The following is a 113,996-nucleotide window of genomic DNA, read 5'->3' as shown; positions in this document are numbered from 1 at the left end:
TAACTATTGTGGATGTTGAATCTAAATAGTTCATTAAATCCAAAAACTAAATGGAATAATGGATTAAAACATAATTTGAAGCTCATATTTGACTATTGAAAGTCTATACGCAGATGAGTTATTGAAAGAAACTCCCTGCTAACTCTGTCTGAAAACTGAATAAGACACATGATTGAAATAAATAAAGATAAAGGTCATACTCGAAGATGAGGACCCACCAATATTGTTACTGTGCTACTAGAGATTGTACTAATTGCGAGGTGGATACTGAGTGTCTAAAACAATATAGCACGAAGAGTATGTGCTGAATACTTTGAATGTATCGAGTATGTGAGATCCACATGATAAAACTAATAAACTGAACATGCTAAATTTAAAGTACTAAGCTGAATAACATGAACTGATGTAATGATCAAGTAGTGAAACATGTAAATGATAAATACTGAAAACTGAAATAACTAACTACAAAGTCATGCAACACCTAAGATTGACCTGTGGAAGATAGTAATAACCGACATATAATAATGTGAGCTAAACATGGAGTTCAATGAATAATTCTCATAAAAAAGGGCCCAATATACCTTGCCAGGGTGTAGAGGCTGATATGAGCTAATATGGTACCATTAAGTTAATGTCCATAAAGGACCAAGGAGTCAGTCCTGGTCTGATGCGGTCCATCTAATTCATTGAAATTCCATCCAATAAAATGGAAGAATTATAAATCTCCAAAATAATAGATAGAAATACCACAAATAAGCCATTGTGATACCCATCAAAGGAGTAGTTCCCCACCCAGGAGCTACTTTACCATATTTTCCCCACCCAGGAGCTACTTTACCATATTTCGAATTCAATGATTTTAATAAATCTCATACTGTGTAGATCCAATCCGAAGAAAAATAAATAAAGAGATTAGACAAGACAACCAAAAACCATTGAAAGAAGAAATCTAAAAAAATACCTTCACACTTTCTAATTCATTTAAAACATAAAATAAAACTAAATAAATCCACTTCATTTATCACAATGAATTATATTGTTTGATACACTGTTATCAATATAAATATTATTCAATTGAAAACAATAAAAAATAGTCAAAAAGGGCTTGTGTTGGATTGGAACTACAAATCTAATCCAAATAAAATAAATACAAAAAGTATAAATGGGAGAATAAATAAAGAATAAGTGGAAAACAAAACTACAATTTACTTAGATTTATTGAATCCATAATGGATGTGGACCTTAATCCCTAGGTCCGCTCGGTGCTAAGTAATATACCCAACAAAAAACATGCTAATAATTTATTATCTGATAATACTAAATGATGCTGATAAAACTGATAATTTGAATAGCTCATGAATACATATAATAAATTGATAGTCACTTTATATAAAAACATCTATAATCATGAGAATAAATAATCTGAGATATGAAATATGTATTTACTAAGGGTTCGTGAAAATACTATTTAAAAGTACGAACTTCATAGATGAAATCACATAATCAAACTATTCATAAAGAAGAATGAGAAAAAGTAATGAAAAATCATGCTGTACATATGAACTCTAACTTTGTAGAAATTATTAACTGAAAAACTGGATATTCTTTGGGACTCAGTGAGTGAAAGGATACCCATTGATGAAATCCCACATACCTAGAATGGGAGCCCTAGTTTGAAACCTTGAACTGAGACTTGAAAATAAAGAACCCAGTGCTTGCTTGGGAGGAACCTTGAGTGTATTGATTTTGATTTCTGGGTGTTATGCGTAAATAGGGAGGGTTAGGTCGAGTTAATCTTCATTAATACCACTAAGAACAGGCTAAAACACATAGTATAAGAATTAAAAGAGTGAAAAAAGATCAAAACGGTCCCGAAAAAAACTGACATCGGCAGCTTTCACGAGACCATCTACAGTCCTTGGTTCCTCTACGGACTGTAAATCATGTCCGTGGAAGTCAGGCTAAAATTTGATATTTTGATGTTTGATTCACAAGACCCATCTACGATCCATAAAATGATTTACAACCCATGGATTGGGTTCATGAAACTCAGGCTGATTTTTCAGTCTTTGAATTTGGTTTACGGATTTCATTTATGGTATGTGATTCATTCCATGAGCCATAAACACCATCTGTAAAATTTTCTATTTTTGTACTTAATCTACGAGTCTCATCTTACGATATGTGGTTTCATCTACGATCAGTAGATGCTGCTCGCGATTCACAATTTTCTACAAAAATTTCCAAGTTTGAATCTTGTCATGATCTGATATGGAGTTAGGCCTTTTGGGGTGTTACAATATTTCTCTCTTGAAAATATTCGTCCTCGAATGGAGTCTAAACAAGCTGAAAAGAGTAGTAAAAAACTGCAAACTCGGAAGTGAAAGATAAACACTAAAAACTGGTGGAGTGACTGACTCTGGACTGAGACATGAAGGCTGGACTGATTTTGTGAACATGCATGCATACTGTGACATGGGAATTAATTGAAAGACATGAATCTGAAAGAGTATTATGGAGGAACTATTACCACACACTAGAACTGAATTGGAAGGAAAGAGGAAGGGGTACTTGGCCATCATATCTGCTTGTGCTTTCCAAGTAGCTCCCTCAACTAACTAATTCCTCCAAAATACTTTCATTGAAGCTACTTACTTATTTCTCAAGTTACGAACCTGACGGTCAACAATTTCGATTGGGACTTCTTCATAAGAGAGACTATCGTTCACACCAACACTCTCTAAAGGGATGAGTGAAGTGGGATTACCGATGCATTTCTTCAATAATGACACATGAAACATTAGATGCACGGATGCTAACTCTGTAGGTAAATCTAGCTCATAGACCACCTTACCAAAGTACCTTAGAATTTGATAAGGACCAACATAAGGGGGGACTGAGCTTTCCTTTCGTACCAAACCTCATCAACCCTTTCATAGGTGAAATTTTCAGATATACCCAATCATCAATAGCGAATTCAAACTCTCTTCTCCTCACATCTGCATATAATTTTTGCCTACTATGAGTTGTCCTCAACCTATCTCTAATAAGGTGAAATTGCCTCATGAACTGATTCAGGCCCTATCAAATCCCCTTCACCAACTTCAAACCACCCTATATGAGATCTACACCTCCTACTATAAAGTTCCTCAAACAGAGTCATTTGAATACTGGAGTGGTAATTATTATTATAAGGAAACTCAATCAGAAGTAAGTTATCATTCCAATTACCTTTAAAGTCGATCGCACAAGCTCTCAACATATCCTTCAAGGTATTTCGGCATGACCATCTTTTTGTGGGTAAAAAGATGTGCTAAGCTTAACCTGAGTACCAACACCTTTCTGAAAGGATTCCAGAACTGAGATGTAAACTGAGTACCCCTATTTGAGATGATGAATAAGGGAACTCCATGCAATTTCACCAATTCCTAAATGTAAAGTCTAACATAATACTCGACTGAATAAGAAGTTTTAACTGGCTAAAAATATAATGTGCTGACTTAGAATTTTTTATATCTATCCCAAGTGCAGTTTAAAGGATGTCGTTCACCTGGTGGAATAGAAGGGCGGGAAATAATTGTATCTTTGAAAGGCTAGATGAATCCTTTTTAACTGAGTTGTAGATCCTTTTTTCACACTTAAAAATTGATCATTTATCTAGATTCAACTCGGATTATTCCCTCGTGCTACTTAATTATGAAGAGAGGAGGACCAATAATAAGAAATCTTTCAGGTTTTAAAAATTCTGGATAGAGCATAAATCTTTTAAAGAGGTGATTAGATTTAACTATGACTCTACTATCTCTAATAATCCTCTTTTTGATTTCAAAAGGAAGATTAGGAAGATAAAAAAGGGCTTTAACGTTGTGGAGTAGAAAAACTTTTGGTGACATTTTTCAATAACTTATTATTAGAGAGGAGATAGCAAGAATAAAGGAGAGTCTCTTTGAAGAATCTCCCTCTAGTGAGAATAGAGTTGTCATGTAAAGAGCCAAAGCAGAATACAATAAGTACCTTCATTTTGAAGAAATCTACTGGCAACAAAAAGCATAATATGAATGATTTGGTGTCACGATCCGTAATCGGGCCATGATAGCGCCTACTACACCCCCAAGTAGACAAGACAAAAACCTAAAAGACAAATTTAAGGAAGATTAATTCAAATGTAATAATAACAATAACAATAAATGGAAGACAAGAATATCATATATGAAATGGGTTATATCATAAATCTGTAGTTCGATGCAAAATATAAAAAAGAGGCTCAAAAGTGACCAAGAAGACAAACTAACACGAGACCAAATACCGGACATGGTGTCACCTATACTGGAGCTACTAAGTACAGAAAATCTATATGTATAAGAGAACTAACTAAGAAAAATACAAAACACAAGTCACTACAAAAAGAGGGAAGGCAACAAGTCTCTGGACGCCAGGAGCTCACCATGATCCGAGTTTGTGATGGCCAAGGAAGATCCAACGCTCATGGAGGGTGGCTCGTACTGAGAGTTGAATCAGAAAAAGATGTAGAAGTGTATTATGAGTATCAAAACACGGGGGGGGGGGGGGGGGGGCTAAGTAGTCATCATAGGATGATTGATCTCAGAAAAATCATATACATAAATAATCAGCAAGATACTTCTAACATGTGTCTGCTAGAAAAGGTAAAAGTAATCCGAAACCACCAACAAGTGAAGCAACAACTAATCTACCACACCAAGCAACAATACATCAGTCAATCACACAATGAGATACAATTCATATGTAGCCAATGCAGAGCAAATACAAAACGTTCCAGAGTTGCCTCGCCGACTGTCCCGTGGACCCCTGGAGCTTATCAAAAAAGTAAAACTTGGAATTCAATTTGTGGGTCACCGGAGCTTATAAACATATGCCTTATAAGGCAAAAATGGTGCATTTCTCTCAAAATCAAGTTTTCATCAGTAAAATCCATTGCAAACACTACTAAAAATAGTTTAAAAAACAACAGAAATATTAGCGACGGACTGCGTCGCTCAAAAAAGCAACGAAATTTGAGACCCTGTCCGTCGCTTTGTTTTGTATATATATATTTTTAATTTTTTTAATAAAAAGAGACGGATAGGGTCTATTTATCCATCGATTTTTTGGTGGATTTTTGTGCCATATATAAATATATTTAAAAAGTAATTATAAAATAAAACTAATGATGGAGTCCGTCGCTTTTAATTAAAAATAATTAAATATTATTTAAAACTGGCATCTCCGTCCGTCGCTTTTTATTATATTTTATTTATTAATTATTTTTTAAATAGGCGACGGATAGTGTCGCCCTGTCCGTCGCTTTGTTGGTCAAAATGGTGGTCAACTACTTAAAAAAGCGATGGACAGGGCGACACTGTCCGTCGCTCTTTCTAAAATATTTCAAACCTGTTGCCCGACTTTTTATTATTTTCTTTGCTCTCTCTCTCTAAACCCTCTCCCTTCTCTCTAAAAATCCGACCCCCATCCCCTTCGCCGCGTCGCTGCTGTTTGCCAGCGCCACGCCCTCCCCGTCGCCGTCGTTTCCATCGCCTCTCCCCACCATCAGCTTCTCCGTATTGTTAATAATAAGGTTAGTTAGTTTAGAGGTTTAATTTTGAAAAAAAAATTAATTTGTTCATTTAATTTGTTTAATGTATCTTTCAAGAAGATACGTTCTAATAGTTGCACCATATATGATTGCGTTCTTGTCAAACTGAATCTCTGTTTTCTATTTACTTGAATCTCTATGGTATGACTCTTGGTGAGTTGATATATTTTTCATTCTCTAAATTGGATTTGTTGTTTTTTTGTTTAAGTAATTACTCTTGTTGTTCGAGTTACTCATTTTTCTCTTGCACTGCCGGTCATTTTCATAATTTGGTCATGTTTCTTAAAATCATTAACCTATGAAACATTTCCAAGAAAATAGGGATGAAATTAGAATCATTATTAACATTAGCTTTAGGATTACTCATCAGTATCTCACTTGTTGGAAGGTTATTAAAACTGCACAAGATTTTTGTATTGCAACTCATGAGTTATTCAGGCAAGCTAATGAAATGTTTGATCTAGAAAGCCACCTATTCAATTTCCAGAGATTCATAGCAACCCAATGTCTTCATCAAATGTAAGATGCAATATAATGTATGAATTTAAGTTCACTCTTCATAATTTGGCCACGTTTCTTAATTAATTTCACTAATTCCTGATAACTACTTGGTCCAAATTTAGAACTCTTTCACAATCTGGTCATCATACTTCTAGCCAAGAATACGCAAACTTTAAAACTTAATTAGATTAATTTAGGTCTTTCCTTTGATTTGGATTGTTTTTTGAATTAAATTGTGAATATAATATAGAACTTGAACTTAGAACTTGAATTGTGAGCTTGAACTTAGAACTTAGAACTTGAAATTTTATTGACTTTAGAAATCTTGTGGAATTGTAGTCCTTCTGAACTAATTAAGCTAATTAATTAGAGTTAGACAATATTAAAAGTTATGAACTTAAACTCTAGGAATTTGAAGTTGAACTTTGAAATTTTTAGGTTTGTATATGTTTGAACTCTTTAAACTTTAGAAGTAACTAGAACTTAGAAGTTCATGTGGTTATTAACTTGAACTTTAGATACTTGAATTTTAGGAACTCAGAACTTTATAATTTTTTTGGTTTGGATAAATTTTGAACTTTTAGACTTTAAAACTAATTAATTAGAACTTTATGTTGTCATGAAATTGAACTTTAATTAGATACTTGAATACTCGTATTTTAGAACTTTAATTTGTATATACTTGAAACTTGTAATTTTATTCTTATTTAAATTAGAACATCAGACTTGAATTAATTAGAACTTGAATTATTTATAATTTGAACGTAACTATAAGTTGAACTTAATTATTATATGAATTAATTAATTATAACTTGAACTAATCATAACTTGAACTTAATTATTATATAAATTAATTAATTATAACTTGAATTAATTAGAATTTGAACTTAATTATAAGTTGAATTAATTATAACTTGAACTTAATTATTATATGGATTAATTAAATTATAACTTGAATTAATCATAGCTTGAACTTAATTATTATAACTTGAATTAATTAGAATTTGAACTTAATTATATGTTGAATTAATTATAACTTGAACTTAATTATTGTATGAATTAATTAATTATAACTTGAATTAATTAAAGTTTGTAGTCTCGATGAATTGTAGTCATTATGAACTAATTAATTAAGCTTGAATATATGTAATTTTGTAGATGGATCATCATTTGTGGATGTATAACATGCATTATGAAGTTGGTGGTAGTTTGAAACCTGAATTTATTGACGGTGTAAGAAGTTTTATCGATCATGCCATGACACTTCATATTTTTAAGTAAAATGGATTGGTTAGCTGTCCTTGTCGTGAATGTAGGTGCTTGAAATTTTTTAATCCAGATATAGTTATGGCTCATTTGTATGGTAATGGATTTAAGCGTAGATATTTTGTATGGGTTGATCATGGAGAAATAGATGGATTGAATAATATATTTTAGAATCTGTTGCCCGTGGATGAATATAATATGCTTGCACCACATGGTCAAATTAGGGTTAAAAATGATAGGATTCTACATGATAGAGTTCAACATTTTACATTTCAACATGATAGAGTTCATGAAATGGTTAATGATGCGTTCGGGGTTGGAACCTGAATAATATTTTGATGAAACTCCTAATGAAGAAGCAAGACGCTTCTATCAACATTTAGAAGAGGCTAGTCGTCCACTATGTGAAGGGAGTCTGCATTCTGCTTTGTCAGTTGCAGTTTGGTTAATCAATATTAAATCAAATTGGAGTGTTCCTCATGAGTCTATGGACTCAATGGTTGATCTTTTGGGCGAACTGGTTAATCTTGAGTTTAACATACCTAAGAAATTCTATCAGGCAAAGAGATTGGTTTCCAAGTTAGGTTTGTCATATGATAGAATTCATTGTTGTGTTAATGGCTACATGTTGTTCTACAAGACTGATAGTGAATTATAAAATTGTAAGTTTTGTGGACAAGCTCGTTATAAGACGACTCCAATCAGGTTTAGAAGGTATTGGATCATCGCGTCAAGACGAGGCCATTGACAGGGTTCAAATAGCTATAATGTCTCAGCAAATTGCAGAACTTACACGCGCATTGGCAGAATCAGAGAAAAGAAGGCTCGCCCATCAGCCTCCTCCCCGTTATTCAAGAGGGCCCACTCCAGATGATTCCAATGATAGTGATGAATATATAACAAATAGTCCTTAGGGTTCCCTATGTTAGTTTATGAACATTTTTGAAATATTTTGTTAACTTTAAAATACTTTAAATCGTTCTAAATTATGATTTTATTCATTTTAAGTGTTTAATTATGTTTGTTATTATGTATTTTGTGAATTTTGTTTGTTGTTGTTTGTATTAGAATGGACTGAATTGAATAAAAGTGAATTGAATTTTAATTGCAGGTGGGCAGCAGAAACTACAGGTTTCTGCTGTCAAAAATATTGCAGAAAAGCAACGGATAGGGTCCTTTAGTCTGTCGCTTTTCTGGTTTTTATTTTTATATTTTTCCAGAAAAGCGACGGACTATAGGACTCTGTCCTTCGCTTTTCTACAAAATTTTAAGAAGACCAATATGAACATAGCGATGGACGAAGACTAATAGTCCGTCGTTTTTTATTAAATAATTACTTTTTAAAAAAATAAAAAGACAGAGTCCGTCATTTTTTAATATATTTTTTAATTAAAAAAATTAGGGGCGACACAGTCCGTCGCCTTTTACGGCCCTTTCCGTCGCTCTTTCAAAAGCGTCGAGCAAAAAAGCGACGGAAGTGACTGCGTCACTTTTCCTTCGAGTTTGACCAAAAAAGCGATGCAGTCCGTCGCTTTTTTGCGTCATTTTGACAGTTTTTTAGTAGTAAAATCAACAATCTCGCTCCCTTAGAGCTAAACCAGTGGAAAGTGTAGTGTAGTAAAAAGTACTTCAAAAATCTCTTTACTTTCAAAAATTACATGCAAAATAGGCCATGGATATGATTTTACACAACACAATCCAATCATCATCAAAATACAAGAAAAATGTAAGACCTCATAAGATGAAAAGTCGAACAAATGAAAAATTTCAAACGAATTAGACTGACCTAGGCCTATGACTTGTTTAGGTTATTACGAGTTGTAAACTCGACTCGTGGAGGTGAAGTAAAGAATTAAAAATTGGTTAAGGCAAAATGAGAGACTACGAGTCGTGTGACGATTCGTGAAAGAGTCTACGACTTGTAGAAAGGGATCGTACTTCAAGCCTTATACCCTGCAACTACTGAGCCTCAGGACTTCATCAATGACTCAACATGATAAGTCATAGAGAAGATTACGAATCATAGAAATGAGTCATAGAGAAACTTCAGAGACCATTTGAAGTTGTAGGCTTTCAGACCTGCAAGACGAGTCAATTTGACGACTCGTAACTCCAATGACAAGTCATATTCACGACTTGTAGAAGTAACTTTAGAGGATTAATTTTTCAGGATATTCTAACACCTGCAGGATGAGATGCAATGATGACTCATCACAAATCCTATGACTCGTAGGAGTTAGTTTGTAGGGTTGAAGTCCAAATTTAATGAGGGGTAGTTTGGTATTTGTTTCTACATTCTAATAATGTATGTGGACGTTTTAAGGACTAGATTCATTAAGTATAATGTCCTAAATACTCCTAAACTCTTTTATTCCCTCATTATTTCCCCAAACAATTTCTAGACTTCTCTCTCAAGGTTCCTCAAGATTTCATCAAGCTTTGGTTATGTTTCTTCAAGATCAAACTTCATTTCTCAAATTCAAGTCCAATTTCAGTCAAGGTATGTGTAGATAGATTCATGAGCCCCTTCCACTCATGGAGTCCAAGATTTATTTCAAAAATCTCATTACTTTTAAACTTCAATTTTGATCAATTGTGTTGGGCTGTTTCAATTATGTTTTAAATCATTACTAATGATCATTATAAGTATGTTGTTTCTCTCCAAATGCACACGCAAGTATACGTGGTCTCAAAGGTGATATAGTGGCTCTTTTTGAGAGTAAGATGTCGAACCCACAGGGAATATGCAACTAGACTTAGCTAACTTTGTACTCAATTGAATTATTAGTGTGTGTCTCAAAGGGTTGAGTTTTTTATATACACTAATGATTTTATCAAAACTAGGTGCAACCTACTTAGAAGATGTCAAATAGAATTTATCAATTTAAAGAAAAGTCCTTGGGGTGTAGCAAGTTAAGATTTCTAGTTTAATCTTCATTACCTTGGTATCCAATAGGTTCCCAATTACTGATTTACATGGTTGATTTTATAATTATGATTTTTCAATCTCTAATTACCTATTCTTGTTGACAACTTAACTACATCGTTGAGCGGGAATAAACATGAGCCAACAAAAATGCCTTAATCTTTTCATCCTGTTTTGCAACCAAATATGGTGTATATATATGTGTCACAATCATCCTATACACTAATTGTTCTAGAAAACTCTAAAAAAAACATGCTCCTTATATTCTGGTATTCTATCTTCCTTTCATCTTTCGAGTTAAGGATAGAAAACAAATATGTTCGAATGGTGATCAAGCATTAAAATAATTAAAACAAGAATATAAGAGTAAATTCATATGAAACCCATCTTCAACCAAAGCAAACAAGAATTAAACTTTCATCTTATGGCTACAATCCAAGAACAAGAGGATTTAGCCTCTCATAGTTTGTGAGACAATTACATAAAAAAATTCTAACATTAATTTGAATCTAAGATGCAAAATAAGGGAGAAAATATCACCAAACTAGGTCTTGGGTCGTCTTCCTCTAGCCTCCTCCCGACAAGAAAAAGTGTTTTTGATATAAAATATAAAAGTGCTCTTTATAGCACCAGAAAGTGCGCTGTTAAAGGAATCACATTGAAATCCACAACACAGACTTGTCTTGTTTCAATATAACATTTCATTTTCTCGCTTTTGGGACGAATTCAACTTGCCCATGTCCAAGGTCCGTGGCGCAGACTTGTCGCGGACCATATTGCCTGGACAAATAATTTCACATTTCAATTTCTGATCAACATATTACCAAGGTCCGCGATGCAGACTTGTTGCAGACCATACTATTTTGCCAAATGTTTTCACGCTTTGATTTTGATAAACATTATTCCAAGGTCTGCAATGCGGACCTGTCGCGGACCACACTATGTCATGAAATACATGCCATATTTTTTGGAGTAAAAAGTATAGGTCCTTACTCCGTGATGTCTTGCAGTGTATTTTATTTGCCTTGTGATTTTATTTCTCTCTTGAGTTCCAATATCCATCAAATCATGCTTCTTATTTCCATTTGTACTCACTTAGACCTAAAAGTTTCTAAACATGCTATTTAGTTGCAATAATATGAAATATGAACAAGATGGACTTAACTATAGGAGTTTTGTTTTCGATTCTAGCAATAATATATGGGTTTTAGTTTCTATTGGGCACATAAATGTGCCCAATATCACCACCCCACACTTATGGCTTTGTTAGTCCTCGAACAAACTCCCAGTTTTATTTCTAATAATGTAGTTCACAATATCTGCATACCATGGTAGCTATGTACTTCTATTGCCAATAGTTGCTCATCTGGAAACTCTTCCTTTATCAATTTCTGCTCAACGACATGGAATGACTCCTCTAATATTGATAGGTGGTCTGCTATTTGATTTTCGCATCCCCTCCTATCTTTGATTTCAATATCAAATTCTTATAGTAAAAGAATCCATATGATGAGCCATCGCTTGGAATCTTTCTTGTTGAATAGGTACCTAAGAGATGCATGGTCAATATAAACAATCACTTTTGCACCTACTAGGAAAGAGCAGAATTTGTCGAAAGCATAAACCAATGCCAGCATTGCCTTCTCTGTGACAGTGTAGTTTGCTTGTGCAGAGTCAAGAGTCTTGATGGCATAGTAAATGGAGTGAAAAAATTTCTCCTTCTTTTATCCCAGAACTTCTCCCATTACTGTGTCGCTTGCGTCACACATAAGCACAAAAGGTAACTCCTAGGTATGATCTATCAGGATGGGGGCTTCAATCAGCTTCTTCTTCAAGAGTTCAAAGGCGTACAAACAATCATCATCAAAAATAAATTTTACCTCCTTTTCAAGCAAACTGCACATGGGTCTGGGAATCTTTGAGAAATCTTTGATGAATCACCGATAGAATCCGGCATGACCTAGAAAACTGTGGACTCCTTTTACTGAAATTCATGGAGGAAGTTTCTCATTACTTCAATTTTAGCTTTATATACCTCCAAACCACCTTTTAACACTTTATGTCCCAACAAAATACCCTCTTTTACCAAGAAATGATATTTTTTCCTATTCAAGACGAGGTTTATTTCTTCACACCTTGCTAGTACTTTCTCTAGATTTTTCGGGCATAGATCAAAAGACTCTCCAAAAACTGAAAAGTCATCCATGAAAATCTCTACAAACTCTTTCACCATATCATGAAATATCGCAATTATGCACCTCTGAAAAGTGGAAGGAGTATTGCAAAGACCAAATGGCATATGCTTGAATGCATACGTCCTATAGGGGCATGTGAATGTTGTTTTTTCTTGATCCTCTGGTGCAATGGTAAGTTGATTGTAACCTGAATACCCATCTAAGAAGCAGTAATATTCTTGGCCTGCTAATCTATCAAGTATTTGGTTAATAAAGTAGTGATCTTTCCTTGTGGCATCATTTAACTTTCTATAGTACATACATAAACGCCACCCAGTTACTGTTCTTGTGGGGATTAACTCATTTTTTTCATTAGTCACCACAGTCATCCCCTCTTTCTTTGGTACACATTGAACTGGACTCACCCACTTACTATCACAGATTGGGTTTATTATGCCTGCATCTAGCCACTTAATTATTTCTTTCTTCACGACCTCTTTCATCATAGGATTCAAACGGCGTTGTGGTTGTGCATTGGCCTTATGTCCTTCTTCCATTAAAATTCTATACATTCACAAAGCGGGGCTAATAATATGAATATCAACCATTTGCCATACAATTGCCTTTTTGTGTCTTTTTAGCACTCAAGTGTTGCTGTGACCTGTGCCTCAGACAAAGCAGCTGAAAGAATTATAGGTAAAGTATTATTTACTCCAAGAAAAATATACCTGAGATGTACTGGCAATTGTTTTAACTCCAATTTAGGAGATTTTTCTAGAGAAGGCTTAGGTGAAGGACCCAATTCTCTGTTCAAGGGTTCTATATTCTTCTTCCACATGCTGGTTATTGGCATATTAAGCACACTAGCTAACTCTTTAGCTTATATATCCTCTTCAATATCTTGACCCATCATGACTTTCGCCAGTGAATCATTTGCTATAATGCATTAAGCTGAGACTTCCTCATTGATGATGGTTACAATTGACAATTCTTCATAGACTGCAGGCAATATTAGGGTATAATATACATCAAACACTTCCACTTTTTCATATTCTCTCATGGTTAACCCACCTGCAGCCATATCAATAAGTGCCCCGCCTGTTGCCAAGAACGGGCGTCCCAAGATAAAAGGAACATTGGGGTCAGGCTTAGAATCTAAAACAATAAAAGCAACAGGGAAAATGAGGGATCCTACTTGTACCAAAACATCTTCAATGATACCGTCAGGTCTAGCTATAGAACGATCAGCTAATTATAGAAAAATATTTGTTGGTTTAAGTTATTCCAGGCCTAATTTCTTAAGAATGGATCTAGGCATCAAGTTAATACTAGCACCCAGATCATAGAGACCTCTTGCATTACTATATTTATCAATGATTACCTGTACTGTGAAAATACATGGATCTTTTTGTTTAGCTGAAAGCTTACTTTTGTTCAAGATTCTTAAATTACGCTCTTCAGTGATTGCTACTATTTTAAATTCAGCTAACTTGCTTTTATTGGCCACAATATCGTTGACAAATTTAACATATTTTGGTATTCCTTGCAAAACATCAATCAAAGGTAAATTAATTTGTACTTGTTTCAACAAGTCTATGAACTTTGGAAAACACTCCTCTTCTTTCTTCTTTTTAAATTTTTATGGGAAATGAGGAGGAGGTTTTGTCTTTGGTTCCTTGATTGCTTTTGAGCTGCTGGGTACATCTTCTTCTCTAACTTGTTCTTTGCCTCTTACCTCTGTTGGTTTTGCTTTTGGAGCCAATTCAGTGAGTAAGACACCATTGCGAGTAATCAAGTCATTCACCTGTTTGGGATTTAGGTCAATGTTACCTGGTAAGCCCCCTTATTGGCGAGAACTCTGTGCACTTGATATTCGCCCAAGCTGTTTTTCTAAATTTTGGGTAGCTAACTGATTCTATCGAACATCTGTAGCTATCTTGGCTTGGTCTGTCATGATTTGTTTCAACATGTCCTCTACACTCATGCTTCCTGATTTCTTGATCCTTGATCACCTTGACTTTGAGTATTGTATCCTTGACCAGGATTATTGTATTGTTGTCCACTTCTTTGTGGTCTGTACTGAGTTTTCCCTTGATGTTAATTTTGTTAATTTCTACCCCATGAGAAGTTAGGATGGTTTCTTCAATTTGGGTTGTACGTTTTTCCATAGTTATGGTTTCCACCACTCCTCGGTGCATTACCCACAAAATTTACCGACTCTGGACTTGCTCCACAATATTCAGCCACATGTTCACTACTTCCACATACCTCGCACCATTTGTGTTGTTTCTGAACCATGCTCATTGAAGCTTATTGTTGTCCTTTTGCTAAAGTGTTGAAATACATTGTCATCATATTTTGCATTGCTGTAATTTGTGCTGTCAACGCAGTTACTGCATCAACCTCTAACATGCCTAGTTGCTTTTGCATGACAGGTCGAACATTTCATCTGTTCAACTTCGAGTTTCCTTGAGATATGCGATTAAGCAATGTATATAGCTCATCATATGTCTTCTCCAAGGCGTGTCCACCTGCAGTAAAATCAAGAAGAATTTTTGTGTTGGGTTCCAAACCTTCAATGAAGGTATGGACCAACACCTCATTAGCTTGATAATGATGAGGGAAGATAATGAGTAATGATTTAAATCTGTCCCAAGATTATTACAAATTTTCTCCACATTTTTTCTTGAAGCTCAAAATTTCAGCCCTCAACTTAGTCGTCTTCCCCGAAGGAAAGAACCTAATAAGAAATTTGTGAGCCAAGTCATTCCATGAAGTGATTGAATTTGGTGGTTCCAATTTTATCCACCTGTTATCTTCCCCCAATAAGGAAAAAGGAAATAATGTTAACCTCACATAGTCGGGAGATACCCCATTAGGTGTATAAGTGTCTCTAATCTCCAAAAAATTTTGGATGTGAATTTGAGGATCTTCATAAGGCAACCCCATAAATTGCCCATTAGAATACAATAATTGCACCATGTTTTGTTTCAGTTCAAATCTTCCTCTAGTTAGAGGTTTTGTATGTTAGAGGTGACATTTGCTGTGAGTGGGACTGACATATCACGCACTGTCTTGGCTACAATATCCATAGGAACCTATTTTGGCAAGACCTTTCCTTCTAAATCGTGATTATCCGCCAGATTGAGTTTAAGTGTTGTTGAGAAATCAACAAGTAGAGAGTGCTACATGGAAAGCGGAAGCGTACATGATAAACTGTTATTCGTATCTCTTTCCTTCCACTCAAGCCTTTGGTACTAAGTTATTCATGATCGAAATCGATTAAACCCCTATGCTCAGTTCCATATGTCATTCATATGCATACATGTTCATGAAAGTTGATTTTCAAAGCCATGTTTTATGTTAAGTTTGAAGTTTTCATGGTCTATGCATTTTCAGGTATCCTTATATTCATGTTGGGTTGCTAGTCCTCTTTCCATGTCTTTCCTATGCTATTTGAATCTCATTCGAGGACGAATATTCCCAAGGGAGAGATATTGTAAAACCTCGTAAGATGAAAAGTCGAACGAAAAGAAAATTTCAAAAGAATTGGACTGATCCAGGCCAACGAGTCAGTCTACGACTCGTTTAAGTTATTACGAATCATAAACTCAACTCGTAGAGATGAAGTAAAGAAATGGAAATTGTCTAAGGCAAAATGAGACTCTACGAGTCATATGACGACTTGTAAAAGAGTGTACGACTCGTAGAAAGGAATCGTAGTACAAGCCTTATACCCTGTAACTACTGAGCCTCATGACTTCATCTATGGCTCAATAGAACGAGTCATAGAGAAGATTACGACTCGTAGAAATGAGTCATATAGAAACTTTAGAGACCCTCTAAACTTGCAGATTTTCAGACTTGCAAGAAAAGTCAATTTGATGACTCGTAACTCCAATGACAAGTCATAATCACGACTCATAGAAGTAACTTCAGAGGCTTAATTTTTCAATATTTTCTAACAACTGTAGGAAGAGTCGTAATGATGACTCATCACAAATCCTACGACTCATAGGAGTCGGTTCATAGGGTTGAAGTCCAAATTTAATGATGGGCAATTTGGTATTTTCCCTACATTCTAATAATGTATGTGGACGATTTTAAGGACTAGACTCATTAAGTATTATGTTCTAAATACTCCTAAACTCTTTTATTCCCTCATTATTTCCCTAAATAAATTCTAGACTTCTCTCCCAAGGTTCTTCAAGAGTTCATCAAGTTTTGGTTAGGGTTTCTTCAAGATCAAGCCTCCTTTCTCAAATTCAAGTCCAATTTCAATCAAGATATGTGTGGATTGATTCATGATCCCCTTCCACTCATGGATTCCAAGGTTTACTTCAAAAATCTCATGAAATCTCATTACTTTTAAATTTCAATTTTGATGAATTGTGTTGGACTGTGTCAATTATATTTTAAATTGAATTATGAATGCTCATGCATAAAGCTATTTTTTATGATGAATTACATGAAGTATGAGTATGAAGTTCAATGATTTCAAAGTATTCTATGGTTTTCAATCAAATTGATTATGTATTCAGTCTATGGTTTTCAATCAAATTGATTATGTATTCAATTGTTTTTTCTAAATTCAAATATAAATCATGACTATGGATTTTAATTATGACCAAATTATGATATTCATGCAAGTTATGAAAGAATGGTGACATAGGGCACTATGTGGTGACCTAGGAACCTCATGATAAGAATTATGCAAGTATGATTTTTAATGATGAAAGGCCAATTCTCACATTGAAATTATGTAATGAAATGAGCTACTCTATGATTTTCAAACCTATGATCATTTCTATGATATATGTTCATTATGATTTCTATGTTATGTATGTATTCCATGGTATATGATTTAGCACCGAGTAGACTTAAGGTGGGGGCCCTATCAAAAGTCTTTGTAGTAGCCTCTTGTCCCTTAAACTACATGCCACCATAGGTTTCCTTCATGTCTTAGCTAGTGTATACACATATAGCATATGTACATGACCCTCCTAGTGGGGTAGAGTCTACCTTGACAAGTAGATTCCCTATTTTCTTCATTGTATGGGGAGGCAACGGGATTTCATGCTATGGATTGCATGGTATTATTATCGGTTATGGTTTCTATCCACATATTTATATGCTCATCATGTTATTTTATGATTTTGAATTAAGTCCTTTAAATGCTTTGATCATCATGTTGTCCCCATGACTTTACCGATCTTCTTTATTATGTTCATTCTTGATCATTGCTTCTTATGATTTATATTGCATGTGATTCCCACATACTTAGTACATTCAAATGTACTAATGCATGTTTGTTTCCTACATTGTCTAATAATGTAGGGGTTGAGGTTGATGATCACACTCATACACGTGGCTAGTGAGCTTCCATTCTGACAAACTTTTGGTGAGTCCTCATCTATCGAGGATTAGATATTGAGTTTGATATTGCTTTCAAAGACTTTTTGTTATGTCTTATTTGAGAATGAGCTAGGGACATGTCTTAGCCCCCGCCCTTCTTAGTTAGTAGAGGCATTAGTTGGACAAATGTATTCGGTCTATATCGTTAAGTTACATTCTTCTTGTATGATTCATGTTTAGACTCTTCAAATGTTAACTTTCGCATTTACTTTACCTTATGCATGCTTATGATATGTCAAGAGGCTTGGTTGGAGCCTTCCGGGGGTTTCGATCGTAGTGTTATGACTAGACCCTAGGTCGGTTCGTAACACAAAATCATACACACAACCAAATAAACATCCATCACAACTCAACTATACTAACCCGAAACTCCCGCCACTCCAAGATCACTGCCTTAGGCCCAATAGTTCAATCAAAAAAGGGACATATACTTAAGCATAACACAAGAGGAGGCACACAATTCACCAAAGCAACCAACACAAATACAAACTAAGTTTCACACCACCTAGGAGTAGTCTAAGGATCTAGGGACAATCAAGCCAAGGAATCAACCTAAATTAAGGCTCATTGAGTAATAGACTAAGCTAAATAACCCAAAGTGGCCAATAATTCTCACTAAGGATCAAGCACACATATAACCTAGTCCTAAAACTATCCTAGATATCAAGCTACTCAATTATTTAGATAATCAAGATAAGCCAAGTTAAAAAGGGAAAAACCATAACCTACCTCAAGGTTGAAAATCAAACACGAACACTACTCAGATATTTTTCCCTTCCGAAGAGCCTTGGATTACTTCCACGTTATCAACAACACAACGAGCAAGTTAATATGGATCCAATGGTATCCATATTACTAAAACGAAATTCGGACCTAAATTAGGTCAAAAATCAATCCTTGAATCGACATTATAGAATTACAAAAAGGAAACCATCATTATCTTCTCCCCAAATTGAGTATCATATTCTCGGAAGATGGGCGAACATGGAGTTCAATTCATACCTCAAATGGTTAAATTTAATTCACTCTAAAGGCTAAGAATCAATGATTATAAGGGCTAAAACAAAATTGATATACAAAATTAAAGATATAAACGAGTTTAGAAAATAAAAAGGAAAACATTTACCTTTGAATCACTTGATTTGGTCAAGAAATGAGCAAATACACCAAGAACCGAGCTCCTCCAACAATGGAATTTATTTTTGGAGAAAAGAGGAAGAATGAGAATTAAATCCCAATGATTTTCGTTTAAACCATCAAATGGTCACTAAAGCAGCAATTGCTTTAGCCATCACTTGGTTGCTAAAGCGACCCCCACCCAAAAGGCGCCTGTCGCTAAAGAAACAGCCGGTTCGCTAAAGCAGCTATCACCAAAGCAGCTATCACCAAAGCGATGAGCCAATTGCTTTCGTGACCCCTGCCCCCTGGTGCCCATCGCAAAATCCAACCCTTGATCACTAAAGCGGCCATCGCTAAAGCGACCAAGGGTCTCTAAAGCGAAGGCATTAGTAGTCCTGCACTAGCATTTGGGCTAAAGGTTCAAACCTTCAAACATACCCTCATAATTCATTCGAAGTCCAAATGACGCAAATCAAAGTGCAAAACACTCTAAAACGGTGTTTCAAAATCAATAAAATCAACAAAACAACCAATGGACGACATCTCATCAAAATGTTGACCAAAGTCAACACTTTTAAATAATTCACAAATAAAACACCCAAAGCCTCAACCTCACCCTGAAAGCCTCGGGAATAGAACCAAAGGTCATTCTAGACCAAAGTCAATATTCCAAAGTTAACCGCGCTGATGGAGTTTCAATCCGAGCATGTTTGCTAAGAATATTGATCGAAGTCAAAATTTGGCCAAAACTTCAAAGATAAAACACGTAATTGCACAACTAAAAATAGAAGCCCCGAAACTCGAAGCAATCATCAGACTAGACCAAAATGACCCTTTCAGATCTAATAGAACAGATGTAATCTTCATCTGACATTAGAATCTGTGAATGTTGACTAAAGTTAACTCTTTCAAATCTTAAGCCTAAAAAATGGCCAAACCAACTCAAAACTTACCCAACCTCCTGGAGAAGCGTGCCACCTATCCCAATACCACATAAATGCTACAAAAAAGCTATGGAAAGGGACAAAACAATAAAAGCATACAAAAAATACGAAAATGACCACAAGGGTTATTACAGTTGAAAATGGGGATAAAATACCAAATATTTCCATTGTCTGGTAAAAGAGAGGAGACAAAAGATTAGAGTGTCTAAGATTCAAAATTTACAAGGTTTGTGGTTAGGAGAAGAGGGGGACATTGCGGAGGAAGCAATTGATCACTTCCAACATCAGTTTCATCAGGACATTGATGCTTCTTGCTTTTCTTTATTACTAGTACCTTGGGAACGTGCGTCGCACGTTTATCCCAAAATACTTAATACAAATTTTGTATTGGAGATGATAAATTTTAAATGGCATATATATTATTGAATTTTCTCTATGTTATAAAATAAAAATCAAAACATACAAATAAATAACAACTCATAAATTGAAGTTAGAAAATTTTACAAATTTGATGCTATTTTATTGACATATATAGTACTTTTAGTTTAAAATAAATACATAATATAATAAAAATATTTATCTCATGAAATTAACTGGTATGCATGAAAAATAAAAACTAAACTGATACTTATATTGAATCGCATCATGATCAACCCAAATGTAGTTAAAAGTCACAGAGATGCTTCACATGAATATTAAAACATTTTTATTATGTACCTGAAACTGAAGATGGTAGAGAAGAAGATACAAGAATTGTGAAGATTTTAAGAAAATGAAATAGCATAAAAGGCTTATTTATAAAGAGATTGTAGGAGTAGTACAAAAGACTCAATTTATTATGAGATGTTATGAGTAGTAGAAAAGACACTTTATTATGAGCAATTAGGGTTAGTAGAAAAGATCCAATTTATTATGAGTAGTTTTATTTATTTTTTAAAAAAATTAATTTGTTTTACTATTTAGTATTGAATTAATTAGATGTTTTCTAACATTTTGATTTAGTATTGATCTAAAATAATAATTCGAATTTTGCACTTTTAAGCTTCCCACTTTTAGAAGGATAAACGTAGTAAACTATAGAAAAGGAAACTATCATTAGGGGGATTTGGAAAGACTTTTCTTTATCTTGATAGATAGTGAAGCATGATATAACATAGGGCTGTACAGGGCAAATCGATAAATCGCACCAAATCGACAAACCGAATCAAACTAGAAAAAAAACCCGATTAGTGGTTTGGTTTGACTTGGTTTGGTGTTTGAAAAAAAACCCGACCATTATAGGGTTAGTTTGGTTTTAACTAAAAAAAGTCAAACCGAATCCAAACCGACCCGATTATAGATATACTACTTTTAAATTATGTTATACATAAAAATATTTATTAAAATGTAATTTATAAATATTTTTTAAAATTTTTTCATAATTTTTGTTTTCTTTCTTATCTTTAGATTTGGACTTAAAAAGCCCATCTAAATAATATATAAAAAAAGCTCATCTTATATAGTTATATTATAAAGTTAAAACTCCAAACATTGTTCTGCCTCCATCTTATATGTTGATATTTTGTAGTAGAACTCTTTTTAAGAAGCACTGCTCTGTGCTTTTTATTAGATACTATGAAAAACCTAAGAAACCCGAAAAAACTCAAAAAATCCGAAAAAAACCCGAAAAACCCGATAAAAATTGATATCGAAAAACTCAACTTTTATTGGTTTGGTTTGGTTTATAGATTTAATAACCTGACACAAATGGTTTGGTTTGGTTTGTAAAAAATCCGAACCAACCCGGTCCATGTACACCCCTAGTATTATGGAATATACAAAGACATAAGGGAGAAGAAAAATGCAAAATATTTAAATGTGTATCTAAAATTTTCGGGAAACTAAGGTATACGAAAGCAAGAAAAAGGTAAAAAAGAGGAGATAAATAAGAATTGTAACAGGTAAAAGAAGAGATCGTGATAATAAATTAAGAACGAAAATATTAAATAAATGAAATAAAATATTTATAAAGAGGTTACAACTTATGAGTTCTTCAATACAAAATAAACGTGGAGGTTTGTGTATTAATAACAAATAGAAGACTTTTTGGTTAAAGATAAAATAGCAAAAAATATTGTAAAAAGATTAAATATAAAATTGAAAATCATTATTAACAAATTCACAGTTCACTATTACTACATGAAAGATGTAAAGGGGGAAACTGAAATGCAATTAAAGCTAAATTCATATCCAACTATGTCTATTTAGACGTGGGATATGTCTTTTTGTTTTCTTCTAGCTTATAATAACTTACAATTTAATTAGGAGTATTGAATTGTAATCTAGCTGCAATTAGGGGTGTTAATTCACCATAAAATTATACGGTCTGTTAGATAGTGCGTGGAATGGATCTCCACTAATACATTATTTTTATTCACATGGGGCCCACTGAAAGTGGGCAACCCACCAATTTCTGTCTTTTCCTAGCCTATTGCATGGCAAAATAGACACAAATTTTTTTCTCTTTCAGTCATCTATCTTTCTTTCTCCTCTATTATTCTCTCCGTCTTATTCTGCTAAATTTAGTTTATTTTACAACACGTTATCAACACGAGGCTCCGACTATTTTTAAGGTAACAAAAATTGGTAAGAATTTTATTTAATTATATTTTCATAAAATGACAAATATTTCAAAACTTGAATTTGTGGCTCTGGACATTTTTGGGGAAAGCTACTCCTCATGGCACTAGATGCCGAAATTCATCTAGAATCGATGGGTCTGGCAGACACCATCAAAGATGATAACACGACATCTAGTCAAGACCGTGCAAAAGCTATGATTTTTCTCCACCACCATCTTGACGAGGGGCTGAAATTACAATATCTTACATTAAAGGATCCCCTGAAATTGTGGAAAAATTTAAAAGAAAGATATGACCACCTGAAGTTGGTCATGCTTCCACAAGCACGTCATGACTGGTTAAATCTGAGACTAATGGACTTCAAAAATTTAACTGAATATAATTCTGCCTTATTTAGAATTATAGCTCAGTTAAATTTATGCGGAGACGAAATCACTGAGCAAGATAAACTTGAAAAAACATATACCACATTTCCACCTGCGAATATGCTCCTGCAGCAGCAATATCGCGAAAAAGGTTTTACAACATATTCTGAATTATTATCTCACCTTCTTATTGCTGAAAGACATAATAAAATATTAATAAAAAATCATGATAGTCGGCCAGTTGGTTCTTTGCCACTCCCTGAAGTGAATCAAGCAAATTATAACCAATGAGAAAAAGGCCATGGCCCCAGTCGTGGTCGTGGTCAAAGAAGAAATTTTAATCATAATGCTCGGCTGACACTGAAAAATGACCAGCAATATAAAAGGCAGGATAAAAAGCCAGAAGCTTTACCGAAGAATAATTCAGAAAGTGTATGTCATAGATGTGGAGGTGTGGGGCACTAGTCGCGGACTTGCCGGTCGTCAAAACGTCTGGTTCAGCTATATCAGGCATCTTTGAAAAGGGCAGAAAATAATCCAGAGACTAATTTTATCTCTGAGGATAATATTGAGCCTATGCATTTGGATGTAGCTGATTTCTTTAATTTTCCAGAAGAAAATACGAATATCGATAATATTAACAATATGTAAATAATTTTTCTTTATCTGTATTAAATATGATGTTTGTACTTTTCTAGTCAATGTAAATAAATAAAATTTGTATAATGTACAATGTGTTAATACTTATTTTATTTCTTATTGAAGAAAATATGGAAATGCCTCAAATTTTATTTGGATCAATGACCAATCACGAGGACATTTGTGTAATTGATAGTGGAACAACCCATGCTATATTTAAAGACGAGAAATATTTTTCTAACTTGCTAAGAAGAAAAGCAAATGTTACTACAATTTCTGGTAATTCAAAAATGATAGAAGGCTCCGGAAGAGCTATTATAATTTTGCCTAAGGGGACAAAAATTGTTATAAAAGATGCACTATTTCTTCTAAATCCCCAAAAACTTATTAAGTTTAAAAGATATCCGTAGAAATGGATATCATGTTGAGACACTAAATAAAATAAATATTAAATATCTTGGTATAACCAAGAGTGTATCAGGCCAAAAATATATTTTGGAAAAATTACCAACTTTATCTTCTGGCCTATATTATGCAAAAAATAGTGCAATTGAAGCACATATGATCGAAAACCAGAAGTTTATCGATCCAAATATATTTGTGCTATGACATGATCGAATAGGTCATCCTAGATCAATAATGATGAGACGAATTCTTGAAAATTCAACTAGACATCCGTTAAAGAACCAGAAGATTCTTACAAATGATGAATTTTCATGTGCTTATTGTTATCAAGGCAAATTAATTGCCAGACCATCGACCCTGAAGGTTGGCATCGAATCTCCTAGCTTTTTAGAGTGTATACATGGAGATATATGTGGACCTATTCATCCACCTAGTGGATTGTTTAGATATTTTATGGTCCTAATAGATGCATCATCTAGATGGTCTCATGTGTGCTTATTATCATCTCGCAACCTGACATTTGCGAAATTGTTAGTACAAATAATAAGATTGAGAGCGCGATTCCCAGATTATCCAATTAAGGCCATTCGCCTTGATAATGCTTGAGAATTTTTATCCCAAACTTTTAATGATTATTGCTTATCAATTGGGATAAAAATTAAACATTCTGTTGCTCATGTTCATACTCAAAATGGCCTTGCAGAGTCATTTATAAAACACCTACAATTGATAGCAAGACCCCTACTAATGAAAACAAAATTTCCAATTATTGTTTGGGTCATGTTATCTTACATGCAGTAGCATTTGTACGTCTTAGACCGACATATTATAATAAATACTCTCCGTCACAATTAGTATTTGGTCATGAGCCAAATATAGCCCATTTAAGAATTTTTAGTTGTGTGGTATACGTGCTTGTAGCACCACCACAACGTACAAAGATGGACCCTCAACGAAGGTTGGGCATACATGTTGGGTTTGACTCACCCTCCATAATTTGATACCTTGAACCGTTGACTGGAGACTTATTCACTGCTCGATTTACAGATTCTCGGTTTGATGAAACAATTTTCCCGCCATTAGGGGGAGAGAAAAAGAAACCCGGAAAAAAAGAAATTGCATGGAAAGTTTCATCACTATCACATTTTGATCCATGCACCCGCACAGTGAGCAGGAGGTCCAGAAGATCATCCACTTGCAGAAAATAGCAAATCAAATGCCAGATGCATTTACTAATTTGAAACGGATAGCTAAGTCACATATCCCTGCAGTGAATATGCCTATCCGGATTGATGTCCCAAAAGGACCATCTACTAGTATCATAGCTTCTGAATCCCAAACATGCTTGAAGCGTGGTAGACCATTGAGTTCAAAGGATAAAAATCTTAGAAAGAGAAACGTGAGAAATAATCAAAATGATACTACTCAAGAACCTCCTGAAGAAGTTCAAAATTTGAGTACTCCTGATATTTCTGAAGAAATCAGTGAACCCGAGACTCAAGTGAATAAAGAACTTTCAATAAGTTCTTCCGGTGATGAGATAAATTTAGATCGATCTAAAATCACAATTGATAATATTTTTGCATATAATGTTGCAATTAACCTCATGCAAGATAGCAAAAGTCTTGAGCCTAAATCCGTCGAAGAATGTCAATGTAGATGTGATTGGCCAGAATGGCAAAAGGCAATTCAATCTGAATTTGACTCACTTGCTAAACGTAAGATTTTTGGACCTGTAGTCCGAACCCCTGAAGGTGTAAAATGAGTTGGCTATAAATGGGTTTTTGTGCAAAAACAAAATGAGAGAAATAAAATTGTAAGATACAAGGCATGCCTTGTTGCACAAGGATTCTCTAAAAGTCCTGGAGTCAACTATGAAGAAATATATTCACGTGTTATGGATGGAATAACTTTTCGATATCTCATCAGTTTAGCTGTACATAAAAATCTTGAAATACATCTAATGAATGTAATTACAACTTACCTTTATGGTTCACTTGATAATGAAATTTACATGAAAATCCTAGAAGGATTAAAATTGTCTGAAGCAAGTAATAAATCTCGGGAGATGTACTCAGTAAAATTGCAAAGATCATTATATGGTCTAAAACAATCAGGGCGTATGTGATATAATCGCCTTAGTGAGTACTTAATAAATGAAGGCTATATAAATAATGTCATTTGTCCATGTGTTTTTATTAAGAAAACAGAATCAAAGTTTGTTATACTCGCCGTTTATGTTGATGACATAAATCTCATTGGAACCCCTGAAGAGGTCCAAAAGGCAATTGAATATATAAAGAAAGAATTTAAAATGAAAGACCTTAGAAAGACAAAACATTGTCTAGGTCTGCAAATTGAACATTTAGCAGACGGGGTTTTTGTCCATCAATCTGCCTACACTGAGAAAATCTTAAAAAGATTTTACATGGACAAAGCACATTCATTAAGTACTCCAATGGTTATTCGATCACTTGAAGTGGAAAAGGATCAATTTCAACCTCCAGAAGAGGATGAAGAAATTCTTGGTCCTGAAGTACCATATCTCAGTGCTATTGGTGCACTTATGTATCTTGCTAACACAACTAGAACTGATATAACATTTTCTGTTAATTTACTAGCAAGGTATAGTTCATCCCCAATGCGAAGGCGTTGGAATGGTATCAAACATATTTTGCGATACCTGAAGGGTACTATTGATATGAGTTTGTTATATACTAACAAAGGTTGCGCAGACCTTATTGGTTATGCAGATGCAGGTTATTTATCAGACCCACATAAAGATCGATCTCAAACAGGCTATCTATTTACACACGGAGGAAGTGTTATATCATAGCGATCTACAAAGCAGTCCATTGTTGCTACTTCTTCAAATCATGCTGAAATAATAGCAATTCATGAAGCAAGTAGAGAATGTGTGTGGTTGAGATCGATGATACAGTTCATCAAAGAAAGATGCAGTCTAGAAAATGATGTTAAAGTACCCACAATTATATTTGAAGACAATGCCGCGTGCATAACTCAATTGAAAGGTGGCTTCATAAAAGGAGACAGAACGAAACATATTTCACCAAAATTATTTTTCACACATGATCTACAGAAGAATGGTGATATTGATGTACAACAAGTTCGTTCAAGTGATAATCTTGCAGATTTATTCACAAAGGCATTACCAACATCAACTTTTGAGAAGCTAAGATATAAGGTTGGAATGCGTCGTCTTCAAAATATCAAATGAAGTTTTCATCAGGGGGAGTAAAATACGCGCTGCACTCTTTTTCCCTTAACCAAGGTTTTTGTTCCACTGGGTTTTCCTGATAAGGTTTTTAATGAGGCAACACTCAAGACATATTACTAGATATGTGCACTCTTTTTCCTTCACTAAGCTTTTCCCACTGAGTTTTTTCCTAGTAAGGTTTGAACAAGACACAATATCTAGGATGCACAGAATAAATGTATATATTATTTCTTGTAAAGTATTTTTATGAAGGCACATTACACGTGGACATCCAAGGGGAGTGTTAGATAGTGCGTGGAATGGATCTCCACTAATACATTATTTTTATTCACATGGGGCCCACTAAAAGTGGGCAACCCACCAATTTCTTTCTTTTCCTAGCCTATTTATAGCCATGTCTTGGCATGGCAAAATAGACACAATTTTTTTTCTCTATCAGTCATCTATCTTTCTTTCTTTTCTGTTATTCTCTCCGTCTTATTCTGCTAAATTTAGTTTATTTTACAACACGGTCAAAGTTCATTGAATCAAGCAATTATAAAGTTATTATTATTTTTAAAAAATGGTCTTAAGAAAATAAATAATAGTTAAAGGATATTTTCGTAATCCAACTTTTGACTTAGATTTTCCCACTTTTTAATATAATATGATTTTACATTACTGAATATATCAGTGAAGAGGAGAATGCAACTTTAGGGATTATTCCAGATTTTGAGAGGGTTAGAAATATAGTTTTCAGGTTTAATGCTGATAGCTCCAGTGGACATGATGGTCTCTCTGGTAGATTTTTTCAAAAATGCTCGGATATTGTAGGTTGTGACATCATAAGAATGGTTGTAGAGGACTTCTTTACTAGTATTACTCTTTCAAAATCCACAACTGATACTAATCTGGTCCTTGTACCTAAGAAGAAAAATGTACGAAATTTCTCAAATTAAATCATGTCCAGAATCATCTATGATAGGTTGGAAGATATTATGCCAAAAATGATATCTGCTAATCAATCTGAATTTGTCAAAGGGAGAATAATATTAAAAATGTACTTACACAAGAGGTGGTGAAAAATATTGCTAAAAGAGGGAAACCTGCTAATATAATTATTAAGTTGGATATGGCTAAGGCATATGATAGAGTTTCTTTAGTTTTAACTGATGAAAGTACTAGGAAAGATGAAATTTGATTCTAGATTTATAGATATGGTGTAGAGATTGATTGCTAATAATTGCTATTCAGTTATGCTAAATGGTCAAAGTTATGGATTCTTCCATTCTACTACTACAAAAGTCAAACATGGAGATCCTCTCTCTCCTACTCTTTTTATTTTATCTGGTGAAGTTCTTTCTGTTAGTAAACTGTATTGTAAAATATTGAAACAGTAATAATAAAGTTTGAAAATTAAATGACAGAAACTGAAAAGAAGAATAGTATCTGAAAAATTATGTAAGAATAAAAAATCGAGCCCACTGAATACATAGTGTGTTCTTAAGGAAATTATTCCCCTTAGTGTACATAAGGTTTTGGAATCTTTCCTCCCAGGATAGAACGATTTACTCAAAAGAATAGAGGTACAATAAATTATGGTGACTGCGAACCACTCGAAGGCAGTATATCACACGAGTTTTTAGGGAGTGCAAAAAAGAAGAAGAAGATGTTTATCATAAATTTTCATTAGGAACAATTCTGAGGATCAATAGAAATATTTAACATGTTTGCAACTTTCAGAAAAGGTGCCTGCTGGAAAAATGTCGCAACTTTAAGGTTTACAACTTTTCAGAAAATATTGCAACCTTACAGAAAAATTAGTTGAAAAAATGGTTGAAAATATTTTAAATTATTCCGAGAAAGAAAGAAATGGATCGGGTCACGGGTCAGGATTTTTTAATTACTTAATTAATTAAATAATAATAATTAATTTTAAAAAAATATTAAAGGAAATTTAGTCCAAAAAGATTATCAATCAAATCATTTGACCAAATTCAAAGCCAAAGCTGAAGCCAAAGCCATAGCCGTAGCCGAAGCTGAGCCGAGCAAGCGACGACGACGGCGCGAAGGGAGACCCTCTTTTTGAACCTTTAGCAACATGAAGGAGTTCTTCTACTTTTAAGTATAAGATTTTTTCTTTCCACCACCTATGTGGGACAAATACTTATTTCATAAAGCAAGAGGGAACAACTCATTTTTCTCTATACTTTTTCCCTCTCCATTTCTCATTCAACTTATCAATTAAACCCAACAATCTTCCATATGAATGGAAAATGGCTATAAGATAAAGAAATGCACGAATAAGTGTGTGATATACAAGCGAATATTAATTGCATCTAGATAAGTAGGTTTCCCTTTGAACTTTCCATAGTGAACTTATATAGGATATACTCGATAAATCGGTAGATGTGATATCTTTGAACCGTCGAACTTTATTATATAACTAGACAACATAAGTCACACAATTAATCCTCAACCATCTATGGTTCTCACGGTTGTGTTCGTTTCAGCCATGAACACCGCCTGATTTCATAAATGTATAGAGAATGGGCCTTTACCGTCATTTTCCTTGAAACGGCTTATACTTCACACTCATATAGGTGATTTCTAAATGTGTAGTCCTATAGACACACTATCTAGTAATTTTCTGCCAGACTTAGATAATCATTAAAAAACTTTAATACTTTATTAACTCATTAAAAAGCCTTAAGGTTTTATCCTTGTTTCTGAACATTGTCATCATCATGAGAATGGGTTGAGTTATTTGACAATGTTGAACTGACATTCATAAATTTGTTTGATCTCTTTGAACCTAGTTCTTAGAATATCCAATCTACTAGGTAGAGTTACCGCCATGATGACTTGTCCTTGGCCTTAACCCCATTCCCTTCGATGATCTTTCAACAGCCTCTCTAGATAGGACTTTTGTTAGTGGATCTGAAACATTATCTCTTGACTTTACGTAGTTAATAGTGATAACCAGACTAAAGAGTAGTTGCCTAGCAGTATTGTATTGCCGTCGAATAGGACACAATTTTACGTTATACAAAATGCTCACTGCCCTACCTATTGCCGCTTGGCTATCACAGTGTATACATATAGGTGCCAAATGTTTTGGCCAAAATGGAATATCTTTCAAGAAATTTCGAAGCCATTTAGCTTCTTCACCGACCTTATCTAAAGCTATAAATTCAAATTCCATTGTAGAGCGGGCGATGCATGTCTGTTTTGATGATTTCTAAGACACTGCTCCTTCACCAACGATGAAAACATATCCACTCGTGGATTTAACTTTAGATGATACGATGATCCAATTTGCATCACTATATCTCTTAATTACTGTGGGATAGTTATTATAATGCAAAACATAGTTTTGGGTGTGTTTTAAATACCCCAAGACTCATTTCATTGCCATTTAATAAGTTTGATTAGAATTACTCGTGAATCGACTCAGATTGCTAATAGAACATGCTATATCTAGTCGTGTACAATTCATAATATACATCAAACTTCTCAAAACTCTGCATAGTCCAATTGTGAGTCACTTTCACTTTCATTCTTTTGAAGTGCAAAACTTACATCAATTGGAGTTTTTGTAACATTGAAATTTAAATACTTGAACTTATCAAGTATCTGTTTAATATAATGTGAATGTGATAATGCTAGAACTTATGGAGTTTTATGGATCCTAATTCCTAAGATCAAATCAACAACCCCTAAATCTTTCATGTCAAATTTGCTAGCAAGCATATGCTTCGTAGCATTCACATCGGCAATATGCCTACTCATTATCAATATGTCATCAACATATAAACAAACAATGACTTCATGATTTGGAGTATTTTTAATGTAAACACATTTGTCACACTCATTAATCTTAAATCTATTTGCCAAAATTGTTTGGTCAAATTTCGCATGCCATTGTTTAGGTATTGTTTTAAGTCCATAAAGTGACTTAACAAGTTTGCACACTTTTCTTTCTTTACCAGGAACTACGAAACCCTTAGGTTATTCCATGTAAATTTCTTCCTCCAATTCTCCATTTAAGAAATCCATCTTAACATCCATTTGATGGATTTCAAGATCATATATGGCTATCAGTGCCACTAACACCCGAATAGATATTATCCTTGTTACTGGCGAATATGTTTCAAGGTAATCAAGGACTTATTTTTGTCTATATCATTTGACTACAAGTCTTGTCTTATATTTGTCAATAGTGCCATCAACTTTCATTTTCCTTTTAAAAATCCATTTTGATCCTAAAGGTTTATTTCCAAGATAAAGATCAACCAATTCCCATGTAGGGTTATTCAAAATTGATTGAATCTCACTATTGACTGCCTCTTTTCAAAATGCTGAATCAGAAGAAGACATTGTTGCTTTAAATGTTTGACGCTCATTTTCAAGTAAGAATGTCACAAAATCTGGTCCAAAGGAAGTATATATCCTTCGACGTTTGCTACGCCTTGGATCCTCTTCGGTTCATTTACTTTTCTTTGGTTCTTCTTGCGGTCATTTAGATCTTTCACTTGACAACTCATATTCTATTTTATACGGACAAATGTTTTCAAAGAATTCAGCATTATCTGATTTAATTACCGTATTAAGATAAATGCCCGGATTGTCTGCTTTGTGAACCAAAAACCAACAAGCTTTGCTGTTTGTAGCATAGACAATAAAAATATAATCCATGGTTTTTGATTCGATTTTTATTCTTTTGGGCAAAGGAACTTGGACCTTTGCTAAACACCCCCACACATTAAAATATTTCAAGTTGGGTTTTCATCCTTTTCATAGTTCATATGGAATATATTGTATTTTGCTGTGGGGAACCTTGTTGAATATTCAGTTAGCTGTAAGGATAGCTTCCACCCACAAGTTTTGTGGTAAATTGGAACTTATTAATAAAGCATTCATCATTTATTTTAATGTTTGGTTTTTTCTTTTCGCAATTCCATTTGATTGTGGTATGTAGGGGGGCAGTAGTTTGATGAATAATTTCATATTCTAAACATATCTCTGCAAAAGGAGATTCGTATTCTCCACCCTTATCACTTCTAATCATTTTTATCTTTTTCTTCAATTATTTTTTCACTTCATTCTTGTATTGCTTAAATGAATCAATTGCTTCATCCTTACTATTAATCAAATACATATAACAATATCGAGTGCAATCATCAATAAAAGTTATAAAATATTTTCTTTCATCACGAGTTGGTGTTGATTTCATATCACAAATGTCTGTGTGAATCAATTCTAAGGGACTGGAATTCCTTGAATAGATTTATAAGGATGCTTCGCATACTTAGATTCAATACATACGTGAATGCCATAAATTATGATTGACATGTATTCTAAGTTAATCAGTTTTTGCAAGATTTTATGATTGACATGTACTAAACGTGAATGTCATAAATTATTTGACTCAAGTAAGTAAGAAGAAGCTTGAACCTTATTATCATCAACAACCATTACATTTAGTTTGAAAAGACCCTCAGTGAGATAGTTTTCCTAAATACATTTCATTCTTACTAACAACTACTTTGTCTGAAACTAGAACACACTTGAATCCATTTTTGATAAAAAGACCGACAGAAAATAAGTTCTTTCGCATTTTTGGAACATGATACACTTTATTCAACATCACCACCCTGACGGATGTCATTTTCAGAAATACTCTATCATATCCTTTAACCTTAGCCGTTGCAGAATTTCCCATATAGATAGTCGCATCCGGAGCAACAGGGGAATAAGTAGTGAAGGCTTCTCAGACTGCACAAATATGTGACGTAGTTCCTGAATCAAGCCACCATTCTTTGGTATTTCCTACCAAGTTGCATTCCAATAGCATTGCACACAGATCATACATGCCTTCTTTATTCTCCACCATATTGGCTTGTCCCTTTCCTTTGTCCTTTTTCGGGAGGCGACAATCTGGGGCTTTGTGGCCAGCTTTTCCACAATTATAACAATTCCCCTTGAGTTTTTTCTTGTTCTACTTCTTATTCTTTCCAAAAGGTTTCTTCCTTTTCTTATTCTTTGGAGAAGCATCTTCAACGATGTTCTCTCCCATAATCATTGACTTTACACGCAACGTTTTTTTGGCTCTTTTATTATCTTTCTCAATCTTGAGATGAATCACAAGATCTTCCAATTTCATTTCCTTGCGCTTGTGCTTTAGATAATTTTCAAAATCTCTCCATGAAGGAGGCAACTTTTCTATCATTGCAGCCACTTGAAATGCTTCATTAACTACCATACCTTCAACAATAAGGTCATGAAAAATAAGTTATAGTTCTTTAACTTGAGTTTCAATGGTTTTGCTATCTATCATTTTATAGTCTAGAAACTTAGCAACCACAAATTTTTTCAAGCACGAGTCTTCAGTCTTATACTTCTTCTTAAGTGCATCCCACAATTCTTTAGAAATTTTCATAGGATTGTAGACATTGTACAAATCATCATCCAAAACACTTAGGATGTAGCCCTTGCATAGAAAATTCGCCTATGTCCATGCCTCAGTAATCATAAATTTTTTATTGGCCAGCATATCAGCAGCAGGCACAGGAGGATCTTCATAGGTGAAATTCTACATACCAAGAGTCGTAAGCCAAAATAACACTCTTTGTTGTCATCCTTTGAAGTTGGCTCCAGAAAATTTCCTAGGTTTTTTCGCCAGTGGAACAAAAGCGCTGCTTGTTGCAGCAACAGTCGCAGAAGTAGTAGCAGTTTCACTTGTCATTTCTTTTCACTGTCAAAATAGACAAACTGTTTTAATACTTCAGAATGTCAAACTTTTTACAGCAGCAAAGATAAAGTTTTTATATTCTTCAAATTGTTGTACAAGTATGAACTTTAATATTCGAACAAAAATTTTATACTCTTCAAGTCAGAATACCAAATTTCATATGGAGTAGAAAACTACACAGGTTTTAGTCTCCAAAACAGAATACAGTTTAATTAGAAATACAAAAACAATAATAATTTTCTTAAGATTGTTAGTAAACTGTATTGTAAAATATTGAAACAGTAACAATAATGTATTAAATGACAGAAATTGAAAAGAAGAATAGTGTCTGAAAAATTATGTAAGAACAAAAAATCGAGCCCACTGAATGCACAGTGTGTCCTTAAGGAAATTATTCCCCTCAATGTACCTAAGGTTTTGAAATCTTTCCTCCCAGGATAGAACGATTTACTCATCAAAATAGCGGTACAGTAAATTATGGTGACTGCGAACTACTTGAAGGCAGTATATCACACGAATTTTTAGGAAGTGTAGAAAAGAAGAAGAAGAAGATGTTTATCAAAAATTTTAGTTAGAAATAATTCTGAGGATCAATAGAAATATATAGCATGTTTGCAACTTTTCAAAAAAGGTTCCTGTTGGAAAAATGTCGCAACTTTAAGAATTGCAACTTTTCAGAAGAGGTTGCAACCTTAAAGAAACAATCCGTTGAAAAAATGGTAGGAAATGTTTTAAATTAATTCGGGAAAGAAAGAAACGGGTCGAGTCCAAATCCAAATCCAAATCCATAACCGTAGCCATAGCCGAAGTCGAGCCGAGCGACGATGATGGCGTGAGGGGAGACCCTCTTCTTGATCCTTTAGCAACATGAAAGAGTGCTTCTACTTTTAAGTAAGAGACTTTTTTTTCCACCACCTATGTGGGACAAATGCTTATTTCCTAAAGCAAGAGGGAACAACTCATTTTTCGCTCCCCTTTTGTTTCCCTACATTTCTCATTCAACCTATCAATTAAACCAACACTTTCTAGTGCCCAAAATTTTGTATTTGATGATTCTCAGTATGTTGGTTATGGGATGCCTAAGTAGAGTACTAATCTTAATCACTTAGTTTATGTAGATGATACAATTATCTTTGCATCAACTAATGAGTACTCTTAAGAGAAAATATGTTTGTATTACAGATATTAAATATGAGAAGCAAACAGGCCAGAAGGTGAATAAATAAGAGAACTTTTATTATTTGCACCAAACGGTAGCTACTAGTATTCCATCACAATGTATAAATATGGACAGGGTTTTTTTTACAATGAAATATCTAGGGTGTCCTATCACCTATATGAGGAAAAGAAAATAACACTATACAAAACTAATTGATAGAGTTAAAAGGAAAGTTGCAAGCATAGAAAGGAAAGATGCTTTCATGTGGGGGTAAAACATTTCTCCTTACTAATGTTTTACGGACCCCTCCTATTTGTGTGATTAAGGAATTGCACTGAATATTTTCTAAGTTCTTTTGGAGTAACAAAGAGTCAGGCATAAGTAAACTGGGCTGAATGGATAAAAGTTTGTCTTCCAAAGAATGAACTAGGCCTTGGGTTTAGGTCTATGTTTGAGGTGTTGAAGGCCTTATTTGTTAAACCGTGGTGGAGATTTAGAACTCATAACAACTTCTGGTCTAACTTCCTATGTAATAAGTATTGTAAGAAGCAAATTCCTATTTTGATTCAATGAAAATGGGGCTCACAGTTCTGGAAACAGATGCTTGAAAATAGAGTCTTTTAATAAATAAATAAAATAAATATGTCATCGTCAACTGGCATGTGTTCCATATGGTCTAAAACTCTTTTACAACTAAAAGCTATGCTTTTGAATTTCAATGGCCTAAAGTCACAAGAGGACCAACCTTGTCTTCTTTAGCTTTAATGGAGTTTTGTTGGCCTAATTTCACCCTGAAGGGGCTACCAACCTTGTCTTCTTTAGCTTTAATGGAGTTTTGTTGTATGAATTGGGTTTGGGATGTTTCGAGCCCCAAAATTTACTCCATTTTGGGACACAAGTTCGGGGAGGTAAAATGAATCTTTTCACGAAATTGATTTTGGAATTTCCGACATAGGTCCCACAATTCCTCTTTAGAACTAATTTTGGGTCCATCTCTCTTTATAGAGAATTTGGTGTCTAAACATCCGTAATGATTGTGATCGATAGTTTGATAGTGTGGCAGTGACCGAAGGTGTTTCGAAGGTGGAAAGCTTTAATTTGGAGGATACAGAGAGCGCGTCATCGCCTTTGAGGTAAGTTTGGTGGATACAGAGAGCGCGTGATCTCCTTCAAGGTAAGTTACGGTCTCCCATTTTTATTGAGATTTATTAAATGAAGTTTAAGTATGAATTACATGTGATATAGGTTGGTAGTAGCCAAGTATTAGGTTATCCTCCTTTTATTCTATTTTCTTAATTCCGGATGAGCTTTCGGCTAAAATAGTCTTGTGAAATCCTTAGTGTAGGTTATGGATAGTTCTTGTGGTATGATTTGGTGAGCTTATCCTTATTAGGATCGCAACTTGATGGCCTTAGGTTAGGTTTGAGCCGTAGATACCTCGGTTTGTGCTCTTTTATCCTTGTACTTAGGCGTGACTTCCGGTAGGGCTTATTTCAGATGATAATCATTGTTCTAGTTCCTGAGACCTTAGTGTCTTGTTGTAGTCGTAGGTTTGTTGTAGATGTGCTCGTTTTTAAGATAGAGTAGCATATTTGGGGGTAAGGCGTTGATTCTAGAGTTATTTCTCCCCTAATTGATTCTGAGTCGTTTCTTATTTCCTTCGCTTTATGGTTAGTGGTAGACTTGTGATGCTTTATTGAGTTGTTGTTATGTTGTTGGGATTGAGACCGTGTTTGAAGAGCAGTTCGATTCTAGGTTAGTTCTATTTGTCTTGGTTCGATTCTAGATTGATAATGAGGAACCATTGGTTGTTCATTCTTACGTATTTTGTGGTGCGATTTCAGTTTATACCTTGGTTCCTCATTATCATTTGGAAAGGATATTTTCACATGGTTACTATTCTAAATTGGTTTTAACAGGAGTTACACCACTTGAATTACTTTTTTTTACTGATTTTTTGTAATATACGAGACATTGGGCACATGCTCTTTTTTATATACTGACTTTTGAGGTATTTAGGGCATCAGAGATCCATTCAATTTTTATTTGACTAGCAGACGTGTCGTCACCCTTTTATGCAATGTCTTCATTGGTTTGGCTGCTTGTTCCTCCAATAGCATGACAGAGATTACATATTCCTAAGACCTGCTATGGGAGAGGCGGGCTATACAGACTTTCACGCATCACCTATAGGCTCCTTTGGCCGTGAGTACCATACTATTGGATAAGAGAGTTGTGTAGGTCCCATATTGTATACCGGGGGATAGGGTATGTGTATATGCTTTAGGTTAAAGGCCCTGATCACAGTTTGTACATCAGATTTCTGTATTTCTTGGATTTATATACATCGTCTATCACCCGTATAATTGATTATTGTTTGGCATCCACCGGTTTTATAGGTACCAGTTGGGTTATCTTTGTTGTTTGTATCTTTTGGGGTATGGGTGCCTGGTGGGTTATTGTTTGATTATACTTGTGTTCATTTGTATGGAATTGGTAGTTGGATAACTGTGTGACCTATAATTTACTTGATGTTGGTACTCCCTATTAGGTTGAGTTGGTTTGGTCTTTAGATTGTTAATGTGGTTAGCGGTGGTCGTTGACATTCTGTCCTTGTTAGTTGATTACTATAGTACTTCTTGTTGCGAGTAGTTGTTGGACTTGCACTCTGTTCCTTGAATCGATTCCTTCACTCTATCTATTCCATTATTGTATCCTCATTTCTTGTATTATCAGGTTATATATGATGCGTAGTGTTGTGTTGTACTTACCTTGTTTATATGTTGTTTATGATTGTTTTATTTGTGGAGCTCAGTCGACATATGTCTACTAATACCATTTGTTTGGTACTCATACTATATTTCTGCTCTCTGTAGATCATAGTACGGGGTTAGCACTCTTGATTTGGATTTCGTATAGGGCAACTTTGGATTTAGAGATTTGGTGAGTTCTTGGTGTTCGGAGTTGTCGATTTCTATCTACTTTAGGCTAGGAATGGTCTTTAGTTTGCTTTTGATACATTCTGTACTTATATTTGTATTTGTAAAAGCCTTGTACTCATTTTTTGATTAGATACTTGAACACAGACTGATGTCAGGTCTTGGGAGTGGTTTCTTGAGTTAGATATTCAGTTGTTCCTCCTTCTTCATATCACCTTATCTCTATCTAGCTTTAATTTGAGACCATAAAAAGGTCTCACATCACCTTATAGAGAGATGTCGCATCAGCTTATTTATATCTAGCTTTAAATAAATGCCATAAAAATATGTCACATCACTTTATCTATATCTAGCTTTATATTAACTTGAATGGTAAATTACTATAATACTCTCAACTAAAAATACTCAATTTAATATTTATTTTATAATTATATTTATTTATATTATATTAAGAGCAGAAACTCCAACATACAACAATAATTAAGCATGGAATATCTGCCAAGAAGGATTAGAGTGGACATTGGGAGACACCTCTATAATGTCCTTGTGGCACGACATGTGGATGGCAAATCAAAATCAATCAGAGAACAAGTTCTTGGCCCCTTGACCCTTAATGATAATAGGTTAACAGTACGAGATATCCTCTCCAAAATCTATAATTGGAACCTCAAAAACTTTTCGTTCGAGCTGCCAGTCAACATCATCAACTTGATGCACTACACATACATCTCTCATAATTCAGATTCGAAAGAAACAACCCACTTGGAGGCAATTCCAACTGGTAAACTGACTACCAAATCAGTATACCATCTCCGTAATAACAGCTCTTCCCATAGGTAACACCCTCGATCATGATTATAAATGGACAGGCTGTCTGAACCCCTAGGCCATTAAAGTCATTGCCTAGGGCTCCATATTTTTGCTGCCCCCATTTTAAAAAAAAAGACTTATACATATTTAACAAAACAATTATATGTATTTCTATTTTTTTTAAAACAGGTAAGAAGTAAAACAATAATATTTGAAGTGTTGCTAGTTTCCACTTTCGTAGGGGAATGGAATAATTTTTAGAAATAACTTTCTTACGTGGGAAATTGTACTTCCTAATAATTTGAGCCTATATTATTATTTACCTTATATTCATCTTTTTTATTCTCTATTTTGTTAATATTTTTTTTCAATATTGAACTCTCTTCTACAAAAGTTATTGAATTACTGTTGCTTACAAGTTACAAAAGAACAAAATCTTCTTTTTGGTGTTATTTTTAAATTTTTAAGAAGTGCAATAAGCCAACAAACATTCATTATATTGAAGAAACGCAATACTATTTCGATATAGTCATATCAATTTTATAAAATTCTTGAGACAAATTTTATTATTCTAACTTTATATTATAGTTTTTTCTTCAAAATTTGTTATTAATGATATTATTAGTTCATAAGAGTATATATATATATGTTTTAGTTATTATTAAAATTTAGTCAATTTAAATATGCCAACTAGAAAATATAATTCTAATTTTACAAAAAAGAGAGAAAAAGCAAAAATTTAAAGAATTAAATTAATTCCAAAAAGGAACACTTGATAGATTTTTAACAAATAATAAAAATCTTGAATCAAAAAATATGGGAGAATGTTCTTCAAATGAACAAGTAACTAATAAAGTTGAGTTGGATGATAATAACATCAAAAAAGAAAATCTAAAAGAAGTTGATGAAAAATATGACATATTCCCCGATAATCAAGAACTCCTAAATAAATTAAATAGTTGCATTCCTAAACATAAATAAATGTGAGGATCTTTCTTTTTGTTTTTTTTAAAAAAATTAACTAAATAAATGAATATTAAGGCTCCTCTCTAAAATTTGGTTTTAGGTCTCCAATCTTGTTGAGTCAGCCTTGTAAATGGATAAAGAGCCTACAATGTCCTAACAAAATCAAATTATTTCTCTGGTTGCGTCAACATAATTGTTATATCCCGCATTTTGGTATTTTCGGATAATTCGAGAAAAATCGCGGGAAGTTTAGAACAAGGCCATATTTTTTTTTGTTTAGCACACAAGTTGCTTATGAAAATTATGAATTGGAAATATCAAGAATGACTAGGGAAAAAAATATGGACTTGATCACCACTTGGGCCTAGGTGGCCATCCATAGTGATGGCCAAAACCCATATGGATAAAAAAAAAGAAGAGAAAAAGGCCCAAAAGATGACTTATTAGTCATCTTGGTTCTTTTATTTTCTAGAAGCTTCAAGAAAAAAAAGAAAGAGAAAAAGAAGTAGATAAGTCCAAAGATGACTTAGTAGTCATCTTATTTTTCCATTCCTAGAACTTTCAAGAAAGTTGGAGAAAGAAAGAAGGAAAAAAATTAAGAGAGGAAAAATTGGCATAGCTAGGGATTTCATCCCTTGAAATTTTGTTTCAAAAATTATTTCTTCTAGTATTCCAAGCAAGTTGAAGGCCCTAATCAACATAGAGTGATTGTTGGAACAAGAAGACTATTCATTCTTGCAAGGCACAATTCTAGCCAAGTTGAAGAACTAAGTGGAAAAGGTAAGGTTTCAATCTTGTTTATATGTTATGGATGGTTGGTATATGTTGTAGAGTGAAGAAATGGATGAAAATTTCATGAAAATATGCATGTAGTTGTGTGGCCAAATATGGGGGTGGTTTGACAAGTTATGGTGAATTGATTTTATTTAGTGTTTTAGTTGTTGTTATGGATTCTATGTTGCTAATAAAGGCTTAAGGATCCTTATAAAGTTGTAGTAGTTGGAGACTTGTTTTAGAAGTTTGTAAATTTAATATAATGTTCTTGCATATATGGAAGCTAATATTGTTAGTATGATGTGGTTAGTGTGTAAATTATTGGGTTGTGGTAATTGAAATTGAAAGAAGGGATTAGATTGTTATTGTTCTTATTGGAGTTGGAAGGTCTTGAAGAATGTAGTATATTAATTTGGTATGGTTGTGGTAAATTGACCGAGTTGAAATCTCGGATTGTTGTTGATAAAATTGGCCGAGTTAGATTCTCGGGGATGGTGTATTTACAGGGGAAGTGCTGTCGAAATTTCGGTAGACAAAAAGTTAGTTTAGAATGAGTCTCTTGGATACCTATATCTAATGTTGGCATTCATTAATCTTGTTATAGATTTTGGAAAGGCCAAGAGTTAAGTGGGGTGACTAAGGAAGCGGACAAGGTATGTAAGGCTTACCCTTTTTTTTTCAAGGCATGATTCCGATGTTATGGTTTCATAAGTGCTTTCATATTTTCTTTGTTTTCAAAATCTAGGTGTCAATGGTACCAAGGAAATGACTACTTTTCCTATAACCCGTCAATGTATTCCAAAATATCTATAGTTTCCCAAAACAAAAATTTACAGTATTACAAGCTTTTATGACAATGACGATGGATATGTTTTACAACGACATTGATGATGTCGAGGATGAGAATATGTCTATCATGGCTATGATAAGAACGACTTCATGTATGTAAAGCTAACCGTTCCTTCTCTTGGCATGGTTTTACATAAGTATATAGAGCTACACTTTCTTTTGGCATGATTTTTATGAAACAAGTATATGATATTTTATACAATTTCAAGGAAGTCCTATTCGTAGAGCCACTAGGATGGCCCATTTTCTTGAGTTTCCAAAGGATATTTTTTCTCGTGCTTAGATACGTGTATATGATTCCAAAAGTTTTATTTTAATATAATCCATGGTAATTTTTGAAAGGTACTTGACATGACTCTTGTCCTGATTTTTGAATCATAGCTCATTCCGATTATTCTACGAGTCTTGAAAATTGGTCCTATGTGCATATGTATACAATTTGGCGTCTTACGAGACTGTGACCTTATTCTACGTTCTCTTCGTATTATCCTTCGTTGATAGTCTCATCCAATAATAATTGTTCCTTCAAGGTAAGACAAAGCGACCATGGCTAGTCTATAATACAATCGGAGGTTACCGACCTTCCGTCACTCCGATAAATACACGACTTTCGTTGGGCTCTCGTGCATGTTGTCTATATATATATATATATATATATATATATATATATATATATATATATATATATATATATATGTATATAGGGGATATGGGGAGGTGTATATGTGGCGCTATAGACGCATTCCCACCTGATCAGTTGGAGTAATTTTCATCCTGGACGCAGGATGCCCGGACGCGGGACATATGTGGGCGAGCCGACGTTGTTCGGTGATATGACTTTTATTTTCTATGTATATAAAAAAAAATGTTTTAAAGGAAAGACAAGCATGCAACATCCGGCCTCAAAGGCACTCATATGTACAGGTTACTCTCTTATCTCATTATATGTTCTATGATTCTATGATATGGTTGTTTCTACCTTATGTTCTTTATTATGCTGATTTTCATGCCTTACATACTCGGTACATTACTCATACTGACCCCCTTTTCTTTGGGGGGTTGCGTTTCATGCCGCGCAGGTACACCCAGACGAGTAAAAGCTATTATAAAAGATGTTCCAGTGGGGTTAGCAACTCCACTTGTTCCTAGAGTGCGACCGAGTTAGAGTATATGCAATATGATGTTTCGTTCAAAGTTAGAGACTTTGCAGACAGAGTCGTGAGTATAGAGTGTCAGCTTTGTAAGTGGCGTCACCAGCCGATATGTTATTATGTCGTATGTCACGAGTTTTATGGGATGATAGATTTTGAAAATAATAATAATTTGGGAAGCTTAATTATATATATTTTTTTATTTCTTATTGATGTAAAAGTCTAAGGAGATTAAGTATGTACTATGAAGCAGCGGGTTCGCTCGGCTCCAAGCATGGGGTCGGGTGCCCATCACACCCTATTAATATCAGGGTATGACAATAATAGGCTACCCATTAGAAACTACCTAAACTCTATAGGAATAGAGATAAATTCTTCCTTCCACATACGTAACATAACGGAAAGGCGGAAACTATAAAACATATCTTCATAGAATGCAAAAATGTGAGAAAATTGTAAAAGGACCTTGGTGTGATATATAAGATTAACTAATTTGTTAATAACCAGGGTACAAACTGGTTGAGGTTCTTAAGATATTTAAACATCTCCTACAAGAAAAATGAAGGATGCTTTTCCATTCGTTATACGGAACATTTGGCTAGTCAGGAACAAGCATCTACATATAAAAATCTAAGGAAAAACATCTGGACCTCTAAATCAATTACCAACACTCTAGAATACATTGATTTAGCTGGGAAAATAAATCTCTCCCCTGGAAAGAAAACTATTTATGTAAAATGAAAACCTCCTTTAATGGGCTATAAGCTAAACTCAGATGGGTTATCATTAAGGAATCCGAATAGAGGAGGACTGCAGAGTAATTCGATATAAAATAAGAAAATGGATAATAGGCTACATGGGAAGCATGTTCGAAGCAAATATTGTCAAACCAAAACTGCTAGCACCATTACAGAGTATGTGATTAACGCTAGGAAAAGGTTTAGTCCCATTGAAAATAAGCCTCGACTGTAAGAAAGCCATAAAAGGTTACATGGGAAACATGTTCGAAGCAAATAGTACCAAAGCAAAACTACTAGCACTATTATAGGGTATGTGATTAACGCTAGGAAAAGGTTTAGTCACATTGGAAATAAGCCTTGTCTATAAAGGAAGCATAAATTTTATTTCCTAAAATCATCCTACTTACGTTAATATTATTGCAGATTGCACGGAGATACTTTACTGTCAGAACTCAATTACTGGGTCGTGCGGGTACCTACTCTAAAACCTAGATAGGAGAACTTTTACCACCCGATTAAAATAGATATTGTGGAAGAAAGACAAAACATGCTATAACATTTTAAAATAATGGCTGAATACTTCTCAAACTTTACTTTTAATAGAAAACCTTTGAAATACAATGAATGCCCTTTTAAAATACCAGAAAAACCCACTAGGAGCTAGTCTAAATAGGTACAAGATCTTCTAAAAATATGAAATAATCATAAAAGAAAAATGGACACAACTTCCACCTTAGGTAGAGAGGAGTAAAAGTTGTCGGAGATAACCATCATCTTTACCTAAGAAACATCACTAACCTTGCAACCAAACTATACAAGATGGTATAATAAGAGTAGCACCAGTATAAAACAACATGTTCTAGTAGGAATCATTGGTCGACCCAAATCCATCCCATAATATCATGCACAAGTTAGAAGAGATCATTCAATATAAAATCACACCACCCAAGTATTTATCCACATGTTTTTACTATCCCAGGTATAATACCCACAAACTAGTACACATTGGTCACAACTTCCTACCTCATTTCGTTGCCAACTCTACCATTAAACATTCAACCCTCTTATCACTCTTAAGGCTTTACCCAAGCCTATCTTTAATGCCACCCTAAGGCTTCCCAAAACTAACTTTATAGGCACCCTAAGGCTTTCCAAGACTACCTTAATCAGATGTATTCTAGACCACTTTAATAGATATACACAGTCTAGTAAATCAACTAAGAATAAGACCTCCAATCATCAACCTGACCTAACCATCGCATGAGATATGTATAGACCATCACTCCTACCTATACTTGAGTCCAACTCACTTTTCATGTAACTCGAACCACTTAAGGTTCCTCTAAGACAAAGACTACAGTGTTTAACATGCAATTTCGGACTACATAAGAACCATTTCAGTATTTAAACATAACAACTCTACCACTCATAAACCAACATGTAGTTATAGCCACAATAAGAACATAAACAAGATCCCTAATCACCTATCATGACTTAACCTTTGCATGAAAAACGTCTCACATTATCAAATCAACATATACCCGGTCCACTCAAGGAACCAACACACATATAAGCAATCACATGTACAACTAACCAAATATGAACCAAGCGTGGTACCTGATCTAATAAATGAGTAAATTATACCATGCGTGATACCCAATCTAATTAAATGATATCCCGTATTAGGCGTGGCACTAAAGCCAACTGATAATATGTATCAGACATGATATCCAAGCCAATGAAGAAATATCTTGTACCAAACGTAGTACCTGAGTCAACCAATAATCTATTTCAGGTGTTGTTCCTAAGCCAACCAAATAATCGGTATGAGGCATGGTACTCGACCCAACCAATAATCACAAATATCACATACAATCATACATACAATGAAACAACCATACTTCTAAAGCCACATGAAATTTTTAAACAAGTTCATTGCATGAGATTGACAATATGATATCATTCACATTCCTCTCTTTATTCACTAAACATGCATTATACAAGCATTACATATAGAGAAGTCAACACGCGTGCACGCACAAACACACACACATATAAAGCTCAATGATGGACCCCATCATGAGTACAAAATCATTCTCGGGAATTTACTTTCCTATTTCTACGAATTAGTACCTTTCCCGTTTGTTCTATTCCTCTTTGAGTACCATAGTACTAGAAACTTGCTATAATGCAATAATTTTCTTAAACTTAAGCCTTACAAGTACTAGCAGACAATATCAATAAGAATTCTCAAGCTTAACAATCATGAACTAGACAACCACCTCTAGTCATAGGTAAATCATAACCAACAAAGTACATTCCTTCCCTAAACATCAATAACCAACAAGCTTCTAGCCATCCAGACTCTATGTCCGAAGGCCTAAGAATGAAATCTCCCATCACTCTTCAAGAATATCAAGAAATAGAGATAGATTTAACTACTTAGTTAAACCTAGATTACCTGGGTGCTAACCAGCTGCGGAAGTCTGATCACGAATATTTTACTCAGTTTATGAAGCCTTAGCCTATTCTCGGTCTAAAATAATAAAAAAAGTATAAGATCAATCACAAATTGCCTAAATATTGCTATTTTATAACTTAATCTCAAACCCAAGGACAAACTCATGATTTTACCACCCAATCTAGGGTTTTCCTAGCATTAATTCACCTGAAACTACCAATCTCATGGTTACACTAATAAATTATAGTAAATGAATCAAGAACAAACATCTTTATGAACAACCCAAGGTATTACATACTAATATCCTCATTAATCCAGATTTTTCCCACCTTAGGATGAACCCAGATCCTCCCCTAGCATATAATTTCTGCCTCTACGTCCTAGAAATCAAAGTATCAAGTTAAGGGTGCAATTTTCTTACCTTTATGAAGAATTTCAACAAAAAGCTGATGAAATTCTCCCTACGTCACCGTTTCTCTTCCCCAAAATGAAGTTTCATAATATAGAGCGATTTTGGGGAGTTTTATGCATAAACAGTGACTTGCCTGCTATAGCGGCCCAATCTCGCTATAGTGACGAAGCTCTAGAGGGATCTCCTGCTATAGCGAGAATTAATTCCACTACTATATCAGTGTTTCACCTATCTTGGAAAGGAAAAAACCTCAGAAATCTCTTTGAAAGTACCCATTTCACAACACACCTTTAAACCTTGTCGCCTCGGACCAACCTTTCATGCCAAGTTTGATATCAGGAGCTCTATTCGTCCGAATTCACTTTCGAAAAAGTTATATGGACTCCTTAATAACTTAGAAACAAGGAAACCACACTCTACTCAAATGTTTCACCTAATCATTTCCCTAAATTACCCTAGACTTTACCTTGCTCAAATTTCATCTAAGACTAGCCTAGCCTGAAATTTTCAATTTACTACTCCAAAAGTTTTCTAACCAAATTTACTTCACCATTGTCTTACCCGTGATGATCGAAGGGGTATTTACGATAGATATAAATTTATCCATCACTTATCCTCGAGCAATTAAACAAGAAAATGTTTGCCAAATTCAAAAAGAGGGTAGTACCAAAATTCTCAAATGAGTGAGGGTACTTTTCCCAAATTCCTTTCTCGATTTTCCAAGTGGATTTCTCAATCGGACGGTTTTTCCATTGAACATTGACTGATCTAATTTCCTTGTCCTTAACTTTTGGATATCCCGATCAACAACATCAACAACAACATACCCAGTGAAATACTCCAAGTGGTGTAACACCCTAATTTTCTTTTTATGTTTTTTCTAAAGGATTGCCATGTGATCCATGTTATCTATGAAGTTTTACTTACGTAAGCTATTAATTGGGATGTCTTATATAATTAAGCTACTTGAGTACACATTGAGCTTAAGTAGAAAGAATTTCATAGGTTTTTAAAGTGAGATGAGATTTCGAACCCATAGAAGAGGGAAAATGAGGCGTATCTTATTGGGCTACTTGGACTAAGTAGGTGATGCACCTACTTGGAACAAGTAGGTGACACACACCTATTTGGGGTGTACCCCATGCTGGTATGTGGCAGCTGTAGATTGGAAACATGGAAAGAGGTAGCATCCTAAGAGTCGGACATATGTCACCCTTAGGGGTTGACACATGTCACTCTCAAGGAACAAGTATATAAGGAAACTAATGACTAAGGGTTCTCATTTGTTCATATTTTAAACTTAGAAACTTAGAGAATAAGAGAGATACCCATGTGTTAAGGTAAGAATGAGGTTCTTTTTCTGGTTAGCAAACCCATTTTTGGATGGGACTTCCATTAGTAATATTAGTATAACTCCATATGTAAAGATTCATTTCAAGTGATTCAAGATATTTCGGAAATCTATTTCATAGGTATATAACTTTAATTTAGGCTCTAAAACTCATTTTTGCTTTTATCTGCTTGAAAAAAGGTGATGTAGTATAGATTTCCAAAACATCTTGAATCACTTGAAACGAAGCTTTACATAAGGAGTTATACTAATATTACTAATGGCATAAGTAGAGGTGCTGCCCAGATTTTGTTTTGGAAATTCTACATGGATTGTTGTTAGTATTTTGGGCATATCTTTTTGTACAGAATTGTTATAAGGGTGATTTGAAATTTTATGCGACCCTAAGACACATGTCTATAACTTTCATTAAGCCTACAAAGCCTAATTCCCCCATTTACTCATTTAAAATGGAGCAACAATACAAGACAGTAGGCTGTCCAGAACTCTTATTTTGATAGTTTGGGCTATTTTCATTGATTTCATGTTTAGTTTCGATATGATGAGACTGTTAAACTTAAGTATGTATTTAAGGTATATATTCTCTTATACAAGCTAAGGAAAATTGTTTGACAAAGTGGACTTTGGTTGTTCTATGGTGTTGATGATGTTTTAATATACTCCAAGAATAGTGAAGATCATGAAAAGCATCTTCGAATTGTTTGGCAAATTCTGCAAGAGATGAAGCTTTATGCCAAGCTTTCTAACTGTGAATTTTAGCTCGGTGAAGTGGTCTTTTGGGGACATATTGTGTCGGCAGTAGGTGTGAAAGTAGATCCTAGTAAAATTCAAGATATTGTTGAATGTAAACCACCTAAAAGTCCAACTAAAGTAAGGAGTTTCTTAGGTTTAGTGGGATACTATAGAAGGTTTGTCAAAGGATTCTTCATTATAGCCTCCCCTTTGACTAAACTCTTAAAAAAGGATGTCAAGTTTGTATGGGATGAAAAATGCTAGGAAAGTTTTGAAAAGCTCAAATCCTTATTAACACAAGCTCCTATACTTACTCTACCAACTAAAGAGAAGGAATATGTGATATATAGTGATGCCTCTCATCGTGGTTTAGGTTGTGTCTTAACACAAGAAGGGAAAGTTGTTGCGTATGCTTCCCGAAAATTGAAACCACATGAATTGAACTATCCTACTCATGACCTTGAGCTCGCTGCCATAGTGTTTACCTTGAAAATTTGGAGGCATTACTTATATGGCGAAAAATGTCACATATTTACTGATCACAAGAGTTTGAAGTACTTGAGTACACATAAAGAGTTGAATTTGAGGCAACATAGATGGCTTGAACTCATTAAAGATTATGACCGTATGATCGATTATCATCCGGGTAAAGCCAATATGGTAGCAGATGCTCTAAGTCGTAAAGTCCTTGCTAATTTATCGCTAAGCCACTTGCCTTTGTTTCTTAAATTGAGAGCCATGAATGCTTGTCTTGCATTTAACTCTGATGGCTGTATTGCTTTCGGTTTGCAAGTCAAACCAGTTCTACTTGAATAGGGTGACTAGTTTTGCTATTTTTGGAGTCTGCTTTTAACTTAAGTCATGCCATGTGCTGGATTTATACTTTGACTTATCATTATGCACAAAGGAAGATAATAGTTCTATGATAATTACTAGTTTGAGTTTTGTGTATTTTATGGACCCACAATGGTATTGAATTATAAATAGAATTTCCAAACAAGTTTTCTAAATGTGTTGACTATTTGAGATTATGAAAAAAATATATTTTGCTTCGTAAGTGGCATCCTCCCAAAGGGGATGCTACAAGTGGGATTTGGGGAGGGTAGGATGTACGCAGACCTTACCACTACTTCATGGAGGTAGAGAGACTATTTTCGAAAGACCTTCAGCTGGACATCCTAATCAAGAATTGCACTCGACTCCTCTTTGTATCAAAGATCACTATCAAGTAAGATCAAATCGCACTTGATGATGTATACCACATCTCGATGGTACCTCTTCAATGTGGATACATAGAACACTGTATGGACTCCTAGAATATTAGCCAGTGATGCTAAACTTTAAGTTACCAACCCCACACTTTCAAGAACTTTAATTTGACCAATATATCGAGGGTTAGGCTTACTCTTCTTGTCGAAGCTCATTACTCCTTTCATTGTTGAAACTTTCAACAGAAATTGTTCACCAATCTGAAATGTCATGTCCCTTACCAATTCAATAGATAGTGGTCTTACATCACACCTACCTCAAACCATTCTATTGGTGATCTACATCCCCTCCCATAAAGTTCCTCAAATTGTGTCATATTTATTCTAGAGTGATAATAGTTGTTGTAGGAAAATTCACATAACGATTCCAATATCCCCCAAAGTAAATCACACATGCTCTCAGCATATTCTCCAATATCTAAATCATCCTTTCTGATTGACCACCCATATAAGGATGAAGGGTTGTGTTGAAAGTAAGTTGGGTGCCTAACTCTTCATATAGCTTGCCCAACAATTGAGAAGTAAATTGGTGTACCTCTGTCTGAAATAATAAAAATCGACACCTTATGCAATTACTATTTCCTTGATATAAATCTTGGACAACTTCTAGGAGTTGTAATCCACTCTGACTGAAATGAAGAAAGCTAATTTAGTCAACCTATCCAAAATGACCCAATTGAGTCATACTTCCCCAAGGTTTTAGAAAGTCCCACCACTAAATCCATGGCTACTTTTTTCCGTTTTCACTCAAGGATGGGCATCTTCTGAAGAAAGACTGCAGGTTTATAGAGCTCATGTTTTACCTGTTGACCATTCTAACAGTTAGACACATACTCATCTATGTCCCTCTTTATCCTTGCCACGAATGGAGTTTTTTCAAGTCCCGATAGATTTTGGTTGAGGATGAATTGAATAACGTAAACCCTGTGATTCTGTCAACACAATTTGAAATAAATCATTAACCCGAGGGACACAAATCTGACCTCTAAAATTAAGCACCCCATATGTGTCAAGTGTGGCATATGGGGCCTCCCCAAACACCGCCTTGTTTTTGAGCTTGTTCAATTTCTACTCCTCAAATTGTTTAGTCTTGATTCCATCTATAAATGTGGGCTTAACATCAATATTGGCCAACACTCTACCCTTATCTGAAATTCCCATCCTCTGTTATCAGTGTTAACTAAAGAAATCACATTTAGGTCTCAAATATAACCTAGGGTCATCCTCACATTGTATAAAAAAGAACTTCACATTACTTTAACATAAAATCAATCATGAACATACCAGAAAGTTGTTCAGCACATCATATTTCTTCTACCATATCAGAATATCCCTTTCCCTATGGTTCTCAACCAATACCCTCTGTCTCGAAATTAGAGTTTCCCCATAGTCACATTTCATTCTCCCCCTCACCATCTTTACCAATGGTAAGTCCATGCACAATTTTAAACATAAAATATCTAGTTAATCACATTCCATGTTATCACTAAATCATTACACATAACCAAGTTATGACTTTTCCCTATATACAATCCCACAAAAATTATAATGACACTCTAGGTCATTTTTTCCTTAGTGCCACCTTTTTATTGTGTAGAGCATTCCTGTAGCAACCCTAAGTCATTTATGACTTATTGGCACTGACTATTCGGTCTCCTAATCGCTCGTTTCCTTATTTTGAAACTTTTATAACTTAAAAAGTTGACTTCGATCATTACTTCAGGTAAATTACCTTAGAATTGAATTTTGATGGTTTCATCAGCTCTAAAATGACTAAATTAGGCTAGTAGCATGGTCGTCATGAGTGTCAAGCAGTTGGTATGAGTTTGAGGCCATTTGACACTTTAGCCTTTTACATTTGGTCGAAGATTGAGTTTGGTCAACATTCTTGAAAAACTACTTCGATGAAAATTCTATTAGTGAGGTTAGTTATGAAATGTCCATTTTGGTCTACAATGACCCTTTGTGAACTTCTCAAGGCTCCCAATCTATTCTCGAGGCTCGTTGTGAAATTTTGCTAAAAATGGCACTGGGTGTGGGACCTACTTTATATTAAAATGATCTCATATAGGAATTTCTAGTGTGCCATTGAGTCTGGAGAGTCAAATTTGGTGGGGTAGCATATCTCCTTTGTGCACATGGAGTTTTTAATGAATCTCGAGCACTCCGTTGGAGACTTGGACATGCCAAAGTCTATTTTGCACCAACTATGTCTAGTTTCATCGCTTTTGTGATCCCTAGTCGCAAAGTGACCAGGGGATTGCCAAAGCAACCTTGGTACCTGGGTGGGGTTCACTAAAGCGACTTCCCCATCGCTAAAGAAACAAGTTACTTAAGCATCCTGGTGTTGCTAAAATGATGCCTGCTTCTTGGTGGGTGTCGCTTAAGCGATCATTGAGGTCACTTTTGCGATACTTGAGGCTTATTTTTAAGTCAGAATTTTAGTTAAATCTTAAGTTTGAATATCAATTTATCTATTAATTCTAAGGTGATTTGGGCAATTCAAAAGGCTAATTTGTGGGGCTTTTCGAGAGGAACTCAGTTGTGTGATCAGAATTAGTTATAGAGCCTTAGTTTGAGGTAATTTCCCTTATTTTCTTGTCACTTTAGTTAATCTTGAGCTTATTTTTGAATGTTGATGCATGAAACTGTTTGGGATGTTTGAGTCCTGAATTATGTTCCTTTTTGGAACACAAGTTCAGGGTAGCATATAGGACCTATTCACGAGTTAATTCCATAATTTACGGACGAGGTTGCACATTCTTAATTTTTGATTTTGAAATTGGAACATATCTGAATTTGATAATTTTAGTTTCAAAATGACCCTAATAACGTTGTGTACATGTTTTAATAGTCTGGCAATGTTCAGAGGCCGTTAGAGAGGGGAAAGCTCTGATTTTATGATTTTAGAGCGCTCGCAATCAGCTTACAGGTAGGCTACAATTTCCTTTTCTTTAGATTGAGCTTGAGAATGTGATTGCATGTTGATTAGTTGGAATTTGGGAGTGGGTAGTATCGAATCATACTTATACGTTTAGAAATCATGTTTTAGGCCTTTCCAAGGTTTTACTGGTGAGCATGCTACCTGCTTGCTTGTTTATCCATGCCTTACGGCTTATGTGTATACTTATGTTATTTTTTCATTTGAGTCATGTTCGGCCTTAGTCTAGGTGTGATTAGTGCTTGCCTTAAAAATGCATGATTCGGACCCAATATGCCTCAGTTTTTCCCTAATGTCGTTCGACTGTCTTAGATCTCTGTAGAATAGTGTAGAAGACTTGAGTTTGACAATTTGTGGCTTAGTTAGGTGATATCTCTAATTCGATGACCTTATGACTCTATTTTGAGTTCACCCATAGAGACTAAGGGAGGGCATTTTGAGTGATGATTGAAACAGTTACTCGATTCGATGACTTTATAAGTTTTGGCGATGGCACCAGATATCCATTCTGTAATCCAAGGTTGGTTCGAGGTTTAGTTCTGATGGTGTTATTAGTTGAGAAAAGTGTGGATGATGATCCACGACATTTGGAGTCTATTGATGATTAGGAGAACACATAATAGTTATATTTGGCTCCTTAGCGAGTATCCAGTTAGAGGTCTAGCTTCAACTACTTGACACTTGTTCAGTCTTCGATACTTCTGAGGAGAATCCAGTAGGGTAGGTTCGACCTCCGTATTTACATAGTCATGGGTACTTTTCTGTAGCATCCGATAGGGTAGGTTTGGCTTCCATATTGACTGATTTCACTTGGATGGATTGTGGTTCTGGTTCTATATTCTCCAGCCCTTATTTCTAGGTTTCAGATCTTAGTAGTTATAGCTATTCTATGTACACTTCGGGCTTATAAGGGTTCGGTAGGGTTTTTTATTTAAATTTGCGCACGAGTGTACCTTTGGGCTTAATGGGGGTCTAGTTGGGTGTAGTTTAACTATAGTTACTTTAGTTAGTTCCTTTTACACTCGTGTGCATCACAATTCATTTCCTTACTTTAGACTTCCTCTCTTAACCTCTGTTATGCCTATTCCTTCTTTTCATATTGCCTTTACTTTTCAATCTCAATCGGCCAATGATGCCTACTAGGTAGTTGTTGTTTTGGTACTCATACTATACTCTACATCTATTTTCGTGATGCACATACGAAAGACTGGCCAACATAGATCAGAGCCTGCCTCAGTCTCATCCGAAGATAGGGGTGAGCACTTGGCATTTATATTGATCCAATTTACATATGTATATATTTATTTTGTCTTTCTTTTGCATTTTTTAAGATAGTCTTGTTTCAATAGTCTACTTTTGGGACTTGTACTCTTTTGTTAGACAGCTCTGTACTAGTGACTTCAAGGTTCTAGGAGGGATCATTACATATATATATATATATTCATTTTGGTTCTCTTCCTCTTATCTATCTTGTTTATGTTAGTATTGCTTATTCTTGTTTAGTCTCTACCCTTAAACCTATTACTAGTTGTTTTGGGTTACGGGTTGGCTTACCTACTGTGGGGTTATAGTAGGTGCCATCATAACTCAAGAAATCAGGTCCTGATAAGTTAGTATCAAAGACCTAGGTTTATCGATCTCATTTGTACAAAGTTAACATCTACTAGAGTCTTGTGGATCGGTGCGGAGACGTCTGTGACTTATCTTCAGGAGGCTACAGGATGTCATTAGGAAAATTTCTCATTTTGTCTCATTTTCGTGCAGCATGTGTCTTATTGGTTTCTAGAAATATTAGTTCTTTCGTTCCTTCGCAGGATGGATTGCACACATGGGACAACGGCTAGGGATAATGCACTAAGGCTCGCAGATAGAGCCCTAGCTAGGGGTAGAGGCTGACCTAGAGGTTGTACGAGGGATGTGACACCATTCTGTTACATAGAAGAGGTTCTAGAGCCTAAGAAGGAGGAGAATTTAGCACACATACCTCCACAACCGATGGGGGTAGGGACCAGCTTAAACACTACCCGCACCAATTGCTGGACCGGAGATTCAGGATATACTCACCTAAATTTTGGCATCTATTAGTAAGATGATACAGACACCAACTCCATCTGCAGCCCCGACACCGCATGTTCAGCATATAATATTAGCCTAGAGGCCCAATCATTACTTTATCATGTGGCCTCATAACCAGTTAAAGATAACGGGGCTATGCCACTGCATGAGTAGAAGATGCTCGGGCTATTTTAAAGGCTTTCAATATTTACTGGAGCGGATGGGGAGGACGCCTAGGAGTTTTTGACTACCTTCCAGGAGCAGCTTCAGTCCTTAGGACTCATGGAGATGACTTCACTTCAATCAGTTCTGTGGTCCCACTAGATAGTGAAGGCGCTTGTACTTACAGTCTAGGCCAGTTGGGTCATCTCTCGTATCTTAGGATGAGTTTTCAGGGGCTTTCTTGGCCAATACATACCACAGAGAGTTAGTAATAGGCTTCGTGGCCAGTTCTTCCAATTTGAGTCGGGCTCCATGACTGTGTCAGAGTATGAGGCGAGGTTCTATGAGATATATCGCTATGCTACTATTATTTTGCCTACAGAGAAGGATAGAGTTTGTTTCTTTGTACGTGGGCTGAGGTATAAATTAAGGGTTGATACGGAGCACCCGTCTTCAACAGTTCATTCATTTCTAGAGTGATCGACCTTGCCCGGTTTATGAAGAATATTCATTATGAGGCCCAACAGGGCAGTGGTAAGAGGCCTCACTACTAGGGCACCTATAACAGGTCCCAGACGAGAGGAAAGGACTCATATGATAGGTCATGGTAGAGATTTCAGCACAGCTAGCCTAGCCGGCTTGTTCAGGCGGCATTACCTGTTTTTGAGGGAAGCCAACATTAGAAGAATGGTCCAAGCATGGGCCAGGGCTTAAGGGGATCAGACTTTCTCCCTATCTACTATGGTTAGGTTATTATGGTATGATCAGCTTCACGATGTTGTGACTATAGTTCAATTGATCATTGGTCCTAAGAGTGACCTCAACGTAGGGGAGGGGCAATTGTACCAGCTCCTCTAGAACCTAGACTAGTGACAATAGTACCTCCTCCGATTAGAGGTGAATCTACAGATCAGGATAGTTAGGGTGGTCGATAGGGTGTTATAGGTAGAGCAAGGGGAGGCAGATCAGGAGGTAGGTCAGATGCACTGAGTAGAGGTGCACAGGGCCATTTCTATGTGACTTCATCGAGGGCAGAGGCTGAGGCATCCAACGATGTCATTATAGGTATATTTCTATTATTCCACCAGCCTGCTACATTTGTATTTGACCTAGGATCTACTTATTCCTATATATCTGTCTATTATGGTCCCCGATTAGGTATGAGGTCTGAGTCCTTATCAGAGCCTGGTCATGTTTTGACCCTGATGGGTGAGTCTGTAGTAGTAGATCAGGTGTTGAGGTCTTTCTTAGTGAGTATCCAGGGTTATGATACTAGAGTTGATCTTATTCTGCTAGACATGTTATATTTTGGTGTGATTCTGGGCATGCACTATTTATTCCCTCACCATGCGATCTTGGATTACTAAGCCAAGATCGTTACCTTAGCCATGCCTAGCATTCCTCCGGTGTTGTGGCAGGGTGCCTATAGTCACGCACTAATGGGGATTATATATTTTATGTAGGCTCGACGGTTGGTTGCTTTAGGGTGTCTAGATTGCTTGGTCTATTGATGTGTCGCAAATATACAACACTTACGATGTTCAAAACATGGAATTATTATAGGTTCTCAAGCACATTTTGATAGTTTGATATGTGTTTTTGGTGAGTTTTCAGGGAAATTGAAGTACACATGGGTTGATGATCATTGGCTTGGTTTATGTGAATATTTGATTGATCTTGGAGTAAGTTGGAATCTTGGTGTTAAGGAGAGATCATAAGGAAAACAAATATGCAAGACATGATAAAGTAACTTCAGCTTGGCAAGGTTTTGTGACAACTTGAAAGGAGAACTCAAAGAACGAATTTCGCCGCGCATTGAAGGACCTTGGATTGGGTGTTTGGAGGCTAAACCAGCTTGTTTTGATCAAGGGTTCACACCACAATAACCTTCAAGGTCCGTGGTTCACACCACAACCCATAAAGGAAACTGTCCAGAGCATCCAGGAGATGCAACCAACGAAATGGCTAAGGCACACACCAAGGGCCTCACCACGAGCCGTGGTGCACACCACTGGATGTGGTAGGTGCCGTGGTGGGGTTTCCTACCAAACAAATCCAAGGAAAACATCAAGGAGAACCACCATGAACCGTGGTGCTCACCAAGGTCTATGGTGGTGACCGTCCAGGGACAACTCGAGCCCAGAAATTACAGCTTTCCTAGTTGGTTTAGGATTAGGATTCAACTTCTATAAATACCCTATTTTGTTCTAGGTTTAATACATTCTTTTTCCCACGTTACCACTACTATTTGAAGGCTATTATACATCACCTAAAATATATTTTTTGAGTCTTGATTCCTTGACAACACACGCTGAATAGTAGTTATAGGAACGACACGACAACTTGTGTTTCTTGGCTATTTTTGGAGACTTGAATCAAGTTTTGCATGCTAGTTTACATTGTTTGATTCTTTTGTTGATTTTCTATCACTTTGTAAGTATTTTTTCATGAATTATACAAAATTTCTTGTTGCTTTACTTTTAATCATGCATAGCTGGATCCACAACTAGGGTTGTGGGAACCATGACAACTTAGCTAGAATAGGTAAACGTAGGATTGATATTCGTGATTTTTTTTGCATGTATTGTGATTTATTCATTCAAAAGTATTTCTTAGTGAGTGCATGCATTAAGAACTTGCCTGTATTCATTGCCTTCCCACCTATTGGTAGGTGTCACTTAAGCGATCATTGGGGTTTCTTTTGTGACACTTGGGGCTAATTTTTAAGTTAGAAATTCAATTAATTCTTCAAGCTTGAATATTTATTTCTCTCTTAATTCTAAGTTGTTTTGGGAAATTCAAAAGGCTAATTTGTGGTTTTTTTTAGAGGAACTCAGTGGTGAGATCAAAATTAGTTGTTGAGCCTTTGTTTGAGGTAATTTCCCTCGTTTTCCTGTCACTTTAGTTGTTCTTGAGCTTATTTTTAAATGTTCATGAATGAAGGTGTTTGGGATTTTTTGAGCCCTAAATTATGTTCCTTTTTGGAACACAAGTTCAGGGTAGCATTTAGGACCTATTCACAGAGTTAATTCTGTAATTTACGAAGTGGGTCCCACATTCCCCATTTTTGACTCTAAAATTGGATCATCTCTGAATTCAATAATTCTAGTGTCAAAATAATTCTAATAATATTGTGTACATATTTTTAATAGCGTGTAAATGTTAAGAGGATGTTAGAAAGGGGAAAGCTTTGATTCTGTGATTTTAGAGTGCTCGCGATCACCGTATAGTTAGGCTACAGTTTTCTTTTCTTTAGATTAAGCTTGGAAATATGATCACATGTTGATTATTTGGAATTCTAGAGTGGGTATTATCGAATCATGCTTATATGTTTCGAAATCATTTTTAGGCCTTTTGGGGTTTTACCGATTACTTGTGAGCATGTCTTGCTTTGTTGTTTATCCATGCCTTATGGCTTATATGTATACTAATGTTATTGTTTTATTTTAAGAATATTCTTAGTCTAGGTATGACCATTGCTTGCCTTAGAAATTCATAATTCAGACTTGATAGGCCTCAGTTTTGCTCCGATGTTGTTTGACCATCTTAGATCCTTGTAGATTGGTGTAGTAGACTAGAGTATGGTAGTTTGGGCCTTCGCTAGGAGATACCTCTGGTTCGATGACTTTGTGACTTATTTTCACTGATTTGACGACTTCATGAATTTTAGCAATGCCACCGAATCTCCATTCTGCAATCCAAAGTTGGTTCGAGGTTTAGTTCTGATGATCTTATTGCTTGAGTAATGTGTGGAAGATGATCCACAACATTTTTCGTCTATTGATGATTGGGAGAACTTGCAATAGTTACATTTGGCATATTAGCAAGCATCCAATTAGAGGTTTGGCCTCATCTACTTGATACTTGTTCACTGTTGGGTTCTTTTGAGGAGCATCCGATAGGACAGGTCCGGCCTCCCTATTTTCTTAGTCTTAGGTACTTCTATGGAGCATCCGGTAGGGCAGATCCGGCCTCTGTATTAAGAGATTTTATTGGGATGGATTGTTGTTCTGGTTTTATATTCTCCGACTCTTAGTTCTTAGTTTCAGATCTCAGTAGTTAGAGCTATTTTGTGTACTCGTCTAGCTTATGGGGTCCGATCAATTTTTTTATTTAAACTTGCATAGGAGTGTACCTTCTGGTCTTATGGGGGATCCAGTTAGGTGTAGTTTAGTTATAGTTACTTTAATTAGTTCCTTTTACACCCATGTACATTACGTTCATTTCCTTACTTTAGATTTCCTCTCTTGACCTCTGTTGTGCCTATTCCCTCTTTTCATATTGCCTTTACTTTTCAAGCTCAGTCGACCCATGATGTCTATTGGGTACTTATCATTTTGGTACTCATACTACAATCTGCATCTGTTTTTGTGATATACGTCTGAGCACGAATGGACAACATTGATCCGAGCCTGCACAGTCTAATCCGGAGATAGAGGTGAGCCACTGTCTATTTTTTTTGAGAAAGTCTTGTTTCAGTCATTCACGTTTGGTACTTATACTCTTTTGTTCGACAAGTCTATATTAGTGACTTCCAGGTTCTGGGAGGGATTATATGTATATATATTCATTTTGGTTGTCTTCCGCTTATCTATCCTTTTTGTGTTAGCATTGCTTATTCTTGTATAGTCTTTGCCCTTAACCTATTACTAGTTGTTTTAGGTTACAAGTTGGCTTACCTACTGGGGGTTATAGTATGAGCCATCATGACATGAGAAATTGGGTTGTGACAGAAGTTCAGAGAATTATATCTCACATAATTTCAGTCATTCAGGCAATGTACAACACATAATCACAATCTCAAGCTTTGTCACTTAATCACGTCATATTCATTACCTTTTATTCATTTCATGGATGATCTTCAGCTGATCATCCATGCATTCACATAGCCTCTAAGGCTAGATACCATTTGGAATCTTCTTGGTTTTGAATCTCCATAGCCCGTGCCATTTTAGTTGGATACAACAACATTCAATTTACTTTGTTGAGATACAAATTATAATCAAGAGATAGTTATTGCACTCAAACCATACAAGTAAGTAAAAGAATGCACGGAAGGAGTGAAAAAAGTGAAACAATTTCCTAGAATGCTTCCTAAGTTCTCAAAAATTAGATGTGGATGTTAATACACCAATCTAAGGGACTCTAATCAATATTTGATTTTGTATTGGGAGACCGATAACCTGGGCCCTGATACCAAATTGTCATGACTCAACTACCAAGTCGTGCAGGCACCTACTCTAACACCTAGATAACAAAACCTTTACCATTCGATTTAAAACAGGTACTGCAGAAAAAAGACAAAACCAATTGTAACATAATAAAATAATGATTGAATACATGTCAAACTTAAATTTTAATAGAGAACCTTTCAAATATAATGAAATCCCTTTTATAATACCATGAAAACCCCTCTAGAAACTAGTCTAACAGGTATAAGAGCTTCTAAACGTATGAAATAATCATGAAAGATAAATGAACACATCTTCCACCTTAGGTACAGATGAGTAAAAGCTGTTGGAGATCACCATTTGTTTCACCTACAAACATCACTAACCCTGCAACTAGACCATCCCAAATGTTATAGCAAGAGTAGAATCAATACAAACAATACGTACAGGTAGACATTATCGATCGATCCAATTCCACCCTATAATATTAAGCAAATGTCAAAAGAGATCATGCAATATAAAATCATACCACCCAAATCTTTATCCACATGCTCTTTCTATTTCGGGATATAATACCCACAAACTAGTACACTTTGATCCCAAATTTCTACCACATTTCATTGACAACTCTATCATTAAACATTCAATCCTCTTATTACTCTAAGGCTTTGACCAAGACTACCTATTATGCCACTCTAAGGCTTCCTAAGCCTAACCTTTATGCCACCAGGGATTCCCAAGCCTACCTTAATCAAATGTATTCTATACCACTTTAATAGACATACACAGTCTAATAAATCAACCAAGAACAAGACCCTCGGTCATCAACCTGACCTAACTACCAAATGAGATATGCACAAATTATCACGCTTACTCATACCTGAGTCCAACTTACATTTCACTTAATCTAGGCCACTCAAGAATCCTCTAAGGCATAGCCTATGGTGTTTAACATGCAATCCTGATCTACATAAGAGCCATCCCAATATATATACACAAAAACCCGGCCACTCATAGACCAACATGTAATCATAGCCATAATCAGAACATAATCACGACTCCCAATCACTAATCTTAACTTAACCTTTTTCTAAAACATATTTCATATTATCACATTAACATATACCCGATCCACTCAAGAAACAAACACACATGCACACAATTGAATATGTACTAGGCCTGGTAGCCGAGCAAATCAATGAATAACTAGTACCAAGCATGGTACCCGAGAAAATCAATGAATAACTCATACCAGGCTTAGTACTCAACCAAACCAAATAGTAATTAGTACTAGGCATCATACCCAAGCCAAGCGAATGATTTCCCATACCAGGCGTGGTACTTGAGCGAACCAAAAATATGTACCAGATATGTTACCCTGGCAAACTAAGAGATATTCAGTATTAGGTGTGGTACTCAAGCCAACTGATAATATGTATTAGGTGTGGTACCCAAGCCAATCGAATAATCTATAACATGTGTGGTACCAAATCCAACCCACAATAACAAATATCACACACAATCATACATACAATAAAACAACCACACTTGTAAAGCCACAAGCAAATTTAAAAAGTTTATTGCATGAGATTGACAATATGATATCATTCACATTTATCCGTTTATTCCCTAAACATGCATTAGTCAAGAATTACATATGAAATAGTCATTCTATGGAATTTCTTTTCCTATTTGAATGAATTAGTACCTATCCAATTTGTTCTGTTCCTCTTTGATTACCATAGTCCCTAAAACTTGTTATAATCCAACAATTTCCTTACATTTAAGCCTTACAAGTATTTCAGACCATCTCAATAAGAATTCTCAAGTTTAATAATTATGAACCAGACAACCACCTTTAGTCATAAGATAATCATTACCTACACAGTATATTCTTTCCCTAAACAACAATAACTACCAAGTTTCTAGCCATTCAAACTCCGTCTGAGATTAACCTAGCCTGAAATTTACAACTTACTACTCCATAAGTTTTCTTACCTAATTTCCTTCACCATTGGCTTACCCATAATGAATGGAGGGTGCTTATGAGTCCTATGTGTACTACGGATGGTTTTAATAATATTAGTATTATATCCTCACCCCCAAAGACTATCCAAGCCGCACTGTCACTACTATATAATGATGCAGATTAAGTATTATTAATATATTATCTTAGTTTATCTAAGAAAAACATAACAAAAAGCAATGAATTAAAGGAGATGGAGGAGAAGATATATATAATAGCTGTAATTAAAAGGTTTTAAGAGTAGCCTTTTATTTTTACTTATCACAATTAATTTTAAATGAGAAAAAAGTCAAAAAGAAGAAAAAAATAAATATAATTAAAGGCCATAGAGAGTGAGAAATTAAGTAGTATAGACTTCTGAAGTAGATGCTTCCTTCCATTAATGGAGGTTGAGCTTCCATGAGAGAAACAAGCCTTAGAGAGGAGAATTATGAGAAATGTTTTTCATTAAAGAAAAAAATGAATGACTGAATAATCATTACAGAGTGATGTGTGTATATATATATAAATCAATCAATCTAACCAACCTAACTAACTCGACTGTGACTTGGCAACAAGTTAACTAACTAACAAATTTTTAACAAACTAACTAACTGTGATTCTAACTAACTCTGACTCTGATTCTAACTAACTCTCATCACTCCCCATCAAGTTCGAGTTGAACTAATCATAAACAACTTGCTCATAATTGTAGCATGTTTGACTCTAGTCATGGCTTTGGTGAAGATGTCGGCTAGTTTGAGTCTGTGGAGATGTGATGAAATATGATCAATCCTTGTTGAGGTTTGTTCCTAACAAAATGACAGTCTATCTCTATGTGCTTTGTTCTTTTATGAAAAACTAGATTTTTGGCAATGTGAACTGCTTCTTACGTATTAGAAAAGAAATGTATGAGCAAGGAGCATGTCACTATTAACTCATCAAGTAACCTTTCAAGCCATACCAATTCCCATACAACTTGTCTCACAACTCTGTATTTTTCTTCTTAAAAAAAACATTGTAGCCTGTTTCTTGGACTTTCAGCTAATAGGACTATCACCCATGAATACTAGGTATCCACTAACTGATTTTCTTAAGTCAGGACAAACTGCCTAATCTTAGTCACAATAAGCACAAACATTAAGTTAATGTTTGTTTGAAATGAAAATCCCCAATGTAGGATTTTGTTTCAAGTATCTAAGAACATGATAAGTTGCCTTCAAATGTGGTTCTCTAGGTGACTGCATGAATTGGCTAAGGTGATGAAAATTGTATGCTATGTCCATCTTTTTATTTGTGAGAAAATTAAGCTTTCCAACCAACTTCCTATAATGAGTAAGGTATGATAACAGTTTGCCATTAGTGGCTTTGAACTTCTACATAGAGTCAAGTGGTGATGCAGTGGATTTGTAATTCATAGAGTCAAATTCTTTCAACAAATCAATAGTTACCTTTCTTTGTGAAATGATAGCACCATCAAGTCTATACGATATTTCTAGGCCCAAAAAGTAGTTCAATCTGCCTAGATCTTTTATTTTGAACTGATCATATAGAAAAACCTTCAAGGAGGTGATTTGTTCCAAGTCAGTACCAGTTAAGACTACATCATCAACATATATAGCAAATACTAAGGAGCTCCCTTTCTTCCTATAAAATAGTAAATAGTCACTCTTTGAGTATGTTTATCCTTTTGAACAAAGACTGCTGGCCAGCTTGTAATACCATTGTCTGATAGCCTTCTTTAAGCCATACAATGACTTATTCAGTTTACAAACCATGTTGCTGCTATCCACTACAAGTCCTTGAGGTAATGCCATGTACACTTCCTCATTTAAGTCACCATAGATGAAGGCATTATTGACATTTAGTTGGTACAGATCCCAACCTTTCTTGACATCTAGGGAAATTAAGGTTCTAATAGTTGTCATCTTAACCACTAGTGAGAATGTCTTAGTATAGTCTATCCTAGTCTGTTGGGTGTATTCCTTCACTACTAATCTGGCCTTGAACCTTTCCACACTTTTATCTACCTTGTGTTTGATCTTATACACCTATGGACTTTTTCCCCTCAGGTAGAGTGACCAAATCCCAAGTATTATTTGCATACAATGCTTCAATATCTCATGTCATTGCAATTTGTCACGCAGGATTCAAGATTGCTTCTTCATAAGTAGAAGGTTCACATTTATGTGAGATAGTCTTAACCAACTGCTAGATATTAGGACATAGAGTTGTAAAACAAACATGGTTGTGGTTTGATTTGAGTGAGGTAAGAGAGTGGTGGGAATTAGAAGTGTGTGAATTAGAAGTATTAGGTGCAGTTGTGGAGGAAAGTAAGTTTAGTAAGGTGTAGGTGTATTCTTTTAGATAGTTGGGGGTGTGAAGTGTACTAGTTTTCCTCCTAGGTAGTGGTGGAGCATCACTAGAAACAATAATATTGGGGTTGGATGAAGGTTGTGCAAGCATGGGCTGTGTATTGGCATCCAGTATGGGCTCAGTACTATTAGTGGTCACTTAGTTGTTAGTAACTTCATGTGATGTGCTTGTATCCAACAATTCATCATTAACAAAAGTGCTTGTTATACTAGGCATGCAAGTCAAATTATGATAGACAAGAAATCTTAAAACTGAATTAAAACTGGAACCATCAGGAGCAATAACAAAAGGGAAGACAGTTTTATGAAAAAGGACATCTCTAGACACATGAACTCTTTTGGTAGCTAGATCTAAAACTTGTAACCTTTTGTATTGAAGGGATATACAACAAAGATGTGAGGTGATTCCCTTTGTTCAAACTTGTCTTTGTGAGTTTACAAGGTTGTGGAAAAGTTAAGGAAACCAAACTTCTAAGATGAGAGTATGTGGGCCTTTTTTGATATAACAATTCATATGGGAATTTGTTTTGTAGTAGTTTCATAGTTAGTCTGTTAATGAGGTAGGTAGAAGTCAGGATATGTTCTCCCCAATTTCTCATAGGTAAATTAGATTGAAATAGGAGTGCCCTTACTATTTTAAGAAGATACTTGTGTTTCCTTTCCACCACACTATTTTGTTGGGGTGTGTAAGGGAATGATTTCTAATGTATGATTCCTTTTCCCTAAAAGAAATACGTTGCCTCAACACTTGTGAACTCTAGACCATTATCAGATCTGATGGTTTTTAGTTTGGTTTGGAATTGTTTTTCTATGAGAGCTATGAAGGATTTTATAGTTTGCAGTGCATTGCTTTTGCATCTAAGTAAGTGTGTCCAAGTTGATCTACTATGGTAATCTACCATGGTTAAGAAGTAATGATAACCATCATGTGTGGGTATGTGATATGGTCCCTATAGGTCAATGTGAAGGATTTCAAAGACTTTGCTGGTGGTGGTTGTGATTTCTGGGAAAGGCATTTCGGTTTGTCTAGCCATAAGGCATATATTACAGGTGAAAGACTGTTTGGTAGAAAAATTCACAGGAATGGTAGAGATGCTCCTCATCTTTACAAAGGATGCATGTCCTAATCTAGAATGCCACAAGAGTTCAGTAATATGATTGTGAGTAGAATTGACATTAAAAGAAGAAGAATTTATAATAGAACAAGAAGGAGAATTAGTAACAGAACAAGCTTCTTTATTAAAAAAATGAGAATATTTTAAAATAAAAGATAGTGAAGCTTGATATTCATTCCTAGCTAAGACCTTTTCACAGTTGACTAGAGAGGAAACACGTTGAAAATTGGAGGATTGACAAGTGATATTATATACATTGTAACCATTAGAAAGTGGGCAACAATTGTGGCATTTGGGGCAATGGAATTATAGGCCATTCTTGACCCTACCAAGTTCTAGAGGGCTCTTTAGAGAAGGGCCCTGTAGTAAACGAGAGAAACTATTAAAATTGACCATACCTTTAAGTTGTGAGGCTAAACAATTGTCACACCCCGAGAGGGTACCCTCAGCGTGGCCGGTACTCAGAAACTATCTATGGCCTCCAAGAGAACCACTAGGTCTCATCATTCATTCGTTCATCAGCGGAAGACTTAAGTGAAAATAAGAATACTCATGTGGACTCGCCATCATCAACATCGAATGAAATAAATAATCCTTCGAAGAAGTAGTTTCAAAGGAGAACTACTCCAATTATATTATAAACTTTGTCTATGAAGCCTCTAACACTATCATACGGTGCCAATGACATGTCCATGGCTACCTCAAAAGAAATATAATACTCAACAATAATAAAAGAATAGAGAGTTCCTCCGAATACTAGAAGGACTCACCAAATAGTTGGAAAGTAATGATCTTCAACAATGCACCTATTAAGAATATCTAACATCTATATCTGCATCATAAAACGATGCACGTCAAATGATGCCAGTACATGGAATGTACGAGTATGTAAAATGGAAAGAAAGTAAGGACAGATATCAAGAAACTCTTCTCGAGAAGGCTCGACTCAGAACTCAACATCATCTCAACATCAATATGTAATGCAAGTTTAAAAATAATAATAATAATAATAATAAGCAATGCTTACTCAGTTGGGAGTTTCTCTAACCGACAACCATCACTTATGAGCTACTGATGATACAAAGAAGCGATGTTGTTGCCACATCCATCCAATACCTTGCCAGGGTAAAGGACATCACCATCTTGGATCCAATCATCAAAGTCCTCTTTTTGGGACTTAAGAGGCATAGCCTCCATCCTACGTTGGTTACGTAGTTCTGGGGTTTGAGTCAATTAAACTCTTACCCAATTTGGTGCTCAATACTACTCCCAAAATATGTGTCCATATTAACATCATCATCTAGTCTTATTGGAAAACATCAAACTCATCTTATTACCTCTTCATCAATCATTACACTTCAAAAAATTATTTATATCTCATCAAAACATCATTTACTCAAATTTATTTAAACTCAATTTTTTTGCTTTTTCAAAACTCAATAAAGTACATATATAGTATTAATTCAAATCACTCTTTTTGTCAATAAATATTAAAAGCCAACATCTTAACTCAAAATATGTGTAAAAATATTCATGAACATCAAATCAATTAGGGTTCATGGAAAAATAATCATGAACAATAATTCTAATAATATGAGAGATAATAATAATAATAATTTCAATGCATAAATATATCTAATTCAATTGAAGAATAATTAATTTATTTAGAATTCAAGATTTAAGTAAAACTCAACTATAACTCAATTACGATCAATTTAAATATTGGGTGCATAGAAGAACTTAATCCAATGCTATGAATAACCTTACTTACCTGGAATTCGAAGCTTAACTCCGAATTGAAGAACTCAATGACCATTCTTGAATACCTAGCCTTTTCTCCATGTCGGAGCATTTTGTATATTACCCGGAGTATAAGAATTACCAGAATAGTATTTCTACACTACTAAAAACTAAAACTATATTTGAGAATGAGTAAAGAAGTGTATATGGATGGCTTTCACCTTCTCCATAGCTTGGTGAACCAAGTCTGGTCTAATCAACTCAGCTTCACTAACTTCAAACCAACCAATTAGTGATATACATCGCCTCCTATATAGAGCTTCATAAGGAGCCATTTGAATACTCAAATGGAAGCTATAATTGTATGCAAAATCAATAAAAGGTAAATGGTCATCCCAATTACCTTTGAAGTCGATGACATAGGCTCTCAACATATCCTCCAAAGTCTGTATCGTACGCTCTGCCTGGCCGTCTGTCTGCGAATGAAAAGTAGTACTAAGGTTCATTCTTGAATTCAAACCCATCTGAAACGACTTCCAAAACTGAGTAGTGAATTGAGCTCCCCTATATGAGATGATAGACAAAGGAACTCCATACAGTCTAACAACCTCTCTAAGATACAGTTTGGCATAATCTTCTATAGTGTACGTAGTCTTAATCGGCAAGAAATGAGCCAATTTGGTTATTCTTTCTGTTATGTCGGAAAAAGACGGTTTATAATTAACTTCAAATTTTTAGAGAAAAAATCAATTTTAGAAAAGAAGAGACGCCATTTAATTTTTTAAAGAAATTAAGAAAACTTAATTTAAAAGACCCTAACAGATTTAAGTCTTAGAAATTCAGAGAAAAAGGTACGAGGTTCTTATTTTCACTTTGAGAAGATGTTAAGCATTCAAAGTGGCCGCTAACGCACGGTTATCCGACGATTTAAAAACTTATTTGACTAACTTTTGAAAAAAATTAATCTAAAAGAAAATAAAGACTTTAAAATTATTTTGTAGAAAAAATGGTCAAACTTAAACATTAAAAATAATATACATGTATATAAAAAAGTAAAGTTTTATCAAATGAACAAGTAAAGATAGAAAATCATTTAAAGAGTAAATTAACATAAACTGGTTTATCTTTAGGAGAATCTAATTAATTTAAAACAAATTAAAATTAATATCTAAGCAAATATAAATAATATAAGTAAATAAATTATTTCAACCCGAATCAATATAAATAAACAATAAATAACATATGAAAATATGGCCCGACACTTAGTTTCTGTACGGGATTAAGTTGTTGGGCTATCTGCGTTTTGAGACTTAAGCACAATTCGATTATATATCGCGGCTGTATATACACTGTATATCAAACTGTATATACACTGTATATAGTTTATACAATATTATTTTTGTATATCAAACTATATACACATTGTATACCACCTGTTGTTTTTATGTATCTACTGTACATCACTATATATACACTGTATATCTATAATATTATTTTCTTACATATCGGACTATATAGATACTATAGATCAGTGTATACGATACTATTTTCCACCTCTATTCAATGTATACAACCCAATATCAATATTCAAATCATGTATATTATCTTCCTTTCCATATATCAACTTTTCAGCAATTTAAGAAAAATGATAGGGGACTCAAAACGCAATGATATGCAAGGATGAAGTCCAAAGATGGACTCGAATTGATATCATATGCACCAAAATAAAATTACATACGCATTTACTCATTTTAAGCTAAACCAAGAAATATATCATAATATTTTAAGTTATCAAATTGATGGACATCCTAGAAGTGACTAACAACATGCATATATGTAGATAAAGGAAAGGAAAGAAGAAATATGTTGAAGTAACTAAAGAATACGTATTTAATATATGCGCTATACTAGCTCAAATTTTAAAGAAAGAATTAAATCAATTAGACCATAAAAGTTCTAATTAAATAACAACTTTAAGCATATTTTTGTTATTTAAATCATGTTAAAAGAAAAAACTGAAAATATGAGAATCTATATTGTCAAAGAAAACTACTTGAAAAAATAATGAACAAAATTAAGAGCTTTCATTAAATAATCCTAACACATGATAGCTAATTAATACTAACACATGCTAACTATAAGAAATTTCTATCATTAATCTAATTATTCTTAATACATGCTAACTAAAACAAATAAGAATACAAATTAACTAAATATAAAATATGATATAATTAAATAAAATAAAGATGAAAAAATATTTTACCTCTTTTCGGGCAGCGAGATTGAAGACGATGAGAGGAAGACAACTTTACTACCACCCAATAGCTTGATGGAACTCCAATTCAACAAAAGAAAAATAAAAAATTTAGACTCGAACCTTCATGAGTTCGATGTTATAAGAACAATCCTTTTAGCCTAAATTTTGACTTCAATCTCATATTTTTCTTGAAAAAAAATATAGATTGAAAGATAAAAATTTTCACAACATTTAGGCTGAGGACAATAGTCCAAAATCCTAGCCAAGTTAAAAATATTTCTAACTTTGGGGTGGCTAAAAGAACCTTCCACTTCTTCTCTCTTCTTAATAAGAATATGAGCCTTTATATAGGCTCCAAAAACCCCAAATTCTTCATCAATTTTCGATGTGGGAGAAGGTTTTTTTAAAAATATTTTTATAGAAAAAACTAAAAATTTCAAAAATACAAATTATAATTAAACTAACCTAACTAACATTGTATTTAGTAAAAAATAAAATCTTTTGAGATGATTTTCGATTAACCACATAAATAGTAATAAAATATATAGTTATAAAGAAATATGTATCTTATACTAAAATTTATAAAAATATAAAAATAGTTAAGAATAACATAAAAATATTTTTGTTTTTTTATAAAAGCTAATTATTTTTAAAATGTTCGAAATCTAAAGAAACTTGATAGCTAATTTGCATTGTGGAGTGTCAAAATTGGGTGTTAACACTATCCCCAATCACCCAAATAGAGTCATGTTATTTGCGGGCTCGCGGTAAACTGGTAATGAAGTCCATGTTGATCATCTCCCATTTCCATTTTGGGATCTCTATATTTTGAGCCACTCCACAAGACCTTTGGTGCTCAACTTTAACTTGTTGGCAATTCGGGCATTTGGACACAAACTTTGCTATATCTCTCTTCATTCTACTCCACCAGAATACTTCTCTCAAGTCGTGGTACATCTTTGTCGAACCTGGATAGACGAAATACCTGGAATTATTGGCTTTTGCCATGATTCTCTCAACATTTGGAACATATAATCTCCCTTGATATCTCAACAATCCATCAACCCCTTTGGCAAAAGCCATTACCTTCTGCTTGTGAACCTCGTCTTTCAGTTGAAGGAGAATGGGGTCCTAATCTTGCTTTTCTTTCACCTCTGCAGCTAGAGATGATTCAGCTCCATTCTAGACTATTGTACCGCTCTCACTAGAGTCAATAAGTTAAGCTCCCAAACGCGCAAGTCTATGAAATTCCATTTCCAAATCCTTGTTTTCCACTTCCACATGGGTTGTACCCCCATGGATAACCTACTTAGAGCATCGGCAACTACGTTTGCTTTATCTAGGTGGTAGAGAATGCTTATGTCATAATTCTTGAGAAACTCTAGCCATATCCTCTACCTCAAGTTCAGCTCCTTCTGACTGAATATATACTGCAAGCACTTGTGGTCTATGAATACATCCACATGTACACCATAAATATAGTGACGCCAGATCTTAAGATCAAATACCACAGTTGCTAACTAAAGAATGAGTGGGATAGTTCCTCTCATTAGTCTCAAGCTGTCTGTACGCATAGGCAATGACCTTACCGTTCTACATCAACACACATCCCAACCCAACTCTAAAAGCATCACAATAGATTACAAAACCATCTGTTCCCTCGGGTAGGGACAATATTGGAGCAGTAGTCAATCTAACTTTCAACTCTTGAAAACTATTCTCAAAAGCATCAGACCATTGAAACGTAGCCTTTTTCTGAGTCAACTTAGTCAATGGTGAGGATATGGATAAGAATTCCTCAAAAAACCTCTTGTAGTACCATCCAAATCTAAGAAACTTCTTATGTGGGTTGGAGAGGTAGGTCTGGGCCAGTCTTAACTACCTTAATCTTTTGAGTATCAACTCGAATTCCATCACCAGATATAGAGCCCATTTGGATGGGCTTTAAGTTGGTCAAACCAACTTATAAGCCCCTTTTTAGCTTTTGGACGTGTTTTCCTAATGCTAACTTTAAGCCACAAAGTTCTTAAAGTCAGTCAAAAATGGAAAGTTAGGATTTCTAACATTTTTTTCTAAATGCTTAAAGCCATTTTGTTTGACCATGGAAATTACTTTTATATCCCTTATATTTTAACTAAATTCTCAAACTACCATTTTTATTCTTTTAACCCTAAAATTCAAACACTAATTTTCAACATAAGCACTTTTATTTAAACACTCAACTGCTTATTTATAAAAATAACTTTCAACACTTCATACATAAAAGTTACTTTTTTAAGTCCATCCAAACGGGCTCATAATATGGCCTAGGAATGCTACAGACACAAGACAAAACTCATACTTCGAAAATTTAGCATACAACTCCCTCTCCTTAAGAGTTTGAAGGACAATCCTAAGGGGGTTAGCATGCTCACTTTTACTTCTAGAATAGACCAAAATATCATCGATGAATACAATCACAAATGTATCCAGGTATTTCTTGAATACCCAGTTCATGAGGTTCATAAAAGCTATAAGAGCATTTGTCAATCCAAAGGACATACCAAGAAACTCAAAATGACCATAGTGGGTTCGAGTAGCTGTCTTTGGGATGTCACATTCTCTTACTTTTAACTGATGATAGCCTGATCTGAGGTCTATCTTAGAGAAGCATGTGGTACTCTGAAGTTGGTCAAATAAATCATCTATCCTGGGGATAGGATACTTGTTCTTTATAGTAACCTTGTTCAATTGCTGGTAATCAATGCACATTCTAAGGGACCCTTCTTTCTTTCACACGAATAGGATATGAGAGCTCTAAGGTGAGACACTTGGCCTAATAAATTCCTTATCTATGAGGTCTTTCAGCTGTTATTTCAACTTTTTCAACTCAAGGAAAACCATCATATAAGGAGGAATGAAGATAGGTTGTGTATCAAGAAGGACATCAATACCAAAGTCTATCTCTCTATCAGGAGGGATTCTAGGTAGATCCTTAGGAAAAACTTCAGGAAACTTACTCACAATGGGAACTGACTCAAGAGATGGATCCTGATCATTAATATTTTTGATTCGAACTATATGATATATGCATCCCTTAAAGATTAACTTTCTAGCCTTAATGTAGGAAATAAAGTTACCCTAGGAACTACAAAACTCCCTTTTCACTCTAATATAGGCTTATTTCAAAATTAAAACTTGATAATTTGGGTCCTATAATCAATTGAGGCATAACAAGCATAAAGCTAGTCCATACCAAGAATCACATAAAATCAACCATGTCCAACTCAACTAAGTTATCCATGGTATCCCTGTGATAGATTGACACAGTATAATCTCTATAGACCCTCTCGGCTAAGATAGCCTCACCAACAGGAGTAGACACGCTAAAAGGCTCAAGAAAACACTCAGGAAAGATCTCAAATTTACTAGCTAAGTAAGGTCTCACAAATTATAGTATAGCACTCGGATCAAGTAATGCATACACATCAAAAGAAAAGACTCAGAGGATACAGTTAACAACATCGGGTGCATTCTCTTGGTCTTGGCGACTACCTATAGCATATAGACGGTTTGTTCCTCCGCCTGCCCTTGAAGCTGCACCTCTCTGATTACCTCTATTCTACAGAGCTGTAGAAAAAAACTGAGCTCTACTACTTCCATCTCCATGTCTCTTTGAAGGACACTCATTTTGAGGATGATATTGATGGTTTGTATATATAATAAAAACATTATTATTTCCATAGTAAAATGAGGTATTCTTTTATATGAGTTTGACGAAATTGATTTTTAGTTATATGAGAATTGGGATAGTTATGAATGTGAATGACATAAAAAGAAATGAAACATTGGTAGAGCAAGAATGTCCTTTTATTTCTATAAATTGAACATAGAATAAAGTAAGGATTGTGGAGTGGATGTTTGATGATGATGTGAACGATGATGTTCGATAATGATATGAATGATGATGTTTGATAGTGATGTGAATGATACTATTTGATAATGATGTGAATGATGATGATGATGTGAATGATGGTTATTTAACATATGTAAAATAATTGATGAAGAGGTATGTTGATGATGATGCTTGAGATGAAATGGATTGGAGTCTAAGGTGACTACATGATATGTGACTTGCATAATTTGATTTGATTGGAGTCATATGAGTATAAATTATGGTTTGAGAAGGAGTTTAAGTAAACGATTTGTGAGCATCTTTGTATAAACTATTTATACACTATTTTGGGTTTACAGAATGATTATTTTCATCTTCGATTTAAAAGGAGTTTAAACATGAGTTGAGTTTGAGAAGTTTTTTAATTATTTTGAATATTAGTATTTTGAGTATAAACGAGTTGAGTATTTTTACATAAAAATATCTATTTTGAGTTTGAGTTGAGGAGTTGAAATTACGTTTTAAAGATATCTAATATTTTCTACATTTATTGAGTTGAGATGGATTCAAATCTTTAAAATAAGATTTTGATGATTGAGATGAGTTGATTTGAAAGAAGGTCCAATGAGGCCATATTTGATTGAGTTTTGAAAAAAGTCCAATGAGACTAAATGAGCTAATTTGAAAGAGTCGATTGAGACTAAATGAGTATTTTGAGTATTTTACTCACTTGATAGATATGAGCATATTGAGTCTTGGGAGGAGTATGGAGCACCAAATTAGGTAAGAGTATAGTCCATACTCGAACCAATAAACTACGTCACCAAACATAGGAGAGGATTGAACCGTTAAAGTCGGATGTTTCCCAAATTATTGTCCTGATATGATAGGACTTGGTTGGATTAGATCCATGATTGGTTGATTTGTTCATACCCTGGCAAAGTATGAACGGACGCGGCAAAAACGTCAGCTTTTTGTACTATCACTCACTCATATGGTGATAGTTGTTGGTTAGACAAACTCCCAAATTGAGTGGATTATGTATGATATGATTGGTTTGATTGAGATTGTTTGATGATTGAGTTAGATTGTATAACATTACTAAGTTCTAATTTGCATATTTATTTAGTTGAGTCCTTTGACTTGATTATTGAGTTGATTATTGAATTAATTGCATCTGATTGGATTGGATACGCGATATGATTGGATTGGATTGGATTGTACATGATTGGATTGGATCAGATTGTACATGATTGGATGGGATTGAGTTGTAAATGATTTGATTGAACTGTATTGTACATGATGGGATTAGATTGTATGGTATATGATTGGTCTTTGTCTAAAATGTATTCTTCCTTTAGACTTATGATACTTTGATTGAGTCTCTTTTATCTTTATGGTTTTGAGATATTTGAACCAACGTTATTCTTCTTTGAGGTATGTTTCATTCTGCCATATTACATACTCGTACATTCCATATACTGACGTCCATTTGGACCTGTATCATTTAATGATGCAAAGACATGTTTAATAGATCATCAATAGAAGCACCATTGAGGATCTATACACACTCAGCGTATTGGTGAGTCCTTCCCTACATTTGGAGGACATCGCTTATGTATTCTTGCGTCAAGTTAGCCCTTTCCATTTTAATTTGACGTAGCCATGAACATGTCATTGGCACCAATTAGATAGTAGTGATAGAGGCTTCATAGACTAGATAGTGATGGGTTGATAGAGTATTTTATTTTCTTAAATCATTCTTGTCAAACTATTTTAAACGATATAGATTGAAGTTCGATTTATTGGCCCATGACCTTTATTATATGAATTAGAGTGCTGATTTAGACTGCCCACCAAATTATTTCTTTATTTTAAACTTTCCTCTAGTTGATTGATATTGAATGGATGTGTGAATAGACCAAGTGGTTCGCTTGGGGACCAGCAATGGTCCTCGAGTGTCGGTCACGTCTAGGGTACCCTCTCGGGGCATGACAATGACACTCTCCCAAATAGAGCTTCTCATATCTAGCACATGGTGGAATTACTCTAAAACCTTGAGCCACACTTGATTGGGACTAAGAACCCTGAGCTCGGAAGTTTTGGTGACTCAACAACCTCTGATTAGGTGTAAAAGCACTTGTTGAAGAAGGTGCATAACTAGAAGACCCTTTCTGAAAGAAGGACTTGTTACCCTTCCCTTGCTTATGCTCATTCTCATGCCCAACAGACTTAGCCTTCTTGCTTAAGTGTTCCTCTCAATCTTTTTTCTTGTCATCCTCAACCTGCTGAGCATACACCATCAATCTAGAAAAATTCATGTCAGAAATCATTAGCATTGCCTTACATTCTCTTTTTACATGTTTGCCTAGGCTAGAGACAAACTTCCTCATCTTAGACCTCATATGAGGAATCATTTTTGGGGCATATTTAGACAGATGAATAAACTTCAAACTATACTCTTTTACAGTCATGCTCTCCTGCTTGAGGTTCACAAACTCCTCAACCTTTGCTTCCCGTAACTATTGGGGAAAAAAGTGGTCAAGGAAAGCTCTTCCAAACTCATCCCAAACTATAGGTCCAGCATCCTCTCCGCGACTCTTCTCCCACTAGTCATACCACACGTTCGTCATATCCTTGAGTTGGTAGGAAGCCTACTCAACACCCTCAAACTTGGTAGTATGCATCACTTTCAAGATCTTCTATATCTATTCAATGAAATTTTGAGGATCCTTCTCAACCTTAGGCCCTATAAACACTGGTGGGTTCATCCTTAGAAAATCTCTAATCCTTGTAGTGGAAGATGACTCTTGAGAGCTAGAGCTAGGAGTTGGTGAACTATGGTTACACATCTGGGCACCTACCAGTTGAATGATCATGGCAATAGCTCTTTTGAATTCCACCTACGAAGTAGGAGTGGTCTGAACAGTAGGTATTTGGGGTACCTCAGTAGACCTTGGAGGTCGGCCTCTAGTTCTCAATGGAGGCATCTCTGACTGTAGAACGTCAGTGATGACAACATTCCTTTGATTCACTGTACATTTAGAATGCATGGTCTATAAGGTGTAAGCGAACGAAGGAGAAAAGAAGTTTTAAAGAGTTAAACTCTATCGCACGAACTCAGATTATGAAAGAAGTGAAAAAATTCTAAATATCCTATAGCCTGTTGATTATAAGTGTGGTGCACGACACACCCATAAGAAAGACTCTACTAGACACGACTTCATAGACACCCTAGGACCCTTGAACTCTGTGCTTTGATACCAAGTTTGTCATCCCCTGAGAGGGTACCCTAGGTGTAGCCGACACTCAAAAACCATCTCTGGCCTCTAAGAGAACTACTTGGTCTCATCACTCATTCGTTCATCAGTGGAAAACTTAAGTGAAAATAAGAATACTTATGTGAGATTGTCATCATCAACATCAAAGGAAAAAACTAATTCTTTGAAGAAGTAGTTTCAAAGGAGAACTACTCCAATTATATCATCAAACTCTATCTATGAAGCCTCTAACACTATGAGATGGTGCCAATAACATGTCCATGGCTACCTCAAAAGAAACATAATACTCAACAATAATAAAAGGATAAAGAGTTCGCCCGAATACAAGAAGGACTCAACAAATAGTTGGAAAGTAATGATCTTCAATGATGCACCTGTTGAGGATCTCTAACACCTGTATCTGCATCATAAAATAATGTAGGTCGAATGACATCAGTACATGGAATGTACGAGTATGTAAAATGCCAGGAAAATAAGGACAGATATCAAGAAACTTTTCTCAGGAAGACTTGGCTCAGAACTCAACATCACCTCAACATTAATATGTACTACAAATTTAAAAATAATATAATAATAAGCAATACTTACTCAGTTAGGAGTTTTTCTAACCGACAACCATCACTTATGAGCTAGTAATGATACAACTAAGTGATGTCGATGCCACATTCATCCAATACCTTGCCAGGGTAAAGGACATCACCATCTTGGATCCAATCGTCAAAGTACTCTTTTTGGGACTTAAGAGGCATAGCCTCCATCCTACGTTGGTTACGTAGTTCTGAGATTTGAGTCAATTATACTCTTACCCAACTGGGTGTTCAATACTACTCTCAAAATATGTGCTCATATTAACATCATCATCTATTCTTATTGGAAAAACATCAAACTCATCTTATTACCTCTTCATCAATCATTACACTTCAAAATATTATTTACATCTCATCAAAACATCTTGCTCAAAACATCATTTACTCAAATTCATTTAAACTCAATTCTTTTGATATTTCAAAACTCAATAATATATATATATATATATATATATATAGAGAGAGAGAGAGAGAGAGTATTAATTCAAATCACTCTTTTTTTCAATAAATATAATCCAACATCTTTACTTAAAACACATGTAAAAATAAAACACATGTAAAAATATTCATGAACATCAAATCAATTAGGGTTCATGGCAAAGTAGCCATGAAAAATAATTCCAATAATATAAGAGATAAAAATAATAATAATTTCAATGCATAAATATATCTAACACAATAGAAGAATAATTAATTCATTTAGAATTCAGAATTTGGATAAAACTCAACTATAACTCAATTACGATGAAATGAGATATCAAATGGGTGCGTAAACAATACCTAAATAAGGAGATGGAAAATATTGGGCACATAGATGAATTTAATCCAATGCCGTGAATAGCCTTACATACTTGGAATTCAAAGCTTTACTCCGAATTGAAAAACTCAATGACCACTCTTGAACCCCTAGCCTTTTCTTCCCGCCGGAGCATTAACTGTACTACTCAGAGTATAAGAATTACCGAAATACTCTTTATACACTACTAAAAACTAAAACTATATTTGAAAATGAGTAAAAAAGTATATAGAGAGAAGAGTTGCTTGAAAAAGTTTGATGAATAAAATGAGGAAATAAGGTGGGTATTTATAGGTGAGGAGGAGGGACCAAACAATAAATAAAAATAATTATAAAGGATGATCTTAAAAATTCAATGAAGTATTGTGATCTCATGGATGATGTCAAATGGAGAACTATTGATGTCATGGGTGATGTCAAATGGATCTAGATATTTCCATGGTTGGTGAGATGAACCCTTTTTAATGGAATATCCTTTTTAGAGCTGCATTTGAACAAGATAACTTCTTAATTAGGATTTGGTGTACCATATGAATTGTAGATATAGAAGTATACTTTTATGTCGTTCAAGAATTAACTAATTTGGAGCATCCTACCGTGAGATGTGAATTTTCTTCTACAAATACTCTATTTTGTCACAGCACCATGTCCTGCACAAATTAATTTATTTGACATACATATTCTCCAAATCTTAAGATATGGTCTGAATGAAAGTTGTAGGTAATGCCATTGGACCTATTTAAAAATTTGAATCACCTAATTTGGACTATTCTATGAAAAGTTATACCCAAAATACAAAAGTCATACTATTTTCATCGAGAATTGAAACACCACATACAATATTTTAGGGGGTATTACAACAATGGATTAATATCAAATTGAACTTGAAACTAGGTGCTAACAACACTTTGTATAGAGTTAAGTCGGAATTAAAACAACCATCACCAAATTTAGTTACTTTGACCTTGTAACCATTAGGTAGTGTGACTAGGAAAGGATATGGTAGTGATCTAATATTTTCGAGGTTAGCTTTGTTGTAGGTCATGTGATGTGATACTCCTGAGTCTATGATCTAGGAGCCAGCAGTTAGTTTTGCATACTCACATGATATATGACCTATTTCAATAATTGAAGAGTAGCAAGCAAGTATACCTGCCAGGTTCACACTCCACTCAACATGTTTCCTAAGCTGTCAATTCCATGCCCAACTTGTAGTAGAGTTCCCAAGAGATTGAGTAGCTGCTCATATTGATCTTTAGACAAATTCACTGGCATTTATTTTTTCAGCTCAAGATCCTCCTCACACTATTTTTTCAGCTCAAGATCTTCCTCACACTAGTTTCTGTCCACCTTAGTAGGGCACATATTTGTTGTAAAGCCTGAGCCCTTTCCTTTAGGAAATCTTGAGCTTGATAGGTAGCCATGAAGTTTGTAGCATCTTTCTTTTGTGTGTCTAGATTGTTTGCAAAAATAAAAAAATAAATTTGACTTGTTCTGTGAGTAAGAGTTACGATTGTTAGAGCCACCTCTAAGTACATTATTGTTGTTGGTGTTCCTAGAACTACTTGCACCTATTTATATGAGTTGTAGTTTGTTCTGAAACCTTTAGGTCCTGCACCATTGTGAGTTGAGGTAGATGCACTTATGGAAGTAGATTCTAAAGTTGTGTAATTGTGAGGCTTCACTTCCCTTTGTTTTTCCTCTTATGACAGTATGGAAAAGGCTTGTGCCATGATAGGTAAGGTGCTTAACGTTAGAATGTGTCCTCTTATTGTAACACCCTAATATTTTTTGCCAAAAAAGAAACCATTTTTCATTTGTATAGACTCAAACTCGATGAATTCTATTTGTGTATATGATTTAGGATTAATTTCCTAAGTACTTGAAATGTATTAGAGGTGAATTATGGTTATAAGGAACCTATAGCACTAAGTCGAGTTGACAAATCCTTTACTGATTAAGTTTTCATATAAGACCTTATAAGGGTCAACTTTAAATGACCATATCTATCAATGTATTAAGAGTTAGATGGACTATGAAGTATCATATTAAAGATCTATGTGTCATCTTCCAACGCCACAAAGTTTGCCTTATTTGGAGTTCGTAGTAAATATTTAGGACCATTTTACTGAAGATGCTCCATCCTGACAGAAGTTCGCGATGGCTCCGCGATGCGGAGAGGACGCAAAATCCACTACCTAAGCCAAAAGACACCCCTATTATTTTTAAGGGTATTTTTTCATATAAATATTTGGGTTAATGTCCCTAAATATGTAAAAAGTAGTTTTTCCTTATTAGAAACCCTCTCATTCACTCCTAATCTTTAACGCTCAAGAATTTTCAAGAAAAACATTAATTTAGGGTTCTCTTTCAAGGTTTTTTATCGAGGTAAGTTCTTCTTCGTAGATTTCAAGATTTCCAACCCAAATTTATTCATACATACACGAATCTCTAAGAGAAATCTTAAATCCTAACCATAGGGTTTCCAAGAAAACAAATCCAAGTATTTCAAGAAAGAGTATCTTGATTGTTCTTTTTCAAGTTAAAATTTGTCAACAAGATTTGTGGACCTTTTAAGGTATGTAAGGCTAACACAACTTTGGACTGAGTTCGTCCACGTGCCCCTTCATCTTTGTTGATTAGAGTATTCGAGTTTCTTGGATTGAATTCTTGAGTCATCTATTGTCTTATTGAGTTCCTTCTACTTATTTAAATATGTATTGATGTTGTTCATGGGTTGAGTATTTTAGTTGGATGCATGTTCATGCCTTCATTCACATGAACCCTAATTGAGGATCTTATTTGATTTTAAGCATTGATTTTGCAAGAGTTTAAGTTTTCACATGAGTTGAGTCTGAAGAGTCTTTGAAAGTTTTGATTGTTTTGTACATGAATATTTTGAGTATAAATGATGGTTTTGAGATAGTGTTTTAATAAGTTGTGATTGATTTCGAAAATATATTTTTATGAAAGAACTTGATGATTTAAGCATGAGCTGAGCCTGAGTTGATTTGGGAAGAGTCTTTAAGATTATAACAGTGTAGTGATCCTGATTTCTCTATTAATTATTTTGAGTCGAGATTGCATATTTTTAAAGAGATTTAAAAGAGTTTAGTAATTAATTTAAATGAGTGGATTTGATTGAATTAATTTGGAAGAGCATCATGATTATGTATTTAGTCTAAAGCCTTGAACTATGAATGCATGATTGTGATTGAAATGTGAGCATGATGATAGTATTGATAGCGTTGACTAATTAATAGTCATAGATGTTGTCATAAATGATTGTCTAAAACCCTTCATAACTAAATAATTTGAGAACAATTGGAAAATTGATTGATTGAAAAGATTGATTTAATAGAACAAATGAGTTGAAAAAGATTCTAATGAGATTAGATGAGATGATTTGAATATCTTACCTGACAGATATGAGCATATCAAGTCTTGAGAGGAGTATTGAGCATCGAATTGGGTAAGAGTATATTCCCCACTCGTATCCCATAAATGACGTAGTCAGTGTAGGATGGAGGGTTTAACCTCTTAAGTCCCAAAATGATGGACTTTGATAGATTATGGATCCAATGATAGTGATTTGCACCTTACCCTTGCAAAGTATTGGACAGTTGTGGTAATGACACCTCTTCGTTGTGTATCACTAGATCATAAGTGATGATTGTCAGTTAGAAAAACTCCAAATTGAGTGGATTGTGCATGATGTTATTTGTTTGATTGAGATTGTAGATGATTGAGTCAATTTGAAAGGCATTGCTAAATTCTAATATGCATATCTATCGAGTTAAGTCCTCTAAGTCGACATGAGTATTTTTAGAGTTGATCCAAATTAGTCTTGATAGTACTCTAATGATTGGATTGAATTGGATTGTGTATGATTGGTGTCTATATAAACCTTACTCTTACTTTAGACTTATGATATCTTGATTGAGTTCCTTATACGTGATTGAGTTACTTGAGCTGATGTTATTCTACCTTATGCAAGTTTTATTTTACCATATTACATACTCATACATTCCACTTACTGACGTTCATTTTGACCTATATCGTTTTATGATGTAGAGATAGGTTTAAGAGATTATCAATAGGTGCACCATTGAGGATCTGTTACCACTCAACTTATTGGTGAGTCCTCTTCTATATTCGGAGGATACCACTTATGTTCTTCTTGTGTTGGGTTTAGTCTTTTCATTATGATTTGAGGTAGCCATGAACCTGTCAATGGCACCAATTAAATAATAGTGATAGAGGCTTTATAGACTAGATAGTGATGGGTTGATTGAATATTTTATTTTCTTAAATTGATCTTATCATACTATTTTAATAATATAGATTGGAGTTCGATTTGTTGGCCCATGGCCTTTCTTCCTTGAGTTAGATAGTTAATTGGAATTTCCCACCTAATTATCTCTTTATTTTAAGTCTTCAGTTGATTGATTGAATGAATGTATGATCAGGACAAGTGGTTCTCTTGGGATCGAGCAATGTCTTCTAAGTGCCGGTTATATCTAGGGTACCCTCTCGTGGCGTGACAAACTTGGTATAAGAGCACAGAGTTCAAGAGTACTAGGGAGTTTATGAAGCCATCTCTAGTAGAGTCTTTATTATGGGTATGTCGTGCACCACCACACTTATAATCAGGATCCAATAGAACATTAGTAATTATTTAACTTCTTTCATATTTTTAGCTCATGTGATAGAGTTTAACTCTATAAAAGTTTCCTTCTAATTCGTGCGTTGCTCAAATCCATCTAGCTACCCTCATATTTAAGGTAGTTGGAACAGTAAATTCGAGATTCTTGTTGGTGAGTTAAGATAAAGTCTTGAGAAAGTAAATAGACTGCATCAGGCTTGTGAGAAGCCGATTAGTGTGCTTAAGTCTATTGATTCAAAAGAATGCACTCTTATTTATATGAATTATGGTTGAACCAGAGCAAGATGTATCCCAAACTATCTTCCGTAAACCTTGATTTAAATATTATCTTTGATGAAGAAGTTATGTCTCTAAATGATTAGTGTTACCATACGACAGAATATGACTGGAGGCATTGTGAACTATAATTAGTAGGATGATCCTAGAGTTAGAAAGAGAGAGTTAGATAAGTAGAAATCAAATAGTGAGAATGGTGGTTGATTGAGGCCTGTAACTAGAGTGAAGTATCTATAAGGTGAGTAATGAGGTGTAATGAATGATTGTGATAATGCTAGTTTTAAAATTTGATTTAGTAGTCTTGACATAGAGTATGTGACAAATTAAGATATTAAATTGAGAGGAGTGTGTGTTACGAGTGGAGGGGTATGTGACCCTCAGATGTAAATAGTGAATTGAGGCTAAGTCATTTGGTAAGAAGAGACTTAAAATGTGTATGTGAGATATTAATAGTCGTATGAGGCTCTAATTTTATGAGTTGCTTTGGGTGACTAGTTAGTATTCTTTAGTTGTTAATGCGGAGATGACTGGATTTGAGTTTGTCTTTCTATTTAGTATCCATAAGAATTGTGTCGAAGTGGGTTGTATATAGATAACAATGAGTCTCCTGTTATAGTTCAAGTTTCCTTCGACTGTGTTAGGAATATGTGAACCTAGAAGATGAGTGTTAGCAGACTAAAAAGAAGAGGTTAGATCATAAGAGTTAGAGAAAGTGGATGCGTACGCCAATAAGAGAAACAAGTATAGAAGGATGCCTAAAGGATAGAAGGAAGTTAAGGGAAGTATCTTAGAATGAGTCCCTAGTAGCAGTTTGGTATCTTTGGGTATAATATAATCGGAAAGTTTAAGTATTCTTATGAATAATGATATTTTGTCGTGTAGAGCAGTGTGCTTGTAAATAAGTGTAGATAATTGGTTCGTAGACTTAAGGAGGTGACCTTTGAGGTAAGGGGGACATGATATGGTAATGAACCAAAATAAGTCTTGAGCTTTCGATAGTGATGAGTTGATCAGGATGAGACATCGATGTTTTCCATCTCGCATATTCCTAACACTTTAGTCAAGGTGATACTCTATTCTTTCCATGTGTGTGAGCACCATTCCCATGGCATAGACCCATGCATCACCCCTCATGTTGGTGCCTATTCATGATGAGTTCGAGGATGAGAATAGATAATTTCATTCAATAATCCTAATTTTGTCTCATGAATCTAAGAGTTTTCAGCCTTATGTTATATGAGACATGACTTGAGTTTTACAATATATACAGTTCCATGAATTAATGATAGGACCTGAAAGACTAGAGATATCATATTAGTTATAGATGCTCCCAGATCAGACTTTCTTTAATGAATTGTGTTTGTGACTTTTTAATCTAAAGTTCTTTAGTGATTCTTCCTTTCTAGTTCTGATAGCGATGTTGATGATAGTAGACTGAGTTGAGTGAGAGAAGATGGGGGAGAGTAAAAGTTTTCTGATTATGATAGTTGTTTTGTTCTTGTCTAGTTAAGGATATAGGTATGGAAGAGGAGCGAGATAAGATCCTATGATGTACAATAGATAGGTAAGAGTATGTTAGTATGTCTCTAGGTAAGAGCTCATGCAATAATGGAGGTAGAAATGTTAAAGTAGGCCTGACAATTCTTAGATATGGTTGAGGTGGTTAGAGTGATAGGCTTGAGTATGTGGTTGTCCCTGTGAGAGTGATGGTACTAGGCTATTAATGACCTTTGGGTGAATGATTCAATGGTGAACGATGTTATGAGGTTTGGAAAGAAGGGGAAGCTTGGGCCCCGATATGTTGGCCTTTCTAAAGTGATGTCACTCATGAATTGAAGTTACCTTCTAAGTTAGTTTCCATTCGTCTGGTGCTTCAGGTCTCAATGAGAGAAGGAGTGCTTGGGAGATCCTTTGTTGGTAGTTCCCATTGATAGTGTTGAAATCAAGGATAGTTGTCCTATGAGAATGACATGAAGACCAAATATCCACTTCTATTTGTGCTATCAACAATGATGTTGAAAGTAACATCCTATTCTTGATTCGAGTTAATGTCTTCTTTCTTCAGTTCGATGGTTGATGATCAAGATATTTGAATGATTCGATTGATAGTGTTTTGATATTTATTCGTGCATAATGATGAGAATATTGAAGGAAATATCCCTAGTCTTGACTTGAATTGATTTGCCTATTCTTGAGTCTAAATAGTTGATTGTCTACATTACTTGATTTAGTTGATTAGATTGAGTCTCAATTGTTATTCATGCCTTGATTCCAACTCTAGTTGATCCTCATTCGAGGATGAATGATCCCAAGGGGGAGATAATGTAACACCCCAATATTTTTTGCCAAGACTCAAACCATTCTTCATATGCGATAAACTCGAACTTGATGAATTCTAATTGTATATATGAGTTAGGATCAATTCCTAAATATTTGAATTCTATTAGAGGTGAATTATGTTCATAAGGAACCTCTAGTACTAAGTCGAGTTGAAAGATCCTTTACCGATTAAATTTTTATATAAGATCTTATACGAGTCAACTTTAAACGGCCATATCTATCAGTATATTAAGAGTTAGGTAGCCTATGACCTATCAAATTAAATTTTTACGTGTCCTTTTTCCAACTCCACCAGGTTTGCCTCATTTAGAGTTCAGAGTAAAAAGTTATGAACTTTTTATTAGAGAAGCTCCATCCTGGCAGAAGTCCGTGATGACTCCGCAATGCGGAGAGGATGCACACTCCATCGCCTAAGCCAAAAGACATCCCTTTTATGTTTTAAGGGTATTTTTATCCTATAACACTTTGGGGATTTATTTTAATGTCCCTAAATGTGTAGAAATCAGTTTTTCCTCATTAGAAACTCTCTCATTCACTCCAATAATTTTCAAGAAAAATATCATGTTAGGGTTCTCCTTCAAGGTTCTTCATCAAGTTAAGTTCTTTTTCATAGATTTCAAGATTTCCAACCCAAATTTCTTCATACATACATGAATCTCTAAGAGAAATCTTAAATCCTAGCCATAGGGTTCCCAAGTAAATAAATCCAAGAATTTTAAGAAAAGGTATCTTGATTGTTCTTTTTCAAGTTAAGATTTTTCATCAAGATTTGTGGACTTTTAAGGTATGTAAGGCTGACACAATGTTGGAATGAGTTCATCCACGTGCCCCTTCATCTATATTGAATTAGAGCCGAGTTGAGTTGGAGTTTTTGAGTTTCTTGAATTGAATTCTTTAGTCATCTATTGTCTTATTGAGTTTCTTCTACTTATTTAAATATGTATTGATGTTGTTCATGGATTGAGTATTTTATTTGGATGTATGTTCATGTCTTCATTCACACGAACCCTAATTGAGGATCAGATTTGATTTTGAGCATTGATTTTGCAAGAGTTTGAGTTTTCACATGAGTTGAATCTGAGGAGTTTTTGAAAGTTTTAATTATTTTGAACATGAATTTTGAGCATAAATTATGGTTTTGAGACAGTTTTAATAAGTTGTGATTGAGTTCAAAAATATATTTTTCTGAAAGAACTTGATGATTTGAGCATGAATCGAGCCTGAGTTGAATTCGGAAGAGTCTTTAAGATTATAACTGTGTAGTGATCCTGATTTCTCTATGCATTATTTTGTATCAAGATTGCAAGTTTTTAAAGAGATTTAAAAGAGTTGAGTATTTAAATTAAATGAGTGGATTTGATTGAATTGATTTGTAAAAGCATCATGATCAATGATTTAGTCTAGAGACTTGAACTGTGAATGCATGATTTTGATTGGAATGTGAGCATGATGATAGTATTGATAGTGTTGATGAATTGATAGTCTTTGATGTTGTCATAAATGATTGTCTAAAACCCCTCATAACTAAATGATTTGATAATGATTGAGAAATTGATTGGTTGAAAGGATTGATTTGATAGAACAAATGAGTTGAAAAAGGGTCCAATGAGACTAGATGAGATAATTTTAATATCTTACCTAATAAAAATGAGCATATCGTGTCTTGGGAGGAGTATTGAGCACCGAATTAGGTAAGAGTATAGTCCCTACTCGAATCCCATGAACGCGTAGCCAGTGTAGGATGAAGGGTTAAATCTTTTAAGTCCCAAAACGATGGACTTTGATAGATTGTGGATCCAATGATAACGATTCGTCCTTTACCCTCGCAAAGTATTGGATGGGTGTGGTAATGACACCACTTCGTTGTGCATCACTAGATCATATGTGATGGTTGTAGGTTAGAGAAACTCCCAAATTGAGTGGATTATGCATGATGTAATTGGTTTGATTAAGATTGTAGATGATTAAGTCGATTTGAAAGGCATTACTAAATTCTTATTTGCATATCTATTGAGTTGAGTCCTTTGAGTCGACATGAGTATTTTGAGAGTTGATCCAAATTGGTCTTGATAGTACTCTAATGATTGGATTGTATATGATTGGTTTCTATATAAACCTTATTCTTGCTTTAAACTTATGATATCCTAATTTAGTTCCTTACATGTGATTGAGTTAGTTGAGCTGATGTTATTCTACCTTATGCAAGTTTTATTCTTCTATATTACATACTCTTACATTCCACGTACTGACGTCCATTTGGACCTGCATCGTTTCATGATGTAGAGACAGGTTTAAGAGATCATTAACAGGCGCATCGTTGAGGATCTGTTAACACTCAACTTATTGGTGAGTCCTCCACTACATTCGAAGTATACCACTTATGTTCTTCTTGTGTTGAGCTTAGTCTTTTCATTCTGATTTGAGTTAGCTGTGAACCTATCATTGAAACCAATTAGATAATAGTGATAAAGGGTTCATAGAATAGATATTGATGGGTTGATTGAGTATTTTATTTCCTTGAAATGTTCTTGTCAAACTATTTTAATGACTTAGATAGGAGTTTGATTTGTTGGCCCATGACCTTTCTTCCTTGAGTTAGATTGTTGATTGGAATTGCCCACCTAATTATCTCTCTATTTTAAGTCTTATGTTGATTGATTGAATGAATGAATGTGTGATCAGGCCAAGTAGTTCTCTTGGGAGCCAACAATTACTTCTAAGTACCGGTTATATCTAGGGTACCCACCCAGGACATGATACTTATGGCACTATACATCTCATTCATTCCCATTAGGAAGTGTATTAGTTGCCTATCTTGTTCAGCCTTGTGCATTTTGGTCTTTCAACCACAGATGCATACACAAGTGCACTGAGAATTTACAGAAATAGTATTCATTTCCACCCACAACTTCTTTAGTTTTATGTAATATCCAGTGATATCTAGATTTCCTTGCATAAGGTCATTTATCTCTTTTTGAAGCTGATACAGTTTACAACCATTTATTTGATCATACCTATCCTCCAATTCTTGTAGATTTCCTTAGCATTATTGACATATGGAAAACCATCATACAGATCTGGTGAAACAGATTTTAGAATTCAAGAGGTCACCATATCATCACACATTTCCCACTGCATGAAGTTTGGATCATCTAGATCTGGTCTCACAACCTTTCCATTGATGAATTCTGTTTTGCTTTTGACTGATAAGGCCCTAAGAACAGCTCATCTCCAGGATCTATATCTAGTTCCATCAAAAGCTCTAGGTAGTAAGATTATGGCTGCACTTTTTGATGAAGCAAGTACAAAGGACCAGTGGTGTCTATGTCATGCCCTTGGAGGGTACCCTAGACGTGGCCGACACTCAAAAGCCATTTCTGGCCTTCAAGCGAACCACTTGGTACAGTCACACTTCCATTCATTCATATTCTATTAGCAAAAGACTCAATCATAAGGGTACTATTCATAATTTAGGGCTAAAGGCCAATAAATACCAAATTAATAACTAGCTAGAATAAAACTAGTCAAAACGGACAATTCAACACTTCCACACTCTAGTCTATGAAGCCTCTATCAATAATCTAGGAGGTGCCAATGACAAGTCTATGGCTACCAACAATCAAACTGAGGGAATAAAATAAAGCTATAAAGATAATCTCGATATCCTCCAGAAACTAGGAGGACTCACCAACTAGCTGGAAGTGAGAAGATCTTTAACGGTGCGTCAGTTGATGATCTCTAGTACCTTTCTCTATATCATAAAATGATGCAGGACAAATGGCGTTAGTACAGGGAATGTATGAGTATGTAAAATGGCTGAATGAAACAAACATAAAGAAAGAATCAAATCAACTCAAAATCTCAACTCAGGAGAAAGAACAACTCAATCAAGTGTCCTAAGTCTACACAAGAATATGGTTTAGACAGGACCAATCAATACATTTTAACCCAATCTGACTCAGAGTACTATCAAGACCTATATAGGAGTTTCTCTTATCCGACAACCAAATCTTTTGAGCCAATGATAGTATAACAAGCCAACATTATTGCCATGTCTGTTCATACCTTATCAGGGTATGAACGAATCAACCAACCATGGATCCATATCCAACCAAGTCCTGACATGGATCCATATCCAACTAAGTCCTATCATGTTAGGACAATAATTTAGGAAGCATCCGTCTTTAACGGTTCAATCCCCTCCTACATTTGGCGAGTAGTTATTGGATTTGAGTTATTACTTACTCTTACCTAATTCAGTGCTCGATACTCCTCCCAAGACTCAATGCTCATAAAACTCCATCCAATCAACTCAATCAAATCATATCGACAAGTCTCATTTGGAACCTTGTCAAATCATCAATTCTATCACAATCAAATCTCCTCTAATCATACTATCCGATCAATCTCAATCGTATCTTTCAAGTGAAATTTAAAAATGCATTTATAACATCATACAATCCTATCCAATCATTCCTCCATTCATTTAGCAAATCTTTTTGGGACTCATCAAGACTCCAAGGTTCTAAATCAACAATTTAGGGTAATCAACATATTTAAGAAAATTAACATATTTAAAGAAATCAACATAATTAAGAAAATCAACAAAATATGTTTAACCACTCATATCAATCAACTCATACCAACATGTAGCACATCACTTTCTTAACTCCACAACATCAATATAGCAAAAATTAAGATAATAGATGAAAATACTCATTTAGACATAAGCCTATCAAGAAACTCCATTTTTATGAACATTTAACCTCAAAGAAGGTGTAGGGCACATGAGTGGACTGATCCCATGCTTTTAATAGCCTTACATACCTTGGTGAAGACTTTGAAGGAACCTTGATGTTGGGTCTTCAATGGAAAGCTTGAACCTTAGAAATTCTTGAAGGCAATTTCTTGTTGGAGATGGATTGAGAAAGAAGAGAGGATGTCTAGGGATTTTTGGGAGAGGCAATGGACTAAAAATTATGGTTCAAATTATGACCAAATCAGTGTATATATAATTAGGGAAAATGTCCAATTTTCCCTTCATCAAAAATCTGGAAAAACGGGCTAAAATCCTCCTGGCGCTATAGTGGCGCACCGCGCCACTGCAGCGCCAAGTCGAATATAGGCTTAAAACCTGCACATCTGATAGTGGCACATTGCGCCAAGGACCAAACTACTGAGGCTTGTTCCTGGAGATATAGTGGCACGTCGCGCCCTTGCAGCGCCAAGCCAAAATTTCCTGGATTCAAGAAAATGGGCTTAAAAACCCTGCACATCTAATAGTGTGACACCCCATAAATATTTTCGCAAAGACTCGAACATTTATTCATGTGTGGGTAGACTCGGACCGAAGGACTTGTAATTCTACACATGAGTTAGGATTAGTTCCTAAGTATTTGAAGTGTGTTATATGTGTTTAGGGGTCATAAGGGATCTCTAACACCAAGTCGAGTCCAAAGAACTCCAATCTATTAAGTTTTCGGACGAGTTAATATAAAGGCCAACTTCAAATGACCATATCTCCTAGGATATAATGAAATGGGTGGTCCACGACCTACCAGATTAAAGGTCTTTGAGTCTTTTTTCCAACCCCACCAAGATTGCAATTTTTGGAATTCGGAGTCAAAAGTTATGGCCATAATACTACAGACTAGTACTGCAGAAATTTCAGGCCTGGGCGAAATTTTGGCTTGGCGCTCCGGTGGCGCCCCACGCCACTATAGCGCCAGAAAACAGCCTCAGTAGTTTGGGGCTTGGCACGACCCGCCACTATTAGATGTGCAGGGTTTTAAGCCTATTTTGTCTTGGTGCTGCAGTGGCGCGACGCGCCACTATAGCGCCAGCAAGACTTTTGCCCAATTTTTCCAGATTTTTTTGAATAGGGGCAACTTGGACTTTTTCCAAATTATATATACACCATCCTTGAGCATTTTGGACCATTATTTTCAGCTTCTCTCTCTCTCTAAAAATCCCTAAAATTTTCCCTCTCTTCTTCTTCTTCTTCTTCTCCAAATCCTTCTCCAACAAAGATTGCCTTCAAGAGCTTCAAGAATTCAAGCCTTCCATTGGAGGCCTAACATCAAGGTTTCTTTAAAGTCTTAAAACAAGATATGTAAGACTAACCTAAAATATGGATTGAGTTCTTCCATTTGCCCATAGATGTGTTGGTTAGGAGTTGTGAAAGAGTTGCACCTTCTAGAAAGGTTTTCTTGAAAGTTTTCCCTAAACTATGGAATGTTTTTAGATACAAATGGTTGATTGATGATTTTAATGACTTGAGTTACTAAATAGTTTTGTTGAGAGTATGGGTTCATGTTTCATTCACATGAACCCAAGATGAGATTACTTTGGTCATAATTTGTCTTGAGTTGAGATGGATGGTTTTGTGTAAATGTGTATTGATTGGAATGAAAAGAATGAATTGGATAGTTAAGAATGTCCTTTTGCTTCCATAAATTGAACATAGGACTAAAATAAGGATTTTGGAGTAGATGTTTGACGATTAATGTGATGATGATATTTAACAATGATGTGATGATAATGTTTTATGATGATGATGATGTGATGATGATGTTTGATGATGATGTGAATAATGGTATTTGACAATGATGTGAATGGAGAGGTTATGTTGATGAGGATGTTGTGTGATGGAGTAGATTAAAGTCTAATGCGATTTTGTGGTATGTGATGTGCATAATTTGAATTGATTGGAGTCTTAAGAATATTTTGAAAATAAATGATCTTTTGAGGAGGAGCTTTAAATAAATTATTTGTGAACCTTTTTGCATAAACTATTTACACACTATTTTGAGTCTAAAGAATTATTAGTTTCATCTATGATTTAAAAAGAGTTTAAGCATGAGTTGTGTTTGAAAAGTATTTTAATTATCTTGAACATGAGTATTTTGAGTATTTTACTCACTTGATAGATATGAGCATATTGAGTCTTGGGAGGAGTATCGAGCACCAAATTGGGTAAGAGTAAAGTCCATACTCAAACCCAATAACTACATCGCCAAACGTAGGAGGGGATTGAACCGTTAAAGTCGGATGCTTCCCCAAAATGTTTTTCCTGACATTATAGGACTCGGTTAGATTGGATCCATGATTGGTTGATGCGTTCATACCTTGGCAAGGTATGAACGGACGCAGCAACAATGTCGGCTTGTTGTACTATCACTCACTCATATGGTGATGATTGTCGGTTAGAGAAACTCCCAATTAAATGGATTATGCTTGATCTGATTGGTTTGATTGTGATTGTAGATGATTGAGTTGTATTGTAAGACATTGCATAACTTAATTTGCATATTTATTGAGTTGAGCCCCTTTGAGTTGATTATGAGTTGATTGCATTGATCGGATTGGATTAGATGAATTGTGATTTTATAGTGTGCGATTGGACTAGATTAGATTAGATGATATGTTGATTGGGTTGAATGGAAGGATATATGAATGGATGGGATCGTATCGTATATGACCGGGTTGAACCGATTGTATACGATTGGATTGAATCGGATGATATATGATTTGATTGAACTGTATTGTGTATGATTGGATTGGATTGTATGATGTGTGATTGGTCTTTTTCTAGAAATGTATTCTTACTTTAGACTTATAACTTCTTGTGTGAGTCACTCCTACCTTTCTGATTTGAGATAGTTGATCCAATGTTATTCTTCCTTAAGGTATGTTTCATTCTACCATATTACATACTCGTACATTCAATGTACTGACGATCATTTGGACCTGCATCATTTCATGATACAGAGACAAGTTTAAGAGATCGTCAATAGAAGCACCATTGAGGATCTATACACACTCAGCGTATTGGTGAGTCCTTCCCTACATTCGGAGGACACCGCTTATGTATTCTTGCGTCGAGTTAGCCCTTTCTATTTTAATTTGAGGTAGCCATGAACATGTCATTGGCACCAATTAGATAGTAGTGATAGAGGCTTCATAGACTAGATAGTGATGGGTCGATTGAGTATTTCTTTCCTTGAGTTATTCTTGTCAAACTATTTTTAATGACAAATATTAGAGTTGATTTGTTAGGCCATGGCCTTTATTCTTTGAGTTAGATTGATGTTTTGAGTTATCCACCGAATATTCTCTTTTTTTTATCTTCCTCTGATTGAATGAAGGAACGGATGTGTGATCATGCTATGTGGTTTGCTTGGAAGCCAAAAATGGTTTCTGAGTGCCGGTTACATCTAGGGTACCCTCCTGGGGTGTGACAAATAGTGGCGCATCGCACCAAGGACCAAACTATTGAGGGATTGTTCTTGGTGCTATAGTGGCGCATCGCACCACTGTGGCGCCAAGCCCAGGTTTTCCTCAGTTATGGTCCAGGACTGAAAGTCCTGCAGCACTAGTTCGTTATAAGATAGTCATAACTTTTAACTCTGAACTCCAAAAAATGCAATCTTGGTGGCGTTGGAAAGAAGACTCAAAGACATTTAATTTAATAAGGTCATGGGCCACCCAGTTCATTACATTCGAAAATATAAGATCATTGGAAGTCGACCCTTATACAAACTCATTCGGAAACTTAGCCAAGACGAGTTGTTTGGACTTGGCTTGGTTCCAGGGGTCCCTCATGACCCTAATCACATTCAACACTCCCCAATATCATATGAATTGGTCCTAACTCATGCATGCACTTTACAATCGTCTAGTACGATCATATACGTACACGAAGAATGGTCCGAATTTTAGTGAAATCCTTTTTTGTGGGTGTTATAGTCCATCCTAGTAGGGGATATGGTGGTTGCTGGGTTTTGATCAGCTTGAGTATCAACCAAGACTGATATACTTAATCTCGAATAGATGTTCGATTTGGATTGAAAGCTAGATCCAAAATACCAGGGTAAAATCGCAAACTGAAACTGCAAATTATAATTCCAAATAGCTGCAACTTCTAATTGAAACAATAGGAAAGCAGTAACAGAGGTCCAGGAAGATAAAAAAAATTCACAATTCCCCAAAATCAGAGAAGAAAGTTCTGATACTCACAAATCAATTGAGTTGCGTAAAGGAGCCAAGATCAATCCTATGCTTTGATACCATGAGAAAATTAGCAGTATAGACTGCTGAAGTAGATGCTTCCCTCCATTAATGAAGGTTGAGCTTCCATGAGAGAAACAAGCCTTAGAGAGGAGAATTATGAGAAATGTATTTCATTGAAGAGAAAAGTGAATGAATGAATAATCATTACAGAGTGATGTATGTATATATACATGAATCAATCAATCTAACCAACCTAACTAAATCGACTATGACTTGGCAACAAGTTAACTAACTAACAAACTTTTAACCAACTAACTAACTGTGATTCTAACTAACTCTCATCAGAGAGGTGTCACATAACTTCATATATATCTAGCTTCATACTATAAATAGATATATATGTTGTTGGTTGTTAAACATTTTAATATTAATTAAAATTGTATCTTTGCATTGCAATTGTGTCCGATGGTGGGCATTTCATTGGCTGGCCGTTGGGCAGTTTTCTTGCTGCCAATTCGTTGCTGCATTACTCCATTTTGGAGTTAGTGCTTAAGTTACAATTCCTTCCTAGAGTGAATTGTGCAGTTCTGTTTTGTTCGTTGAGTAGTGCAGCTAGTCTTTGAACATTGATGGCATTGGTTGCTCACATTACTTCACTCTTTATTCCCCGTTATATTAACTTATGTAACCTCTAGGTCATTTATCTTCTTTATTTACTTCCCCATTATCTTCTTATTTATTACAAGGAATATTTTCTTACCTATAAATAGTGATGATCTTCCTTTGCTTTGAGAATAAGAAAATAGAAAGTGCATAAAAGTTAGTCAAAACAAGAGTTCTTATTATTTGAAGGGAGGTATTCTTTTTGTGGAGCTTTGTATTCAACTGTTGTCAAGAGTTTGTTGAGTTATACTTTGTGAGTAGGTTGTTGTATCCTGGAGGAGACAAGTTAAGAGGACTATTGCTGGACCGATGAAAATATTTGTTGCAGTGATTGAATCTCTTTAAAGAGAGCGAGATATCTGTGTCTCAACCTGAAGAGATTTTATTTTTTTCATTTTATTTTTCAGTTGTGATTTGTAATCTTGTAATTTCACCAACAAATATTTTTAAATTTTGATTTCATACCTTTCAGTGTGCACATAATTAATAATCATAAGAAAGTTTACGTTCATTAATTATAGGAACTTATACTTTATTATTCATTTTTATAATATTGAAATTATTTTTAAAAATAATGTACTACATGGTTTGACATTCACGTGGAGTGCGCGCACACATAATGCTACATTAAATATCAAAGTAAGGCTTTAAAGATTTCTTAATACTCTTAAAGCATAGATGATAATTCGAAGATAATATTTTACTGTACAATTGAATTCCCAGTCACGTTCATATCATTTATGAAAATTGGGTATGTTAGGTAACTTTTCAAACGCTTGGAGGATGTGATGTGCAATTCTCTTCCCTATAAATAGTCCATCTCATGTAGGAAAAACATACAAAAAGGGATTGGAGTAGTAACAACTTAAAGTTTGTTTCGTAGGTACACAACTTCTATATAAATTTCTTAAAACCATCTCTAATGAATCTTTTAATTCTACAGTACCTATAATGTTTATCAGAATCTGTTGTTTATGTTTATTTACTCAATTTCACTTCTTTTTATTTTGGTTAGATTCATTCACTGAAGAAGAATATTGCGAACGTCATCTCTAGTAAAGTAGAAGCACTTCCTCTAACTTATGTCTTACCAATGCATGAAAGGCCACTAGGTCCAGTTCCAATTGTCAAGGAAATTCCAGTGATTGATTTGGGCGAAGAACGAGCAGTTGTCTCTCAACAACTTGTGAAAGATTTGGAAGAATATGGATTTTTTCAGGTTCATAATTATTTCATCCAAAAATACTAATATTTTATGTATATGTTAAACAAGATGAACTCGAACTGAGACAATAGAATAATGAAACAGGTAATTAACCATGGGGTACCGGAGGATTTAATGGATGAGGCAATGAAAGTGTACGAAGAATTTTTCAATTTGCCAGTGGAAGAGAAAGAAAACTATAAAACAGAAGCAGAAACTCTTTATACCAGAAATCCCAAGCATTACGCTTCACAGGAGCATAAATACTGGAAGGAAGTCTTGGAACACAACTGCAATATTGATGGACAGGATAAAAAAAACTTCGCCTAGTAACCCTCCAAAATATAGGTACCTAACTATTTTTTAGTAATTATCACTCTGTGTTAAATTCGCAGATGAATTTTTATGTGAAAGTTAAATTCGAGAATGAACTTTCAGGAAGGTTATTGGTGCATATTCATTTGAAGTAAGAAAGTTGAGCATGATCATCTTCGATCTGGTAAGCGAAGGACTAGGCTTGGAGGCAGGGTACTTTGGCAAAGAACATGGGCAGAGAATGTTTGTCAATCACTATCCAATATGCCCAGATCCAAGTTCAACTTTGGGAACTGGTGGACATTGTGATCCTAATCTCATAAGCATTTCCCAACAACAAGTATATGGCCTTCAAATACTGAAGAATGAGGAATGGATTGGTGTGGAGCCTCTACCTCATGCACTTCTTGTCAATTTTGGTCTCCCAATAACAGTACTTTTTCTTTTAACTTTTATTTATGACATAATACATAAACGTGTCCTTTAATTTGATGTTATCTGACATCTATGCCCCCAACTTTGAATATGCACAAGTGGACTCTAAGATGAACAAGTAAAGACACATCTATATAACTAGAGATATATATAACATCATTTCAAAATGTCTTTTATGATCTAAAACATGTCATGCTATTCATACAAAAAGAAAATTGTTGGTAAAGGTGAAATGAGATGATTGAAACATTAACATGGATTATTAAATAGAAATAAAGTGAAAAACAAAAATAAAACTTCTAGACTTGTCTCTCTATTTTTTTTATTTCTCTATTGTTGTATAAATAGAGGTAATGACCAATGAAAAGTTGAAAAGTGTTGCACATCGAGTGATGACAAATACAACTCAAGCACGTACCGCCATTGGTACTTATTTTTGTCCTGCAAATGTCGTTGAGCCTGCAGAATCATTTGTAGGTCCGGACAATCCTCCATTGTTCAAACCCTTCAAATGGGGCACTGAATTTTTGCCTCATTACGCAAACAATAGAGCGGTATAAAACGCAGCATTGGAGGCTTTCAAAATCAATGCTTAATAAGAGTTTTTAATTTCCACCAAAATAAGAGTTTTTAATTAATTTACAATTCCTATGTGATTTATAACCTAGGTTTGAATCGAGCTTGTCATTCATTCATGAATAAGAGGCTTTGATTCATACCAATTTGTGTGTTGTATCTTCACTTGTTGCTTCAATAATAAAATATTTTTAGTACTTTGTTCATTCCAATTTATGTGGCAAAATTGATAAACTGATCATCAAACATTCATGCAAGGATGAACTGTTGTGAATTCTGGAATCTCCATTTCACATTCATAGAGAGATCTTATAGAGAAAGTGCTTACGAACTTTACAATGAAGAAATCTAATCTGCTATAAAGTTGCTTGTCTCCTTTTATCTGCATTCACTAACCGAACTAAGCAAGAAACAAAAAATATCTTCTAATAGACTTCCTTACACTTAACAACCAATCATCTATTAGCTTAACTAACTAACAGTGACAATTGGATCCAACTCAGTTATTTGCAATCTCCTTGTTATATTCTCTAATAAACCGCTTCAAGCTAGCTAGGTGATATGAAGATTTCTTCATCTCTAGCTTGGATATGAGATAATAATGTTGATGCTTACCTAGACCTTTAGTAACGACATCAGCAAGGTGCTCAAAAGAGCATAAGTAGTGTATGGTCGATCACAAGACCATTCATAACCTTCTCTCTGATAAAATGACAATCAAATGTTAATGTGCTTTGTTCTTTTATGAAATACTATATTAGAAGCAATTTAGATAGCTGCTTTGCCATCACAATGCAAAGGAACAAGTAAGTTCAAAGGTATGTCCGGTGTTTTGAACAAGCCAATGATCCAAGTAATTTCTGTAACAGTGGAGGCAAAGACTTCTATACTCTATCTCAGTTGAACTTCTGAAAATGGACTGTATCTTAGACTTCCATGAGAGTGGTGAGTTCCCATACCGTAACACCTCAAAAATCTCTAAGCTAAGACCCGTACCATTCTTCATGTGTATAGGATCGTATAGGGTGATTCCTAATTGTACATAGGTGTTAAGGTCAATTCTTTAGTTTGGAAAGAGATTTGGAGATGAATTAAGGTAATAAGAATCCTCTAACACAAAGTTGAGTTGAAAGTTTCCTTATCGATTGAGTTTTGATATAAGATTGTATTTATGTAAAATTCAAATGATCATATCTCTTAGAATATTAAGAGTTAGGTGGTCCAAAACTATAAAGTTAAAGATTTATGTGTCTTCTTTCCAACGCCATCAAATTTGCATCATTTGGATTTCAGAGTATAAAATTATGATCATTTTACTAACATGATTCAGCATAGTTATGTTTTGACCGACGGAAAAAATACTAAAAAAGGTTATTTTTGTACTTATATCCCTAAGAAAACCCTAAATCTAATTTCTTAACTCCAATAAAGTCCTACACAATCAGATTTTCATCTTTTAATTCCTTCTTCTTCTCTCTCAAACCCCAAGATAAAATTTTAAGGAAAACCAAGCATAAGACTTCCAAGCAAAGTTCTACCAAATCCTTTTCAAGATATTTCTTCAATGTAAGTTCTTCTCCAAGTTTTCAACTCAAATTTCTTCATATAATCATGAATCATTAATAGAAATCTTAACCCTTGCCATAGGATTTTAAAAACTAATTCAAAAATCTCAAGAAAAGATTTCTTGATCGTTCTTCTCAAGATTTATGGAGCGTTTAAGGTATGTAAGATTATCAAAGTGAGGAACTTAGTTCTTCCTCATGCCCTACGTATATAATTTCAATTTTTGAGATCAAAGTTAGGATATTTACCTATGATTCATAATTTTCGAATTCTCTCTATTTCCTATTGTTGATTCTTGATTTCATTATCGAAAATATGGTACTTCACATCATTGATGATTTTGATTCTTAGTTCATACTTATTATTCCACATGGATCCCTTTTTAGTCAAAGTTATTTGAAAATCTAGTCCTAGTATTTCACATGGATTATTTTCACTAAAGAAGTAACTTCAAGAAAGTATATTTTGCATTAAATGCATTATTTTAAAAGAATTTCAAGAGAGTATATTTTTCTTTAATTACATTATTTTTGAAGGAAGAAAATATATTTCACTTTATTTGCATTATATTAGAAGAAATTCAAGAAAATATATTTTGCTTTATTTACATTATTTTAGATGAATTTCAAGAAAGTATATTTTGCATTAAAAGCATTATTTTAAAAGAATTTCAAGAAAGCATATTTTTTTTAAAATTGCATTATTTTAGAAGGATTTCATGAAAATATATTTCGCTTTATTTGCATTATTTTAGAAGAATTTCAAGAAAACATATTTTGCTTTAAATGCATTATTTTAAAACAATTTCAAGAAAATATATTTTGCGCTAATTGCATTATTCTAGAAGAATTTCAAGAAAGTATATTTTGTTATAATTGCATTACTTTAGAAGAGTTACACAAAATATATTGTATGAAATATATCACGTGCATTATTTTCAAGAAGTATTTCAAGTATATATCAATGAATTACGAAAGGTTTCTCACAATATGAATGAAATCGTGTTTTAGATGCGTAGAAAGTTAGGTGTCTATATGAATTATGCTATGAAATCATGATTTAAGGAGCTACTCTTATATGATTTTTATGATGTGGATTGGTCTATTCTGTTGGGATTTGACTTAGCATGGAGAGTGCTTGAGGTGTGGAGGCTTGGTAAGGGAGTCTCTAATAGCAACCCCTAGTCCTACACTACATGCCTCTGTAGGTTCGCCTTAATTAGTCTAGCTAGTGGATCCACATATATCATATGATGATGATTATTATACAAAGTCTACCTTGACAAGTAGCCTCTCTTTTCTCGATGTGGGAGTTACAACCGGTTCTATGGTATAACTTACATGGTCTTAAATGTTGGTTAAGGTTAATATCTCACAAAATGACTATGTTTTCTTACTAGCATTTAAATGGTGTTTTATGATGCATCGACCTTGTCTCATAAATTTATGTTTTACTTCATGCTTTTCAAGTAACTTGGTCATTGCATCAATTCATGTATTTCAGTTCCATATTCAGTTTAGCATCTTAGATTCATCATGTCCAGCTTTAAGTATTATCATGCATATCTCACATACTTAGTATATTCTAAGTACTGATCACATACTTCTTTTGCCTATATTTTTCATGTGATTGTCACACCCCAAGAGGGTACCCTAGACATTGCCGGCACTCGAATACCATTGCTGGTCCTTAAGTGAACCACTTTGTCCAATCACATATTTATTCAATCACATTATATTAGCGGAAGACTCAATTTATTAAGAATATTACTCATAAATGAGTCCAAGGCCAACAATCTTTCTAATTAGTCAAATCAGCAAGACAATTATGAATGAAACTAGCCAGAAACAAAACCAATCAACAATATCAACAATCTAGTATATGAAGCCTCTATCAACTATCTAAGTGATGCCAATGAAAGGTTCATGGCTATCTTAAAACAAAAGAAGAAAACTAAACTCAAAAGCTAGAAAGGTAAATGTGGTATCCTCTAAAAGTAGGGAGGACTCACCAATCAAGCTAAATATGATTAGATCCTCAACGATGCACCTGTTGATGATCTCTAGTACTTGTATTTGCATCATAAAATGATGTAGGTCTAAATTGACGTCAGTACATAGAATATATGAGTATGTAATAAAGCATAATGAAATATGCATCAATGTAGAATCAAATCAATTCAGAGATGTAAAATCGGGAAGGTGAACAACTCAATCAAGATGTCCTAAGCCAAAACAAGAATAAGATTTAGACAAATTAAAAACTAATCATATATAATCCAATCCAATTAGAGTACTATCAAGACCTATATGAGAGTTTCTCTTATCTGAAAACCATCACTTATGAGCCAGTGATAGTACAACAAGCCGATGTTGTTGCCACGCCCATTCAATACCTTGGTAATGTAAGAACGAATTAACCAATCATGGATCCAAAATTAATCAAGTCCTATCATGTCAGGATAATAATTTAAAAAACATCCAACTTAGCGGTTCAATCCTCTTCTATGTTTGGCGACGTAGTTATTAAGTTCGAGTTATTACTTACTCTTACTCAATTCAGTGTTTGATACTCCTTCCAAGACTCAAAGCTCATAACACAATCAATCCAAATTAATAAATCTCTACTGGACGTTTTTTAACTCATCCATTCTATCAAATCAATCCTCTCTACCAATCAATTTTCCAATCATTTATGTTAAGAGAAGTCTTAGACAATCATTTATGGCAACATTCAATTGAGGCCATTTACTTGGGTTCAATTATGAAAGTATAAAGATATATCAGTTCATCGATACTACCATCATGCAAGAGAAATTGCACAAAAGGTTGTTGTGTGGTATAAAAATTAGGAATTAACTTATGTAAAGCCTGAAATAGAACGACTTACTTCTCTTCTCACATCCCAATCACAATCGTATAATCACAATTTCAAGTGTCTGGGCTCGATCTCTAGATATATATATATATATAATTCAATATCAATCAACATGCTATTAGGGTTTTATGAAACAAGCATTTCAAATCATATGTTTAAATAATTCATTCGTAGAAAAGAATGAACTTATTAATAATCATTAAAACATGTAAATTTTAGAAAAGAAATTCTTAAGAACACATTAATAGGAACTCAATCCATTCACAATCTACCTATCACAATCACATCACATGGAGGAACAAAGTCCATGTTTTAGTTCATCCTTACATGCTTGACTTGAAGAGGAATCGAGACTTCAAAGACCTTTCTTGAAGAACCTAAACCCTAGCCTTACTCCTTTACTCAAATCCTCGCTCTTAATTTATCTAAGTGTAAATGTGAGGGCTATGTGTTCAAGGTACTGATAAGAGGCTCAAAATAGACTCAAAACGTCAAGGTTTTAGTTTGAGAATAGTGGGAAAAGACACAAATACCCATAATTAAAACTAAAATTAGTCATCCACGAGTCATCATTGAGACTCGGAGAAGCATCTACAAATCATCAATGGCAATCGTGGAACTGGGATGGAAAAGGTGAGGGTCTACGACTTTAATCTACGAGTCATAAACTTCTCAATGAGTCTTAATCATAACTCGTCCTGCATGTTTCTTAGAAGCCTGAAATAATGAGTCTCTGAAGTTTTTCTACGGTTTGTTCCTACAACTCGTAGGAACTTCGACGACTCATCATTTCAGCTCGTAGGAATGACTTCCCTTAATAAAATTTTGACTAAGTGTAAAAGGGGTATATGAATCATTTCTACAACTCGTAGAAATCCCTATGATTTGTAAGGTCGGTCGTAGGAAGACTTCTGCAATTCTAAAATGTTACTAAGTGTTGACAATACCTATTTAACACCCCTCAAAATTTTCCCTAAGATTCGGACCCTTCTTGTATTTGGGTAGGGTCGAACTCGAGTATTGTGGAGTGTTTGCATGAGTTAAGATAAGTCTTTGAGAAATTGAGCAGCGTTAGAGGTGATGAGGTGTCATGAAGGACCCCTAGGACCAAATCAAAAACAAAAGATTCGTCGTGGCTAAGTTTGAGGAGGAGTTCGCATAAGGGGTTGACTTCTAACGACCCTATCTTTTGGAGGACAACAATCTGAGTGGCACACAACCTATTAAATTAAAGGTCATCGAGTCTTCCTTCCAACGCCACCAAGAATGTAAATTGTGGAGTTTGGAGTCAAAAGATATGACGATCCTAAGACGAATTAGCACGACAGAAATTTTAGGCCTAGGCTGCAACTGCTGGAAATCTGGGCTTTGCGCCGCAGTGGCGCGATGAGCCACTATCGCCCCAGGAACATGCCTTAGTAGTTTGGTACCTGGAACGGTACGCCACTGCGAGGTGTGTAGGGTTTTTCAGGCCAAATTTCCAGAACCCAGAAAATATGGCCTTGGCACTGTAAGAGCGCGACACGCCACTATAGCGCCAAGAATGTGCCTCAGTAGTTTGGTCCTTGGCGCGGCACGCCACTAACAGATGTGCAGGTTTTAGGCATAATCGACCTGGTGCTGCATTGGCGTGACGCACCACTATCGCGCTAAGAGCGTTTTAGCCTATTTTTCAGAACTTTTGAGAAGGGGCAATTTGGGAATTGTCCCAAATTATATATGTATCCTCCTTGAGCATTTGGGGACATATATTTCATCCCCACTCTTTCTCTAAAAAGCCCTAGAAATCCTTCTCTCTTCTTCATCTTCTTCTTCTTCTTCTCCATTTCTAACAAGGGTTTGTTCCAAGAGCTCCAAGACTTCAAATCTCCATTGAAGACCCAATATCAAGGTATGTAAGGCTATCCAAAACATGGGTTGAGTCCACCCATGTTCCCTACTCTTGCTTTGAGTTTAAAGGTCAATGAGAATGAAGTTTCTTAGTATGGTTTATGTTTGAATGAGTTTTGTCTCCTATTAATTTGACTTTATTGGTATTGATATTGTTGAGCTAAGAAGTTCCTAAAACCTTCATGTTAGTATAAGTTGATGGAGATAACTTGTTATTATGTTTTGTTGTTCTCTTTAACCATGTGATTATGATGCATAAGTTAATTTTCTTGAATGTGCTATTCTACTTGAATTGTTGGGTTAAATCCTTAGAGTTGTGATGAGTTCTAAGGAGAGGTTATAAATACTTATCTAAATGAGGCTTTATTGAGTTGATTGGAGGATAGAATTGATGAGTGGACGAGGTCCTAAATGGGACTTGCCATTATGACTTAATTGAGTTGAAATGAGAATAGAGTTGATGAGTTGGCAATGTCCCACATGAAACTAGCCATGAGGGCTTGTTTGAGATGATTGGAGGGAGTCTTATGAGCATAGAGTCATGGAAGGAGTATCGAGCACCAAAGTGGGTAAGAGTATAGTCCATACTCGAACCCTAGAATTTACGCCACCAACGTAGGTAGGGATGGAACCGTTAAAGTTGGATGCTTCCCATAGGATCGAACTGTTAAAGTCAGATGTTTCCCATTTTATTGTCCTGAAATGATTGGACTTGACTAATCGATGGTATCCATGATTAGGGAGGCGTTCATGCCTTGGCAAGGTATAGATGGACGTGGCAACAACGTCTAATTATTGTACTATCACTGGCTCATAGGTGATGGTTGTCGGATAAGAGAAACTCTTATTTAGGTCTTGATAGTACTCTGAGTCAGTTGAGTTGAGTGTCTTGTGATTGGTCCCGTCTAAACCATTTCTTGTTATACTTAGAACACTTGAGTGAGTTGTTATGTATATATATATGAGTTGAGATACTGAGTTGATATTGATGTTTTCTCGATGTTTGTTTCATTCGGCCATTTTACATACTCGTACATTCTGCGTACAGAAGCCATTTGGCCTGTATCATTTCATGATGCAGACACAGGTACTAGAGATCTTCAGCCAGTGCTCCGTTGAAGATCCACACACACTCCCAGCTAGTTGGTGAGTCCTCTTAGTTTTCGGAGGATGTTGAGCTTTCTTGTATAGTTTTGTTGTTGTTTCCTTTATTTTGATTATTGGTAGCCATGGGCTTGTCATTGGCACCTTCTAGACTTTGATAGAGGCTTTATAGACTAGAGTGTGGGAAGGTTGGACTGCTATTTTTGAGAAGTCTTATTATAACTATTTTGATGAGTGGATAGTAATTGGCCCTCGGCCCTTATATTATGAATAGTATGTTATGTTTGAACCCTTATTTGAGTGAATGTGATTGAATGATAGTGTGACTAAATCAAGTGGTTCGCTTGAAGGTCAAAAATGGCTTTTGAATGCCGGTGTCACGACCCAAGCGTAGGGCCTAGACGTGACATGGCGAATGAGGAACCCGAAAGTACCTCAAACAAGCCTCTTAGCATTCTTTTAGCCTTTCATGGGTAATGATGATAAATAGACAAGAGGAAATCATAATAATAAATCTTCAACTTACATATGTCCAACAATACCTCTAACTATTAGATTTAATGGGGATAAGACAAGTTCCTAGCTCACCCTCAATCATAATAGAAGAAATGCCATAATAAAATATCTTAACATATCATAATCTAGAAAGATAAAGGAGTATTATTCCCGGAACATGGGAACTCACCAAAAGTAGTCTTCAATGGAATATCAACTTGCCACGTGTAGGAGAACGAGGAGGAGAACCGATCCCTACATGGTTATATCATGTAGGCAAAAGAGTATGCATTAGTACTTTGAATGTACTAAGTATGTAAGGATGCATGAACATTGAGAAAATATTATAACATTTATGTAATATGGAACATAATGTAATACATGCATAATAAATCATATGGATATCCTTTAAAACATTCATTTTGTGGGAAAATAACCATAACCGACATTTAAGACCATGCGAGCTATTACATGGAATCCAACATAACCCCCTACGTTGGCCGGGGAGACTACTTGACAGGTAGAACTCTGTCAACTTCATTCATTTCTTTAACTTTAACTTTAAGGGCTATTTATGGATCCATTAGCCTAAGCCTACAAGGGCTCCTATGTTGGCACATAATTAATGAGACAAGGGGTTGCTACTAGGATTCCCTTACCGAATTCCACCTCAATGCCTCATTCGGTGCTAAGTCAATCCCACGGAATAGTTTAATACTTTAAAATATTCATAGCATATAACTTGAGAATTCAAATATCATATTCGGTAGAATAGCTCATTAAAACATTTGATAATTCAAATATGCAAGAATTGTCCTTATTGCATAAAGAATCCATGATTCATATCATTTCATCATTCTTTCATTTCATAAGACTCTCTTTTTGATCATAGATATTGCTTTCATAAATATTTATTTGGAGTCAAAGCTTTCAAGTCAAACTTTATTGAAATTATAGTAAAACTAGGTGGGTTCAAATTACTTCAACTTGCAAACATGTATGTAAATAAATATACATAAATACTTTGAAATCCATTAATTAAAAATCACACTTTAAACAACCCACCATGAATTTCAAGAACCTTTAAATAGATAAATAGAGGAATTACTTGTAAACCATCAATTCATATATATGAAATTATGTTGCATCAAAATAGAGCAATAATCATTAGTTTAACCATGATTCATACTATTAAGTAAAAATAAGAATTTACCATAAGAAAATATTACTTGAAATCAAGAGACTTAATTGAAAGAGTTTTTGGACTACATGGGTGGAAGAATCCATGGATAAATACCACATAATTTAGAGTAGAGCTTAAAGAAAATAGATATAATTTATCATATAATCAAAATAATTTAGACATGAGAGTGGAAGAAATACTCTCACTGAAGGCTTACATACATGGAGACCGAAGCTTTAGTTGGTACCGAAAGACTTAATGAACACTCTTGAGTCCTAGCTTCTCTCCTTGCCAGAACATTTTGTGTACTACCCGGAGTATATGAATCACCGGAATAGTATTTCTTCACTACTAAGAACTAAAACTATATTTGAGAATGTGTAAAGAAGTGTATAGAGAGACGATTTGCTTGAGAAAGTTTGATGAATAAAATGAGGAAATAAGGTGGGTATTTATAGGTGGGAAAGATGACCTAACAATAAATAAAATAATTATAAAGAAAAATTTGAAAATTTAGTGGAATATATTGATGTCATGGATGATGTTAAATGGAGGACCATTTATGTCATGAGTGATGTCAAATGTATCTAGATCTTTCTATGGTAGGTGAAATGAGTTATCTTTGACAGAATACTCTTTTTGGGAGCTGCGTTTGAATAAGATAAATTCCTTATTAGGATTTGGTGTCTTCATAAGAATTGTATATATGGAAGTCTAGTTTCATATCGTTTAAGAATCAACCAATTTGGATAAATCTACAGTGAGATATGATTTTGCTTCTATAAACACTCATTTCTGTCATAGCATCCTACCTTACAAAAATTAATTTATTTGACCTACTTAACCTCCGAATCTTAAAATATGTTCTTCATACAAGTTGTAGGTAATGATCCTGTGGTTACTTATAAATTTGAATCACTCAATTTGGATATTCCTATGAAAAGTTATGCCCAAAATACAGTGGCTGTATCATGTTTAGGCGAAAATTGAAACATCGTATACAATGTTTTTAGGGGATGTTACATTATCTCCCCCTTGGGAACATTCGTCCTCGAATGATAAAAGACTTAACTTGAGTAGAGTAGAGTGTTAACAAGCAACCTATCATTAATACAATAATGTAATTTAAAATATCGTTTAAAACATATTTCATAATTTTGCAAGCATATGACAAAACAAGTTGAGATGTAAAGATTTCAAGTAATTGAGCAAGGGAAACTTAATACCTTGGGTTTGGGTAGAGGGGAAAATATGAGGGTATCTCTTAATCATATCCGCTTCCGCTTCCCATGTTGCACTTTCTATTTGTTGATTCCTCCAAAGGACTTTAACAGATGCAACTTCTTTGTTCCTTAATCTCTTAACTTGTCGGTCCAAAATTTCTACAGGAACTTCTTCATAGGTCAAGTTTTCTTCAATATTCACTACTCCCATAGGTAGAATGGAACTAGGATCACCCACATGTTTTTCAACATAGACACGTGAAACACCGGATGAACCATGGCCATTTCCAATGGTAATTCCAACTCATATGCAACCTTACCAACACGTCTCACGATTCTATAAGGCCCTACATATCTAGGGCTCAATTTCCCTTTCTTGCCAAATCGAACCACACCTTTCATGGGTCAAACCTTCAAATACACCCAATCATCCATATTAAACTCAAGATCCCTTCTTCTAGTGTCAGAATAGGACTTTTGACAACTTTGAGCTGTTTTCAACCTTTCTCTAATGATCTTCACCTTGTCTAAAGCATCAAGTACCAAATCGGGACCCAACAAGGTCATCTCGCCTACTTCGAACCAACCAACTGGTGATATACATCGTCTCCCATACAAAGCCTCAAATTGCGCCATCTCAATACTTGAGTGGTAACTATTATTATAGGCAAACTCGATGAGAGGTAGATGATCATCCCAATTCCCTTTAAACTCCAACACACAAGCCCTTAACATATCTTCTAGTGTTTGAATCGTCCTTTTGGCTTGCCCATCCGTTTGAGGATGAAATGTTGTGCTCAACTTTACCTTAGTACCGAGGCCTTTTTGAAATGATCTCCAGAAGTGTGAAGTGAATTAGGTACCACGATCCGAAATAATGAATAATGGCACACCATGCAATCTCACCAACTCCCGAATATACAACTTGGCATAGTCTTCAGCACTATAGGAAGTTTTAATCGGTAGGAAGTGAGCGGACTTAGTCAGTCTATCAACAATTACCCAAATCGAGTCATGACGCTTCCGGGTATGAGGTAAACCCACTACAAAATCCATATTAACATCTTCCCACTTCCAAGTAGGGATTTCAATGTCTTGAGCTAGTCCACCCGGTCTTTGATGTTCGGCCTTTACTTGTTGGCAATTTGTACATTCGGACACAAACCTTTCTATGTCCTTCTTCATGCCACCCCACCAATACAACTCTTTTAAGTCTCGGTACATTTTTGTTGAACCGGGATGAATGGAGTATCTAGAATTATGAGCCTCCATCAAGATCAAACTCCTTAGGCCATCAACATCTGGAACACATATCCGACCTTGGTAGTATAGAACCCCATCTCCCCCTTGGAAAAAGGCCTCTATCTTCGTTTCCTTTACCAACTTCTTTAACTTGATAAACTTTGGGTCAAGATTTTGCTTTGATTTAACATCCACCACCAAAGAGAATTCAGACCTATTTTGAACAACCATACCCCCATCATTAGTACTACCCAAATTCACCCCTAATCTAGCCAATCGGTGAACATCTTTCACCAACTTCCTCTTCCTTTCATCCACATAGGCCACACTCCCCATAGACACTCTACTAAGTGCATCAGCAACCACATTGGCTTTATCCGGATGATAGTGCACACTCATGTCATAGTCCTTAAGGAGTTCTAGCCACCTCCTTTGCCTTAGATTAAGGTCCTTTTCGGTGAACACATATTGAAGACTCTTATGATCAGTATACACATCCACATGCACCCCATAGAGGTAATGCCTCCAAATCTTCAGAGCAAAAATAACGGCCGCCAATTCAAGGTCATGGGTAGGGTAGTTGCGCTCATGCACCTTTAGTTGCCTGGAAGCATAGGCTATTACCTTGCCTTTTTGCATTAAGACACAACCTAAACCAATCTTTGAAGCATCACAATAAACTACAAACCCTTCTAATCCTTCTGGGATAGTCAAAATAGGAGCAGAGGTAAGTCGATCTTTTAAGGTCTGGAAACTCTTCTCACACTCATCTGTCCATATGAATTTGGATTTCTTTTGGGTCAATTTTGTCATAGGAGATGAAATGGAAGAAAAGCCTTTGACGAACCTTCTATAGTACCCGGCTAGACCTAAGAAGCTCCTAATGTCTGAAGGAGATAATGGTCTAGGCCAATTTTTGACTGCCTCTATTTTCTTAGGATCAACCTTGATTCCATCACCGGACACTACATGACCAAGAAATGCTACCTCCTTTAACCAAAATTCACACTTACTAAATTTTGCAAATAATTGTTTATCCCTCAATGTTTGAAGCACAACTCTCAAGTGATTTTTATGTTCTTCCTCACCCCGAGAGTAAATTAAAATATCATCAATGAAGACTACTACAAAGGTATCAAGGTAAGGTTTGAACACCCTATTCATCAAGTCCATAAACACCGCCGGTGCATTCGTCAACCCAAAACTCATTACCACAAACTCATAGTGACCATACCTTGTTCGGAAAGCTGTTTTGGGAATGTCACACTCTCTTACCCATAGTTGGTGATAGCCGGACCGAAGGTCTATCTTGGAGAAGTGACTTGCCCCTTGCAATTGATCAAACAAGTCATCTATTCTAGGGAGTGGGTACTTATTCTTAATGATCATCTTATTTAATTGTCGGTAGTCTATGCACATTCGAAGTGACCCATCTTTCTTTCTTACAAATAGAACGGGAGCACCCTATGGCGAAATACTTGGTCTTATGAACCCCCTCTCCAACAAGTCCTTTAATTATTCCTTCAACTCTTTTAATTCTGCTGGGGCCATACGGTAAGGAGGAATAGAGATAGGTTGGGTATCGGGGAGGAGATCGATACTAAAATCAACTTCCCTTTCGGGAGGGACACCGGGAAGGTCATCAGGAAAGACATCGGGGAATTCATTGACTATAGAAACTGACTCAAGAGAAGGAATTTTGGAGTTGACATCCCTTACCCTCACAATATGGTAAATACATCCCTTAGAAATTATTTTGCAAGCCTTAAGATAAGAAATAAACTGACCCTTTACCGCCGAATCACGACCCTGCCATTCGATAACAGGCTCATTTGGAAATTGGAACTTGACTCGATGATTTCTACAATCTATGGAAGCATAAGATGCATGTAACCAATCCATCCCAAGAATGACATCAAAATCCATCATGTCAAGCTCAATGAGATCACAAGGAATAACTTTATGCAAGATAGACACAAGGCAACCCCTATAGACCTTTCTAGCAATAACTGACTCACCAACGGGGGTAGACACCAAATAGGGCTCTAATAACATTTCAGGTAAAACATCAAATCTATTAGCAAGGAATGGAGTAACAAAAGATAAATTTGCACCCGGATCTAATAGTGCATACACATAAAAAGAAAAGACCTTTAACATACCGGTAATGACATTGGGTGCATCCTCAACTTCTTGTCTCCCATACAAGGCGTAAAAGCGGTTGGTGCGTTGGACACCTCCTTGGACTTGTTGACCATGAGAAATTTGGCCTTGAGTCCTACCACCACCATCTCTACAATCCTTAGCATGGTGGCCCAGCTTGCCACACTTAAAGCAAGCATTGGAGCCAGCTAAGCATTCCCCTTTGTGAGTCCTTCCACACTTCTTGCAAGCAGGGAAAGTTTGAGTAGCAACATTCTCTCTTGGAATCATTGGTTTACCACTCTTGTCCTTGTTGAACCTTGGAGGAGGAGTATTGGTGGAACCTTGCCCCATAAATCGTTGCCCACCTTGGCCTTTGCCATTGTTACCATAATCGGACCTTTGAGGGTTAAACCATCCACCATCCACTCTAGCCTTTTTGAACCCCCTTGATCTCTCTCTAAGCTTCTCTTCTTCAATTTATTCTGCGTAAGTTATTAACCGAGAGATATCCATCTCCTTGATAAACATGGCCGTTTTGCACTCCTTGGAAACCAAGCTTGAGACACCGAAAATAAACTTGCTCATTCTAGCTCTTGGGTCATAGACCATGAAGGGAGCATAGTTGGACAACTTAGTGAATTTGAGAGCATACTCCCTCACGCTCATACTCTCTTGACGGAGGTTGATGAACTCTTGGATTTTGGCCTCCCTTAGCTCCAATGGGAAGAAGCGAGCACCTTTAAACTCTTCCCATTCTATAGGCCCTATTTCTTCATCCCTTTCAACAACCCATTGTTCATACCACACTCGAGCCACACCTTTGAGTTGATAGGCCACTAGCTCGGCCTTCTCATTTGGTGTCACACCCATGATAGCCACAATCCGGTATATCTCATTAATGAACTCCATAGGGTCTTCATCTAATTTAGAACCATCGAACTCGAGCGGATTTATCCTTTGGAAATCCCGAATCCTAGAGGCTGGATTTTGTATTTGGGGAGGAGGAATACCTAGATTCCCTTGGTTGGCTACGACTTGAGCTAACAAAGTAATAACACTGCGAAACTCAGCATAGGTTACCCCATCCTCATGATGTTGGGTATTGGGAATCGGAGGAGTTTGGTCCTCATCGTCAGCCCTGGCTCTTCGAAGTGGTCTTCCACGAGTCATTATCTAAAGAACACAAAATGGGTCATTAGTTAAAGGAAAGCTTAGAATGCTCTAAGGCACGACATGAATTTGAAAGAAGTAAAAATTTTCCTAAACGCCTCATAGTCTCTTATTCATAATTGTGGCGCGCTTCACAACCATGAACAAGACCCTATTCGATGCGGTATGTTGGACTCCAAGGATCATTCAAAACCTCGGGTTCTGATACCAAGTTTGTCACGACCTAAGCCTAGGGCCTAGACGTGACATGGCGAATGAGGAACCCGAAAGTACCTCAAACAAGCCTCTTAGCATTCTTTTAGCCTTTTATAGGTAATGATGATAAATAGACAAGAGGAAATCATAATAATAAATCTTCAACTTATATATGTCCAACAATATCTCTAACTATTAGATTTAATGGGGCTAAGACAAGTTCCTAGCTCACCCTCAATCATAATAGAAGAAATGCCATAATAAAATATCTTAACATATCATAAGCTAGAAAGATAAAGGAGTATTGTTCCCGGAACATGGGAACTCACCAAAAGTAGTCTTCGATGGAATATCAACTAGTCACGTGGAGGAGAACGAGGAGGAGCACCGATCCCTACATGGTGATATCATGTAGGCAAAAGAGTATGCATTAGTACTTTGAATGTACTAAGTATGTAAGGATGCATGAACATTGAGAAAATATTATAACATTTATGTATTATGGAACATAATGTAATACATGCATAATAAATCATATGGATATCCTTTAAAACATTTATTTTGTGGGAAAATAACCATAACCGACATTTAAGACCATGTGAGCTATTACATGGAATCCAACATAACCCCCTACGTTGGCCGGGGAGACTACTTGCCAAGTAGAACTCCGTCAACTTCATCCATTTCTTTAACTTTAACTTTAAGGGCTATTTATGGATCCATTAGCCTAAGCCTACAAGGGCTCCTATGTTGGCACATAGTTAATGAGACAAGGGGTTGCTACTAGGATTCCCTTATCGAATCCCACCTCAATGCCTCATTCGGTGCTAAGTCAATCCCACGGAATAGTTTAATACTTCAAAATATTCATAGCATATAACTTGAAAATTAAAACATCATATTCGGTAGAATAGCTCATTAAAATATTTGATAATTCAAATATGCAAGAATTGTCCTTATTGCATAAAGAATCCATGATTCATATTATTTCATCATTCTTTCATTTCATAAGACTCTCTTTTTGATCATAGATATTGCTTTCATAAATATTTATTTGGAGTCAAAGCTTTCAAGTCAAACTTTATTGAAAATATAGTAAAACTAGGTGGGTACAAATTACTTCAACTTGCAAACATGTATGTAAATAAATATACATAAATACTTTGAAATCTATTAATTAAAAATCATGCTTTAAACAACCCACCATGAATTTCAAGAACCTTTAAATAGATAAATAGAGGAATTACTTGTAAGCCATCAATTCATATATATGAAATTATGTTGCATCAAAATAGAGCAATAATCATTAGTTTAACCATGATTCATACTATTAAGTAAAAATAAGAATTTACCATAAGAAAATATTACTTGAAATCAAGAGACTTAATTGAAAGAGTTTTTGGACTACATGGGTGGAAGAATTCATGGATAAATACCACATAACTTAGAGTAGAGCTTAAAGAAAATAAATATAATTTATCATATAATCAA

The 113,996-nt window shown here is 35.1% G+C and overlaps 1 long non-coding RNA gene and 1 pseudogene across 2 annotated transcripts; both read left to right on the top strand.

Moving 5' to 3' along the window:
• The first annotated feature begins 40,337 nt into the window (after positions 1-40,337).
• On the top strand, positions 40,338-42,922 carry LOC129877128 (uncharacterized). 2 transcript variants are annotated; one of them, XR_008763476.1, is made up of 3 exons: positions 40,338-40,611; positions 41,210-41,258; positions 42,239-42,922. It is a non-coding gene; the product is annotated as an uncharacterized LOC129877128 (long non-coding RNA). The 2 variants fall into 2 exon arrangements; XR_008763477.1 differs by having other exon boundaries at positions 40,338-40,616.
• A 6,036-nt stretch (positions 42,923-48,958) lies between these two features.
• On the top strand, positions 48,959-97,435 carry LOC129875784 (hyoscyamine 6-dioxygenase-like; annotated as a pseudogene).
• Positions 97,436-113,996: the final 16,561 nt, after the last annotated feature.

The sequence above is a fragment of the Solanum dulcamara genome, chromosome 12 (genome assembly GCF_947179165.1).
Source record: "Solanum dulcamara chromosome 12, daSolDulc1.2, whole genome shotgun sequence".
Lineage (NCBI taxonomy): Eukaryota > Viridiplantae > Streptophyta > Magnoliopsida > Solanales > Solanaceae > Solanum > Solanum dulcamara.
This window is presented reverse-complemented; position numbering and strand designations above follow the sequence as displayed.